General features: G+C 38.0%; 5 protein-coding genes across 6 annotated transcripts; 3 read left to right on the top strand and 2 right to left on the bottom strand.

Moving 5' to 3' along the window:
- Window positions 1-9,978: 9,978 nt before the first annotated feature.
- fbxl15 (F-box and leucine-rich repeat protein 15) lies at window positions 9,979-18,359 on the bottom strand. 2 transcript variants are annotated; one of them, XM_020923278.2, is made up of 5 exons: window positions 18,226-18,359; window positions 15,416-15,575; window positions 13,325-13,827; window positions 11,489-11,700; window positions 9,979-10,321 (listed from the first exon to the last, which is right to left on the bottom strand). In XM_020923278.2, exons 1-4 carry the CDS (start codon window positions 18,249-18,251, stop codon window positions 11,511-11,513), a joined length of 879 nt encoding a protein of 292 aa, XP_020778937.1. In that variant the 5' UTR covers window positions 18,252-18,359; the 3' UTR covers window positions 9,979-10,321; window positions 11,489-11,510. The 2 variants fall into 2 exon arrangements, with proteins under 2 accessions (XP_020778937.1, XP_055006229.1); XM_055150254.1 differs by having other exon boundaries at window positions 11,495-11,700.
- A 1,841-nt stretch (window positions 18,360-20,200) lies between these two features.
- gpx9 (glutathione peroxidase 9) lies at window positions 20,201-27,817 on the top strand. The gene is made up of 5 exons (XM_055149929.1): window positions 20,201-20,338; window positions 22,649-22,742; window positions 22,840-22,970; window positions 25,786-25,916; window positions 27,757-27,817. The coding sequence occupies exons 1-5, from the start codon at window positions 20,201-20,203 to the stop codon at window positions 27,815-27,817; spliced, it is 555 nt and encodes a 184-aa protein (XP_055005904.1).
- Window positions 27,818-29,602: 1,785 nt separating this feature from the next.
- ndufb8 (NADH:ubiquinone oxidoreductase subunit B8) lies at window positions 29,603-34,338 on the top strand. The gene is made up of 5 exons (XM_020923272.2): window positions 29,603-29,735; window positions 31,089-31,215; window positions 31,450-31,549; window positions 32,578-32,733; window positions 34,178-34,338. The coding sequence occupies exons 1-5, from the start codon at window positions 29,645-29,647 to the stop codon at window positions 34,268-34,270; spliced, it is 567 nt and encodes a 188-aa protein (XP_020778931.1). The 5' UTR covers window positions 29,603-29,644; the 3' UTR covers window positions 34,271-34,338.
- Window positions 34,339-36,170: 1,832 nt separating this feature from the next.
- On the top strand, window positions 36,171-66,343 carry sec31b (SEC31 homolog B, COPII coat complex component). The gene is made up of 26 exons (XM_020923264.2): window positions 36,171-36,321; window positions 40,585-40,694; window positions 43,402-43,525; window positions 46,612-46,807; window positions 46,947-47,042; window positions 47,712-47,852; window positions 48,240-48,382; window positions 48,483-48,582; window positions 48,668-48,829; window positions 49,212-49,364; window positions 50,456-50,686; window positions 51,392-51,466; window positions 53,016-53,108; window positions 53,223-53,334; window positions 54,471-54,649; window positions 55,120-55,246; window positions 55,796-55,941; window positions 56,141-56,314; window positions 56,412-56,549; window positions 56,699-56,885; window positions 58,190-58,660; window positions 60,604-60,662; window positions 61,653-61,775; window positions 63,112-63,231; window positions 63,351-63,422; window positions 64,627-66,343. The coding sequence occupies exons 2-26, from the start codon at window positions 40,616-40,618 to the stop codon at window positions 64,804-64,806; spliced, it is 3,681 nt and encodes a 1,226-aa protein (XP_020778923.1). The 5' UTR covers window positions 36,171-36,321; window positions 40,585-40,615; the 3' UTR covers window positions 64,807-66,343.
- Window positions 66,344-78,077: 11,734 nt separating this feature from the next.
- On the bottom strand, window positions 78,078-119,824 carry scd (stearoyl-CoA desaturase (delta-9-desaturase)). Its single transcript, XM_020923267.2, has 6 exons — window positions 119,691-119,824; window positions 119,201-119,452; window positions 93,056-93,186; window positions 89,737-89,942; window positions 87,499-87,731; window positions 78,078-84,618 (listed from the first exon to the last, which is right to left on the bottom strand). Exons 2-6 carry the CDS (start codon window positions 119,424-119,426, stop codon window positions 84,422-84,424), a joined length of 993 nt encoding a protein of 330 aa, XP_020778926.2. The 5' UTR covers window positions 119,427-119,452; window positions 119,691-119,824; the 3' UTR covers window positions 78,078-84,421.
- Between the last annotated feature and the right edge of the window lie 4,002 nt (window positions 119,825-123,826).

The following is a 123,826-nucleotide window of genomic DNA, read 5'->3' as shown; positions in this document are numbered from 1 at the left end:
GTGGACAAAGGGAGTGTGATATGAAATCCATTTTGAGTCATATAGTTCAAAGAATATTTTTAAAACATCAAGCGAAAAATTATAAATTAAAATACCAAATAAAAAAAATTAAATAAATAAATAAAATAATAATAATAATAATAATAGATTGCTATCAAATTATTTGTGTAATCATGTCAAATATCCGTCTTTGGCTCTTTTATTTTTGTTCTGCATCTTTCTCTGTTTTAGTTTGATGCCGTTTGGTGGGATTTCCATGGGTTCATTCCCATTGGCTAATTTATGGACAGTTGAGTCTGGAGCTCCTGAAACTGTTGTGGACATTTCCTCCTGAAGTTTTGGTGCTCAGAGCTTTTCTGATATTCAGCGTTCTCTGGTGGACGGTTTTTCTAGAACAATGTTATTCTAAACAGTGCAAGTGCTGGACAAACTTGTGGTCATCAAACAAAACTGAGAAAGACGCGGAACAAAAACTAAATCTTTCCAAAGAGGCAAAGACGGATATTTTACACGAGTACACAAATAATTTGATTGATTTTATTTTATTTTACTTTACTTGTTTAATTTGGTATTGTGATTTATACTGGTTTGCTTGATGTTTTAAAAGCGTTCTTTGAACTATTTGACTCAAAATTAATTCTATAGTGTGACTTCACCCATAAAGTTCGGCTCCAGTCAAATGAAGCTCATCGAGGCCTGCGGGAATTTGAAGCCAATTCCATATTAGTAAAAATAATTTTTTTCACTGACAAAATCCTGAAATAAAAACACCAGGCTCATGTCAAGTGGGTTAATACCAACATCAGTCCAAAATGACAGGCTCACTGCAGCACTTAGAGAGAGAGGGACCACAATTATTTATTATTATTTATTTATTTTAATGTAAAGTCAAGTGGAATTCAAAGGAGCCAAAATGTGTCCCCACGTTCACTTCATTCATTTATACAGTCTTTGGTTGCAGGTCTGACTTGTAGGACTGTTTTTAAAGTTATTTCTGAGCAATGGAAGAGTTTACTTCATACTTTTTGTTCATCACTTTTCTAAACAGTGTTTTTATGATCACAGTCATAATAGTTTTGTTTTATTTTAGTTGTTTTTTGCTCATTTGTATCACTTGTTTTGTTTTTCAGAAGCTTGGTCACTTCTTGCTCTCTTCTTTGGTCCTTTACCTGGAGTCTCTCTCTGCCTCTCTTTCTCTCTCATGTTTCTCTGACTCACCTGTTGTGTGTGGGTGGTCCAGTGTCCCACAAAGTCCAGTACCTGATCTGTTCTTTAGTTTCAGGAAGTCTCTGTGGAGTCATTTCACTCATAAACCTGTAACTCTTGTCTCATTATTGAAACAAAAGACAAAGATATTGGCTTTTACAGAAGCATTTTCGTAAGGGAAATGTAAAACTGATTCACTCTTAAATACTTTGATTTGCAGAATTTCTTTTGCGATGAAACCCACCTGGACGACTGAGGGAATACATGGATTAGTCTCTTCTTTCACTCCACACTTGGAGGCTCAGGAAGCTCATGTTGTAGCCACAGCTGCCCAGGGGCAGACTGACAGAAAAGAGGCTGTTCTCCAACCAGCAACACTCAAATTTATGCTTGGCGAGGTGGGTGAAGTGTCTTTCCTAAAGACACAACAACATCTGGTATTCTGAGCAATCTCCCATCCAAGTAGTGACCAGGCCCAGTCCCGTTCAGCCTCAGAGATCAGACAAGTTCAGGTTTTGTCAGGATCATGTGTCCTTCTCTCTTTCTCTAGTGTGAAGTACTTCTGTGCTTTTGGCTCTGGGCATGGAGGGCACCACAGGCATAGAGGGGATAACACTAGGGGATAAGTAATAAATAAAAATGGGACAAGATCTAATGTCACAAAATCTCGTGAGCCAAAATCACCATGAGAAAAATTATCTCTTGAGATTTTTTCCCCATGTTTTTACATTTGGATTGGATAAAAAAACTGAGTTCATTACAGATGACTTACATTTTTTGAGAAGCTGTAGTCCCAAAATGCACTGCTACAGTCACAGCAAAAATATTAAATAAAGTAAATCAAAACTGTTGAGGGAACTGGATTGCCCAATTTATTTATTATAGAGAATGTCAAAATCCCGTCTTGTCTCATTCTCGTAGATCCAGTCTTGTGTCTCGTCTCGTATTATGGAAATTGTATCTCGTCGTATCTCGTTGATTGAGATAAAGTTTTGTATCATTTTGTACCTGATTTTTACTGTTAAACTTGTACACAGCACACAGGGGCCTCATTTTGACCCAAAGGAATTTTTTTTATCATGTACCGGCCCTTTAAGAACACACAGTGAACCAGCCTCCCCTGTACCTGACCCTGTACTTCATTTTTCCCACACAGGAGATCTAACTCCAGGTCACCTCCTCTACCTCAGAGCTCCTACCACACTCCCCTCACCTGCCCCTTCACCTGCCCTTCACCTGCCCCTCACCTGCCCCTTCACCTGCCCCTCACTCTTCCTCCTCTGTACCATATTCTCACTGTCCTCCTCTGCACCGCACACTCGCTCGTCTCTTTGGTGGTCCTCCTGTCTCCAGCTGCCTTCGAACCACCCAAAGCGTCGATTAAGAAAACACAAGCCAATCTGCAGGTGCTGACAGGTGCCCCCGGTCTGCCCCTGGACTTGGACCAGACCCGGACCAGACCCGGACTAAACCCGGACCTCAGAGGGGTCTTTGTTCCCCCGCGTGTCTCGCATACTTGGGCAGGACAGATAAAGTTCAGGTGGAGACAAAAACGGTATTCTTCGGAGCGCCGTGGAGTCGCTCTGGGGTCAGGGCTGATAAAGGTGCACTGTGTAACTTTTCAGCACCTGCTTGTTTCCATGGAGATGCTATAATTTTACTCTGAATGTTTTGCACTAGGACTTTAAACTTATTTATCTCCATGGGGACGAAAAGTAACATCACAAGACCAAGTTACAGTGACCTCTAAGTAACCTCCACCAGTAAAATCCACCATACAGCTGTCCCGTTTCCATTTTGCCTGAAATGTTCCACAGTATGGCATTGTTGGTTATATTGGTATATTTGTAGCCATAGATAAGCGTAATAACATAGTGTGGTACATTTTAGGCCAAGCAAAAACATCAAAAGTTCCAGAGCATATTTACTTTTAAAATGCACTATTACTACATTTATTATTATCAGATTTTTTGAGTTATAAGTCTATTAAAATATCTTGTCAACAGTAAACTCATGATCAGAAAGAAAGCAGATGAGTTTAAAGTTATCCACTGCTTCATTATTCTAAAACTAAACTGAACAGACTTTTCTCTTCTATTTCAACATACAGGTGTGACAGGTGTAAAGTGAGTATTGTTCGTTGGATCATTTATTTTTGTGTCCTATACTCAAAAACTTTTGGTCTAAATGTTTTTATTTATACAATACCATATACAAAAAAGTATAGTGCCTGATGTTCTGACTGTGGTGTTTGGGTATTTGAATCAAACACTGAAACACTCCCACAACACCTCAGTGCTTCCATAAATGGTTAAACAATACGATGTCTTGTGTGTAAAATCCCTCAGTCGTCCAGGTAGAATCCACGGCAAAAGGAGAAATTAAATTTGTCAACTGGACAAAAATTTACTTTTTACAGCTCATCCAAGCTGCTTCTTCATTTCTGGTCAGACGCTGGTGGACACTTTCTTATATCTGTCTAAAGGGAGGAGCTAACTACATTGAAACTACTCTGAAACTAACACACTGTTTAGTTTCTGTTATTTCTTTTGTTCTGAATGATTATATAATATTATTATATAATATTGCCCCAAACTCAGTGCAAGTTCAACAGGCCTAACTAACTAACAGAAACTGTAGACAGGTAGCGTGTGTTAGTTTCAGAGTAGTTTCAGTGTAGTTAGCTCCTCCCTTCAGACAGATATAAGAAAGTGTCCACCAGCGTCTGACCAGAACTGAAGAAGTAGCTTGGATGAGCTGAGAAACTTATTCGCCCAAAGTAAATTTTTGTCCAGTTGACAAACTGAATTTCTCCTTTTGCCTTGGTATGACGTCTTGTTTGTATCTTGATGAGATTTGGTACAATCTGTCAGATCAGTAAGATAAATTTCCCAAAACATTTTGGGACCTTTTATAGATCATATGAAACAGAGGACTTGACCTCAAACTTCAAAGGACTGATTTTTTGTTTGAACTCTCTAGACATTACTGTATCCACTGTTTGTTGTACTTATTGTGCACTGACAGTGTTGATGTGTTTTTTCTATTGAAAAAATGAAAACCAAATAAACAATATATTTAAAAAAAGAAAGAAATCAGATGTTTTCTTATCAAAAAAGGAAGGCTAATGTTAAAGGTTGTGAAATCAGAATCAGATTTTGGTGTGCATATATCTTCAGTCAGTGTTGCTTTTTCTTAAGTGATAACATGTTCATTATTAACATTGATCTAAATAATAAATAAATGATCAAATACTGTATTTGCATTGCCAAATCAAAAAATTTTGAGCTCTAAAACCATCTGTAATTGAATAAATTGAAGGTAGAGCTGTTTAATGTCACAGTGTGGAACATCCAGGCAGAGCAATGACGTATCCATAGAAACAGGCAGGAGGAGCCTCTAGAAAAGTTAAACAATGGACGTTTAAGTGTAATAACAAACTTAAATCATCAACTCTTGCAATGCACACTGTATTTTGAATGATTCTATTCCAAAAAAAAAAAACATTCCCAGAAGCTCCTCATTTAACCCCCAATCTCACAGTACCAGAGGAATAATCCAGAATAGTGCTTTATAAACGATCCTTACATGGTCCAGTGGTTCGAACAGTCCACATATTGACAGGAAGACAAATCAGGTCTGAGGTCTGGACCAGCTCAGACCAGTCTCAGGCCCAGACCCGGTCCTGATCAATGCAAATGGAGCCGTGTGATGGATGAGCCTTCACACACACACACACACACACACACGCGCGCACACGCACACACACACACACACGCACACACAGATTTTACATTTTAACTTATTTAAAAAAAAACGTTTCACTTCTGGGATACAGCTAATGTGATTTCCATGTACGTTAAAGCTGCATTGTGTAACTTTTCTAGTGGGGGGGGGGGGGTCCTGTCACTGTTGTTTCCATGGAGACGTACTTCTCCGCCCCGATGTGGTTCATTTTGTGATCACAGGTTGGTATGTGAGTTCACGCACATTGCCTGGTATGAAAATGTTGTGTGTGTGAGTGTTGGTGGTGGTGGGAGGGGCCGATGGAGCAGATGGGCAGCCTCGCTTCTGTCAGTCTGTCCCAGGGCAGCTGTGGCTACAGTAGAAGCTTAACACAATTGAGTGTGGAGTGAAAGAATAATGAGCTGTAAAGTGTCTTTGAGTTTCTTGAAAGGAGCTATATAAATGCAAATGCAACTATTATAACTATTACTACTACTACTACAACTGCTACTACTACTACCTCTACAACTGCTACTTCTACTACTTCTACTACTACAACTGTTACTACAACTGTTACTACAACTGCTACTAGCTGCTACTACTGCTACTACTACTACTACAACTACTAGTACTACTACTACTACTACTACTACTACTACTACTTCTACATCTGCTACTACATCTACTATAACTACTACTACTACTACTATTACCTCAACTGCTACTACAACTACTACACTAACCACTACTACTACAACTGCTACAACTGCTACTACTATTACAACTACTACTACTACTACACTAACTACTACAACTACTACTACACTAACCATTATACTACAACTGCTACTACAACTGCTACTACTATTACAACTGCTACTACTACTACTACTACTACTACTACTACTAACTACTAACTACTACACTAACCACTATTACTACAACTGCTACTACTACTACTACTATAACTATTAGAACTACTACAATAACTACTACAATTGCTACTACAGTACAACTACAACTCATACTACTAATAATACTGCTACAACTACTATACACCTATTACTTCTACTACAACTACTACAACTACAACTACCAAAACTACTGTAACTGCTACTACAACTACTACTACAACTGCATTTAAAAATCTGACACAAATTATTGTACAAATTCCACAATGAAAACAAGTTACATTAACAATATTTATTTTTGTTTTTCATAATTAATTTATCTTAATAGTAGCACAAAATGCATTGGTTCAAATCTTTAGAAACAAAACAAAACAAAAAAAACACTGAAGTGAAACCACAGACTGTATGAAAATATTTATAAATACAGCCCATGAGTGAAACATGTTTTTAAATCTCCCAATTATTGTCCAACGCTGCCATCTAGTGACAAAAAATGAGAATGCACTTAAATAAGGCTTATATTATGACATTATTAATACAGTATTGCCAAATCATTAGAATGAATTAAAGGTGCATTGTGTAACTTTTCTGGTGGAGAATCCGCCAAATGATTTTCTCTATGGAAATGTTATTACTTTTTCTGGAATTTACCATGGATTCTACCTGGACGACTGAGGAATTTTACGTAAATTTTGTCTGGAATGTTCCACAGTATGGCGTTAAACCTTTCTATCTCCATGGAGACCAAACCAGACCAAGTTACACGTCAGATCTGTGGAGAGGCGACGCCGCTCACGCTCAGAAAGTTGTTTTTCTTGGTATTTCTGAGGCTATAAAACCACCTGTAACTGAATAAACGTTAAGTTGAGCTGTTTAATGTCACACTGCGGAACATTCCAGGCGACAGAATCCCAACCAGAAAAGTTACACAATGCAGCTTTAGCTTAATTACAAGTTCAGTGGGAGGATAACGACATTCGACTGGGATTACATTGTTCTGAATACATTAAAATACTAAAATTGCTTTATATTAAATAGGTGCAGTACGTTATAGAGCTTGGTGGCTGCATCAGGGAGGGCATCTGGTATAAAACTTACACTAAAAAGTTAGAATTAATTGTATAGTGAGGATATATTGGTAGCAGTGACATAAAAAGGTTTTCCCAGATATGGTATCAGTCCAGTATTTTAGAATTTTGCCGATATTTGGTACCGATATTAAAGTGCCTGTATTACGCTATTTTCCGATCCATGTTATAATGTTTCTTCGTTACAGACAGACCTGGAGTTGTTGATTTGTTTAGTTTCATTCACACAAACGATGCAGATTTAGGCTGAGTTCTTTTCTTAAACGAAAAAAAAAAAAACACACAAAAAAACACTGTTCCACACTTGTGATGTCATGTGGTGATACAGGAAGTGCTCCAATGTGCTTTTAAACTTCATACAGCTTCACATTTGGATAATTTCAGTCCTAGAATTGTCGATCTGTACGGAACAAAAGGTTTAAAAAAAAAAAAAAAAAAAAAGGTAAAAAATACATGGAAACTCTTCATGACATCACAAGGTGGAACAGAGCATTTTGAGCTTTGGATGAAAACAGACTAATAATAAAGAGTTATTCAAAAATGAAACAAAACACAACTCAAGGTCTGTTTTTGAAAAGATAACAACATTATAACACGACTTAAAGCTCACGAGAGTAAATTTTGTGTAATATAGAACCTTTAAACTAAATTAAATGCAACAAATAATTTTAAAACCCTGATAAACCCATTTTTGTGATAAGTTCTACAAAAGTGAAAAGTTAAATTGCGAAGTAAGAAGTAAGAAAACATAAAACTGTGCTCCTTTCTATGGATTTTAAAATATTAACATCGGCAAATATCGGTTATTGGTCATAGTAATAAGACAAATATCGAATAGCTGTTTAAAAAAAAAAAATAAATAAAATCCATATCAGACCATGTCTAATGTGACTCTATGTAATTCATTTATGTTAATTGAAAGCAACATTTGTATTTATAATGAAAAGGCTACTGTTATACTTTCAATTAACATCAAAATATACAGGAAAATATGATAATAATAATAATAATAATAATAATAATAATAATAATACATTTTAAAACTTAACCTTATCTTTTTATACTTAAATAAGCAAGTGCAGTTTTTATTCGTGGTAAGACGTGAGCTGTGAATGTACGAAGCAGTGAGCACAACAAAAAGATTATCATTAAAGAGGGGGTATTTTTTTTATTTCTATGGGGTATTAACCTCTAACACATGATATATTTAGATAGTTGTTTAGAATAATGCTCTCCGTGCTGAGTCACCACCCCTTCAGAGCGCTACCACAACACAATCAGCCTGCGTCCTGCTAATGAAACTGTTGTACATCGCGTCAGGTTTGTGAAGTCGTAGTGTACAGTTTTGAGTCATGTTTTTGTATATTTATGGAGAATTGTCGAGTGGGAGCAGCGTTGGGGAACTTACATTAATAAAGTAATGTTTGCTCGGTACTCGTTATTTCTTTAAAAAGTAATCCCTTTACTTAGTTACTCTCTATGGAAAGTAACTTTTTACATTACTCATTACTCTGGTGACTTTTTGGTGGTAAACTCCGTCTAAGGTTTAGCCTGATTCATCAGCCGGTTTTACTTTGTTTTACTTCGTTTCACTTCGTCTGACCTCACAGCATTAGACTTCGTTTACTCGACAGTAGGCAGGTACTTTTGATCATTTAACCAATCGTTTCTATTTGGTTGTGATGTATGTAATGCACCGCTACCGGGCTAACTGGTATATTAAGCTTTTCCCAAATCCCGTAGGAAGAAGGACAATAACGTCTTTCCCCTTGATGAAATTCACCAAACATTCTTTTTATTCCGTCTTTAAATCCTCGATCTCTGGAATCGTTGCCAACACAGAATGTCTGGCTCTTTGCTGATTGGCTGGTGCCCGAACTTGCACTTCCGGGGTTTTTGCAACCTGTCTAGTGTATTCTGATTCCTGACGTAGTCGCTGGAGAGAAATGAAATTGAGCAGAGGCACTAGGTGGCGCCAGTCTGACTATCTAAGCTTAAATACCGGCACGAGACAGATAGTCGACAAGTACTGTAAGGGAAAGCTGAAAAAAACTTTGACTTTTGCAGTTTGCCCAGGGGATTCGCTCGGTGTGGGAGGATCCTCATGACGGACCTGTCCCCTGGTGTCGCTGGAGCCCGCTTCCTCCAAAACGGTGCACTGCGACCGGATCTGGGTTGGGCAGGAAAGACCCGAGGCTTTACAGCTTCTCAAGTCAGGACCTCGCCATTCTCTGGGGCCGCGGGTGCCCACTGTGCCCTCAAACCCGGGCATGGACGGACACCCCCTGCTCCTGGCGCCACTGTCAACCAGGGCTGACTGTCTGACTGTCCTCCCCAACTCCGTCAGGACAGGAACAGGCTCGCGTACAAAAATAACATTGCGTCAAATTTAAAAAGGAACTACATTTCGGTCCCAAATTTTCAGTATTAGCAAATTACACTACTTTTACCCGAAAAAGTAGTAGTTTTTTTACTTTACGTTACTCTAACACTGTGTGGGAGCATGGGTGACGTAGCCTTGTACAGAATCTTACAACTAAATGTACGGAGGGTTTGAATAGAGCCCAGGTAAGATCACTAAATTACTCAAACATGTGTGGATGACTCTAAAACCTCTTCAGGCGCGTTTTTTGATGAGGAAACATCATAACATGGTAGAAAGCTTAAAAAAAAGTTAATTTTGCATAATACCCCCTCTTTAAAAGTGCACTGTGTAACTTTTCTGTTATTTTTTTTTTGTCTGGAATGTCCAGGTGTGGCATTAAATGTATCCATCTCGCATTTACTCAATAATGTAAATTTTTATTGGCCTAGAAACTTGCTTTCTTACTGTGAGTGGGCTCGCCTCTCCGCCAATCTGACATGTAACGTGGGCCTGTAGTGTCACTGTGGTGAGATAAAAAGTGTAATGCCATATTGTGGAACATTCCAGAAAGAAGCAAGGCCACATCTACCAGAGAAGTTATGGAGTGCACCTTTAAAATAAAACGAAATAACGACCTTTTAAAGCTGACGTGATTTTGGTGAATTCAGAAGCATTTGGCACATTCATGCAAAATAAATTATTGAAACATAAACAACACAACAGAAAAAAAAACAAAAAAACATGTAAACCTCTCACTGCAAGAATAAAACATTTAAAATTCGCAAAAAACAAAAGTGCTTTGGTAAAAGAGGCCCTCATTGTTAAGACGTTATGTGTGTGTCAGTCTTTAAAATTGTACTGGAAAAGGTTCATGGCTTTGTCCAACTTTATGCATCCAAACGGGCATCCATTTTGTCTTCTTCTTCATCTTCATCAGATTTAAATTTATTTATTTTTGGGATATTCTCAAATCTGGGTCCAGTTTGTGTCGGAGTGAAGCTGAGCAGAAGCCAAGGAAGAAAAACCTAGAGAGAGAAAACATTTTAAAGTATAATTATCCTTTCAACAAATAAATGTATTTATTTTTAACAAAAAGATTAAAAATATGAAATAGTGGTACAAGACTGAAGCCAAACCAGTGTATTGAATTGTACCATGGTAATAATAGACTTTATATTTACAACCACATCTTTTCTAAATTGGTTTGTGTTAGTTCAATTTCATCTCAACTGGTGGGGACTCATAGAACTGTAGTTACAATCTTAACTCTCATTTGACGATTACTACAAATGAGACAAAGTATTTCACCTCAATAACCATTCAAGTTGTATTATTTTATAGTTTACTTTTATTCTGCACTTGCCACAATTAAATAAAACAATTAAAGCTTTATGTGTGAATTTTTGTCATTACATTAAGGGAAAAACTATGAAAACCACAACTGCAATTTTCAACATACTGCTACTTTTAGTATCTTGGTATATATTTTTGACTTGACTCACCTGTATCTGTGTTGTGTATTCTCAGTTCTATATCTGCAGGTTATAAAATCCTTGATACCTGACCTGTGTATGTTTATGTTTTCCATGACTGTTTCATGACCTAAAGTGAATTTTCCATGACTTTACAGCACCAACATGTGTAGAATTGATCAGACTTTTAGGACTAAATATGAAATGTTAACGCTTTCCACTCACCTTATGGTTTGGTTTTATAGTTTTTTAACATTCAAAATACTGTCAGTGCATTTATTGTCGTCTCTTTTAAACAAAAGGCGCAGACATTCAGAAATAATCATAACAGCCTCATGAGAACTTAACAGAATGCTGGAGTTGTGTGAAAGAGATACTAAAATTCCATGACTTTTCTAAAACTTTCATTGAATTTACAAAATTCCATATTTTTTCCAGGCTTGGAAAATGGCATTTTTAATTTCCAGGACTTTTTCAGGATTTCCATGACCGTGGGAACTCTGCTCATAAGATTCTCTTCGTGTCTTTGGTGTGCGCTTTTTGTCGCACGTTTAAAAATCATTTAAGACGAAAAAATCATGTGTGGCGGCCTTTAGTGTAAATATGACTCACCTGTACCTGTAACTGAGAATCTTCTGTATCTTTAGTTCTATATTTGGAGGTTATAAAATCCCTTATACCTGACCTGTGTACGTGTACTGTAGTATTAACATGACTCACCTGTACCTGTGCATCTTCAGTTCTAAATCTGCAGGTTGATGAAGGGGGCGAACCCGAGCACGTCCTGCAGCAGCACCAGCGCCCTCTGCAGGGGGGGCTCTACGTCCATCTCCACCCCTCGTCTCCTCAGAGGCTCCAGGCTGTGCTCAGACACGTTATGACAGTGGTTCACTTTGAGGGAGAGGAGCCGGGGGCAGTACTCCGTCAGAGTCCTACAACAGCACAGGGTCAGACTGGGTTAAATATACACTACTGTTTTAATTAGAAAGACGCAGTTTATATTAAGACAATATCAGGTTTTTCACTTTGTTGTTTCCAAAAAGATGTTATTGCTTTGTCTAGAATGTTTCACAGTGCGGCATTAAATCTGTCTTCATGGAGACCAAACCAGACGAAGTTACAAGTCAGATCTGTGGAGAGGCGACCCGCACACGCACAGTCAGAATGTCTGTTTTTCTAAGTGTTTTTGAGCTGTAAAACCACCTGTAATTGAGTAAATGTAAAGTAGAGATGTTTAATGTCACACCGTGGAGCATTCTAGGCAGAGCAATGACGTATCCATAGAAACAAGCAGGTGACGGACCCCAGTCAAGTTACATAGTGCACCTTTAATGCTAAAGTCCAGGCTGTGTGTACAACTGAAAAGGTTTTCATTCTGCACTCTTCTCTCTCTTTTTTAATTTTATGATTATTTATGTTTTGATTTGTTTGTAAAACAGGACTAAACCAGGTCTAAACCAGGACTAAACCAGGACTAAAACAGGACTAAAACAGGACTGAACCAGGACTGAAAGAGGACTAAACCAGGACTAAACCAGGACTAAACCAGGACTAAAACAGGAGTGAACCAGGACTAAACCAGGACTAAACCAGGACTAAACAGGACTGAAAGAGGAGGACTAAACCAGGACTGAACCAGGACTGAACCAGGACTGAACCAGGACTGAACCAGGACTAAACCAGGTCTAAACCAGGACTAAAAAAGACTAAAACAGGACTGAACCGGGACTGAACCGGGACTGAACCGGGACTGAACCGGGACTGAACCAGGACTGAACCAGGACTGAACCAGGACTGAAAGGACTAAACAGGACTAAAACAGGACTGAACCAGGAGGACTAAACCAGGACTGAACTAGGAGGACTAAACCAGGACTAAACCAGGACTAGAACAGGACTAAACCAGGACTAAACCAGGACTGAATGTCGGGACAAGGTGCGCCCGCGTACACTGTCGGGAGACCGGGACCAGATTAGGACTGAGACTGGGACTGAGACCAGGAGTGAGACGGTTTAGTCCTGGTTTAGTCTTGGGTCCAGTCCTAGTTTAGACCTGGTTCAGTCCTGGTTCAGTCCTGGTTCAGTCCTGGTTCAGTCCTGGTTCAGTCCTGGGTCCAGTCCTAGTTTAGATCTAGTTTAGACCTGGTTCAGTCCTGGTTCAGTCCTGGTTCAGTCCTGGTTCAGTCCTGGTTTAGTCCTGGTTTAGTCCTGGTTTAGTCCTGGTTATCCATTTTTTCCATTATTCATTTAAACACAAAATTGAGAATTGAAAAAACAAATCATTATCCAATTTTTCATTTTGGTTTTAGAGACAAATAATGAAGAAAATAGTTGTTTTTAAAATTTTCGTATTTTTGGTTTCATTTTGAAAAACGAATAAACGATTGATACACGGACTCGGCCCAAATAGATCAAATATGAATTATTTTAAACTAACATTTTTAATCAATTTACCAAAGAGTTCAACTAAATTTAGTGATTACAAGTTCAGGAAAGTTGAGCTCCTTCATTAATGCACAAGTTTGTTACACAGACTCCGTTTTGGCTCGAGCTTCACCTGATGCTGTGGTCGTTGACCCTGAGGCAGCCGGTCAGGTCCAGCCTCTCCAGCCCCCTGCAGTTTTTGGCCAGCGCCTCCACCGCCTCGTCCGTCACGTTCGCGTTCACCGCCAGCGAAACGCTCTTCAGCCTCACACACTTCCTCGCCAGGTAACATATGGCCTCGTCTTTGAGCTGCCTGCACGCCGTCAGGTCGATGGACTGGAGCTGCGGGCAGTGGTCGGAGAGGCTGCGCAGCGAGAGACTGTCCACCCACTCGCAGTGCGCCAGGCCCAGGTGCGTGAGGTGGGTGCAGGTGAGCGAGACGGCCACCAGGGAGCGCCGCGTGAGGCAGGTGCAGCCGCGCAGGTCCACGCGCTGCAGCTGCTGGTTCTGGCCGATCACCGGGAGCAGCTCCGAGTCCGTGACCCAGTCGGAGCAGCAGAGCAGAGACAGAGACTGGAGCACGCGGTTGTCTTTGAGCATAGAGCAGAAGGCCTCCCGGGGGATGGACGGAGCCAACTGAAACAAAACAAGGACAAAATGTAAATCATAACAAATTTTGTGCATAGAGATTTATTAAAAGGTCCATATTACACTATTTTCTGATCTATGTTATATTTCAAAAACATTCTTGGAGTTTAGGGCCGAACGATTTTAAGAAAAAAATTTAATTGTGATTTTTCTGGCAGATATTGCGATTTCGATCTCATCCACAAATTTTTTTCAAATCAAGTTTCAGTGCACATGAAGATTTACAAACATCACAGAAACTTACATCATACCAGAGTCCGGCACCGATGATTTGAGGCTGGACCGTAAAGCCCAGTTTACGCTGACAATAAGAGCTGTGATTGGTCGTCTCTACCACTGCTCTACACACACACTTCCTGTACTCCGCTTTCCTTTCTTTCAATATACAATGAGTAATAATGAGTTTAATGCAGCTTTGTGCATATTTCTTTATGTTTTGCAGAAACGAAACTTAAAACCACATGAAAAAAAAACAGGAAAAAAACCCAGCTCGCTCAAGGTTTAAATCCTAGCCTCCTAGCGTCATGCCGGTGAATTACTTCCTAGACCTAGACCTCGACGCAGATCCATAAATCAAAAATTACGATGACAGTGTGCGCTGAGTTGACGCAGAACTAAACTGAGTCGACACAGAACTAAACTTCGCCCTTAAATTGGGCTTTAGGAGCACTGCAAAAAATATGCCTCAAACCTCATTCAGATTCACACCTCCGTGCGCTCTGAGGTCCAAGAGTCAGTTCCAGCTCGGGCCTAAAACAAGATTTACAACCAGGGAGGACAGGTCCTTCTCTGTGGTCGGCCCCAAACTCTGGAACATTCTGCCCCCCCAAGTCCCAACAGCCCCCACAGTGGAGAGTTTTAAGTCTCGTCTTAAGACCCACTTTTATTCTCTGACTTTTAACACCGTGTGAGTTGTGTGGTCCTCTGTATCTTTTATTTATATTATTTATTCAGGGATCCCACTATTTTAAATTGACAAAATTTCAAAACTTTTCTATGACTTTTTCATGACCTAAAGTGAATTTTCCATGACTTTACGGCACCTACATGTGTAGAATTGATCAGACTTTTAGGGTTAAATATGAAATGTTAACTCTTTCCACTCACCTTATGGTTTGGGATTATAGTTTTTTAACTTTCAAAATCCTGTCAGTGCATTTATTGTCGTCTCTTTTAAACAAAAGACACAGACGTTCGGAAAAAAATCAGAATACCCTTATGATAATTTAACGGAACGCTGTAGATGCGTGAAAGAGATACTTAAAATTACATGACTTTTCCAAAACTTTCTTTGAATTTGCAAAATTCCGTAACTTTTCCAGGCCTGGAAAATGACATTTTCAATTTCCATGACTTTTACAATTTCCATAACAGTGGGAACCCTGTTTAATTTATTTATTTTACTTATTTGCTGCTATTTTATTATTTTTATGGTTTTGCTTTCATTTTATTTTACTGATTTTACTGGTATTGCGGTCTTCATTTTACAATCTCTGTGCAGCACTTTGGAAACTGCTTTGTTTGTAAAATGTGCTGTAGAAATAAAGTGGATTTGGATCTGGATAATGTGAAATACCGGAGAGAGGTGGAAGTCCCTGCAGTTGGCGAGGTAGAGCTGGATGAGGCTGTGGAACTGTTTGGAGACTCTCTGCAGCTGCATCAGGGTCTGAAGAGGAACCAGGGACAGAACCCGAGGAACCAGCACGTCCTCCCACGGAAGGTCCAGGAGATGACACCTGAGAGACACAGAGACAAAGAGGAGTCATTTACAGATCCTAGAATGTGAACTTTGACTTATCGTTAATGTACGGTCACTGTAACATCACCTTTTATTTTGATACGTTCATAAACCTCTTTGCCATTATTATTAGTTTGCACAACCATAAACGAAAACAAAAAAAATTATCATTTTCATTCTCATTGTGGTTTATTTTGAAACAATAAACTTTTGTGCCTTCGTTAACATTATTATTAGTTTGTACGACCATAAACAAGGAAAAAAATTAAATAAAATCCTTACATTCTTCATTCTCATTCGGCTTATTTTGATACGATCATAAACGATAAACTTCTGTGCCGTTTTTCACATTATTATTAGTTTGTACGACCATAATGCAGCACAATACAAGAAAAAAGGAAAAAAAATTGGGTTAAAATTATATTATGTATGCACAGTATGTAATTTATTTTGCTATATGTAAATATTCTTAAAGTTTCGTCATCAATGCACAGAAGTAACCACATAATTTTTGAATTTTTGAAACTATGGTCATGAACAGGGGTCGGTTCATGTACGTTTTTTTCTTCTTAAAAACACAGTTGAGCACTTCCTGTATTACTGTGTTTTCAGTTTGAGAGAAGAATTAATTATGCAGGTGTGTTTGTGTGTTAAACATGTGTGAATGAAACAAAACACAACTCCAGGTCTGATGAAGAGAAGAGGTAGAGCGCTTCACTGGGTCATTAAAAAAGTCAAAAGTAGCAGTGCAGGTCTGCAAGGGTTAACTTGAAATAGTAACAGAATGTGCAAGGTACAAACCCGAGGCACACCGACTGAATATATTAAAAGTCCTTTATTACATATATGTTTTATATATTTGATAGCTACATCTACAGTACCAGTCTAAAACATGCCAAATGTGTCTTGTTGGTGTTTTGTGGGTCTGCCCATCACCTACACTTTCCTCATGGTTCGCCAGCCTTTTTTGTTTCTTTTTCCTATAGTCATGTGATCTTGTCATGTATACATAAATGATTTGTAATTGTATTTAACGACACCTGTGGGTCCTGTTTCTCCCTAATGCCCTGACGAAGACTAGCCTGATTCATCAACCGTTTTCACCTCATGGAAACCGTCTGACCTCGCAGCTTTAGGATTCGTTCACTCGACGGTAGGCGGGTAGTTTTATTCAAGCAATCGCTGCTATTTGGTCAAGACGTATGTAATGCACCGGGACACTCATTGGTGTCCAAGTAACTGCCGGCACAACAGCAAACAAGGAAGAGAGTGAAAATTCTTGATCTCAGGAATCGTTGCCAACACAGAATGTCTGTCTTCGTCTGCATCCATCTCGATGCTTTGTTTACTGTTGTGCTGTTCCACAAAAGGGACCCAGACAGGTGCTTGAGTTTGACGTCATGGCTTCACAGCTCTTCACTGATTGGCTGGTGCGCGGTCTACAACTTCCAAGTTTTTTGCAATCTGTCTAGTGTATTCCGATTCCTGACCTAGTCGCTGGAGAGAAATTAAATTGAACGGGGGGCACTAGATGGGGCCAGCCTGGCTAGACGAAGACCATCTTGCTGGTCAAAATGTGTTGGCGTCCCTCCATGTAATAAAGGACTTTTAATATATTCAGTCTGTTTGCCTCAGGTTTGTACCTTGGCCGCTTTTACATTCTTTAGTAAGGGCTACATTTTGTTAATACAACTCCTGTTTCCTGTTTGTGATGAGGAAACAACATTATAACATCAGAAAATTGTGTAAAACTAAAATACTAAACTAAAAATAATTGTCAGTGATCAGAGTGGATCTTTTTAATAGAGAGATCTACAGTCAATCCTCTGTCAATAAAAGCTTTTTAAAAGTTCTGGAAGTTTTCAAAAGCCAGTCTTCTTATTTATCTTTGAAAAAATTTATATTGGGCCTGTTTTAATAGAAATCAATATAACAAAACACTGGTATATTTTACCATATCTAAAAACACAAATTTAAGTATATAAATGAAATAAAATTAGAGTGACAGTGAGAATGAGATGAACAGAAAGTGGGTCAGTCACCGTGGGAATTCGTCATGGCTTGCTGTATTAAGTGACCTCTAAAATAGAAGGAGAACTTTTACAGCTACACTGAAAACCAATTAAATAGACATATAAATACATGGATTTAACATCAAGATAATTTTAGATTAAAGCATTTATGATTCTACAAACACTCAAATTTGTCAAATCTGTTATTATTATTATGGATAAACCTTATGACAACAACATAAAGGCAGAATTTGAGCTGTTTTAAATAAAATGTAAAATCTAAAAGTGATTATATATGCAATCTGATGTTATTAGATTCTAAAACAAAGCCACATGTGTTAAAATTATTATGAGAAGATGGATTCATGTCATATTAAAGTCATACAGTTGTCATAATAAAAGCACTGATATTAATGCACATGCTTTGTAAACATTATTGTTGAGTATAATGCTCCCTACAGTCGTGTTTATGTTTGATCACACATGGCTGAGTTATAAATAAGTTCATTTATTGCTGTCCAGGCTGCTGCACAAACCCTGAACAGAGGCTAACAGCTGCTAGCCTCGAAGCTAACGCACCGGCGCAACATCTGGCTGTTTTTCTAAATGAAAACACGGATCGCAAATGCAACTCACTCTGCTTTAGTCGCTTGTTTGTCCATTTTATCTGCAGGTTGTTGTTGAAAGTTGACAGGGACGAGTTAAGCTTCACATCATAAGCAAAACTATCCGAAAAACGCTAGCATTTTACGAGCGGAGGACCCTGACCAACGATGAGTTCAAATCGCGCCGGAGAAAAGACAATTATCCCCCAAATATAACGAGAATAAAATGTATAAATGTGTTTTATTTAGCCATTCTTTTAAACAAACTGGAATCATTACGAAATTGTGGTTTGTTGAGAGTAGTACGTGAACAGTTTAATACATTAACTAGAAAAAAAAAAATACGGTAAAGAAGTACGAAAAGTTTATGAGACGTTTACATTGTACAAGATGCATTTGAACACAGCCTTGGCGTTCTTCCGGGTTGAGGTAAATAAATGTAAAAATATTATTATTATAAAACGGTATTGTACAATAAATGTCACATATACTCAACTAAAATGCTAAAATAATGTTATCTGAATTATTATTATTATTATTGTTATCTAAATCCCGAATGCACAGTTTTGAAATTACATAAAATTAACACTGACTTCATGGATTATTTTCAAACTATTTTTGTTTATATGAGTGGATCTTAAAGGTGTAAATGTGTAACTTTTATTGAGAAGATCTGCAGCCTGTTTGTCCCTATGGAGATGTTAATGCTTTGGTAGGGTGACCAAAATTTCAAAATCAAAAACTGGAAACTTTCAGTTTGGTAATCATAAAATTGTGAAACAAGAAAAAAACAAAACAAAAAAAGTTATGCACTTGGTGAGTTAGTATAGTCACATTTTCTTAGTATTTTTGGTCATTTTTAAGCAGCTTTTCTGTATTTTACCTAAACAAATAACAATTTATGCCTCTCTTTACTGTTGACAGGGATCAGATTGGTCAAAAATGGGGACACCTGGGACATTTTTTGTATTAAACTGGGACAAATCACTGGTTTTGTCTAAATCTGTTGGGACAGGGGACACACTCAAAACTGTGACTGTCCTGGGTAAATAGGGATTAAATTGTCCATGTATTAAACTCATCTGCATTTATCCAACTACAAGTGTTTTTTCATGCTCAAAAAATTCTTAAAAATCATTAATTCTTACTGTGAGTGTGGTCTCCTCTCCACAGATCTAACCTGCAATTTGGCTCACAAGTCTCCGTGGAGATTCATACATTTATGGTTATACTGTGGAACATTCTAGGCACATCTCCATGGAGACAAGCCGGTGACAGACCCGCCACCAGACAAGCTACACAGTGCACCTTTAATAAAACCTTAAGAAAAAAAGGAAAGAAAACTGTCCAGAACTGTAAAGTAGACTTTTTTCCTTATAATATTTTTTATATTAATAAAGGGAACTCATTTTTAAACCCATTTTAATCCTTTACTTTATTACTACTAAATTCTAAGCAAAGATATACCTGTCATGATTGTTTATGATGTAATACTAAATCTAAACGCAAATGTATTTATTTTTATTTTATTTATCTATTTACTTTGGGCATATGATGTAACAAAATAATAAATATAATAATAAAAATACATTTAGAATCCATGGCAAAGGAGGAATTAAATTTGTCATCTGTCCAAAAGTTTATTTTGGTTTCATTTTGCAGCTCATCCAACATCTGACCAGAACTCAAGAAGCAGCTTGGATGGACCAAAATAAACTTTAGTCCAGTTGACAAATTGGATTTTTTCTTTGCCAAATAATGAAAATATGTAAAACAACATGTGTAGCAAGTAACAATATGAAAAAAAAAAAGTTAAAAGCATGGCAATACTTCCCCCTAATTGTAACACGACTTCTTTTTTAAACAGTCTAAACAAACACTGCTGCAGACACAAAGAGTCTATTCAGGCTTAAACGCTGACCTGGAGTTTTACTGAGCGTGAATGAAGCTGTCACAGACACTCTCTCCTCTCTCTGTCCTCTCCGGAGTTTTATTCCAGCTCAAACATGGAGTCTAATCATAAAAACATTTATGATTTCTGCGCAGAGACGCTGGACGGACGCACTGTCTCTCTGTCAGAGTTCAGAGGAAAAGTGATGCTGATCGTGAACGTGGCGACTTTCTGAGGATCCACCATCGAGGAGGTAAAAATACGGGTTTAAAATATGGACTAATGTCACTTATTGATCAAAAACACTGGTGCAGATTAGATCCATGGTTACTTCTACATGTTTATGACAATAAGTACAATTTGTATTTCCAGTTCAGCTTGTTTTTAGACCATGGGGTGAAAATTAGACTATGGGGGATTACGATAGTCTCCATTGTTAATTGAAACACTGAAGTAAGTATAGACAGATTAGACCAGGGGTGGGCAAACTACGGCCCCGGGACCATATGCGGCCCTTTAATCTTTTTAATCCGGCCCGCTGAACTTGAATAATAAAAACAATTTTCACTGTTTTAAATGTTATTTCAAATAGTAAATACCATGGGACGAGTTTTGTAATGATTTTCAATTATGGGATATTTCAATAACATGGGATATGTTTTCTACTTACTCCATGTTTTTTGTTTTTTTTTTCTCTTATGAGGTGGTTTACCAAAAAACTCCATCCATTTGCTCCAAGTCTGGCCCTTCTGTCAAATTTTAGAACCCTTTGTGGAGTCAAAAATTTGCCCACCCCTGGATTAGACAATATTTAATAGTGAAGTTAAGGCAGAGATGAGTTAATACTGATACAAATTTATGTTTAACCCAATTATCCTTTTGCCCCCGATAATTATTTTTACCTGACTAGAAGTTTCTACTTTACTGGTCAATGTTTCAGAAGTGGGTTTAGTGTTTTTGTTTTAACAAATACATGTGTGATTATCAATTGACAGCATTGATTTTAAGGGTTAGGGTTAGGGTTATCATTAAGAAATTGCGATACAATACATACCTCGATACATAGGCCACGATACTGGGGATGTAACGATATCCAAATCTCACGGTACGATATTTATTGTGATATTTTGGAGAGGCTGATATAATTGTAGATGGGACACTTTTTTGCCTGACAAGATTTTGGTGTGAATTATTACCGTCATAATCCCAAGAATTCAAGCAAAAAACATATTTCTTCATGTTGTCTGCCCTGAAATGAATCATGGGATATGTAGTTCCCATTTTTTATAAGCTTTTGTTACTATAAAACGATGCATTTAAGCAAAGGAACTTGTAATTCGATATATTGTGACAGCCCGCAATATTATTGTGAGACTTTTGGTGATACGATATCACGATATTTCAGTTATCTCTTCACGATATGTATTTTGATACAGTTTCACTTTCAGTTCAATTCGAAATATTTCAAATCGATTCAATACAGTATAAAATAAAAAATAAAGGCTAAATCATGGTTGTAACACTAAAAGTCTTTGTTAAACCACTTCTTGTGCAAAGTTCATATGAAACACAAACATTTTAATCATCAAAACAGTGAAAATGTCGCATAAACGAGTTTCCTTCTTCTGAACAAGCAACAAAACTGTAGCTGTAACAAAATAATTTAGTAAAATCTACCAAAAAATACTCTTGGTCAGGACTCACCCAACTTTTTTCTCTGGGGGCCACATTCTGACTCCTGACTGTGTTGGGGGCCAGGGTCGGGTCGGTCGTAAAACAGAATTGTTTGACCCTGACGACGCAGATTATAATCTTTGAAAACCACCACAGTTTTTTTACATATCAGACAAATTGCACGGTCCTCACACTGAACAAAAAAATCATCCACGTCCACTGTTCTTTGAAAACTCTGCACTCTCTGTCAACTTTTCGTACATTAACACGAGTCATTTTTCTGTCCTTAACTGCACTACAGAACTCTGCATGTGTCACTGTCACTGTTTGATCTCGAGCTTGTCAGGTGACGAAAATTCGTCGGCAAATGTAAATACGTCATATAATTATTTAAATATAGATATAAGTACTTCATACAGATATATATAATTTTAATTGCAAAAAATCAACAATATACAAGATACAGACATGTTATTATTTGCCAAAAAGTAATTTAAAAAAAAGTCCATGACAACTTTTGAGGGCCTTAGTTTGATGAACCCTGCTCTTGACGATATATTGATAAAGCCACCCACGATATCGATACTGTATCATCACATTAAACGAAAAGATACAATATCGATATTTCAATATTTTTGCACACACCTAATTATACTATACTGAATGTTTAATTAACAAGAAGACAAAGTTGTTTTTATTTTAGAAAGGAGTTCAAGACCAAACTGGCTGATTATGTTACATGTTTGGATGTTAAAAAGTAAAAAAAATGTTATAAATATTTCTTTAGATAGTGAGATTTGAGTGTGCCTTGGGCTTTTTGTCTCCTTTTTTTCGCTCTATCAATGTGTGTGTATGTTGTTGTTGATTCATTTGATTTGTTCTCTCTCAGTATCCTCGTCTGAATGCACTGATGGAGACGTTCGGTCACCTCAACTTCACCGTCCTGGGATTCTGCTGCAACCAGTTTGGACTCCAGTCTCCAGGTGATTTCACAGCTCTAAGACTGTAACACATGTGATTTAAGATGAACTTCTGCTTTATCATGTTTATATTTTGCGTTTTGTTGTTTTGTCGCGTCAGAGGTGAACCACGAGACCCTGAACGTCCTGAAGTATGTCCGACCTGGAGGAGGGTTTGTGCCAAAGTTTCCCATTTTTGGACGAATCGACGTCAATGGTTTAAATGAAGAACCTCTCTTTACTTACCTCAAGGTCTGGAACACTCTTATTTATACGGTTTGATTAAAGGTTGTATGGAGGATTTTTTTTGTTTCAAATTGTCAATGATAGATTATAGATGCAGTAGCCTTGTAATTATGATGACCAAAAAAAAGAGAATAAAAATTCATCAACTCTGGACGTGGTGGGGCTAAACATTTGCCAATAGATAACGACACTGCCTCGTTATCTGTGAGCTGACAGGCTGTCAATCAAACTCCCTATGTTTCTAGCGTAACTGACTTGCCTGCGCGCTGCCATTACGTGGTTTACGTACGACTGTCACGCAGTCCACAGACGCAAGACGCACAGACGCTGTTTACTCCACCAACGCAACAGTTCTTAGCGGCTTTTTTGACCTATATCTTCCTCACAGTTCGCACAAAGTTTGTTGCGATGGCGACAAGAATCCAGGAGCAGTTCGCCGCAAAAGAAAGTCAGTTTTTGAGGTCGCGGAAAGAAGAAGACAAGGGGAAAAGCAGCGAAGCCAAACTAAGGTGATTCTTGGAGATTCATTCCAGCGATGGCGCAACTGAAGCAGACGCAGGGTCTAAAGACTGAAGCACTGGTCCACAAATTACTCCTGGACAGGTCACTTCTGCTTATTATGAAAAAGTACTTTATTTTTTTATTTCCAAGAGCTAGACAAACATTTTTCAGGACACGAATGCGATATCCTATGTCTGAAAACGTAATTTTCAATGCAAAGAAAGAGTCCGCTTGCTGCTGCGTGTTGTAGTAGTAGCTTCATTCGCACGGAATCTCTGCGCAACCTTCTCTGCACCGCTTACAGCTCCTCTCCCCGCTCCCCGTTTCGCTCTTCTCCCTGCTCCTCACTTCTTTTCCGCGCACGAAATCTCCGCGCACTCCCTCCCCCCGCTCCTCACTTCTCCACCTTGCCTAACCAACACTGTAGTTAGTTGTTTAAAAGTTATGTGCAGCGATGAGGACTTTCTGGCGTAAGGAGGAGGAGGGAGGAGGCGTTTCTACGTAGGAGCTGTGGGGGAGGGGGGGTGGTTTCACACATGCGCAACATTTGAAAAAGGACAAACAGTCGCTGGATTTCTCGTTCCTTGGAAAATCCTCTATACAACCTTTAATGCAACTTCTACACACCTCCCCAGGATCACTCACTCACGCACTGCATTCATACTAGACAATGTGTGTGAAGTGTCTTGCCAAAGGACACAACAGCAGGATTAATTTGTCAGGAAAATGAGCAATGGGAAAATGAGCAACTTCACCATCAGGACTTAGACTTGTGTTGTGTTGTCTTGTCCGAGCTTTCACCTTCGTTTGTTTGTCACCACCAACCCAAATACTGGTGGTTCAGCCCTTACAGAAAAGTTACATTCTGCCTTTGTGTCCTTGAGCAAGACACTTCCCCTTGCCTTGAATAATTGTGGTGTAAGTGAGTGGCAGCGATAAACTCTCATTTGTTCAGGTGACGCTGAATCTAAACACGGCGGTGAGCAGCAGAACGTCTGGGGCAAATAAACCAGAGAGAATAAAATATCAAATATCAAAATTTAAATTTGCACCGAAATCCTTGTATCATTCGTTCATTAGTTTTTCAGTATAAAGTCAAAAATAAGAAAGCGAAAAAAACAACTATTTTCTTCATTATTTGTCTCCAAAACCAAAATGAAAAAACAGAAAATGATTAGTTTTTTCATTTTTCGATTTTGTGTTTAAATGAAAAATGGAAAAAATAGATAACGACCATTTCCTGTTGACTTCACTTAAACTGCGATGCCGGACTGAATCAGAACTGAACCAGGACTAAAACAGGACTGAACCGTCCTGGTCTCAGTCCCGGGCTGGTCTCAGTCTTGGTCTCAGTCTTGGTCTCAGTCCCGGTCTCAGTCCCGGTTTCAGCCCCAGTCTCAGTACCGGTCTCCGTCCTGGTCCTGTTCCCGGTCTCAGTCCTGGTCCTTTTTCCTGGTCTCAGTCTTAGTCTCTGTCGCGGTCTTACTTCCGGTCTGGTCCCGGTCCTGGTCCTGTTTCCAGTCTCAGTCCTGGTCTCAGTCCCGGTCTCGAATCGCGGTCTGGTCCTGGTCTGGTCCTGGCCTCAGTCCTGGTCTCAGTCCTGGTCTGGTCCCGCTCTAAGTCCTGGTCTGGTCCCGGTCTGGTCCCGGTCTCAATCCTGGTCCTGTTCCCGGTCTCAGTCCGGGTCTCAGTCACGGTCTGATTCCGGTCTGGTCCCAGTCCTGGTTCAGTCCTGCATCACAGTTTAAGTCACAGAAATGGAAAACAGCTGTTATCCTTTTTTTTTTTCCATTTTTCATTTAAACACAAAATCGAAAACTGAAAAAACGAATCATTATCTGTTTTTTCATTTTGATTTTGGAGACAAATAATGGAAAAAAAATTGTCTTTTCATTTTCTCATTTTTATTTTTTTTTTATATTGAAAAACAAATGACCCAATGATACACGGACTCACCGAGACAGCTTTTTAATTGGAGTTATTTGAAATAAACTTTAAATAAAATATCGGAAACAGAGGTCGAAATCTGTTTTGAAAAATGAAATAAACTGTTTTCCCATTTTATTGTTTTCGTTCTTCATTGAAATTCAAAAGAACAAACGGTACACAGACCAATTATAAAGAGACTCTATGACAGATTTTGTTTTTCACTTTTTACAAAACGTTTCTTCTGTAAACTGCAGTAACTATTGCACAAACTTTTCTATTATTACTGTCTCTGTGCAGCCACAAACACCGTCTGTTTCGCTGCTGCCGTCCTGTTTAAACCTTTATGGAGCTTTTACATAACACATCTAATTGTACAACTGTCTGTCCCCAGGAGTCCCTTCCCTTCGTGAACCCTGTAATTGGCGACATAAAGAAGTTTTACTGGTCTCCGCTCAAAGTCAATGACATTCGCTGGAACTTTGAGAAGTTTGTGGTGGGAGCAGACGGCGCTCCCTACAGGAGGTCTGCAGCATGACTCACTGCGCTCACAGCTGTCTCCGAATCTGACACCAAACTTTACACTCAAGTCCACAGCTTCTTTAATTTATTCACTCAAGTTTACTTTCTCCTTGCAGTTCTGTGTTAATATTTAGGGACTGTAGGATCTGGAAAAAATAAAAATAAAAGTGTTTAATATAGTTTAGTTTGACGTATATTCAGTGTTGAGAAGGTGACTTTTAAAATGTATTCCCCTACAGATTACAGATTACATACCTCAAAATGTAGTTTGTAACGTAATCCATTAAATTACTTAAAGTGAGTAATGTAATCTGAATACTTTGGATTACTTGATATTGTCGTGCTTTTTAAAACTACATGAAAGTACCAACCACATCCTGAAAATTCTTGTTTGTTCTCTTCAAATTGTCTGTTGAGCCCAAGTCTCCATGATGGTTTTACTCCTAGTTTAGTCCTGGTTTAGTCCTGCTTTTAGACCTGGTTTAGACCTGGTTTAGACCTGGTTTAGACTTGGTTTAGTCCTGGTTTACTCCTGGTTTAGACAGGGTTTATGCCTGGTTTAGACCTGGTTTAGACCTTGTTTAGTCCTGGTTTAGTGCTGGTTCAGTCCTGGTTTTGGTCCTGGATTTAGATCTGGTTTAGTCCTGGTTTAGTCCTGGTTTAGACCTGGTTTTGGTCCTAGTTTAGACTTGGTTTAGTCCTGGTTTTGGTCCTGGTTTAGACCTGGTTTAGTCCTGGTTTAGATCTGATTTAGTCCTGGTTTAGACCTGATTTAGTCCTGGTTTAGACCTGGTTTAGTCCTGGTTTAGTCCTAATTCAGTCCTGGTTTTGGTCCTGGATTTAGATCTGGTTTAGTCCTGGTTTAGACCTGGCTTAGTCCTGGTTTTGGTCCTGGTTTAGACCTTGTTTAGTCCTGGTTTTGGTCCTGGTTTAGACCTGATTTAGACCTGGTTTAGACCTGGTTTAGTCCTGGTTTAGTCCTGATTCAGTCCTGGTTTTGGTCCTGGTTCAGTCCTGGTTTTGGTCCTGGTTTAGTCCTGGTTTAGTTCTGGTTTTGGTCCTGGTTTTAATCCTGGTTTAGCTCAAAATGTGAAAACAGGAAAATCCCTCTGTGTAATCCATTTATTTCAACAAAGTAACTGTAATCCAATTACCACTCACTGAAACAGTAACTGTAACTGAATACAGTTACTCATAATTTGTACTCTGATTACATAACTCCTGTACATGTAATCTGTTACTCCCCAACACTGCGTATACTGTATTTCATGGCATTTGAAAAGAAGGGATTTGATTTACACATGGTTATATTTTATTTTTGTGCCATTACATTTCCTCAAACATGTGGAGATGTTATTACTTTGCTTGAAATGTTCCACAGTATAGCATTAAACCTATCCATCTTATATTTATTCAATTACAGATGTTTACTTGTTCAAAAAATACCTTGAAAATCATGCATTCTTAGTGTAAACTGGATCATCTCTCCGCAGATCTGACCTGTAACTTGGCCTAGTGGTGTCACCTGTTTTTTTCCGTGAAGATAGATTTTGTTAGAGCAATACTGCGGAATATTCTAGTTAAAAAAACATCTCCATGGAGACCAGAAATATGACATAGTGCACATTTTTGGTCCATATAGTGAGTTTAATAATGCAGTAAACTAAAAAGATTCAAAAATATAATAACTTGGCTTCTCAGAGATTCTCCAGCAGCTCGATACAAAACTCTGCATGTAAAATAAATGAAATGAGTGAATAGTGAAAGTATGTTCATGACGTGAATCAGTCTGTGAATGCTTCTTCTGTTTTGTGATGAATAATTGTCTCTTTGTTTTTTCCAGGTACGACCTCCACTGCCCGATAGAGACCGTGGAGAGGGACATCGCAGAACTGTTGGCTTAGACCTTATCTAGACCTGGTTTAGACTTAGTTTAGACCTGGTTCATTCCTGGTTTAAACCTGGTTTAGTCCTGGTTTAGACCTGTCTTAGACCTAGTTTAGCCCTGGTTTAGACCTGGTTTAGACTTAGTTTAGACCGGGTTTAGACCCAGTTTAGAGCTGGTTTAGATTTGGTTTAAACCTGGTTTAGTCCTAGTTTGGACCTGGTTTAGAGCTGGTTTAGACCTGGTTTAGACCTAGTTTAGAGCTGATTTAGATTTGGTTTAGACCTGATTTAGACCTGGTTTACTTCTGGTTCAATCCTGGTTTAGATCTGGTTAAGATCTTGATTACTCCTGGTTTAGACCTGGCTTTGTCCTGGTTTAGATCTGGTTTAGTCCTGGATTAGACCCTGTGTAGACTTGGTTTAAACCTGCTTTTGACCTGGTTTAGACCTGGTTTAGATCTGGTTTAGATCTGGTTTAGTTCTGGCTCAATCCTGGTTTAGACCTGGTTAAGACCTGGTTAAAACCTTGTTTACTCCTGGTTTGAAGCTGGTTTAGACCTGGTTTAGTCCTGGTTTAGTCCTGGTTTAGTCCGGACCCAGTGGCAGAGTGACGATCTCTCGGTAAAAGCTAAATCCTGCAGCTGAGTGGATCTGAAGAAGAGGAGTTGGTCTCAGGGTTCAGTGCATTCACTCTGAGACCGCTCCCCAGCGCCACCTGGAGTCTGAGACGCGCCATCAAAGACCACACATTTAAAATAAAGGGTTAAATAACAGTATTTTGTTGCTTTCTGATTGGCCCAAGTATCAACATACAACATAGTAGATTTTATCAAGATGTATTAGAAATTAGAAATTGTTTTTATTTGTTTGAGAGAAAGTATTTTGTGAGGAGGCTATTGGGCATTTTGTAAGAGCATTAAATAAAAATGCTAGAATATAAATTGGCTGTTGTTTCTGTGTCTAACTGTGTAATTAATGTAAGTATAAAGGGATTTAATAATAATACGCACAACCTTCTCACCATTCATTCACTCCGCTATTGAAGCCACAGCTGCCCTGGAGTCGATGGTTGCCAATCTGCACCTTTACCTCTGATATCCACCAATCACTCCCTCACAAGATTCACATAAGCGAAGTCTGTGATGTATCTTGACATAATAAAATTAAATAGAAGTAAAACAAAATTAAAGAATGCAGCAGTTTTACTTTAGTCCAAAAGTTTTATTTTAGTCCAGTAGTTTCCAAACTTTTTTTTTTTTTTTTTTTTTGCTGTAAGTACCCCCTAAGTACCTCCTAACTCACTAGGCAAATTAATCTGTTATTATGGCTGTAATTTATTAGAATATTGTCTTATATTAATGATTTGGATAACCTTAAACCTCCAAAATGTTCATTAAGATGGATTTTAAGATAGATTTTAGTCTGTGATTCATTTTTCAACTAATCACTACTAAGAATTATCGTGTATTGTATTTTAAGGCTTTTAAAATATACCTTATCCCCAAAATAGAGGTTGAAATATGGTGTCTGGATGCTTTTATTTAATGCTAAATTTAAATATTATTACATTTTCAGCTTCTAGAAAACAAATCTGAAACCTTCCCAAGTACCAAGTGCTTGCATATCGCCGTAAAAATTCTCCATTGTTTAAAATAATTGTTTTTCATTAATTTACTTATTTATTTTTGCCTATTTAATTGCTGAAATATATAAAAACAATTAGCAGCAAATATTATTGTTTTTGTACATGATTTATTCTTTGTTGCCACTAGAGGGCGCACCGTCACAGAGTAGAGTATCAGGTGGCGCATGCGCAGTGGAGTGTCAGTCCGGCCGCTGTAAACATGGCTGGAGTCGGATTCAGAAAATGGGCCCAAGCGATCACAAAAACCAAAGGATCCGGTTTATCCGCGCTTCTGTCGGGATGTAGAGCGGGTCGGTATTTTCTCAACATTTTGGGGATTGTGCTGCTGCAGATTTATATAAATGCACTCACGGGTTTTGGTGTTTAGAGCTTGTAAAAGTTGTAACCTTGACGTGTTAGCATTAGCCTCTGTTAGCTTGTCGGGTTCACATTGGTTCTCGTTCATTGAAATTCATCAGAACTAAGGTTTTTTATTCAGATAAACACTACTCATCCAGCCAAAGATAAAAGCTTTAATGCTCAATTTAATATTACACAAATACAACATTATAAACGAGTAAATCTATCCATTCTGCTTGGTAGTATTTTTTGATAACTAACCTTTACCTAATATTTTCACAATTTTGCTGTAATGACATGAATATATATATCTGCACTACCAATGAAAAAAAGTGTATTTAAGTTTAGGGTCAAGTAAGGAGACAATCCAAATACACATGTTTTACTACATTTACAGTGTAAGTTTGCAATTTGATCGATAGTTATTGGTTATTTTATCAATATTTTACTATTAAACAAAAATATAGATCTTTTTCTTATCTCACGTACCCTGTAAACAAAAGTGATCATGGTTGTGATGACTTACATAGCTGTGCTCACAATTACAACTACTGAAATTATGAGGGAGGGCTTCAACTAGTCACTACTAAGACTAAGAGGTTAAAATATAAATATAATCCTTAAACCCAGGGCCTTATTCTTGAAATTATACCAATGTGTGTTATTTTAAAGGTATTAAGGCTTTTTAAAATACCCTCGCATCAAAATAAATGTTGACATGTGGTGACTTGTGGCTTAAAAAAGAGAATATTTACAAATAATGTGTATTTGTAAATGAAAAATAAACTTTTTTTGTTTGTTTTGACATTTTGATTTCATAAAGCTGTATTTGTTATAAAAAATGTCCTTTCATATATGGTTAAGAGTCTTTATCATCCAGGTAACAATCATGATTACCAAAATACGATGGCCTGAAATTATTTTTAAGTCGGCAAACTTTATTGGTTCACAAAGGAAATTACTTGGACACAGAAGCTCAGACATCATAAAACATATATATAAAATAATACAAATAATGAATAAGAATAGCAAGAGACAGGTGTGAAATAAGTCGTAGTTATATAAATATAATTAATATAATAATATATTATTATATTAATATAATTATATTATATTATATAATATAATTATATAAATTTATATGTATAAGTAAAAATAAAATAGAAATAAATAATAACAATATATCTCAGCTATTTACAAGAGGTCAGCTAGTTCCAATTAGTTTATAAGTTATCGCAGACTTAGAAATTAGGATTCCTTTCTAATAACTTGGTGTTTTGTCTTTCTTATCATTTTTGTTGTAGCCTCTGGACCAGCCAAGGGCTCTCTCCCTGGTCCATACCCCGAGACCCCAGAGCAGAAAGCTGCAGCCGCCAAGAAGTACAACATGAGAGAAGAGGACTACGAGCCGTACCCAGATAAAGGAGAGGGGTAAGACCAATCAACACAGTAATCTGGTTTTAAATTGGTAGGTGTCACGGTCATTTCTATATTGACTTATCGTTCAGTACATGATAGATGGAACAATTTTTGCCGTTAGTAATATTTACCAATGAGACTTTTTGTTTGCACTACTTTGAAGTATTTCATACCATCAGTGTTTTTTAGAAATAGGTCTGACATCTACAGGTTATAATAACTTAAGATGTGTGTTTATTTCCACAGTTACGGTGATTATCCAATGCTGCCAGACAGATCGCAGCACGAGAGAGACCCGTGGTATCAGTGGGACCATCCAGACCTGAGGAGGAACTGGGGAGAGCCGGTAAGAAGGGAATTTGAACAGTTAAATCTTTCAGTAGTTTTCACATTAGGCAAGTTGGAAAAGAGTTTGCCTGGAAATCTATGTTTTCTGTGCAGCTCTAACTTGTCATTTATCCATATTCTATTTTAATAACTGGCATAACACTGGAACACCCAAAGTCTCTAATAATAAATGTTGCAAAATCTGCATTTTTTTTATAGCATGGAGTGTGCAATTAAATTTACTTGAAAGTGAGATTCAGTAGTTTCAAACTGTGATAACCTTTTATTTAATACATACACAGCCAAAATTGCCGATAAAAGCATGTCGTTTGGAGAAAGAAATTTGACAATATTCATGTAAAATAGCACTTATTCATATCGTGCTTGTGTTTTCTTTTATGTAAAACAGATAGATGTTGCTTTCAGTGTTAGATTTGTTTGCCATACCCAGCCCAAGTGGGGAGACTGTCTTATTTCTCTTTCGTTGCTTCCTTCTCCTTGATTCCTCTCCTCGAGTCTGCAGAAAATGGGTGAAGAACTCCCACCTACAGAGGAGACAGAGAGAAAAGAGTGGATATAAACTCCTCATTAAGACCAATAAAGTTTAATTCTTTTCTCTGATGTTTGCTCCTGAAAGCTCCCTCATGTTTCCTCCTTCTGTTGTAATGCAAAAATAAATATTAGGGCCGCTAGAGGGAGCTATGTGACAGTGAGACTGAAAAATGTGCAGCTACTTCTTTTGCCAGGAGTTGAATAAGTATAGCTGTTCAGGATGACATGCGTTAGTTATATTTCTGATTTGTCACCATGTATATTTGTGAAATATTTCAGGTAAAGGTAAACACTCAGCATCCTTGTTTGTGGTTTCTTTTATTGACAAGTAACCACACCTTCCTTCTTTCTGTGGTTTTTCTCTGGGACAACACTTAATATGACACATTTGATTGACAGAAAAAACGGAGAGCAATCAAGGAGAAGGAAGCGAGGAAAGAGAATTGAGACGTGGTCTGTAAATTCCCATTTCCTATTGCGTTGCTGTTGTTTCAGATGCACTGGCACTTCGACATGTACATCCGTAACCGTGTGGACACCTCTCCCTCGCCTGTGTCCTGGTCCTCCATGTGCAAACAGCTCTTCGGCTTCCTCGGGTTCATGCTCTTCATGTTTTACCTTGGGCAGGAGTTTCCAGCTTATCAACCTGTGGTGAGTCGACCTGCTACGAATGTTTGTGTCATTTATATTTTCTTTTTCTTAAAACTGCTGATTGTACTTTGGCATCTTTAATTTTCATCCCACCTTTGCAAATTTTCTCATATATTCACCTCTTTTCCTGTCACTGTTAGAATTTGGAAGCTCTCTACACTCTTAGTAATACTTAGACTTAGACTTTATTGATCCACAAGGGAAATAATTTGAACACAGAAGCTCAAACACATCACTATATAATATAATAACAAAGAGCAAAAATGTAAATGGTAATAATAAATTCAAAATAAGTAGCAAAAATGGCAAGAGACTGATGTCAAATAAGGCATAGTAATATAAATATATACATATACATTTATATAATTGTACATTTAAAATCTAATTATGCAAGTAAATCTAAGTCTAAATGTATTTTTACAAGTAAAAATTAAATAATTTAAATATAGTAATTCAAATATATCTCAGTTAATCTATGTAACTTTTTGGCCAAATAATAGACTTAAAAGCATATTTTTTCATGTTGGTTCTGCTTATTGTGCTGAAAAACATGCATTTTTACTGTAAGCGGGCTTATATGTAAACAAACATGACTGCTATTTGACTTGGGGCAGCAGAGCCTCCTCCTGTTTGTTTCTGTGGAAATGTTGTTTCTTTGGCTATAATGTTCCAAATAAAACTTATCTATGTAATCTCTCAGTAGTCCACGGGCGTATACTAGTCTACATGGTCTTATACTTGTTCTGATACAGCTCAAGATCATTCTAAAGATTCAGGAAAGGTTCATTTTTGTCCTGTGAATGTGACTTTTTTAGTATCTATATCTATATCATGAGTACCATATTTTCAGCACTATTAGGCGCTCTGGATTATAAGACGCACTGTCATTAAATGGTCTATTTTCGAACTTTTTTCACAAATAAACCGCACCGGGCTTTAAATGAAACACAACAGTTGGATGGGTGAGTGGTTTTGTTTGTTTGTTCGTTCACGGTGACTCTGGGCTTTGTTCAGTTGTGGCGTGTAGGGACGGTGCTGTCTGGGACCAACGGATTGTCGGCGTGTTCGCAGTGACTCAGTTGTTCAGTCGTGTCTAGAAGTGGCACATTGCGCTCGCTTTTTTGGTTCGTTCCTCGTCGGCGTGGAGTGATGAGTGTGTCTGCGGGTCTTTTTCGCCGTGCGGTCGCTGTCTTCTCCGTGTGTGTTTGCGTGTTCTGCGGGTGATGCGGCTTTGTAGTTTACTGAAGTCGTGCTGGGACACCCGAGTGGATTTGATTGTGTAGCACGCAGTCGTTTTTTTGATGGGGTTGGAGGCTTATGAACATGCCCTATAGTGCGGAAAATACGATATCTAGAATTATCTGATTTTCTATACTTTTGACAACCCTATTTCCTAATATTTGCATTAACAGACTAAACTAACCTCTTTTTATTTTTCTTGCAGGCCCCGAAACAGTACCCGTACAATAACCTGTACTTGGAGAGAGGAGGAGACCCAGAGAAGGAAGTAGAGGAGGTTAAAAACTTTGAAATCTAAAGGTTTAAATCTGCTCCTGTCTCGTCTGTGTATATATTTCTATTAAAATAAAGACTTATGTGACAATATACATTTTTCTGTGGCATTTTTGAATGTTTTGAAATTTGGATTGCAGATATTTTGAAGATGAAAGAAGAATGAAAAAAAAAAATGTCTTTGAGAGTTTGTAGTCAGTTGAAGTATAATCATTCATAGAGATAAACAGTTGACTGACTTTCCACCAGGTCGAAACCAGATCGAAACCAGGTCTAAACCCGGACTAAACCAGGTCTAATCCAGGTCTAAATCAGGACTAAACGAGCCAGGTCTAAACCCAGTCAGGTCTAAACCAGGTCTAAACCAGATGCATAAACCAGTAGCACAGAAACATGTACATAATGACATGAAAGTGCAGCGTGGCTTGTGGTAACTTGAGTGCAATTATATAACTCACTGTGAACTACCCAGACATTTGACAGGTGCATAAGATCTGGAAAAACTCATGGATTGTATATAGAAAAATCATTACATAACAGCTTTAGAAAGTTTAGTCCCAGTTTTGGGCCTGTGTCCCCTGTCCTAGCAGATTTATCCAAAACCAGTGATTTGTCCCAGTTTTATGACAAAAATTTCCCAGGTGTCCCTATTTTTACCAATCTGATCCCAGACAACAGTAAAGAGAGGCAAACTGTCATTTGTTTAGGTAAAATACAGAAAAGTTAGTTAAAAATGACCAAAACACAAAGAAAATGTGACTATACTGACTCAAGAGTGCATAACAATTTTCCTTAATTATTTATGTACTCGTTTCACCATTTTATGAAACCAGTCTTAAACAGGTTCTAAATCAGGACTAAACAAGGATTAAACCAGGTCTAATCCATGTCTAAACCAACACTAAACCAAGTCTAAACCACATCTAAACCAGGACTGAACCAGGTCAAGACCAGGCCTAAACCAACACTAAATCAAGTCTTAACAGGGTGTAAACCAGGACTAAACCAGGTTTAAACCAGTACTAAACTAGGTCCAAACCAGATCTAAACCAGGACTCAAGTAGGTCCAAACCAGGTCTAATCCAAGTCTAAACCAGGACTAAACCAGGTCCAAACCAGATTTAAACCAGGAGTAAACCAAGTCTAAACTAGGTCTAAACCAGGATTAAACTAGGTCCAAACCACATCTAAACCAGGTCTAAACTAGGAATAAACCAGGTCTAAACTAGGAATAAACCAGGTCTAAACTAGGATTACACCAGGACTAAACAAAGTCTAAACTAGGTCTAAACCAGGACTAAACCAGGTCTAAACCAGGACTAAACTAGGTCCAAACCACATCTAAACCAGGTCTAAACCAGGTCTAAACTAGGACTACACCAGGACTAAACCAAGTCTAAACCAGGACTAAACTAGGTCTAAACCAAGATTAAACCAGGTCCAAATCACATCTAAACCAGGTCTAAACCAGGACTAAACCAGGTCTAAACCAGGTCCAAACCACATCCAAACCAGGTCTAAACCAGGTCTAAACCAGGACTAAAAAAGGACTAAACCAGGTCTAAACCAGGTCCAAACCACATCCAAACCAGGTCTAAACCAAGACTAAAAAAGCACTAAACCAGGTCCAAACCACATCCAAACCAGGTCTAAACCAGGACTAAACCAGATGCATAAACCATATGACCAACCACCCCACACCGGGAGTGTCCCAGTTTTTATTTTTAATTTCTCGTTTCCTTATTTAAATACACATATCCGGTCTGTTTACAAAACTTGAGGAATAATTACTCGCACACACTTTTCAACCCAAGCTTTAGAAACTTTATCCCTTGGCGTCTCTTTCTTTTAATACACATCTTTGCTTTTCTATTTACAAAAACTTGCGCAGTCAAAGTTGAATTGAGGCCACGGTGGCGCTGTGTGAGATTTGTCCGCGCCGGCCTCCGTAGCCCACTGACAACACGACAGCACTTTGGTCCGGATTCCGCTTGTGGCTAAAGCTAAAGCTAATCTATCACGAAAATCCGCGATATTTTTTGGATGTGACACGTGTAATCGCGATCAACACTTGCCGTAAGTTCGATTTAACACGTTTTTGCACCCGAACTCATTTGTGATCGCGTGTTAATTGGAAGATTTGGAGAAAAGTCGAGCCTGGGTGGTGACTGGTGCCGAATGCTAACAGCTAACTGCGGCTTAGTTGGCACTTTTTCTTTATAAAAATAATCTTTACTACAATAATATTATAAGTGCATGTACTATTAAAAGCTGAGTAATGATAGCGCTAATTAAATGACGTTGTGATCGCTTTTATGGCGTTGTTAAGCTTTAAAAATACAAGTTTAAATGACCAAACCTGATGCAAACCATGTCTGCTAAATGCTCGTATTTTCAATGAAACATCTGAGCACTAAATCACAAAGTTGAACCAAATTAAGCGGATATTAGTAACGTAAATAGTCTTAGATGCTCTTGATAAGCTGCTGGTTGAAAGTGAATGTTATTAAAGTGGCTTAAATCTGATCTGGCACCGCCCATTTTTCACTGTGGTCAATTTATCTGCACGTTATTACAGCTTTGATTTAACACGTGGACACTTCTGGTTGTACTTTGGCTTCTTAATTCTTATCCCACCTTTTGTAAAAAACGGATTTTCTCTTATATTCATCTGTTTTCCTATCATTTGGAAGCTCCCCACACTCTTAGTATGACTTAGACTTGGACTTAGAGAAACTTTATTAATCCAAAATGGAAATTATTTGGACTCAGGAGCTCAAACATCACAATAAATATAATAACAAAGAGTAAAAAATGTATATAAATGTTAACAATAACTGAAATATTGTATTACATTACATTATTGTATTGTCAAAAGTCTCACAGTAATACCGTTGGGTGTCACAGTATATCGAATTACAAAATCCTTTGCTTAAATGTGTTGTTTTATAGTAATAATAGCTTATAAACATAGGGAACTACATATCCCATGATTCATTTCAGCGCAGACAACATGACAAAATATGTTTTTTACTTGACTTCTTGGCATTATGACGGAAATAATTCACACCAAAATCTTGTCAAGGTATTTTAAAAGCAAAAAAGTGTCCCATCTACAATTATATCAGCCTCTTCAAAATATCACAATAAATATCGTACCGTGAGATTTGGATATCGTTACATCCCTAGTATCGTGGTCTGTGTATTGCAATTTCTTAATGATACCCAGCCCTTAAATGTGCTGTCAACTGATAATCATACATGTATTTGGTTAAAAAAAAAAACACTAAACCCACTTCTGAAACATTGAACAGTAAAGGAGAAACTTCTAGTTGGGTAAAAATAATTATTGGGGGCAAAAAGAGAATTTGGTTAAACATAAATTAGTATCAGTATTAACTCATCTTTGCCTTAACTTCATTATTAAATATTGTCTAATCCAATAACAGCTTATAAACATCGGGAACTACATATCCCATGATTCATTTCAGCGCAGACAACATGAAGAAATATGTTTTTTACTTGAATTCTTGGGATTATGACAGAAATAATTCACACCAAAATCTTGTCAAGGTATTGTAAAAGCAGAAAAGTGTCCTATCTCCAAAATATCGCAATAAATATCCTACCGTGAGATGCATGTCGTTATAATATCATACCGAGAGATTTGGATATCGTTACATCTCTAGTAATAACAACACATTCAAAATAAGTAGCAAAAAAATATCAAGAGACAGGTGTCAAATAAGACATAATTATATAAATGTAAATGTACAAGTCAAAATAAAATAGACAAATAAGTAATAAAATATAAAATCTCAGCTTTATACAAGAGGTCATAGGAATACAGTGTAACAATGATATGATGATTGACAGTACATAGGGTTATCTGTTACATAAGGCTGAGTTGTTGCACAGTTGTAGGGAGTATTATCCTTTACATAAAGGTGAGTTGTTGTACATTTGTAGGGAGTATTATCTGTTACATAAGGGCGAGTTGCTGCACAGTTGTAGGGAGTATTATCTGTTATATAAGGGTGAGTTATTGTATATTTACACAGTATTATTTAGTGTTGCCATCGTGAACAAAATCAAATTGTAGATTTTATATATATATATATATATTAGGGGTGTCAAATTATCGCGTTAATTGCGATTAATTAATTACGTTATGTTTTTTAATCGCGTTAATCTCATTTTTATTCTCTAACTTTACTGTTTCTGTATGTGAGTTGCTTTATTATAAAACCTGTTTTTATGTGTTGTTGGGACAACAACACACACACACACAAAAAACACATTTATATTTTTTTTAATTTCGGTAATTCCACTCATTGCCGGAAACCCACATAAAACGCGCGCAGTAAGAGCGATGTAAACATCATGTTAACGTTGGCGGCGTCAGTCGCACAATGGACGAAGTCGAAGAGCCAGTAGAACAGAGCAGCAGTGCACAGGTAAAAACACATTCGTGTCTTGGAAATTATTCTCCCGAAGTGAAATATAAAAGAAAATAACAAATATACAATCGCCTACAACTTAAATGTCACTGGTGAAAACAACCTGCATAGACTCATGATGTCTGCACTACTGTCCTATAGTGACCTGCCACATGAGGGGACACGGACACAAACACACAAACACACACACACAAACAAACACAAACACACACAAACACACACCTTCATCATCGTCATTAACCTGAGAACGCGCGGACCACGTTTCCTTCCGTAGTTACTGCGCGGACACCGACGTGCTCCCGTGAGCCGCGTGTGGATCGTGTTTTCTCGCGTACGCGGCGTAAACCGCGCTTCCTCCTGTGAGCCTCTAAACCAGAACTAACACCAAGACTAAAACCAGGACTAAACCAGGACTAAACCAGAACTAAAACCAGAACTAAAACCAGGTCTATACCAGGTCTAAACCAGGACTAAACCAGGACTAAAACCAGTGATCTCATATATAAAGCATTTCTCTATCAATAATATTTTTAATATGGTTAAGGAAAGACTGGACTTTTTATTGTCTTTAAGTAGACAAAGGTTATTATGTTCAGATTTCCTCGTCTTTGCTGCTTTACAGCAAACAGTTTCTTATTCATGGAGACTTGGGCTCAACAGCCAAATTGGAGAGATTTGTTAAACAATAAATGACTTTATAAAGTCACTTTTTTTTTAATCTATATCAGTCTTTTGATCTGCCACAATAATGTAATAATGAATTTAAATGAAAATACCTCAAATTGAAGGCTTTTCTCAGCAATTTTTAGGTGAGATTAAAATGAGATTAATTAGATTAATTAATTACAGATCATAATTAATTAATCTCTAAATTTTTTTAATCGCATGACAGCACTAATATATATATATATATATATATATATATATATATATATATATTTTTTTTTAGTCCAGGTAAAATTGGAGTTTGTGTTGTGCATTTGATTCAGTTCTAATGATCAGTATCAGTTTGGGTCTTTTTAATTGAGATGTCTACAGCCAAACTAAACCAAACTAAACCATACAGATGTACAACAGCTCACGGTTATGTAACAGATAAGCCTGTGTTTCTGTCAATCATCATATCATCTTTGCAACGTCTTCCTCTTGTATATAACTGTGATATACTCTATTTGTATTACAATATTAGTTTTTTTTCTTACTGTACGTACATTTATATTATTTATGTCTTATTTGACACCAGGCTCTTGCTATTTTATTGCTACTTAGCTGTGTATTTAGAAGATAATTACTGTTGTTATATATATTTTTTTAACTCTTTGTTGTTATAATATATTGTGATGTGTGAGCTACTGTGACCAAGTCATTTTCCTTGTGGATCAGTAAAGTCTAAGTCTAAAAGCATGTGGTTTAAACCAGAGTTCAGACATCAGAATCAGACATCAAAAATTTTGTATTCTAAATCTCTGTATTGTTTGGAAAATTATATTATATTATATTTATTAGCCTAATTACAGTTTATTTGGAAACTCGGCATGATGCCTCTAATTCGTGGTTACAGGTTTTAGTGTAGTAGGAATGACACAATTTCTAAAAGACGTTACGAGACACGACATTGGATCCCCGAGAACAAAGGCAACATGAGATTTTAACATAATTCTCAATATACATACACCTACATTTCACAATTAAGTTTCCAGTTTTGGCCTCACAAGTTTTTATTTCTTTGATTTCTATATTGTTGTTTCCACTCTTGTACTTTTTAGAACTGTAAGAGATGTAACTCACCAGTACTGTGTCCAATCCAAATGTTACACAAAACAAAAACGTTGCATTGATTTTTTTGCTCACACACGTGCGCTCGGTTTGTTTTCTGCAGGATTTGTAAACGTTTATCTGAAGAGAGGAAGATGAGGCTGAAGGAGATCCAGAGGACGGCTCACCAGGCCTGGAGTCCGGCCGGGCACCACCCCATCCACCTGGCACTGGGTACAGACACTTTAACACTTTAAAACTGGAGATGGCAATTTAATCTATTGTAAAACATGTATTTACTACTACTACTACTAACTAGAAACATGCGAAAACTACTGAATGTTACTTTGAATAGATTTATTATGTTCTGCTGTCAACAAGCGACTGACAAGTGCAAATTGTAAACTGAAACTGAACAAGCTATTATTATGAGCTAAGATAGATCTAAAATAATGTATACAGTTAGGCCACAGCTTTCAGAGACCAAAGCAGTATGCAGACAGACTTAAGAGTAGAGCATAGTGCACTAGGGTTGTACAAAAATATCTAAATATCAATATATTGTATCATTTAATGTGATGATACAGTATCGATATCGTGGGCTCCTGTATCGATATATCACTAAGAGTATTTTTTTGTATTTTACTCAATTATTTTGTTACAGAGCTACAGTTTTATTTTATGTTCAGAGGAAGGAAACTCATTTATGCAACACATTTGACATATTCACTGTTTTGGTGATAAAAATTAGTGTGTTTCAAATTAACTTTGCACAAGAAGTGGTTTAACAAAGACTTTTAGTGTCACAGCCATGATTTAGACAGAATTTTTTATTGAACCGCATTGAATTGACTTGAAATATATCGTATCGAACCGAAAGCTCTCTGGATCGAGGTATGTATTGTATCAGCAACTTCTTAATGATACCCAGACCTACAGTGCACTTTCAGTTTGATACGATATATTTCAAAGCGATTTGATATGGCTCAATAAAAAATAAAGCCTAAATCATGGCTTTGATATTAAAAGTCTTTGTTAAACCACTTCTTGTGCAAAGTTCATATGAAACACAAACATTTTAATTATCGAAACAGTGAAAATGTCAAATGTGTCGCATAAGCAAGTTTCCTTCCTCTGAACAAACAACAAAACTGTAGCTGTAACAAAATAATTTAGTAAAATATACCAAAAAGCACTCTTGCCGATATATCGATACAACAGCTCACAATATCGATACTGTATCATCACATTAAACGATACGATATATCGATATTTTGATGTTTTTGCACACCCTTGCTCAAGAGCTGCTTATAATAAAATATCACTTTACTTGGGTAAGACCAGTTTTAATGAGAGACTTTGATTGATGTGTTGATTAGGAGTGTGCAAAAATATCGAAATATCGTTATAGTGTATCGTCTAATGTGATGATACAGTATCGATATCGTAGGCTACTGTATCGACATCGCCAAGAGTATTTTTTGGTGTATTTTACTCGATTATTTTGTTACAGCTACAATTTTGTTGCTTGTTTAGAGGAAGGAAACTCATTTATGCGACACGTTTGACATTTTCACTTTGCACAAGAAGTGGTTTAACAAAGATTTTAAGTATCGCAGCCATGATTTAGCCTTTGATTTTGAACCGTATCGAATCGAAAGTGCACTGTATCGAGGTATGTATCGCTATTTTATCTTGAAATGCGTTAAAAATCCAGCTTTAAAATGTAATATTGTGTCTGGTGACCTCTTTGTTCAGGTTAAAGGATTACATATATGTATTTATGTCATGTGTTAGAGTTTAAATGACAGTCTCTCTCTTTGCATTCCTCACATTTCACACCGGAGGAGACCTCAGCCGACGGGACGGGGCTCCTGCTTTGATTACATCCAGATCAGATCACTTTCTCTCACATTCCAGCTGTCAGGGTTTTTATTGACTTTAGGCTGACGGTGTGAAAACAGACAAAACAAACAAAATTCATGACTTTTATTTGGTCTAAAAATGTGACCCAGTTGTATTTTAATGAATCATGTGACCTACTTATAAGAAATCTGGAATAATGTAATGTTCTAACTTGATTTCGATACTAAAGAACAGACTTGATACTCAATACTGATTCTGATACCACAATGATAATAAAAAAACACTTGTTATTTAGACAATAGAATGTGATTTTCAACATTAAATCGTAGTATTTTCTTTTCTATTCCCATGTGATCTTTTATTTGTGTTGATACAGCTCAAGATCATTCTAAAACTATTCAGGAAAGGTTCATTTCTGTCCTGTGAATGTGACTTTTTTAGTATCGATACCTGCGAAAAATGAGGATCTAGTTTCGATACCAATTCTAGTATCTAATTTTGATACTTTTGACCTTATTATACGCTCTAAAAATATCAGGATGCTAGTATTGTGTAGTATTTTGCTATAACAAAACAAAAGTAGTAGTAGAAATTGTACTGTTTGTGTCAGTATTGGAAGTAGCAGAAAGGAAATGATTTATACAAGCAAGTTCCTCTTTTCCCCAACAAATATATTTGCATAGTTGCACTTTCACTTTACTTTCACTTTGTTAGCTCACTTGTGGACTTAATGACAATTTTTGAGGGAAAGAAACTGAAAAAGAGCTGATTAAAATAAGAAATGGCCACTGTAATCTTCTAGACTGATTTGTCTTGTTAGTAATTTCATAGTCCATTAAGTTTTTGTGCAATACTTCAACCTCAAAGTCATTTAAAGGCAGATTTTTGCACAGTTCTCATAGATTGATAAAATACTTTAAATGTTTATTATTACTGCCATCAGGGGGAAAAAAAATCTGGATATTTTTGTCAATTTGACTTACTTATTACAACTATTCATGTAGTTTTATTTGTGAGGTAGTTTAAAATCTTTCTAACATTAGTCTGTTTGTCATCTTCTTCTTCTTTGTCGCAGGCACATCTGCCCAACAGCTGGATGCTTCTTTCAACACCACGGCCGCTCTGGAGATCTTTGAGTTGGATTTTTCGGACCCTTCTCTCGACATGGAGCTCAAAGGGTCACTGCCCACAACCAACAGGTGAAAGACAATTCAATTAAATGTTTATAATGCTGTGTTTTTTTTCATTCACCCATTTTTAACACACAAACCCTGCATGTTTAGAATGAGTTCTTTTCTCAATCGGAAAACACATCCGCCACACACCTTCACTAGAGTCATTTGGATAATTTCAGGCCTACAATTGACAATCTCTACTGAACTAAAGGTAAATGTAAATCACAAGGTGGAACAGAGCATTTTGAGCTTCGGAAATGTAAACAAACTAATAATAAAGGATTACTCAAACGTGTGTGAATGAAACTAAAACTAGGTATGTTTTTTTTGATGAGGTTCTAAAATGGCTCAAAGTTCACAGGGGGCAATGTCACGTGATATAGAACCTTTAAACCTCAACCAATGCAGATTTTTACAGTCTTAAAAATTGCTAAAATATTTTCAGTGTTTGTTATTATTGCCTTCAGAGGTTAAAAATAAGTAAATAAATACACAAATGTGGATTTTTTTTTTTTTGTCATACTGTGGCAGCCAGTGTTTCCCGTAGATTTTGTATTACAATAACTGAATCTTACACCATTTGTAAAGTATAAATGTCACTTATTCTTCTTTTTGACCTGTATAGTCTCTTTTTATAAGTTTATGATAATACAGCGAACAACAAAGGCTAGTTTTGTTGTTCCAATATATAGTCTAGGTCAGGGGTTTTCAAATTGGGTGAATGTGAGCCTCCCCTTAGGTAAAGACAGTCTTTACCTTAGAGTAAATAAAGACAGCCGAGCCCCCTCCCCTTTCGCCCAAACTCCCATCCGCCTGCCCTCCCCCACACAGTTCTTTGAAGTAAATGCCTCTATTGTGTTTCTGCAATGATTAGTTTCAATAACAACTGACATTATATATTTTTTTAATAATGGGTTTTCATATTTTTTAAAAGTGCATTTATAAACGATTTTTGGAACAGCAAATAATTTCCAACTTCTTGCAGGCCTAATTGAGGCGACTTTTAACATCACTGAACATGAGACCAGGAATAAACCAGGTCTAAACCAGGTCTAAACCAGGTCTAAACCAGGTCTAAACCAGGACTAAACCAGGACTAAACCAGGACTAAACCAGGACTAAACCAGGACTAAACCAGGCCTAATCTCTGCGCCAGTCCTTTCGCCTGCGATCACCTGACGGTCTACGTGAGTGCACCTTTGGGCCCCTTAGTTCTGGTTTAGTGCTGATTTAATTCTGTTTCAGTCCTGGGATCAGTCCTTGGGGGTAATAATACATTCTAAATAAGAGACAGGTAAAATAAAAGTGATAAAGTAATAAAAATATCTCAGCTGTATACAACACCAAATAAATTATCACCTATGTTTGACGATGCATAAGATATTGCTGGATCTGTTTAAATTTACGTTTTCAGTCTCATTAATTTAAACTATAAAATACGATGTGATTTCCAAGGCGTAAAAAGAACATAGCAGTTTTTGTTGTTGGTTGGCTGTGTCTGTTAACACTGTCCAGAGTGTTATGCTTCACCCACATTTCTCTGCCAAACTGGTTTAGAGCTGCAGCCTACTCTTTAGTCAAAATATTTTTAGTTGTATCAGTTGAATTTACTCAAGACTTAAATGGGCTGTAACATTTCTTATCTACCTGCTATGGAGATGTTATTGCTTTGTCCACAATGTTCCACAATTTGGCATTAAATTGATCCTTCAGTGATTCAATTACAAGATTTTTTATTGGGGAAAAATTTGGAAAAACATGCATTCTTAGTGTGTGTGGTGAGGTCTGCTTATCTTCATGGAGACTTATTTTCAGATTTAATTTCAGATGATGATGGCTAGACTATCCATTTTGATGTATTTATTTATTCATTTGGTTATTTCATTCATAAAATATAAAAAAAACACATTAAACATACAAGAAATGAATCAAAAGGAACAGAATAAAGAGTCGTCGTCTTATATTATCTGCCCCTTTTCCTTTTTCCAGACAAAACATTAACACTAATGGTTACTTTCAAATATTTCAAATCGATAAAATTTAATTTCAGTCACAAACCATTCTCGTGAAATTCTAATGATTCTAAAGAAAATGCCACAACAGTGATTATAAAAACTTGGAATCATAATGTAGTTTTGTACTAAGTCTGATATAAAACCGTGTAATCCCTTTTAAATCTGATATAGATTAACACGTTTATTTAAGGCAAGTTTATTTGTTCACCTCCATTTGTACACAAAGTAATTCAAAGTGCTTTCCAGAATTAGAAATATATTACAATACAATTGCAAGTCAAGTCCTAAATTACACAAAATGAACTCTTATGAGCTTTAAATGTTTTTTCCTGCTCAAAAACAGACCTGGAGTTGTGTTTTGTTTCATTCACATGTTTGAGTAACTCTTTATTATCAGTCTGTCTACATCTCCAAAGCTCAAAATGCTCTGTTCCACCTTGTGATGTCACGCAGTAGTAGAGATTGGCAATTTTCGGTCTGCAAATTATTATGCAAATGATTCTAGTGAAGGTGTGTGGAGTTTAAAAACACCAAGAAATCCTGTCATGGAAATCGAAAATGTCATTCTCCAGGCCTGGAAAAGTCATGGAATTTTAGTATCTCATTCACACAACTACAGCGTTCTGTTAAGTTCTCATTAGACTATTATGATTATTTCTGAACGTCTGCGCCTTTTGTTTAAGAGAGACGACAATAAATGCACTGACAGTATTTTGAATGTTAAAAAACTATAATCCCAAACCATAAGGTGAGTGGAAAGAGTTAACATTTCATATTTAGCTCTAAAAGTCTGATCACTTCTACACATGTAGGTGCTGTAAAGTCATGGAAAATTCACTTTAGGACATGAAAAAGACACGGAAATGTTTTGAAATTTTGTCAGTGAAAAGGAGTGGGAACCCTGTGAAGCACTCCATTTGAGAGAAGAACTCTAAATATGCAGGGTTTGTGTGTTAATCATGTGTGAATGGAACAAAACACAACTCCAGGTCTGTTTGTGATGAGGAAACAACATTTTGAATACAAATACAAATAATAAAACCACATTAAAACAGTCCCTTGTTGAAACCCCGTGGTGTGTCTGTGTCTCTGCAGGTTGCACAGTCTGGTGTGGGTGAACTTTGGGCTCGGTGCAGATGGTACAGGGGGCAGGCTGGTGACCGGCTCTGAGAACGGGACTGTGTCTGTTTATAAACCCGAGTCCATCATCTCCTCGACTCCGGACGCCGAGGTGGGAACGTCCAACAAACACACAGGACCCGTCCGAGCCCTCGACTTCAACCCTTTTCAGGTAAAATATTCTTTAAAAGTAAATGAAGCTGTTCCCCTCAGAAGTGGGAATGGGCAAAGTATTTCTGTTTAAAGAAATACCCATAAGGGAAAACAAACAAAAACTAATTATTACATACTTCATTTGGTTTTGTTGACAGAATAATCTTCTTGCATCTGGAGCGAACGATTCAGAAATCTACATTTGGGATTTGAACAACTTCAGCAGCCCCATGACCCCCGGAGCAAAGACACAGGTGAGTTATGTTGTTTAATTATTTGTCTTTTTCTTATATGATTTAATTTTAAAAAGGCAGAGGCGTTTTGGGCTAGGAGTAAGACTAGATCAGGTATTGGAATATAGTAGACGGTTCGCAAAAACCCCGAAGTGCCAATAAGCAAAGAGACAGACATTCAGTGTTGTCAACGATTCCTGAGATCGAGGTTTTAAAGCCGGAACAAAGAGAATGTTTGGTGAATTTTATTAAGGGGAAAGATGTTATTGTTCTTCTTCCTACGGGATTTGGGAAAAGCTTAATATACCAGTTAGCCCCGTTAGCAGCGCATTACATACCAAATAGCAGCGATTGGTTAAATGAAAAAAGTACCCACCTACCTTCGAGCGAATGCTGAGAGGTCAGACGGTTTCTACGAAGTGAAACCGGCTGATGAATCAGGTTAAGAATTCAGTGCCAAAAGTTCAAAATCAGCACCTTTTTTTGAAGCTTGTTGAAGTTATTTTAATTGCTTGTGTAAAGTTGCAAACTGACTCAATGACGGGGAAACTTCTGATCAACATATCACACAGTATAGAGAGTAGATTCACACTGAACTGACTCAAAAGTTTCACATGCACAGGAGTAGGCTTCGTAGATTGAAAAGTAATGTATGTATTGTATGTATTGATATTGTTTTGTGTGTCTCAGCCGGCGGAGGACGTGAGCGTCGTCTCCTGGAACAGACAGGTGCAGCACATCCTGGCCTCTGCCAGTCCGAGCGGGAAGGCCGTGGTCTGGGACCTGAGGAAGAACGAACCCATCATCAAAATCAGTGACCATAGCAACAGGGTGAGAGTCTGTAACCATAGCAACAGGGTACCAGAGTATCTAGTACTTATTTTTTTACCACACAGGATTTTAGTTATGCATACACTTTGTAGGTCAAGGTTTTGATTGTTTTGGTTGAGATCATTTATTTATTCAAATGCACAAAATTCCATCTTCTGAGGCTTAAATGTTTGGGTCTGAAAAGTCTCTCTAATTTTATGACAATTTTACAGAAACACTTGAACTATTCTAATGAATATTTGTCTATGTATTGATTTATTGTAGTGACCTGTGGCAATAGCCGCATCACAGTAGCAGTACAGAATGAGTAATGAATGGATACTTGCCCCAATAGGCCCTGTTAAAGACTGAAGCCTTAAAATAACTTTGTCTTGTGTGTTTGTCCAGATGCACTGCTCAGGGATGCTGTGGCACCCGGATGTTGCCACTCAGCTGGTGTTGGCCTCAGAGGACGACAGACTCCCCGTGATTCAGATGTGGGACCTGAGATTCGCCACTTCCCCTTTAAAAGTGCTGGAGAACCACACCAGGTACAACTTCAGGCATAACACACAAAACTATACAGTCTATCGTATTACTTTGTTTGAGTTGACTAGCTTTTCCTTAATGGTAATGTATTTTCTCTTTCAGGGGTATTCTGTCCATTTCTTGGAGCCAGGCCGATCCAGAGCTCCTCCTCAGCAGCGCGAAAGACAATCGAATCCTCTGCTGGAACCCAAACACCGGAGAGGTAAGAAACTCAATATAACCGCCACAATATAAACAAAACAAAAAAACTAAATCTAACTTCTTATTGTCTTGTATTTCTGTTGTAGGTGATCTATGAGCTTCCCACCACAAACCAGTGGTGCTTTGACGTCCAGTGGTGTCCCAGGAACCCGTCTCTTTTGTCCACGGCCTCGTTCGATGGAAGAATCACAGTTTATTCGGTGATGGGAGGAAGTCTGACCCCACAGCAGCACAGCACCGTGGACAAGGTAATGCACAACATAACTGTATTTGTTATGGACTAATTAAAAATGTAATAAAAAGTATTCATGGAGTCTAAAACTATTATTTCAAGTAGATATTTCGTCAACCAAATGTTCAGACTGAGATGTTTTTTCAGGAATAAAAATGCATGTAATTGAATAGAGGCTAAATTGATGATTAAAATGCCATACTGTGTAACACTACTGGCAAAGAAATAACTCCATGGAGAGGAGCATGAGCGTGAAATGTGGACAAGTGCACCTTTAAAAATATGTATACACAATAAAAATAACATCTCCATGGAGCCCAGCACATGGCAGCGTTCCCACCTGAAAACTGACACAGTGCACCTTTTTAAATCCTGTTCATTTCTGTCCTCTTCTGTAGATCTCCTCCTCCTTTGACTCCATGGATCCCTTCGGCACAGGTCAGACGCTGCCCCCCCTTCAGGTCCCTCAGGCCCAGACTCAGATCACTATCGTCCCTCCGCTCAAGAAACCTCCAAAGTGGATACGCCGACCTGTGGGGGCCTCGTTTGGGGTGAGATCACGACGAAATATTGTTTGTGGCTACTGCTCCTGCTCACATAAGAACGTAAAAGCTCCAATAATCACACAGAATGGACTCGTGATTTCAAAAAGTGAACACAGAATTTTACCAACATACAAAATTGGGTAAATTTACACGGCCAGTAAAAATCAGAAAACTAAAATGATCAGATAACTCAAGATAATAAAATCTGGAGAGAATTCTGATCACCAAAAACACCTGAGTTAGTGAATAAATTGATTTATAGAGTAGCTGTTGGAAGACAAAGGACAATGAATTCAAAACTTTAACATTTAAAAATGTGAAAATATTTAGTTTTTGGCTGTCAACAAATGGACAGGAAGAAGACATAACTGTTCACTTGAAATTTAATTGTCTGATAATTAGGGAAGATCTTGTGCCACGAGATTGTTCACACACGCTGAAAATGATCTTGTGAGACTTTTTTCCCCATGTTTTTCCGTTTGGATTAGATTTAAAAAACTGAGTTAAATAGTGATGAGTTACTGTTTTGAGAAGCTGTAGTCCCAACAAGCGCTGCTACAGTGACAGCAGAAATATTAAATAAAAAACTGGGAAAAGGAGTGCACAATATTTATAATAAACAATGTCAAAATCTCATCTTGTCTCGTTTTCGTAGATCCAGTCTTGTGTCTCGTCCCTTACTGATAGGATAGTGATTGACTCAATTATGTCAACTGGACAAAAGTTTTTTGATTGAAAAAGACAAAATAAAAAACATACAAACCTTTATCTAGTTGAAAGAATTGAATTTCTCCTTTGCTAATTGTCTAATAACACCAGAAATCAGATTATGGTCAGAGTCTTGGTTTGCCTGTAAACACTGTCATTGTTTTGTTTTGATGATTTTGTATTTTAGACTTGGACTTAGACAAACTTTATTGATCCACAAGGGAAATTACTTGGACACAATAGCTCACATATCACATTATATTACAATAACAAAGAGTAAGAAACATAAAAATTGTAATAAACTTCTAAATAAGTAGCAATAAAAAAAAAAAGCACTTCTATTACCCTCAACCCGTCTGACCCTTTCCCTGTTCTGTTTTCTTTCTCAGTTTGGTGGGAAGTTGGTGACGTTCGAGTGCCCGAAGCTGCCCCCGGGTCAGAGCCCTCAGTCTGTGCCCCGGCAGGTGCACCTCAGTCAGGTCACAACGGAGACGGAGTTCCTGCAGAGATCCAGGGAGCTCCAGACGGCTCTCCAGACCGGATCCTTTAACAGCTACTGCCAGAGCAAGATCCAAGAGGCCCAGACCGACGCCGAGCAGGACATCTGGAAGTTTCTACTGGTGAGAGGAGAATTATTAATCTTACATTTCAACATATCTAACGCTTAAAGGTGCATGGTGGAACTTTTTGGTTATAGAGTGTGACATTAAACAGCTCTACTTTACATTTATTTAATTACAGGTGGTTTTAGAGCTCAAAAATACCTAGAAAAACACACGATAATTGGAAATCCTCGCTTTCAAAAAAATATCAGCATTACTTCAATATTTAACATTGTGCTATTGGGAATGAGGCGAAAATGTTAAAAATACACACGTTACCGGGGATTCAAACAACAATACAATTTGAATACATGAATAAATGTTTGAACTATGTCCTTTTTGAAAGTAGAAAAAAATTAGGTTCTCCAAGAAAGGTAACACATTTTTTTAATAAAGTGGCAACCATTTATTGACTTTTTTGAAACAGTCTAAGCCACCCCTACTATTTCATTTGATTATTATATATTTTATTTACATTTTTTTGCATTAATAATAGTAGTAGTATATTTATTATCATTCTCTTATTATTGTAAGGCGCTACTCGTATTTCTTGAGTGATTTGTTTTTGTTACTTGGTTTTGTAAGTTATGTTTTATCTGCATAAAATTTAAAAAGGTGTGTGTACATTTGTTGTTTGAATGACATATCTATATCTGTTTACACATGAGTAAAAACATATGAAACCGTAAATGTAAAATTAACTCTTGTTTTCTTGAATATCAGGTAAATTTTGAAGACGAAGCTCGCATCAAGTTCCTCAGGCTTTTGGGATTCAGCAAAGATGATCTAGACTTAAAGGTACAGTCACTTTAATATGAAAACATAACACAGTTTTAGAATAAAGTCTTTATATAAATGGATATATTTAACCTGCCTGCAGCCGAGTACCAAATAGGAAGTGAGCATGGACTCCAATTCACTTTCTGCTGAAAAAACTTCACCCCTAAATCAAGATATCAATATTAATACCAGGCAAATCAGGCCCTTTTTTCCCCCCTTCTTTCCTTCTTTAACTCTTTCCCCCATGAAGACCACATTTGACGACCCCCTTTGTTTCCTTAATGACGTGTTTTGACACCTCCGCTGTATCACTAAAGACGTGATTTGACGACCATTAGAAACGGTTCGGTTTTTCACATGTAAACAGAGGCTGCGATAGTTGGGGTCCACTACAACCCACACTAGGCTGACCAATAGGTTTCAAGGATACGTTTTCACAAATTTTTTCCAAAGTTAATCGAAGTAGTGACAATTGTAGCTTCTGGAAAGAATGCAACATGAAACACGTGCAATGGAAAGATCGCGCCGCACAGTTTTAGAAATAATAAAGAGCAGATGTGGATATGGATAAGTTTAGAGAAAGTGACTTTTATAGATTTCAAAGTGATGATGAAGTTGATTATAAAGTGGAAAACAGCGATAGCGACGGAATTTCAGAGAGTGAAACTTATGAAGGTGAGAATGCCGCTGATGCATCTGTATGGAGTCCTGCAATATCCGAACAAACTATCGGAGACTTTATACTCGATTATGAACCAAAATTGCAGAAAAATCTGGATGTTGCACCAGGCGAGTCCTTTGAAATATTTCAATCTTTTTTTCCAAGATGTGATGTATGACAGAATTGCTACAGAAACAAACGCTTATGTGGAGCTCTGCACACGAGAAAGTAACAAAGATGACAAATACTGGACACCCACTGACGGGGAAGAGTTTTATTATTATATTATAATAAGTTAAATGAGTTGAATAAGTTAAATGAGTTGAATAAGTTACATGGAAAAAACGAATTAGGTCCACACAGGTGTACAACAGGTAAAAACAGTTGGCTATATTGTATCTGGTGATATGAAATCTGTTTAAATACTTTGACAAATATATTTTTTTAAATTTTTTTATGAATATAGTGCTCAGAACATACATATATCAGATGCTGAAAATAGTTTTTTGTTTTCGATTTTGCACCTGACCAAGTAAACTCTCATTTTCAGTGAGCTGTTATAAACCTATAAATGAGTTGAATCACATTTAAACATCCATAAATGAAGAGTTCAGAGTCTAAGGTTTCCAAATTTCCAAATATGTCTGTGTTTCAATTAAGTTCATGAGTGTGAAAATCATTTATAATCACTCGTGGAAGTCCGTTTTCTTTTATGCAATTGCTCTATGGGTAACTCTAGTCATATATGTATGGGTTGTTCCTAGTGGGCATCCAAGGGGGAAAGAGTTAACTCCAAATTGGGTCCAAATTTGCTGCTCTAACTACTTGCCTCAATGAGCTTCATTTGGCTGGAGATGAACACTGAGTCCCTGTGTTTTGACTAATGTCGGTTCATCCACTTTTCAGATTTCCAAGTGTCTGGGGAGAAACTACCAGGCGAACGGACACGGAGTCGACGCCAAAGACCTGGCAGAGAAAATGATGCAGCTCTCCACTGAGGTCTGTGCTCCACCATTATCTCTCCAGTTACAGAAGTGCACTGTGTAATTATAGAAGTCTAGTGTTTGAATTGTAAAAGAAGAGCAGATTTTTAAACGTGTCTTTTCTTTTCAGAGGTCGGAAGACTCGAACGCTGCTGCGAAAACCTCAGGCTCAGTGTCACCAGCAGATTTCTTCAGCCAAACTCCAAAAGAAGCCAGCAACTTTCAGATCCCAGTTACTTGTGGTAAAACTACTCTACTCTAATTTAGTGTATTTTACTTCATTTTCAGACCTGTCACAATAGCATACAAGTGTTTTATTGCTACAGAAAATACTGCACTTATAATAAGGTCTTATGTAGCGCTTTTTTCTCTGACAGCAAAATAAGATTCAATTCTGGCAACTGGACAAAAGTCGTAATCTTTTAATACTCGATGGTGGTAAGCTTCTTTTATAGCTACAGTCATGCTAGGGTAGACTGTAAGGCTGTCTTAACTGCGCCATCGGACTCTAGGTGAAGTGTTTTGCCCAAGAACACAACAACAACATGCACTAGAGCCACTGCTGCTCCACTGTGACATCTCCTGTTCCCATCGAAGCACTGACCAGAACAAGAACTTGGCTTCTGACTACTACATAATAACTAAGCCCCAGTGTCTGTCTTTATTAAATACAGAAATTTGAATTAAAACAACAGTTATTCTTATTACAGGGTTCCCACGGTCATGGAAATCCTGGAAAAGTCATAGAAATTGAAAATGTAATTTTTCAGGCCTGGAAAAGTCATGAAATCTTAGTATCTCTTTCACACAACCACAGCGTTCTGTTAAGTTCTCATTAGACTATTACGATTATTTCTGAATGTCTGCGCCTTTTGTTAAAAAGAGACGACAATAAATGCACTGACAGTATTTTAAATGTTAAAAAACTATAATCCTAAACCATAAGGTGAGTGGAAAGAGTTAACATTTCATATTTGGGTCTAAAAGTCTGATCAATTCTACACATGAAGGTGTCATGGAAAGTGTAGCCCGATTCATCAGCCGGTTTCACTTCGTGGAAACCGTCTGACCTCACAGCATTAGCTGCTCTTCGCTGATTGGCTGGTGTGCAGTCTACAACTTCCAGGGTTCTTGCAAACTGTCTAGTGTATTCCGATTTCTGACTTAGTTGCTGGAGAGAAATGAAATTGAGCGGAGGCAATAGGTTGCGCCAGCCTGGCTAGAAAAAGTCATGGAAAAGATTTGAAATTTTGTCAGTGAAAAAGAGTGGGAACCCTGTTATTACTATTTCTTATTTCTTACTTGTAATGTGGCAGTTCTAGTATTTTTGTTGTATTTAGCCATAGAGTAAAACATTTTTTATGTCTTTTTTTCCCAGATACAGATGGTCTGATCAGCCAGGCGCTGCTGGTGGGAAACTTTGAAGGAGCGGTGGATTTGTGTTTGAACGATGGGAGATACGCGGAGGCCATTTTGTTGGCGATCAGCGGAGGAGAGGAACTGCTGAAGAAGACGCAGCAAAAGTATCTGAGCAAACAGAAGAACAGCGTTTCTATGGTGAGAAGAGAAACTCGAGCTGGCTGTTATGACAAAACAAATCACTTTACACCTTAAATTTTATATTTTTATTAAAAACACATAACACTCCCTCCAAAGTCAGAGTTTTAGGGTGTGATTTGAATGAACAGTGGTGTATCCAGTTTCAGTTTTTAACCACAAGATGGCAGCAAAGTGTAAACAAATAATGATACCCAGGAAAAACACTTATGATCCACAAATGTTGAACCTCAGCCTCATTATTATTTGTTTGGGATTGACTCCATTTTTCATATGAATCTTCTTATTTCTACAACACTCACGTCTTTGAATGTGGTTGAATAATGGCTTCACTTTCTGAAGCCAGTGTCAAAATGATTTCACTTAAGTAAATTTGATTGATTAATGATTGCATTGTATAATTTCTGCATTCTCCCATGTTATTTTTCACTTAATAACCCTCTATCCCTGTATCTCTGTCTCTCTCTCAGCTGATCTCGTCAGTGGTGACCCAGAATTGGAGGGACATCGTGGAGAGCTGTGAACTGGACAACTGGAAAGAGGCTCTGGCCGCTCTGCTGACCTATGCACATCCAGAAGACTTTGCTCACCTCTGCGGTACATATACACATTATATTTACTATGAATTTTATCTGCCAACTTGTGTTAACAAACCTCTGTTTTGGTAATTTTAAGGCAGAAACAGAATGAAAAAAAAAAATCTGTCGTTAATGCGAACTTAAAAAATTAAATGCAATAATTGTACACAAAGCACATTACATGTTACATATTTGTAGTTAAACAAGACCCAAATATTTTATCTTTTGCATTCTGTATTTGTATAGTACAAATGTAACTATGGTTCTATGAATCCTGGATGACTGCCAGTGATGGTGGTAAACTTCTTTTATAGCCACCTCCCTGGGGTAGACTGTGACGCTGCCAGTCTGCACCATCGGATCCTGGGTGAAGTGTTTTTATTACATAAAAATGTCAAAAGGCTCCACATTATTGCAAAGAAAATGTATCCACCCCCAGGTTGATGTTGTAATTATGGTGACAGGCCTAAGTAGTGATGATATACTGGTAGATCTCCTGGTACGCTATGTCAAAAAAGGTACAAAAATACCCATTAAACTATATCTTTCCTCTTCTTCCTCTCCACAGACACGCTGGGCGGTCGTCTGGAGGCCGAGCTGACAGAGAAGCGCTCTCTTCAGGCCTGTCTCTGTTACATTTGCTCCGGAAACATCGAGAAGCTTGTGGAATGTTGGGCTCAGCACCGAGACTGCTCCTCTCCACTCGGACTGGAGGTGAGGAAGAGGAAATAACAATTCATAAATGTAAAAATAGATACAACATACTGTGTGTATATATATATATATATATATATATATATATATAAGTACTACACAAGCTACAGTAATAAAAGTGGATTTATTGTGCACAAATGTTGCTTGGCTAAAAAAATGCTTTGTTGAACGTCTTCCTAAACTCTTGTATTTTTTCCAGGATCTTGTGGAGAAGGTGATGATGCTGCGTAAGTCCATCGAGCGCCTCAGAAACAGTGAGGTCTCGGTCCAAAGCCCAATTCTGGCCGATAAACTCACGCGCTACGCCGGCATCCTGGCAGCAGAGGGCAGTCTCTCCATCGCCAACGCCTACCTGCCCGAGAACTCAGAGGAGGTAAGGATCTCTTTGCCCATCTCTTCAGGAGCAGCATTTCCATGAGCAGCAGTTCTCACATTTCTAATATTCTTTGTGGTTTCTTGTTTCTCTTCAGACCAGTATCAGGATGCTCAAAGATCGTCTGCTCCACGCTCAGGGAGAAGGAGCTGCAAACTACCCCTCCAGACCCAACCAGCCCCAAACCAAACCCGCCCCGGCCCCTCAGCCCTCTGCGCCCAAAGCACAAATCATGGTAAAATCTGTTTATACCAGTATATCTGCTGTATTTTACTTATGCACGTTTGTAAGTCTCTTTTTTTGCCTTGATTTTAACATTTTTTTAAGAGAATTTATTTCAAATTTGTCTATTGCTGATTTATGAATCTTGTTTCTCTGGTCCAGGGTCAGTACCAGCCGCAGCCCCCACAGCAGCCTCAGATGCCCCAAATGCCCCAGATGCCCTCCCTCTTCACTGCTCAGTCTCCCACCTCCAACACGGGCCCAGGTCTGCCCCCTACTGGCCTTGGGATGAACCCCTCTGCGCCCAGACAGATGAGGCCCTCCTACCCCCAGCACCCCCCCGCTCCAGGTGGGACTTTTCATTCTGTTTACTGCTTTATTATTACATGTTGAAAAAATATGTAAATGGTGTCAAATATTATATGTATTCACAACTTTTATAAGCTTTTTCCTCATTATTTGCTTACTTACAAAGGTTAACCTGGATTAAAACTAAAATATTTAGCATTTTATGCCATTTAAAGGAACAGAATGTAATGCCTGCAGGATTCTATGGAAAAGTTTTTTTACCATACTGTGGGATATTATTAGCCTGATTCATCAGCTGGTTTCACTCCGTGGAAACTGTCTGACCTCACAGTGTTAGAATTCGTTCACTCGATGGTAGACGGGTATTTTTTTTATTTAACCAATTGCTGCTGTTTGGTCTTGACGTATGTAATGCGCCACTAACTGGACTAACTGGTATATTAAGCTTTTCCCAAATTCCGTAGGAAGAAGGACAATAACGTCTTTCCCCTTGATAAAATTTACCAAACATTCTCTCGATCTCGGGAATCGTTGCCAACACAGAATGTCTGTCTTCGTCTACATCCATCTCAACGCTTTGTTTACTGTTGTGTTGTTCCACAAAAGGGACCCAGACAGACGCGACGAGTTTGACGTCACAGCTTCACAGCTCTTCACTGATTGGCTTGGTGTGCGGTCTACAATCTGTGTGCCTGGTTTGTACACTGTGCACATGGCCTCCCACTTGTCTTGACCGGGACAGAAAACGTGTACAAGTCATTGTTAAATACGCATTTGAGCTTTGGCATGTTGCAAGCTGACCGACTGTTTGTATCTGAGTGCACAGAGAGCTACGAGAGCCGCTCAGTTTAATGGCCCAATGAAAAGAAATGAAAACCCGGACATTTGCATCACTTTATTAAAAAAAAAAAAAAAAAAACCTGGACGGCCAGAACAGGACATGAAAATCTGACATCACCTGGGAAAAACGGACTAGTGTATTCTGATTCTTGACCTAGTCGCTGGAGAGAAATGAAATTGAGCAGAGGCACTTGGTGGTAAAGATATTATAGCCAATAGAACAAAATTATCATGGAAACAAGCAGGAGACTAAATGAAAGTTTGTGGAGATTCAAGCTCGCTCACAGTAAAGATACAAGTTTTTTTAGTGCAACAAATACAAACAAACAACCCTAACCTCACTGGGCTGGAATTGTTTCTTATTTTCTTGTTAATTTTAAGTCATTAAAATGTCCAAATTAAAACATAACAAACCACAAGTGCCATAGATTATAACGACGGTATACAGCAGACATAAGCACAAGGTCTTCTTTAATATAATTCATATTTTTGTGTCTTTCGCAGGTTTTATTCCACAACCGCCATTCCAGCCTCAGCCAATGGGAGCTCCGTCCTCCTTCCCCCCGCCTCCAGGGTCCTCCATGCCCCCCTCCTCCATGTCTATGCCCCCTTCCTCTATGTCTATGCCTCCTTCCTCCATGTCCATGCCCCCTTCGTCTCTCTCTGGACCCCCCTCCTCCATGTCTATGCCGACTTCCATGTCTGGTCCCCCTTCTTCTCTCTCCGGCCCTCTCCAGCCCCCGGGCGTCCCTCCCACCACGTTCATGCCCTCCACCTCTATGCCCTCCGGCCTTGTAGCGCCCCCTAGCTCTCAGCCCGGAGCGCCCGTGCCCATGTACCCGGGTGCCATGCATAGCCAGCAGGGACCGACCTCTCCGCCCTTCACCCCGATGGGAGCGGGGTACCCACAGGGGGGTCCAGGAGCTCCCGCCGTGAAGCCTTACCCTGCAGCAGCCATGCCTCCTCCACCCACAGGTCAGTCTGTGAAAAGTCGTAATAATGGTTTATTCAAAATTAAAACTATTTTACAAACTGTGAACAATTTAAAAGTAAATAAAAAGGTTCAGAAATGTAAAATATACACATTATATTGACTGGATTGGCCTCAAGAGACAACAGCACACTCTTCATTGGATAAAATATAACTTAAATTTTGAATCTTCATCTCAGTTTTAAGGGGTTTGACCAGATTTTATTTAACTGTTTCACAGCTCTAGATGATAAGACTTGTGTCAAATTATTTACATATCTTTGCTCTTTATTTTAAGCCATCATAGAAGAATAAATAAAAATACAGTCTGGAGTTTAAAGGGTTCATATTACTCTATTTTCTGATGTTATAATGTAGTTTCCTCATCACAAACAGACCTGGAGTTGTGTTTTGTTGAATTCACACAATGTTTAAAACATAAACTCTGCAGATTAAGGCTGAGTTATTCTCTCAAACAGAAAATTATGATTAAATAAAAGATAAAAAAGGAGCTGTTAACTTGAAAACTGCTGCTTCATGATATCACAAGGTGGAACAGAGGATTTTGAGCTTTGGAGATGTAGACAGACTCATAATAAAGAGTTACTGAAATATGTGTGGATGAAACAAAACACAACTCCAGGTCTGTTTTTGAGGAGGTAACATTATAGCACGACTTAAAGCTCACAATATAATATAAGACCTTTTTAATATATAAACTAGGGCTATCTGCAAATTTCTGAATAGTAAAGATGCACTGTGTAGCTTTTCTGTCACCTACTTGTCTACACTTCGATATCCCACAATTTGGCATTAAACTTTTAAACTATCTATCTTGCATTTATTCACTTTCTGGTGGCTTTATAGGGATACACACCTCGATACATAGGCCACGATACGATACATATCTTGATACAGTGAGCTTTCAGTTCGATATATTTCAAATCGATTTAATACGGTTCAATAAAAAATAAAACTAAAACATGGCTGTGATACTTGTCTTTGTTAAACCACGTCTTGTGCAAAGTTCATATGAAACACAAAAATTGTAATAATCAAAACAGTGAAAATGTCAAATGCGTCGCATAAACAAGTTTCATTCTTCTGAACAAGAAACAAAACTGTAGCTCTGTAACAAAATAATTTGGTAAAATAAAAAAAAATACTTGTACTATATATCGATACAGCAGCCCATGATATCGATACTGTACTGAACACAATATATCGATATTTAAATATTTTGCACACCCCTGGTTACACATGTAAGTGATTTTATTGCTAAAAACTAAAATAATTCTCACTGTGAATGGGCTCGCCTCTACACAGATCTCACATGTAACTTAGTCTGATGGTGATACTTATTTATTTCCTGTTTTCTTTGTCATACTAGAAGAAACAAGTTCATATTTCCAAAGAAAACATAAAACATTTTGCAAATTAAATCAGATACGTTTTCCAATTTTTTTGCAAAATTACTGAACTTGAAATGTTGTGGTCGTTGTGTGATTTTCAGGAGTTTTTCCGTGGCTGTACTCCTCTACGACAGGTGAAAGGTTTAGAACAAGATTAAAGTAAAGAGTGAAAAATAAACATGCACTAACTGACCACACAGCACCAGAAATAAAACAGATTTAAGCTCATTATATTCTCATTTTGAATCATTATATTTGGTCGAATATTGGATGTTGTTGTGGTCACTTTAGTGCATGTGGAGTGTGCCTACGCCGCATCTGCTTTAATATGATTCTTGTTTTGTCTAATTAAAAGCATTTTGGAAACGCTAATAGAAAACTATAGACCGCTACACGCTGAAGGAGTTTCTGATGCTGATGTCTGGATATTTTTGCATTTTTCAAGGCGTTTTTGCACTTTCTGATTTAAAGCTGTTGGCTCAATTTGCATTATTTCTGTTCTTGCGTCGTTAAAAAGTGTTTTTGTTTTGATTCAGGGCCACAGGAAGGATGGAACGACCCTCCAGCTGTGAGAGGAGGACCCAGGAAGAAGAAGGTAAGACACTCGACTGCACACAAGATGTTTTAATTAATCTGGAAACGTTTTTTTGGATTGTTTTTATATTTTCACCTAACAATAGCAGAGGGAGACACTTTTAGGTAAATAAGAGAATAAACTAAGATACATTTTCTTTTCTTCCACGCACAAACGCATGTTAGTGAGTATATTTTGATGCAGAAACAATGAGCAAGTGCACATTTTACACTCTTCTCTTGAGTCATTGTTTTATGTTGCACCATAACTTGAAACCAAAGTTCATAGTTTGTGAATTTAGTGACAAAAATGTATTCTATCTTAAAGGTGCATTGTGTAACTTTTCAGGTGGAGAGTCCATCACCTGCGTGTATCAGCTCCACCTTACATTTATTCAAATACAGATGGTTTTACTGCTCAAAAACCTACCTAGAAAACCTAGAAAAATAGGCATTCTGACTGTGAGCGGGGTCGCCTCTCCACAGATCTGATACCATAATGTGAAAGTCAAGGCAATGATATCTTCATGGAGAAAAGTTAATTTAGCTTAATATCCATTGTTCCCACAGTCATGAAAATCCTGGAAAAGTCATGGAGTTTTGTAAATTCAAAGAAAGTTTTGGAATAGTCACGGAATTTTTGTATCTTTTTCACTCAACTGCAGCGTTCTGTTAAGTTCTCATTAGACTGTTATGATTATTTCTGAACGTCTGCGCCTTTTGTTTTAAAAGAGCCGACAACAAATGCACTGACAGTATTTTGAATGTTAAAAAACTATAATCCCAAACCATAAGGTGAGTTAAAGGGTTAACATTTCATATTCAACCCTAAAAGTCTGATCAGTTCTACACATGTAGGTGCTGTAAAGTCATGGAAAATTCACTTTAGGTCATGAATAAGTGGAAAAATTTTGAAATTTTGTTAATTGAAAAAGAGTGGGAACATGAGGCTCATCTAAGTTTGTTTGTGAATCCAGCTCCTGTTAAATCTGATCTGTGGTCTTGTTTCCAGGTCCCAGAGAACTACACTCCTCCGGCCCCGATCACTGCTCCTGTGATGGGCTACGAGGCCCCTCAGCCCCAGGACCTCCACACACAGGTGCCTCCAGGGGCCCCACAAGAGCCCACTGTACAGGTCTGTATGCTCCAGGATAACACGAGACAACATTTAGACACTAACATATGATACTTTTATTTTAAGTAAAGCACTGTACCTGATTTCTACCTTCTTAAAAACATGAACAACAAAACTAGATCATTTTAAACAGTCCAAAGTTACCGTATTTTTCTGACTATTAATTATGAAGAAGAAAAAAAACATACATAAGTTGCACAGGACTATAAGTCGCACTTTGGTTGAAATTTATTTTATAAAATCAGAGACCAGGAACTGACATTTTATCTTGAAAGTCAAGTTCTAGTAATAACAATAGAAGAGAGAAGAACAGACTGTTAACGTCACATATGAACAGTTCTTCAGATAAATATAACATAAACAACAGAACAGAACAAGTTTAACAAACTCTCCATCTCACTCCAAATCACTAAATCCATAGTTGTTAGACTCAGCATCAGTTCCAGTTAGAATTATTCTGGGCTTTCTGAATCCCGACAGGATGGTTTCGGTGTAAGTCCAGACTTTGTCCATCCATCCAGTGACTTCAGGAAAGTTTCATGATGCATCCTCCCGCTGTCACAAGTTTCTCTCTCACTCCAAACTTTCTTTCTGCTGCTCAATTATCGTTTTCAGCTGCAGATTTCACGACTTGCAGTTTGTAATCTGCAAAATATGATTTTGTTTTTGGGAGCATTTGTGTTCAGTCTTCTCAGTTGTTTTTATAAGATTGTTTTATTGTTCAGTGGTGCAGAAGTAATGGTTTGATCGACTGACATGATACAGACAGGACAGAGGCTCTTTCTGCAGGAGACATGTGCAGTAGAGCCAAGTGACAGTGGTACAGGAGGAACAGGAGCAGCAGATACTCACACACAAGACTAGAACCTCTCCACACTTCACTGAAACATTTTAATATTTAAGTCACACCGGAGAATAAGTCGCAGGAAACACCCAAACCATGAGAAAAAGTGCGACTTATCCGAAAAATATGGTATTCCTCACTTACCTTATGCATTCAGACATCATAATTCCTCACCATGATGAGTTTAAGTGCTTTTCACAACTTTCAGAGACCAGAGGGGAGTTTGCCGAAGCGGTAAAGCTAACAGCTAGCATGCTTATCACGCACTTCCTTATTATCTGACAATAAAATTCTGTGTCATTAGATGCAGACAGAACACAACAGACTTATACTGACCTAAAGAGATGGTTATACAATATACAATCTATACTGAGGCAAGATACATTTTCTTCAAATACATTTGAAAAAACAGGTACAGGGCCTGTTTTGTTATTTTTCAAAACAAAAACCTTCTCTCTTTTCCAATTTATTTCCAATTTCCTCTGTCCTCAGCTCCTGCAGCAGTTACCGGCCGAGCGCGTGGAGCAGAAGGAGATCCCCTCTGAACATTTGGTCCTGAAATCCACGTTCGACAGTTTGGTTCAGAGGTGCCAGCTCGCGGCAGGAGACCCAGTGAGTCACAAAAATATGAACAAAAAAAACACCTTTCAAGCCCACATCTAAGCCAGAGTAATGAGTGTGCAGACACAGTGGGAGGTTTATGTAAAGTAACGAGAGTTTTTTGATCACAGCAAACCAAGAGGAAACTGGACGACGCGGCGAAGCGGTTGGGGTTTCTCTACGACAAACTCAGAGATCAGTCGGTAAGAAGTTTAAAGACGATTATGTGCCAAATACAGCAGGAGGGGAGAATAAACTGCAGAGATAAATATCCACATAACACATCCAAGTTGTTTCTTATCAGTTCCATTTAATAAGCCATTTTTTATCACGGCTATAGCTTTTTTTTATCGATATTGGGGGCTGCTGTATCGATATATCGCCAAGAGTATTTTTTGGTATATTTTACTCAATTATTTTGTTACAGAGCTACAGTTTTGTGGGTTTTTTTTAGAAGGAGGAAACTCGTTTATGCGACACATTTGACATTTTCACAGTTTTTGATGATTAAAATTTTGTGCTTCATATGAATTTTACACAAGAAGTGATTTAACAAAGACTTTAGTATCACAGTCATGATTTAGCCTTTATTTTTATTTTATTTTCCATCCTGCGTTAGGGTTGTTGTGTCAGTTGTATACATTACTTTTCAATACTATCGTTTATCATCTATATTTAGGCAAAATATCAAACTTCAAAATGTATTATCGTGACAGGCCTACTCACGGTACGATATTTATTGCAATATCGTGGAAAAGCTCACAGCATGGTTGGGAGGTTTACAATATTACTATATTATACATAATAACAAGACTGACATTATAAAATGCTTTGACTTTGAATGCATTTGGTCCAACATTTATTGTCATATTCTAGGGATGTAAAAATATCCAAATATTATCATGATACGAATCTCACGGTACGATATTTATTGTGATATTTTAGATATTTCAGAGGTTAATTAAAAGATGGGACACTTTTTTCTTTTAAAAGACCTTGACAAGATTTTGGTGTGAATTATTACTGCAGAATCCCAAGAGTTCAAGTAAAAAAACATATTTCTTTGTTGTCTGCGCTGAAATGAATCATGGGAAATGTAGTTCTCTATGTTTATAAGCTGTTGCAACTCTAAAACCTGCATTTAAGCAAAGGAACTTGTGATTTGATATACTGTGACAGCTCACGATATTATTATGAGACTTTTGACGATACGATATCACGATATTTCAGATATTTATTGTTACATCCCTACTTATAAGTCATTTTCTGATAGTTTTAAGTGTTTAAATCTTACATTTTGTCCAAGGTTTTTTTTTGTAGTGAATGTCTGATACCTCTGCTTTTACTGAGCATTGTATTTTCCACAAACTGTTTTTCTAACATTTTGTCCCTGTGTGCTCGCCGTAGCTCTCTCCTCACATCCTAAACGGCCTTCATGAGATCAGCCGGTGCGTGGCGGGGCAGAGTTACCAGCGCGGCCTGGAGGTCCACACTCAGATCGTCAGCAGCAGCAACTTCAGCGAAATCTCCGGGTTTATGCCAATCCTCAAAGTGCTCATGACCATCGCCACGCGCCTCGGGGTCTAACACCAGGGGGCTCCGCGTCTCCAGTCCATAGTGTTAAAGTCACATGTTAAATATTTATTTCCTGTTTCTTTTTTTTTTCTTACTTTTGAACCAATGACGTCGAGCGATGGAGGAAATTCTAATGGATTGTTGGTCGGTGACACTCCACTGAAAACATGGCAGCAAAATAGATAGAATTAGGAATTAAAATGACTGCGAAAGGTGCACTGTGGAACTTTTCTAATACTAAGGGTTGTTACCATGGAGATTACTTGGCTTGGAATGTTCCGCAGTACGGCATTTATTCAATTACAGATATTTTCAGTGCTCAGATCCGACTTTTTTTTTGTTGTCACTTCAAATTTGCACGTTGATTTGGCACACGGTTTAAATCAGGTTATGTCATTTTTGTAAAGATGGTGGTCGCTACCATGGTGATTTTATTGCCTTGTTTGGAATGTTCCACGATAAGGCATTAATCTACCTATCTATCTCGCATTTATTCAATTGTAAGTGTTCTCATTCGTCAAAAATATCTAGAAAAACTGGCGTTCTCACTGTGAGCTGGCTCGCCTCTCCACAGATCTGGCCTGTAATTGCACCCGGTGATGTTTCCTCATTCTCTCTAAGCATATGTTTAATACCATACTGTGGAAAATTCCAGGCAAAGCAGTAACATTTCTATTAAAACAAGCAGGAAAGTTAGAAGTTTTTATTCATCAAAAATACCTCAAAAAAACTTGCGTTCTTACTGTGAGCTGTCTCGCCTTTCCATAGATCTGACTGTAATGTGACCCAGTCATGGTTCCTGCTTTTTCCCAAGCATATGTTTAATGCCATACTGTGGAAAATTACAAAACAATAACTGTTAAAAAACAAGCAGAGAAGTTCTTATAGCTCAAAAATAACGAGAAAAACAGGCATTCTGACTATGAGCTGGCTCGCCTCTCCACAGATCTGACTTGTAATGTGATCTGGGGGTGGTTCCTCCTTCTTTCCAAGCATACGTGTAATGCCATACTGCGGAAAATTCCAGGCAAAGCAATAACATCTCCATACAAACAAGCAGAAAAGTTACAAGTTCATATTCATCAAAAATACCTCAAAAAACAGGCATTCTTACTGTGAGCTGGCTCGCCTCTCCACAGATCTGACCTGTAACGTGATCTGGTGGTAGTTCCTCCTCCTCTCCAAGCATACGATTAATGCTATGCTGCGGAAAATTCCAGGCAAAACAAAACAAGCAGAAAAATGACAAGTTCGTATTCTTCAAAAATACCTCGACAAACATTCGTTCTTACTGTGAGCTGGCTCGCCTCTCCACAGATCTGACTCTGTGTACATTTAAAACCATACTGTGGAAAATTCCAGGCAAAGTAATAACATCTCCATTAAAAAAAACAAGCAGAAAAGTTACACAGTGCATCTTTAACTCATTTAGATATATTTTTTGTATTGTTTGGGTATAATTTGATGAAAATGTCGGTAGTTTTATGGATTCATTAATTGTCGGGAATTGTCAAAGATGCTGTGGGAATTTAAAGATGAACTGAATGTATTTTGGATGTTTTATTTGTCTTAAAGAGTTCATGTATCAGACAAGCATTTAAAATACACCCCTGGATTTCAATATAAGCATATTTACACAACTCCGCTTCATGGTTTAGTTTAATTTCATGTTAGAAAAGCAAACTGAACCTGGCTGGGCAACACAGAAATAACATGAAAAAAAAAATCTAAAAGCGAAAGTAAAAGCAGGTCAATCTGTGTATCATTCGTTCTTTTGTTTATCAATATAAAAGTAAAAATAAGAAAATGAAAAAGCAACTGTTTTCTTCATTATTTGTCTCCAAAACCAAAATGAAAACACTGATAATGATTTGTTTTTTTCAGTTTTTGATTTTGTGTTAAAATGAATAATGGAAAAAAATGGATAACGACTGTTTCCCGTTTACGTGACTTAAACGACAATGCTGGACTGAACCAGGACTAAACCGTTTTTAGTCCTCGTCTGGTCCCGGCCCCGGTCCCGGCCCCGGTCCCGGCCTCGGTCCCCGGCCTCGGTCCCGGCCTCGGTCCCGGCCTCGGTCCCGGCCTCCCCGGTCCCGGCCTCAGTCCCATTCTGAATCGCAGTCTTAATCACGATCCGGTCCTAGGCTGGTCCCGGCCTCAATCCTGGTCTCAGTCCTGGTCTCAGTCCTGGTCTGGTCCCAGTTTGGTTCAGTCCTGGTTCAGTCCGGCATCACAGTTTTAAGTGATGTAAACTGGAAACGGTCGTTATCCGTTTTTTCCATTTTTCATTTAAACACAAAATCAAAAACTGAAAAAAAAAAAAAATTATCTGTTTTCTCATTTTGGTTTTGGAGACAAATAATATAATAATAATATTATATAATATATAAATAATATGATATAATAAAACTGTTCTTTTTTTTTCGATTTTATTTTTGTTTTTTATATGGAAAAACGAATGAACGAATGATACATGGATTTTTTTGGAATACATTTTAAGTCAGATGCCCTCTCTCCTGGTTAAACTCAGACTATTCCATCTTGATACTGGAATAATGACTATAGTCTTAACACAATGCAGGGTTCCCACGGTCATGGAAATCCTGGAAAAGTTGTGGAAATTGAAAATGTCATTTTCCAGGCCTGGAAAAGTCATGGAATTTTAGCATCTTTCACACAACTGCAGCCTTCTGTTAAGTTCTCATTAGGCTATTCTGATTTCAGAACCTACGCACCTTTTTTTTTTTTTAAAAAGGGATGACATTTCAGGTGGAGAGTTCTTCACCTGCTTGTTTCTATGGATGCGTCAATGCTTTGTCTGGAATGTTCCACAGTATGTCTTTAAACAGCTCTACTTTGCATTTATTCAATTACAGGTGGTTTTATTGCTCAAAAATACCTAAAAAAACAAATATTCTGACTGTGAGCGGTGTCGCCTCTCCACAGATCTGACCTGTAACTTGGTCTGGTTTGGTCTCCATGAAGATAGAAAGGTTTAATGCCACACTGTGGAACATTCCAGACAAAACAACAACATCTCCATGAAGAAAAACATTCGACGGACCCTCCACCAGAAAAGCTACAAGATGAGAGATTATTATTTGGCTCCAGCTGCGTTAATTCAGTCAGAAAATTCGTTCATTTTTCTAATAAAACTTGATTTGTACGAACATAAAAACCCCGTATTGGGCTATTTTCTGATTATGTTATAACGTTTCCTCATCACAAACAGACCTGGAGTTGTTTAGTTTCATTTCATTCACAGTTACAGGAAGTGCTCCACTGTGTTTTTAAACTCCACACACCTTCAGTAGAATCATTTGAGATCATTTCACCTCTGGCTTTACCAATTTTCTCTACTGAACTAAATGTAAAATGTCGCTATTCACTTGAAAACTACCACTTCATGACATCACAAGTTGAAACAGATCATCTTGACAATAATAAAGAGTTATTTAAAGATGTGTGAATGAAACAAAACACAACTCTAGGTCTGTTTTTGATGAGAAAACAACATTATAACACGACTTAAAGCTTTCAATTTCTAAGTTTATTTGCCCAGCCCGTGTACAAATACTATAACTACTACTACTACTTTGAACGCAGTACCCGTCGATACTTCAAAATCTCTAAAAAATAGGAGTAGAGTAAAGTTTGGTGCTTATATTTTCAGTGTTTAAGATAAGATTGAAAAGTTCTTGTATTTATTGTATCATAGTGAGACTGGTCATATCTGCTGCTCTGAGAAGTTTTTGTTTTGTTTTTTCATCTTTTTTTTTTTTTTTGGGCCAAAGTCAAATTCACGTACGACAGTGATTCTCAAAAAGGTGAAGAGTTAAAGTTTCATTACGTAGCTTTTCTGGGAAGTGGGTTTGGTGTTGCTTTGTCTGGAATGTTCCGCAGTTCGGCGTTAAAATGATCCATCTCGCATTTATTCGATTAAACTACAAATATCTGGTGTTAGTGTGGTCGCCTGTCCGCAGATCTGACCTGTAAATTGGCCCGGTGGCGCTTGTGGAACGTTCCAAAGCAATAACGTTACCATGGAAACGTGCGAGAGAACAAGTTACGTAGTGTATCTTTAAAGAGGTCGTTTGCAGACGATTTTGGTTCTGCTTCAGTCTTGGTTTAGGCTTTATTTAGCTGGTGTTGAGAACTGGTTCAGTCCTGGTTCAGTCCTGGTTCAGTCCTGGTTCAGTCCTGGTTTAGTCCTGGTTCAGTCCTGGTTCAGTCCTGGTTTAATCCTGGTTCAATCCTGGTTTAGTCCTCGTTCAGTCCTGGTTCAGTCCTCGTTCAGTCCAGTCCTGGTTCAGTCCTGGTCCTGGTTCAGTCCTGTTCAGTCCTGGTTCAGTCCTGGTTCAGTCCTGGTTTAGTCCTGGTTCAATCCTGGTTTAGTCCTCGTTCAGTCCTGGTTCAGTCCTGGTTCAGTCCTGGTTCAGTCCTGGTTCAGTCCTGGTTCAGTCCTGGTTCAGTCCTGGTTCAGTCCTGGTTCAGTCCTGGTTTAGTCCTGGTTCAGTCCTGGTTCAGTCCTGGTTTAGTCTCAACATGGACCTGATGCAGTTCTGAAAAAGCCCGGGATTGTAAATTGCTTTAGTCTCTGTTTGGACCTGATACAATTAAGAGACCCTGGTTTAGATCTAGTTTAGGCTTGGTCCTGGTTTTGACCAAGTTATAATTGTATTTCAGTTTTGGTTAGGTCTTTGTTTAAACCAGACCAGATCCCATTTTTAGTCCTGGTTCAGTCCTGGTTTAGCCCTTATTTAGCCCTGATTTAATCTGGTTTCAGTCCTTGTTTAATTCTGGTTTAGCCCTGATTTAATCTTGGTTTAGCCCTGGTTTAGACCTGGTTTTGTCTTGGTTTAGTTATGTTTTAGTTGTAGTTCAGTTTTGGTTCAGTCCTTGTTTAGTCCTGGTTTAGCCCTGATTTAATACTGGTTTAGTCCTGTTTTTTTCTTGGTTTAGCCCTGGTCTAGTCCTGGTCTAGTCCTGGTTTAGTCCTGGATTAATCTTAGTTCAGTCCTGGTTTAACCCTAGTTTACCTCTGGTTTACTTCGAGTTTAGTCCTAGTTTAGACCTGGTTTAGTCCTGATTTAATCTTCATTTAGTTCTGGTTTAGTCCTGTTTTTTCTTGGTTTACTGTGGGTTTAGGTCTGTTCTTAGTCCTTATCTAGTCCTGGTTTATTCTTGGTTCAGTCCTTGTTTAGCCCTCGTTTTAGCCCTGGTTTAGTCCTGGTTCAGTCCTCGTTCAACCCGATTTATGTAAACAGAAAGTCATGATTCAATTCTGGATATGTTAGAACTGATTCCACTTTAAGCCTTGTTTAGTCCTGGATAAGTCCTGGTTTACTGTGAGTTTCGTCCTGGTCTAGTCCTGGTTTCGTCCTGGTTTCGTCCTGGTCTAGTCCTGGTTTAGTCCTGGTTTAGTCCTGGTTCAGCCTGATTTAAGTTTATGGAAAATCTTGATTCACTTCTGGATATGTTAGAATAGATTCAACTTTTAAGCCTGGTTCAGTCCTTGTTCAGTCCTGGTTTAGTTCCAGAGTGAAGTCCCGTCTTAGTCCCAAATTAGACGTGTCGTGTTTGTGTAAGGGGAGCAGCAGACTTAAAGTTGGTTCAGTCATGGTTTTTGTTTGGGTTTTAGTCCCATTTTCAGTCCTTTAGTCCACTTTTAGTTTTTCCCGTCTCTTATTCTCTGTGTAAAAGTTTGAGAATCACTGTTGTACCTTTTTATATTTTTTGTTTTGTCCATTTTACTTTTCTGCAAACTCTCCTCTTCCTCTTCAGTCTTAACTTGAGTCCACCCTTCACTCCTGCTTCATTCATTCATCACATTTTAATAATATTTTAGTTTTAGGTCGAGTTAAATGAATTGAAAAGTGGGATTTTTGTTGTTCATAGCTGGATTTTTGCTGGTAATTCTTGGTGTGTAAATCGGCAGCAGAGGGCGCTCAAGTGCCTCCAGTGTTGCGCATATTTATAAGAGTCATGTTGCTTAAACTTTAGTCATTTCAGGAACTTTTTTCGAATAAAATTTTACTTCATATCTCTGTAGACTGGTGCATTTTTAAATTCTAACACAACATCACCTTCATATTTTTTAGATAAATTCACATTTTTCAAAATAGAAGACAAAAGTTTACATATAAATTTGAAACTTTAACAGAATTTGGCTTAGAGTTTTAGTTTTTTTTTTTCAAGTAGTAGTGGGGTCGCCTCTCCACAGATCTGGCATGTCACTTGCTTGTTTTTGCGATTTAGACGAGTTTAATGCCGTTCTGTGGAACATTTGAGGCAAAGAAGTCACATTTAGACACAGACATAAAGGTTTTCAGTGCAATTTAGATGATTTATTGTGAAAATTGTGCGCAAATAAACATGTAAAATTGACCACAATCATCTATAATTTTTATTTTAACCGGTGATACTTATGGAAAAGCAATAATAAGACACCAGAATACAACTTTTCTTGGTTTCTATTGGCCTACATAGCCAAAATACACAGAAATACAAATATATTTTAATATAACAAAGTCTTTTTTTACCTTCATATTTTGATTTCACTTTAAATAATGTTATTAAAACTCGAGAAAGGCTTTTGAGTTTACACATTTTGCATTTGGGCAACTCAAATCATAAATTACAACGAACACAAAGAAGGATTAGTATTTTATTTTCACTATCCAACTTGAAAATTGCAGTTTATACTCGAAGCTGATCACGCCATGTCTTGAATCACCACTAGATGGCGCTGTTGTCTCTTTCTTTCCAATACTTTTCTGACATTTAAATTTAAATTCCACTTAACTTTATACAAATGCAGATACAAAGGTGAAAAGTTACTCAATTAAATTTAAAAGTATCACATACAAAAATCTACATAAGTAAAAGTACAAATACAAAGGTAAAACCAGGACTAAACTCAGACTACATCAGATCTAAACCAGGACTAAAACAGGACTATCACAATTTTTGAATAATCTGATCTGCCTGAAATTTTCATTTGGCAAGGATCAGTATAAAGTTTCATTTGTTTGAGAATGACCATAAAGCAAAATAAATAAAATAAATAAATAAAATAAAATAAATAATACATAATATAATAAATAATATAAAATAAAGGAAGAGAAAATGAAAAAAAGAGAAAACATATATACAATAACATAAATAAATAAATACATACATAAATAAATACATACATAAATAAATAAATAAATAAATACATACATACATAAATACATACATACATAAATAAATACATACATAAATAAATACATACATAAATAAATAAATACATTAATAAATGCAGTGCTAGAAGTCACTCAGATTATGTTGTTATTTATAACAAACATCCCAACCCAGTGTGTCCCAGGTTTAAATTCTGAAAATTATCACTTTACACTAAGTAAAGTACATATACCTCAAATTTGTACTTATGTATTGTACTTTTACTTTTGTACTTTGTTAACTTCCAACACTGATCTGTTAAAAAATAATAATTAATAATACAAAATTACATATTAGTAGCAAAACACGCCATATCTCGAACCACCACTAGAGGGCGGTGCTGTCTCTTTCTCTCCTGATCTTTCCTCACAGTTAATTTTAAATCCTCCGTAAAATTCCGTTGAAGTTGATCGTTTATTTTTACTCCGAGCTCTAACCGCATGTCCTTTATATCATTTTCACAACCCCCGGTGCCGCGGAACCGGAGCCGCGCCGTGATTGGCCCGCGGCTCATCGTGAGGCTCCGGGCCGCGCCGTGATTGGCCGAGGCGGGTCAGACGCTGTGTCCGCTCCGGCTGAGTGTGTGTCGGGGTGTGAACGGCAGTAACCCGCGCGGGGAGGTGTGGATGTTCAGACGGTTCGGAGGTGGCACGGCTCTGGGGTGATGCTGTGGCCCGATGATGTAACCCCCTACCCCTGTCACGCCACGTGCACGCGCGAGCTCAGCTGTTTTTTGGGGGGGTAAAAAGGTCACGTGGTGCGCCCTCCAGGTGAAGTTTTTACAGAAGGAGAAGAGGAGGTGAGAGTTTTATGGGTTTTATGTGGACTTTATTGCACGTAGATGACATTTAAAACCGAAAGTGTTCAGTATTTCAGTGGAACAATGTTGTCTGCGTTTGTGGGAGTTTATGAAAATATTATAGAGGAAAAATATAATACTTTTATCAGCGGTGGATGAAGTAATCTGTAATAAAGTACAGATACAAAGGTAAAAAGTTACTCAAGTAAAAGTATCACAATATAAAATATATGTAAGTAAAAGTACAGATACAAAAGTTAAAAGTCACTTAAGTAAAAGTAAAAGGACTGGCTTAGACCTGGTTTTGCCCTGGTTTAGTCCTGGCTTAGTCTTGGTCCTGGGGTAAAAGAGTCACATGAAGTAAAAGGACACATACAAGGGTAAAAAGTTACTTAAGTAAAAGTAAAAGTAAAACCACATAAAAAAAGTTACTCAAGTAAAAGTACTACATTAAAAACTCTACTTAAGTAACTTTTTACCTTTGTATCTGTACATTTACTTAAGTGAAAGTAAAAGTAAAAGTACCACAATATAAAATCTGCTTAAGTAAAAGTTCAGATACAAAGATAAAAAGTTACTCAAAAGTACCACATGAAAAATTCTACTTAAGTAAAAGTATTAAAGTATCTGGTTTGTTCAAAAAACCCGAAGTAAGTACACATTTGAGGTATATGTACTTAACTTAAGTACATTTTACAAAGGATACATTTTACTTTTACTTTACTTCTTTTGAGAGCAGGTATCTGTACTTTAGATCTGGTCTTAAAAGTAAAAAAGTATTTTTCTTTATGGTTTGAGACCTGCTGAAAGGGGCTTTTTAAAATTTTTATAGCACATACTAATGTGCTAGCCTAATGCAAATACTAAATGTTTTATAGATTTAGTTGAATAAATTTGTCTGGCTCTGACTGAGTACCACCAAAGAAAAACCAGGTCTATAACAGGACTACTCCAGGTCGAATCTAGAACTAAACCAGGTCTATAACAGGACTACTCCAGGTCGAATCTAGAACTAAACCAGGTCTATAACAGGACTATTCCAGGTCGAATCTAGAACTAAACCAGGTCTATAACAGGACTATTCCAGGTCTAAACTAGAACTAAACCAGGTCTAAAAGTGGACTACATCATTTCCACTGTAGTTCAAAAAGGAAAAATGATCCAAAAGACGAGAGTCCAAGGTCCGCCTGAAGGAGCTCGTGTACATGAACCACAGTTATATATTTCAAACATAAAACAATAAAAGTGCAAAACAAAAAGCTGTTGGATTTTTATTGCTCCTTTAACACATCCAAAGTCCTGTGGGGGTAAACTGTTGTTGTAGTCACAGCTGCCCTGGGACAGACTGAAGCTGCCGGTCTGCACCATCGGCTCCTCTGAAAACCTCCAACACTCACATGTCACATTCATGCTGTCGACAGTGTGGCTCAAGTGTCTGGCCTAAGGACACAACAACAGTTTGTACTACAGAGTCACTGCTGCTCCTTCTCAGTCTCCCACACTGAGGTCTGAATTTAAAGCTGCACTATGGAACTTTTAACTGTTTAAACCTGGTTTAGACCTGGTTTAGACCTGGTTTAGTCCTGGTCTGGTCCTGGTTTAATTCAGGTTTAGTCCTGGTTTAGACCTGGTTAAGTCCTGGTTAAGTCCTGGTTTAATCTTGGTTCAGTCCTGGTTTAGTCCTGGTTTTGCCCTAGTTTAGTCCTGGTTTAGTCCTGGTTTAGTTCTGGGTTAGACCTGGTTTACTCCTGTTTAAGTCCTGGTTTAGTTCTGGTTTAGTCCTGGTTAAGTCCTAGTTTAGTCCTGGTTTAAACCTGGTTTAGTCCTAATTTAGTCCTGTTTTAAACCTAGTTTAGCCCTGGTTTAGTTCTGGTTTAGTCCTGGTTAAGTCCTAGTTTAGTCCTGGTGTAGTCCTGGTTTAGTCCTGGTTTAAACCTGGTTTAGTCCTGGTTTAAACCTGGTTAAGTCCTGGTTTAGTCCTAATTTAGTCCTGTTTTAAACCTAGTTTAGCCCTGGTTTAGTCCTGGTGTAGTCTTGGTTTAGTCCTGGTTTAGTCCTTGTGTAATCCTGGTTTATCCCCCAGGTACAGTCTCCCACTGAGATGATGATGTTATTGTTCCAGTGTGGCATTAAGCTGTCTCCGTGGCGACGGGCAGGAGACGCCGCAGGTCTGAGCAGAGACTCTAACCTCTGTTTAATGACTTTACACCTGTGTGTGGGCGAGTGACGACACGTGGGACACTCACACTCCTCCTCCTCCTCATCTCTCATCTCTCTCTTTGTCTTTCTCTGCTCTCTATCTCTCTCTGTATCTCTCTCTCCCCCCTTTGTCTCTCCCACACACTCTCCTCTCTCTCTTTTTCTCCCACACTCCTCTATCCCTCCCTCTCACTCTCTCTCCCTCTCCTTATCTCTGTCTCTCACCCTCCCTCTCTGTCTCTCTCTTCTCCCTCTTCCTACCCCTCTCTCTTTCTGTTTCTCTCTCCCTCTCTCTCTAGCTCTTTCCCTCTCTCTCTCTTCCCTCCCTCTCTCTGTCTCTCTCTCTTCTCTCTATCTCCCCCTCCCTCTCTCTGTTTTTCTCTCCCTCCCTCTCTCTCCCTTTCTCTGTCTCCCCTCCCTCTCTTTCTCCTTACCTCTCTCCCTCCCTCTGTTTCTCTCTCCCTCCCTCCCTCTCCCCCCTTCTCTCTCTCTCTCTTTCTCTTCTCACTGTCTCTCTGTTTCTCTCTCCCTCCCCCTCTCTCTTCTCTCTCTCCTCCTCTCTCCCTCTCCTCTCCCTGTCTGTCCCACACACACCTCTCCCTCTCTCTGTCTCTCTTCTCTCTCCATCTCTCTCTCTCTCTCTTCTCACACTCTCTCTCTCGCTGTCTCCTCTCCCTCTCTCACCCTTCCTCCTGCTGTCTCTCACTCTTCTCACTCTGTTTCTCTCCCTACCTTCCTCCCTCTCTTTCTCCCTACCTCTCTCCCTCTCTCTTCTCACTCTCTCCTTCTCTCTCCCTCCCTCTCTCTCTCTCTGTTTCTCTCTCCCTCTCCCCCCTTCTCTCTGTCTCTTTCTCTTCTCACTGTCTCTCTGTTTCTCTCTCCCTCCCTCTCTCTCCTCTCTCCCTCCCTCTCTCTCTCCATCTCTGTCTCTCTCACCTCTCTCTGTCTGTCTCTCCCACACACACCTCTCCCTCTCTCTGTCTCTCCTCTCTCTCTCCATCTCTGTCTCTCTCTCTTCTCACACTCTCTCTCTCTCTCTGTCTCCTCTCCCTCTCACAGCCTCCTTCTCTGTCTCTCTCTCTCTTTCTCTCCCTACCTCTCTCCCTCCCTCTTTCTTTCTCTTTCTGTCTCTCTCTCTCTTGCTGGTTTCACACATTCCTCTGAGCGTTGAGTAAACTGGACACACTCCCTTTGTCCTCCTCTGCAAAACTATTCACACTATTACACACTGTCTAGTAGTTGTAGTAGTAGTAACTGCAGCAGTAGTAGTAGTAGTAGTAGTAGTAGTAGAAGCAGTAGTAGTAGTAGTAGTAGTAGTAGAAGCAGTAGTAGTAGCAGTAGTAGAAGCATTAGTAGTAGTAGTAGTAGTAGTAGTAGAAGTAGTAGTAGTAGTAGTAGAAGCAGAGCAGTAGTAGTAGTAGTAGTAGTAGTAGTAGTAGTAGTAGTAGTAGTAGTAGTAGTAGTAGCAGTAGTAGTAGTAGTAGTAGTAGTAGTAGTAGTAGTAGTAGAGTAGCAGTAGTAGTAGTAGTAGTAGTAGTAGTAGTAGTAGTAGTAGCAGTAGTAGTAGTAGTAGTAGTAGAAGCAGCAGCAGTAGTAGTAGTAGTAGTAGTAGTAGTAGTAGTAGTAGTAGTAGTAGTAGTAGTAGTAGCAGTAGTAGTAGTAGCAGTAGTAATAGTAATAGTAGTGCAGTAGTAGTAGTAGTAGTAGTAGCAGTAGTAATAGTAATAGTAGTGGCAGTAGTAGTAGTAGTAGTAGTAGTAGTAGTAGTAGTAGTAGTAGTAGTAGTAGTAGTAGTAGTAGTAGTAGTAGTAGAAGCAGTAGTAGTAGAAGCAGTAGAAGTAGTAGTAGTAGAAGCAGTAGTAGAAGCAGTAGTAGAAGCAGTAGTAGTAGTAGTAGTAGTAGTAGTAGTAGTAGTAGTAGTAGTAGCAGTAGTAGTAGTAGTAGTAGTAGTAGCAGTAGTAATAGTAATAGTAGTAGCAGTAGTAGTAGTAGTAGTAGTAGTAGTAGTAGTAGTAGTAGTAGTAGTAGTAGTAGTAGTAGTAGTAGTAGTAGTAGTAGTAGTAGTAGTAGCAGTAGTAATAGTAATAGTAGTGGCAGTAGTAGTAGTAGTAGTAGCAGTAGTAATAGTAATAGTAGTGGCAGTAGTAGTAGTAGTAGTAGTAGCAGTAGTAATAGTAATAGTAGTGGCAGTAGTAATAGCAGTAGCAGCAGTGGAAGCTGCAGTAGTAAAACCAACCAACTATACAGCTGTTGGTCTATAATAGTAGTAGTAGTAGTAGTAGTAGTAGTAGTAGTAGTAGTAATAGTAGTAGTAGGGATTATAGAAGTAGTAGTTGCCATAGATGGGGCTACAGTAGCAGGATTAAAAACGTATATATAAAAGTATAAAAATATAAAAGAATATTAAAATATATAAAAGTACTAACAATAAATGTACATAGGCCTTATTGTAGTAGGCGTAGTATTTGCTTATTAGTAGTAGCAGTAGTATTAATTTATTATATATCATTATTGTAGTAGTAGTAATAAACGTAAGTAAGGCTAGTACAAACTGATATAAGATCCATTTAAAGGTACACTATATAACTTTTTGTTTAGGGGTCCTTCACTTCCTTGTTTCCATGGAGATATCATTACTCTGCCTGGAATGTTCCACAGTGTGACTTTAAACAGCTCTACTTTACGTTTATTCAATTACAGGTGGTTTTATGGCTCAAAAATACCAAGAAAAAACAAACATTCTGACTGTGAACGGGGTCGCCTCTCCACAGATCTGACCTCTAACTTGGTCTGGTTTGGTGATAGAATGAAGGTAGAATGGTTTAATGCCACACTGTGAAACATTCCGACAATAACAAACCATAGAGAAAAGCATTTGACAGACCGTCCATCAGAAAAGTTACACAATGCACCTTTAAGTCAGCTATCTTCTGTTTTATCCAAGCAATAGTAGTAACTTTAATGTTCGTGGTTCAATTCCTACTACCAACTTTGTGTCATTGGGCAAGACACTTCACCCAAGTTATAACATGCAAAAAATAAAACAAGTACGCAGAGGTTTTGAAAATATTGTGTAACTTTATTTATAACAGAATACAGTTCATTCAGACTGACAACCTCTCGATCCAGTTTCAGTGGGATGCTAACGTTATCTTAGCTTCTGTGGTGCTTCCAAAACACATTCTCCGAGCACCTTCCAGCTAAAGTCTGAACCTTTTGTGTTTTTATGGACTTTTGTTGGCACGTTTATTTTTTTTCTAACAGTACGTGAGAGATAAAGTTTGTATTTTGAGATTAGATTATAATCAGAGGTGGGTAGAAATCACTTATATTTACTTGAATTTAAATTGAAAATGGGAATGCTTTAAAATGTTCTGGTTAAAAATTAAATAAATTGCAAATCTAATTCAAATAATTGTCAAAAAATTTAATCAAATTTGATATTTCTTCCCAAATATTTCGTATTTTTCATATTTTTCGCCCCTACCTTTACTTGAACTTAAGTAATTTACTTTAGTTAATAATTTATGTTGAATTGAAGTTGAAAATGTGAATGCTTTAAAATGTTGTGATTAAAAAATGTATAAATTGCAAATCTAATTGAAATATTTGCCAACATTTTTTTAATCAAATTTAATATTTTTTTCAAATTTTTTTGTATTTTTTTCCTACCATTACTTAAACTCCAGTAATTTACTTTTGTTAATGATTTAAGTTGAATTTAAGTTGAACATTTGAATGCTTTAAAATGTCCTGATTCAAAATTAAATACATTACAAATCTAATTGAAATATTTGCGAAATTTTTTTAATCAAATTTGGTATTTTTTGCCAAATTTTTCATATTTTTCTATTTTTTTTTCTTCTTCTTCTTTACTTGAACTTCAGTAATTTACTTTTGGTAATTCTGTGTTCGATGAACTTAAACCAAAAGTGACAAAAACTTTAAATGACATTACAAAGATTTTAACATTTGTGAATATTATACTTTACCATAGCAACAGGGTATTTATTTATCAATTAGAATACATTTTGACATTATTGTATGTTTTTTGTCTTTCAGATTACATCACAACTAAAAAATAACTTTCAAATTGTTAATAATTTAAGTTGGTGACTCCAGACTGAATAACTACTTTTACACATTGTTACTCATAGTAGAATTTACTGTATTGCTTCACTCACCTGAAATGTCCCACAGTATAGCATTAAACCCATCTAAGTCTATGGAGACCAAAAGTGGGCTCTTCTAGGCCCAGTTACAGGTCAGATCTGTGGCGAGGCAAGCCGGCTCATAGTAGGAATGCATGTTTTAAGGTATATTTTTGCAATTAAAAAAAACACCTGTCATCGATTAAGTTTAATGCCATACTGTGGAACATTCCAGGCCAAAGCAACAGCACTTCCATGGAGACTAGCAGGTGGCATAAATTCCACTAGAAAAGTTACGCAGTGCTTCTTTAACTTCTTCAGATTATGGAAAATGAAGAAAAATTAACCCAGTAATTTCATTTATTTGTGTATTTTTATTTGTTTATCTGTCCGTATATAAAGAAATACCTGTGTAATTTAATTTGAGTAATGTTTGGACTACTTGAGCACACTTAAATGTTAAATTAATGGTGTTTCGGTAAATATACGTCCACTCTACCCACCTGTGATCATGGTATTGTTTTGTATTTTGTATTTGAATGACAGTACCTGCGTGTTTGTGGTGCTACGGTTGCCTTTAAACAGAGAGGAGATCAGAAATGTGGTCATATATAAGGCATTAGGTATATGTCCTGACAACGGGAGAAAGTACAGGAGAAGACACGCCCACTTTCAATGTCAAACAATGGGATCTTACAATATTTATAAAGAAAATAGGCAGTGATCAGAGAATATAGTGTTTTTTAGGTACAAATACGTTCAGAAATGTGACTCTTGTGTTGTTTGTCAGCTCATATTTCCATATTTTTGCTACTTCTGGACGTGTTTAAAATGTGAACTTTGAAAAGAATCCTATAATTAAAACAAAAATTGCAATTAGATATTTAGACGTTGTTAAATGTGCTCTGAAATACATGGGTTTCTTGTATTAGTTTCGGTTTTATCTGAAATGTGAATGCTGTAAAATGTCCAGATTATAAATTTTATAAACTGCAAATGTATCTGAAATATCTGGCAAAAAATTGAATCAAATTTTATTTTTTTTTTTCAAAATTTTTCAGCCAACTTTTAAATTTTAACTAATATTTTTTCCCTCTTCTATGGTTGATAAAGTTCAAACATGGGATTCTTATATTAGTTTCAGTTTGATCTCAAATGTGAATGCCGTAAAATGTCCAGATTATTATTTTTTTTAAATTGCAAATCTATCTGAAATATTTGTCAAAAAATAGGCTAAGATTTTATACTTTTTGCCAAATTTTTCAGCCAACTTTTACATTTCAACTAATTTTCTTTCTCTCTTTTATGGTTGATAAAGTTAATCATATATTGAAAAACAATGGGGTTTTGATAGTGGCCTTAATACAAAGCCACTGGAGTATCTGAAAAATTATAAAATAAAAATAATAGTTTAAAAGTTTCCACAAAATAAGGGTTTCTAAATGGATGATCGAAATGAATTGAACTGGTTTTGATTTCTGCCTAGCAACAAGTATAATTTTTCTCCTAATGAAGCTCCCATTGGTCGACATTGAGGGACACGCCTTCTCTTCTTACTTGAATTTCAGCTTGTTCAAATTACTCAATCTTGAATGCAGCAATCAGAGGCCATTTGAATAAACAATAAATAACAAAACAACATAAATAATTCTTACATTAAAACACATTTCCAAACACTCAAACTATGTCGTATTGGCAGAACGTCAAAGGGACCCCAGACCATCACCAAAACTCTTTGACTGTTTTGAACTAATATTTTGAAATTATGATACGTACAAAATTGTCATGCACAGATGGTTGTATTTCTAATAACTTTTTAACCAAATTTTGTGACTAGAAAGTAGAAAAAAAAAAAAAAAAAAACTTTCCTTTTACCAATCCTTTTTATAATATGGCAGTATTCGTTTTTGACAGTTTCCAACATCTCACGAAAACGTAAAATGTAAACGCAAATGGTAAAATTGAAATATGGATTGACAAAAAAGTAGAATTACAAAAATAATTACACTAAAATAAGTTAATTTTATATATAATAGCAGTTCTTCTGGTGGTAACTTTGATAATTAGTAAAGATGGGATGAGATACAATTCTTTATCCCAAGTGTGAATGCTGTAAAATGTTCAAATTATACATTTTATAAACTGCAAATCTATCTGAAATATTTGACAAAAAACTGAATCAAAATTGATATTTTTTCCAAAATTTTCAGCTAACTTTAAATTTTTTTAAACTAATATTTTTACCCTCTATTATGGTTGATAAAGCTCAAATGTGGGATTCTTGAATTTGTTTCAGTTTTATCTCAAATTTGAATGCTTAAAAATGTCCGGATTAAACGAGACAAGACGAGATTTTGAAATTTTTTAGGTTATATTAAAAACTTTGTGCATTTCACTTCCCAATTTTAGTCTCAACATTTTCTGCTGTCATTGTAGATCTGCTTTTTCTCAAATACGTAACTCGTCAGTACTTTAGTTTTTCAATCCAAACGTAAAACGTGAGGAAAAAATCTCACAGGATCGTTTTCACTATGTGTGTACGAAATCTTGTTCCATCCCTTCGAATTAGTCCAAATTTCATAAACACTGAATTTGATTTTCCAGAGTTTTTAACGTGGCTTATCGATAAAATTCAAAAAATTCCAAATTGTAGAATAGATGCTGATCCCTGTTTCCACGGAGATGCTATTGTTTTGCCTGGAATGTTCCAACGTACAGCATTAAAAACCATGGAGACAGGCTATAGGTCACACCTCTAGACCAAGTCACAGCTCGGATCTGTGGAGAGGCGAGCCTGCTCCTGGTGAGAATGCACGGTTTTCAAGATAAACAATAAAACATCTGCGATAAATGTAAGACGTTTAATGCCATACGGTGGAATATTCAAGCCAAAGCAATAACATCTCCAAGGAAACAAGAAGATGGAAGACTGAAAAGACCAGAAAAGTTTTTAAAAATGTACTTTGTAATCTTAAAATTAATATATCTTTATTTCAAAACTTAATAACGGAACAATTGCACTTTAACAATACGGTAACATTGTGCATTTCTGATAACATCTTGTTTATTTATGCAGGTTGTTTTGGGTTGGGTCTGGATTCCCTTTTTCTGATAAATTATGTGCCGTCATCTTTATTTATTTATGTATTTATTTATTTTAAAGCCAGCGATTTGAACATGTCTCGAACTTCTTTGTAAAAACTCTCTGTAAACTGTGACAGTGTCAAATGCCCCCTTCAAACCGGGCATTTAAATCCAGCTCCCATTAAAATACATGTGGCCAGATTCAAACGCCTGGATTCTTAGCGTTTTTTAACGTCCACGTCCGTTCTAATTGCTTCAAAACTTGGTTATATTTTATTTTTTTTATAACTACAGTTTGTTTAATTATGAAATTGATTATCAACATTACTTTTTATATATTAATATCTGCTTACTTAAAGAAAAATAGTATCTGTGACTGTCAAATATATTAAAATGTATTTGTTTACAGGTTTTAATTAAATACATAAGGCTTTTTAAATATATTTGGTCCATATTGGCTCTATATAAAAACTACTACAAGTACTACTACTACTATTTATACTACTACTTCAACTACTACACTAAAGTCTTGAATTGATGTAATGTTATGTAAAAGCATCAGAATTATTCTCTGTTTATAGGCATATTTCACAAATTTCAGAGGCAAAAGCGAAGTTTTGCCGGTAGTGCTAACAACAACTAGCATTCTAACAGAGCACCAGCCTTACTTCCCGGTTCGCGGACGATAAAACTTTGTTATAACTCGATAATTTGATATTGTGTTTATGTATGGACAAAAATATCCATGTCCTTTTGAATGAGTAGGACAAAAAACTTAACTAAAAATCGTAAACATAAAAACTGGCCACTGTAAAAATGTCTCGCGGATTGTGTGATTTCCCAGGTTTGAAGGGGGCCCTGAAGGCAACAGTCTCTGATCATTTCCCAAAATCCTTCTTAAGTAGCCTAGCTCCACATTTACTCCACGACGTCTTAAATCTGAATATTAGTTGCGTATAATACTTACAGAAAATGGTTGGCTACATGACTGATTTTGCATGAAAAAATGCACACCAAAAATAGCGAAACTGCAGAGGATGAAAAGTTAAAATTACTTCAAAAATCTAAAACGTCTTTGTATCATATCGTACAGTTAACGCAATCGGGTCTTGGATCCTAATTTTGCGATTTTACAATTAAACAAAAAAGGCCAAGAACTTTTTGCGAATTATATGTCTCTCTCACGTTGAACAATTTCTTGAGTTACGGCTACGGAAAACCACAAAAAACAAGCAAAATGTGGTAAAAATTAAAAAGAAAAAAAACCCTGGCGGAGTTGGCGATTTATTCCTCTCTCCGCGGGATTATGGAAAATGCTTTTAGCTGTTAAAACTATTGATAGTTTTCAGTGATCACATGAGGAGGTCAGTTACCATGGCATTATTATCAAAAAATAAAATTAAAAAAACAAAAAAATTAACCTTACTTGTGATCTATATGCGTTTTTTGTCCTGTTTTACGCATTTGTTTTTCAAAATAAAGGCTAAACCTAAAGCTAACTGAAAAAAACGTCAGTTGGCTACTGCTAATAACGCTAATATAACAGTTATCTATATACAGGCTAACGCTAGCTTGTGATTTGAATGTTTTTTGAGAAGAACTTGTTTATAAAAGCAGAAATTAGCTCACTTGGTTCAACTAAATATGTTCTTAAAGCTCAATTATGTTAAAAAAATACGCAAAGTTGTCAAATATTCAATGCTAAAACTAGCATCGCCACTGGACACTATTTTAAGAACTGAAAAATTGCGTAAAATTAAGACAAAATTGGACTTTTCCTGAATAGTTTTAGAACTAGTATAAGACCACATGGTAATATTAAAGAAACTATTTATTTTGTGTTGAAAATTACCTTTTAAAAAAATTCTAAAAACATATTTGCGATTAATTACAGTTGTAAAATCAGTATCGAGCACGAAGCCTTTTCCTTAGTATCGAAATAAAGTTTGAAATTTCAGTTTTGTGACACTAAAATAAGCCTAATGTAAGTAGCTTCAGATCAGATATCGCTAACGCTAGCAGTTAGCATTGCCCGCTAAGTGTCGCCATGGAAATTTGACCTCCGCTGAATGTCGCATGATGCCCTATGAAAACTATCAACATGACGCTTATTTTGTGTTTCTGTAATTAACGCCCTCTCCGAAATGGCCGCCGCGTGGGCAGTCTCTCAGCCACGGTGCGACCCGTCTCCAGTGCGCTGTATTCTGGAGTTGATGAGTTCCCGGGACACGCGCTTGGGGTCCGACGCCAGGCCTAACCAGCACATCAGGTCTATGAAGGCGGTGGTCAGGTTCACTCTGCAGCCGAACTCGCTGGTGGCGTAGTCGTACGGGAACGTGTGGTGGTAGTTGTGGAAACCCTCACCTGGAAAAGACAAACAACACGAGTTAGACATGTAAAAAATAAACTGAAGACTTCTATGCAATTCAGATGGGAGTAAATTTAAAGGTGCAGTGTGTAAATTTTCCAGTGAAGCGTCTGATCTCATAGCGTCTCAAAACTACACTTATGTATGTAACTATGGTTCTATGAATTCCAACGACCACTAGAGGGCAGTGCTGAATGTTCCCCTCGTGATTGCGCCCTCTGGAGGTCAGGAGGAATAAAATATAACTGTTGTCATTATTCAGTGATTCCTAACACTTGAATTTAGGTCTGCAAAATTATATTATTAAGGTTTTAGTGGGGCTGTCACGGTAAAAGCAATATTGAAATACCAAGGGCTCAGGTGACTGCAGTAGCTACATTTGCATTTTAATGAGGCTCACCGCAGGTTAAACGTTAACCATTACAGGTCGACTCGCGTGTCACTTCTGCCCAGTGTCAGAAGGAACAGGTTTGGTGAACAGTTTGGTAAATAATCACTGTGGCACCAAACCAAACCTGGGACATCCAGTTAGATTCACTCGGAACATTCAAGGTACGCACAGTGTGTACAGGCGCCCCCTGCAGGCGCCTCTGTGTGGGTTTACCGTGAGTGTACGGGCTTTATGTGTTACTCACTCGAGGATCCTAATAATATATTCTTGTAAATCGTCTGTAAAACTACATGATACTACAGGTGCACGTGTCTGTCATTTAGGCCTGGCTGTGGTTTGATAAAGATATTTTTCAAATACATCCCCAGTGTACATGTATTATTATGGGCCTCTGTGCAGAGTAAGGGTGTACAAAAATACTTAAATATCTATATATATAACATATCATTTAATGTGATGATACAGTTTCAATATCGTGGGCTATGGAGTATTTTTTTGGTATATTTTAGTCAATTATTTTGTTACAGTGCTACAGTTTTGTTGCTTGTTTGGAGGAAGAAAACTCATTTAGGTGACACATTTGACATTTCCAATTTGTTACTTTCACTGTTGTCTAGTGCAAAGACAGGTAAAGTTACCGCAAGGGAAATTCTTGAACCGCGACAGCCCTAAGTTTTAGTGATAGAAATATTTAAATTTGCAGTTAAAACTACGGCCTATGATAATTTGGACCAATTCTGCAGGAAGCCTGAGGTCCAACAAACACTGAGGGACACACTTGACCCTGGATCGTAGTTTGAACTCTCCTGATCTAAAATACACCAGATAACAAGAAATTATCAGTTCTGAGCAAACTTTCCAGGGGGAGAACTGCAGGATAAGGGGTGTGCAAAAATATCCAAATATCAATATATCGTATCATTTAATGTGATGATACAGTATCGATATTGTGGGCTGCTGTATCGATATATCACCAAGTTTATTTTTTGGTATATTTTACCAAATTATTTTGTTACAGCTACAGTTTTGTTTCTTGATCAGAGGAGAGAAACTCGTTTATGCAACACATTTAATATTTTGACTGTTTTGATTATTTAAAATGTTTGTGTTTTATATAAACTTTGCACAGGAAGTGTTTTAACAAAGTCTTTTAGTGTCACAAACATGATTTAGCTTTTATTTTTTATTGAACTGTATCGAATTGATGTGAAATATATCATATCGAATCGAAAGCTCACTGTATCGAGATATGTATCGTATCGTGGCCTGTGTATTGAGGTATGTATCGTATCGGCAACTTCTTAATGATACCCAGCTCTACCCAGAATCCTCCTGCCTTAAAGTTGTGTATTACATCAGACTTTTGTGAAAGTGTGGGACTAAATCAAAGGCCCTGTGCCCTAGTGTCGCTCCTGATAATCACACTGTGGTGATTTGTCCACAGATTTATGATTTTCAACCCGAGTCTCACAGGATTGTCAGGTGAGCCAATTTACATTTCCAATCTCACTTAAATGACTTTGGACCCATTGAGGAGAAGATTTAGTAAGGAGATATAACACTGAAAACTGAAAAATGCTGCCACAGCTCAATCAAAACGAAACACCATCATAAACAATCTGCGTGTCGTACGTTCATTAGTTTTTCAATATAAAATCAAAAATAAGAAAATGAAAAAACAACTGTTTTCTTCATTATTTGTCTCCAAAACCAAAATGAAAAAAAAAGAATAACGATTAGTTTTTTCAGTTTTCAATTTTGCGTTTAAATGAAAAATGGAAAAAACGGATAACAGCCGTTTCCCGTTTACGTGACTTCAGTGACTGCGATGTCGGACTGAACCAGGACTTACCCAGGACTGGACCAGGTCCGGGACCAGACCGGGACCAGAGCAGGACTGAGACCGAGACCAGAACGGGACCAGACTGGGACTAGAGCGGGACTGAGACCGAGACCAGAACGGGACCAGACCGGGACCAGACCGAGAGTGAGACCCCGTGGAGGCTCGGAGTCAAAGCTTGGAGTCCGCTCTGGTCCCACTTTGGTCTCGCTCTGGTCCCACTTTGGTCTCGCTCTGGTCCCGCTCTGGTCCCGGTCTGTTCCCGATCTGTTCCCGGTCTCAGTCCCGGTCTGGTCCCGGTCTGGTCCCGGTCTGGTCCCGGTCTGATCCTGGTCTCAGTCCCGCTCTGGTCCCGGTCTGGTCTCGGACCTGGATCAGTCCTGGTTCAGTTCATATGCGGTGCAAAAGTCCAGCATCACAGTCACTGAAGTCACGTAAACGGGAAACGGCCGTTATCCGTTTTTTCCATTTTTAATTTAAACACAAAATCGAAAACTGAAAAACTAATCGTTATCTGTTTTTTCACTTTGGTTTTGGAGACAAATAATGAAGAAAACTGTTGGTTTTTTCGTTTTCTTATTTTTTATGTTATATTGAAAAACGAATGAACGAATGACACACGGATCACAAACCCTCGTGTCTCACCGATGGCGCTGAAAGCCACAAACTTGTTCTCGCGGGGGTTGATGTGTTTGTCGTAGGGTCTGTTCCCCCACATGTGAGCGGCGCTGTTCACCAGCCACGTGGCGTTCAGGACCACCGTGTAACGCAGGAGAGACGGCACGAAGTACGACACCCACAGAGACTCGCCCCAGAAATACCAGGGCACCAGAGTGGGCACCAGGAAGCACATGATCACCACCGACGGCTTGTAGTACCTGAGGACGAAGACAGAGGGCATAAGTGAGCGAGCTGCTTCATTCACACATGCTTTACACGCAAATCCTTCTTCTCTTTAACTGAAGAAACATAATGCAGGAAGTGCTCCACTGTGTTTTTATACTCCACACACCTTCCATGATTTCAGCCCTGGTGTTTCCATGAAGCTGAGCTCAGTGTTTTAGTGTTTTTAGTTTTTAATGACGATGACACAGATTTGGAGCCAAACATGAGTCAGACTTCACCACACGGAGAAGTGACGAGGCTAATGATCACCTGTTCAACCAGAACGGATGAAAGAGAGAGGGAGGAGGGAGGGAGGGAGGAGAGATGAAAGACAGAGGGAGGAGGGAAGGAGGGAGGGAGAGAGAGAGGCGAGATGAAAGACAGAGGGAGGGGAGAGAGAGAGAGAGAGAGAGAGAGAGACAGAGATAGGAGAGAGAAATGGAAAGGTGAGAGGGATGGAGGAGGAGAGGGAGAGACACAAGAGAGAAAGGGAGAGAGGGAGGGAGAGAGACAGAGACAGGAGAGAGAGAGGGAGGGAGAGGGAAAGAAGAGAGGGAGGGAGGGAGAGAGAGGGGGAAGAAGGAAGGGAGGGAGAGAGGGACAGAGACAGGAGAGAGAGAGACAGAGAGAGGAAGAGAGAGAGAGGGAGGAAGAGAGAGGGTAGGAGGGAGGGAGGGGGAGAGAGAAAGGGAGGAAGAGAGCGAGGGAAAGAAGAGAGGGAAGAAGGAAAGGAGGGAGGTGAAGGGAGAGAGAAAGAGACAGATAAGAGAGAGAGGGAGAGAGAGAAAGGGAGAAAGAGAGCGAGGGAGGAAGAGAGAGGGAGAGACAAGAGAAAGAGAAGAGAACGAGGAGAGAGGGAGGCAAAGACGAGAGAGACGGAAGGATGGAGAGGGAGAGACAAGAGAAAGAGAGGGAAAGAGAGAGAGGGAGGGAGGGATGGAAAGAAAGAGGGAGAGAGGGAGGGAGCAACAGAGACAGGCGAGAGAGAGAAAGAGAGGACACAAACAGTGATGAGAAAGAGAAAGAAGGCAGAGAAAAGCGAGAGAGAGAGAGAGAGAGTGGGAAGAGAGTGGGAAGAGAGGGAGAGAGAGATAATGAAAGAGAGAGAAAAAGACATGCTGTGTCTTCAAATGTATTTAAAAGCTTTAGTTGAGTCAGCTTTGTTGAGTCCTTGGTTTGGTCCTAGTCTACATCTGGAGTAGCCCTGATATTGTTGTATTTTAGTCCTAATTTAGTCCTGGTTTAGTCCTGATTTAGACTTTTTTTTTTTTACATAAATTCTGCTCTGATTTAATCCTTGAAAATAATAAAAAATAAAATAAAATTTAATAAATAAAAAAAATTTATTCACTTTTTGTATGATATTTAAATGTGCATTGTGTAAATTTTCAAACGCTTTTCCACATGCAGATGTTATTGCTTTGTCTAGAATGTTCCACAGTATGGCATTAAACCTTTCTATCTTCATAGAGACCAAACTAAACCAAGATACAGATCAGATCTGTGGAGAGGCGACCCCGCTCACAGTCAGAATGCCTGTTTTTCTAGGCATTTTTGAGCTATAAAACCACTTTTAATTGAATAAATGTACAAGTAAAAGTAGAGCTGTTTAATGTCACACTGTGGAACATTCCAGACAGAACAATGACCATCCATATATCTACAGAAACAAGCAGGTTACACACTCTCCACCAGAAAAGTTACATAATGCATCTTTAAACTTTTACCAATACAATTACAGGCAGGTTTTAGCTCATTTTGCTTTTTTTTTAATTTGCAATTTATTCAGTGCTTTTTTTTTTTTTTTCACATAAGTCACAGTATAAATGCCTTTTTTTTTTTTTTTTTTTTTTGTTTTGTTTTTTCCCCCACACATAAAATTAATATAAATGTAAAAGGTAAAGGGTCAAGTAAAAGCTCATTGCACTGAAAAATACTATATCACAATAAACTTCCTCTCAACTTCCGCAACAGCGAGTTAAATATAAAACAACTCACTTCCTCTGAAACCTGACGACGGGGTCTGAGGTCAGGTCCTTCAGCTCCAGCTTGCTCCCCTTCTCGATGACGTCGGGGTGTTTTCGGACCAGGAGCCAGCCGATGTGCGCGAAGAAGAATCCACGTTTGGCGTTGTGGGGGTCCGCGTCTGACTCCGAGTATTTGTGGTGGACTCTGTGATCTCGTGCCCACTCGAAAATGTCGTTCTGAAAAATGTAAACAAATAAATAAGTAAGTTTAAAGGTCTTACATTACGCAAAACTGACTCTCGTGAGGTCAAAGCCGTGTTCTGATGTTGTTACCGCAAACAAAACACGACTCCAGGTGTGTTTGTGATGAGGAAATGACATTATAACATAGATCAGAAAACATAATATGGGCCCTTTAAGAGATATTTTTATAGATTAAAAACAAGCTGGACCAAAACTTACTAAACCTTGAATGACCCAGATCTTAACCAGAACATAAAGGCACAATATCTGATTTTTACTGCCTTAAACATTTGAAAAACAGAACTAGTTCATTTAAATATTAGCTGTAAAAACTTGCTTTAGATCTAAACAAGGACGTAAAGGTGCATGATGTAACTTTTTTGGTTGGTGCCTCGTCACAGAGATGTCGTTGCTCTGCCTGGAATGTTCCACAGTATGACATTAAACAGCTCTACCTTACATTTATTCAGTTATTAGAGATGCAACAATAACCGAAATATCGTGATATCGTATCGTCAAAGTTCTCGCAATAATATCGTGGACCATCACAATATATCGAATTACAAATCTCTTTCTTAAATTAAGTGTTACGGTGCAGCAACAGCTAAAAAAAGACAGAGGGAACTACTAGGGGTGTAAAGATATCCAAGTCTCATAATACGATATCGTCACGGTATGAACCTCACGGTACGATATTTATTACGATATCGTGGGAAAACTCACAATATGTTGGGGAGGCTCACTTTTAAGAGATGTAACAATATCAAAATCTCTCTGTACGATATTTTCACGATGTACATCTCACGGTACGATATTTATTGCGATATTTTGTGGAGGCTAAACAGCTAAAACTGTTTATGTGCTACTTTTTCCTCTTAAAATGCCTTGACAAGACTTAATCCAAAGAACTAAGACTTAAAAGTGTTAGAACTGTTATTTCTTCTTGTCGTCTGCACTGAAATGGAGCAAAGGATCATGGTCTATGTAGTTCTCTCTGTTTTTTTGTTTTTTTTAGCTGCACCATAACTCTTCATTTAAGCAAAGAGATGTGTAATTTGATATATTGTGATGGTCCACGATATTATTGTGAGAACTTTGACGATACGATATCACGATATTTCGGTTATTGTTACATCCCTAGGAACTACATAGACCATGATCCTTTGCTCCATTTCAGTGCCGACGACAAGAAGAAATAACAGTTCTAACACTTTTAAGTCTTAGTTCTTTGGATTAAATCTTGTCAAGGCATTTTAAGAGGAAAAAGTCACATATTAACAGTTTTGTTAGCCTCCCCAAAATATCGCAATAAATATTGTACTGTGAGATGTATATCGTGAAAATATCATACCGAGAGATTTGGATATTGTTACATCTCTAATTGTGAAACTCACCGCCGTATCATGAGCTTTCCCACGATATCGCAATAAATATCATACCGTGAGTTTCATGCTGTGACGACATGGTATCGTGAGACTTGGATATCAGTTACAGGTGGTTTTATACTGTTGGTGGTTTGGTTTCAATGAAGATAGAAATGTTAAATACCATCTGGGCTGTCGCGGTTTAACAATTTCCCTTGCGGTAACTTTACATGCCTCTGCTCCCTGGTCTGTGTGTGGCGTGTGTGTAGTGTGTGCGGTACAGTACATGTATTATTAAGAGGCTCTTTAATAATACATGTACACTGGGGTTGTACTTGAAAAAAAATCTATATAAAACCACAGCCAGGCCTAAGTTCAGCCTGCAGCCTGAAGTGACCCAAATCTAATTTTTTCGCCCCTATGCTCCTGTATCTGATCTTTTAATGACATTCTGAACGACACAGATCCAATTTTTTTTCAAATGCGACCCAGGACACTTGGATATGTGCTCCTGAAACCGATACATATCCGATCTTTTGACATGTGACGTCAGTCTGAACGGCCAGGTCACATTCATCCCACCTACATGTCATCAACAAGCTACAAACATCACTATTCTCCTTCTCGATCTCCTCCTTAAACAAATAATCTGTACATGTTCTGGCTCCGGTACGAGAGCAGCTTTAAAATCTCCAGATGCTCAATGCTGCGTCCAAGTATAGGCGACTTCTGTAAAGACAAATCTCCTCACCTGGACAGAGACACCCAGAGCATGAGGACAATGGTGCGGTCCAGAAAACAGGTAACTGAGATATTTCCCACCTCCGACTTGTAAAGAAAACCTTCAGACACCACTTAAACTGATAATTAGCACTTGTGTAAGACGGTACTAATTGAGGACTAAAACAGGTTTAAACCAGGTTCAAACCAAGCCCAAACCCACATAAACCCAGACTGTTTTACCTGAAATGCCATGGAGTTGAAGCAGAATTTAAACCAGGACAAACCAGGACTAAACCAGGACTAGACCAGGTCTAAACCAGATCTAAACCCATTTTAAACCCAGAATGTTGTCCCTGAAATGCCATGGAGTTGGAGCAGGATACTAAACCAAGTCTAAACCAGGACTAAACCAGATCTAAACCAGGTCCAAACCAGTACAAAACCATGTCCAAACCCAACCTAAACCTAAACCCAGACTGTTGTACCTGAAAGCCATGGAGTTGGAGTTGCATACTAAACCAGATCTAAACCAGGATTAAACCAGGACTAAACCAGGTCTAAACCAGGACTAAACCAGGTCTAAACCAGGTCTAAACCAAATCTAAACCAGGTCTAAACCCATTTTAAACCCAGACTGTTGTACCTGAAAAGCCATGGTGCTGGAATTGGATACTAAACCAGGTCTAAACCAGGTCTAAAAAGATCTAAACCCATTCTAACCCCAGACTGTTGTATCTGAAATGCCATGGAGTTGAAGCAGGTTACTAAAACAGGTCTAAACCAAGACTAAACCAGGACTAAACCAGGTCTAAACCAGGTCTAAATCAAGTCTAAACCCATTTTAAACCAAGACTGTTGTACCTGAAAAGCCATGGAGTTGGAGTTGGATACTAAACCAGGTCTAAACCAGGACTTAACCGGGTCTAAATCAGGTCTAAACCAGGTCTAAACCAGGTCTAAACCAGGACTAAACCAAATCTAAACCAGGTCTAAACCCATTCTAAGCCCGGATTGTTGTACCTGAAAAGCCATGGAGTTGGCGACTCCCAGGAAGATCCTCAGGGGGAGGGAGGCCTTGTACGACCTGTGACTCCAGAGACGGTGAGCTCCAGCAGTGATCCCCAAAGCACTGATTACGTAGCACACCACGGCTGAAGAAGAAAAGAAGGGGAGATACAGAGAGAGATAAAGGTTAGACACAAGACTTTAACTGTCTATATCACAGAAAACGGATAATGTAGCAAAACAGAGCTGAAGAAAAGAGACAGAGAGAGAAACGAAGAGAAAGATCAGACTTAAGACTTTAACTTTAACTGTCTATATCACAAAGCATTGATTATGTAGCACATCACAGATGAATAAGAAGAAAGACAGAGAGGCAGAGAAAGCGAGAGAGCCAGAGAGTGAGAGAGAAACAGATACAGAGACAGAGAGGTTAGAAACAAGACTTTAACTGTCTATATCACATATCCAAAGCACTGATCATGCAGCACAACAGAGCTGAAGAAAGACCGAGAGAGACAGATACAGAGAGGTTAGACATAAGACTCTGACTGTCTGTTTATCTGTTTATATCACATATTCTAAAGCATTGTTTCCCAAAGACTGTGTCCAAAAGACTGAATTTTTTTTTGGGTTGCCATGTCATGATCTGCATGATATGTGTGTTTCTCCTCCTGCACCCGGACTGGAACACGCTACAAAAACACAGACAGGCCCATCTATCTCATTAGAAATGTTCAAATGTTAAGACATGTTTTGTATAATTTCTAATTGTTTTGTAATTATTTCATTGACTATTTTGTTCCAGTATTGCTGGTTCAATTGAGTGTTGAAAAGAAAAAGAAATGGGCTACATTTAAGGTCCAAACAGGCGACTTATGGATCCTTTTATTGCTGCTTCAGTTACTGTTTTTCATTGTTTACAACTTGAGTAATACTAATTGTTCAGAGAGACATGATCACTCAGTCAACAATAAAACATCCTCATTAATGTTCAACAATGTTCGAATTAGGGATAGGCATGATTAGTCGAGTAATCAATAATTGATCATTAAGAATTTCGTTGATCACGTTCATTTTTAATCGACAAACTGAATGTAGGTTGCTGTGCATAGTGTAGCGTAAGGAGACGAGGCTACGTCTGACACACAGTCCCACATTTGGGCTCTGGCTCCTTGGAGACACTGTTCCACTCAGTGAGTGTGTTTCCAGCACATCAGTGTCCCGGTTTCGTCATGGTGCATGTAAACGTAGTATTCCGGTTACCGAAACATAAAGAGCTGTGCTAAACCTGCACACTTCTGTTCTCTGAAAACATGAACCATCTCCAACGTGACACTAGGCCTGTAACGATAATCAATAAATCAATTAATCATACGATAACATTTAACAAGCTCGATAACTTTTCTGGCCGCGATAAATTCTATTTGCATACTTGTTTGACTGAATGTTAGAAGGCTTCAATTGCTCTCTGTTTCCTCTTGTTTAATAAGCATAATGACGCTTGAACCAATGTGCGCTGTGTTTATCAGCACAGCAGATGCGCGCGTAGCCTGAGTGCAGAAAGCGCCGCTGTCTGTGCGGCTAAACATGAAGCCGCAACACAAGCGCCGCTGTCAGAACCAAAACAGTTCATCATCGAGTGCCAAAAGAAGTCACGATGCCAAATCAACACTGGTGAGCAGGACACGTCTCAACAGCCATGTGCGTCAAATGCAGCGAGCGCGCAAACAACGAGAAAAAATTCATAATAAAATCTTGGTCCATTAATCGTCCAGCAAAATCGGTTATCGTTACAGGCCTACACCACACACACACAGAACAGACTCACCATCATCACCAACATCCCTCATAGAAAAAACACTCATATTCCACTGAGACATGTCCTTTAGTCCGACAGAAACTGAACCGCATCAGCGCACAAGGAAAGAGCAGGGTTTTTTTTTGCTTTTAGTTTATGCAAATGAGCCATGCCATTAAGTTTTGTTTCTGTAAAAAGTAAACAAATGTGTCAAAGCTGCATGTTGTAAAGTTGAGTTTATTTATGCAGATTAGTAATAATATAAAAACGTTCATGATTAATTAAAAATCGATCCAATTAAGAAAATTTAATCAAATACCCATCCCTTGTAGGCACCACTTTGTCTGAACCTACGCTTTTATTTGATCTTTAATCTGACGCAATCTGACCAGAAAGAACTGACTTAGCTGGAATTACAAGGTGATCTGATCTGTGCTGTTAAACGAGTCTCTGTCACAAAACATTACAGTCAACGCTGTAATGAACCCTGATCAAACGGCTTTTTTTGTTTGTTTGTTTGTTTGTTTGTTTTTGTTTTCCGGCAGCTTTTTTGGCTTTATTTACTCATGTGCACGTTGCCTCACCACGGTAACTTCTACAATATATAAACCACATACAATATATATTTGGGTTTCTCTGTCCAGAACATGATGTGTGGTGAACAGGAGTTATTTCAGACAGTGGGCTGGTATGTGGCCCACTCTCTCACAATCACACTTTTGTTCAGCACATCTGCACAAACAAAGAGGGTTTGACTGTCACCAGATCGTAATGTTACCTAATGCTGCAGACTGACTCTGACTATACAGAATAATGTGAAAGGGAGCGATTGACAAATAAACATCACACAAAAACACAAGTATATTTAACGACGGGCCAATATATACTTGCATTTTTGTGTCATTGCTATTTTATGGTCTGTGTTATAATGTAGTTTCCTCATCACAAACAGAGCTGGAGTTGCATTTTACTTCATTCAAACATGTTTAACAAGAAAAATTCTGCATATTTAGGCTTAGTTCTTCTCTCAAACTGCTTTTAAACTCCACACACTTTCACTAGAATCATCTGGATCATTTCAACCCTTTAATTGCCGATCTCTACTGAACTAAAGGTAAAAGGAGCTGTTAACTTGAAAATTAAGCTTTTTAGATTTGGACATGTAGACAGACTAATAATAAAGGTGTTGTGGAAAAATAAATATATCTCTTGATGATAAATAATTAATCCGTTTGTGAAGCCTGGTGAGTTTCTGGAATACAGACAAAGGTTTATTCTTGTTACAGCAGATGTGGACCGAGACTAGGCCTCCCCTCAACAGCCTCTCCTCTCTCCAGTCACCCCTTCTCTCCTGAGCATCTCCCTCCAGAACATCTGAGCTTAGAGCATTTACACGGAAATACAAGTTATGAGAGAGATGGGAAGATGGGAAGCGGAGATGACAATAGATATACCGGTAGATACCTGGGAACAGATATGTACAGAATCACATCTTGTACAAACTCAATCTCATCTGGCGAAAATTCAAGTGGAAAGTTGTTACCAGATTTTTCAGAACTCCAGATATAACTGCTAAAATGGGACCAATACATTCATTGCTAACCACACACATATATTTTGGTATTGTCCTAAATTGGATTTGTTCTGGAGGGAAGTTTTTCATGCCCTTAAAGTTATTTTTAATCAACATATCCCATCTAAACCAGTAGTAGTATTATTAGGAGCGTTACCTGCAAGAATCAGCACACGAGATGAAAAACACCTTTTGAATATTTTACTTACTGCTGCTTTAAATGTATAACCATCAGATGGCCCAAACCAGATCCTCCCTCTTACAACATGTGGATTCAGAAAGTATGGGATATATACCAAATGGAGCAGATAACCTATTCTTCAAGGATTCAAAAACCCGTATTTATTAAGCCCTGGAAACCTGTTTTGCCTTTGCTATTATAGTAGAGATGACATGGGGTATCATTGTTGAAAAAGAAAATAAAAATAAGTTAAAAAAAAGAAAAAAAAGTAAGTAAGTAAGTAAACCGTATGTTTTGACCTTTAAGGCGCACTTAAAATCCTTACATTTTCTCAGAAATCGACAGTGCGCCTGACCTCAAAACGATTTTATGTGGTACACGGCGCTCAGAAATCTGTCAAAATGTTTTAGTACAACTTTCACACCGCTTGATGGATTGTCGGAGTCGTGTCCTTTAGTCTGACAGAATCTGAACCGCATCAGTGCACAAACAGTGAGCTGTTTTTTGAGCGCTTAGTTTATGCAAATGAGCCAAGCGGTTTTAAGTTTCATTTATGTAAAACGTAAACAAATGTGCACAAAGCTGCATTAAACACATTATTACTCAGTGTATATTTGGGTCCTCCGCATAGGAAATAAAAATCCAAGCTTGAAATCAACTTCATAACACACATTCACCAAGACAGAGGCAACACCGGGCGAATTACACTACAATCTGCCGATGGATCATGGACGCCTGGACTAAGGATCAGTCTCAAGTGTCGTCCATTTGTTTCTCTTAATGCGCCTTATAATTCAGTGCGACTTATGTATGAAAATAGACGAGAGAATTCAACATTATTGATACTGAGCTTTATAATCAGCGTGACTTTTGTTTCACAGACTTGTTAATCAACTTAACTTACATTTGAGGACAGGTAGTACAACAGTGGACGTCCTGTGGGTGGGGACTGTCGGGTCTGCTGAACTTTTACACATGTTAATGACTGGTCTGGTCTCAGGTACAAATCACACTCATTTACACAAAAACAGACTCAGAGAAATTTTTCCACAACGTAAATTTCCGTCACAAAGTGTTACTCAAACCTGTGTGAATGAAACAAAACACAACTCCAGGTCTGTTTTTGAAGGGGTAACAACTTTAAAACATGACTTAAAACTCAAAAGAGTCAATTTTGTGTAATATAGGACTTTTAGAAATACATTTGAGTGTACACTATGCGCTTGTCTCCATGGAGATGTTCCACAATATGGCTTTAAAATATTCTAAATATCCATGGAGTTGACGCCACTAGGCCAAGTTACACTTCCTATCTATGGAGGGGCGATCCTTCTCACAGTAATGAAGTGTTTTTGAGCAATAAAATGCCTGTAATTGAATAAATACAGTAACTAGACAGACAGATACACGTTTAATGCCATACTGTGGAACATTCCAACATTCCCACAAGAACACTGGTGGACCTTTGTACTGTAACATATTTTGAAGATAAACTGCGATAAAAAATAATATTGAAACTACTTTATGGCACTGACACAATTAGAATAAAGCAAAACAATCCCAATAAAACCATTAAAAAATATGCTGTATCATTAAAGCTTCATCGTGTAACTTTATCTGCCACCTGCTTGTTCCTATTGATGTCATTGTCCTGCCTGGAATTTTCCACAGTGTGACTTTAAAAAGCTCTAACGTACATTTATTCAATTACAGGTGGTTTTAAAGCTCAAAAATACCAAAAAACCAGACATTCTGACTGTGAGCGGGGTCGCCTCTCCACAGATCTGACCTGTAACTTCTGGTCCGGTCCAGTTTGGTCTCGATGAAGATAGAAAGGTTTAATGCCATACTGTGGAACATTCCAGACAAAGCAATAACATGAAGTAAAGTAGTAGTAAACCAATATTTAGTCATAAAAGTGAGTTATTCTCCCAAATTTGTGTATCATTCATTCATTCGTTTTTCAAAATAAAACCAAAAATAAGAAAATGAAAAAGCAACTATTTTCTTCATTATTTGTCTCCACAACCAAAATGAAAAAACAGATGATTAGTTTTTTCAGTTTTCAATTTTGTGTTTAAATTAATTAATAATGGAAAAAACGGACAAACGACCGTTTCCCGTTTCTGTGACTGAAACTGCAACTCCGGACTAAACCAGGACTGAACCAGGACTAAACTAGGACTAAACCAGGTCCGGGACCAGACCGTAACCAGACCAGGACTGAGTCTGGGACCAGGACTGAGACCGAGACTGAGACCGGGATTAAGACCTGGACTGAGACCAGGACCAGACCAGAACTGAGACCAGGACTGAGACCAGGAGTAGGACCAGGACTTACGCCGGGACAAGACCAGGACCAGCCCGGGACTGAGACTGGGACCAGACCAGGACTGAGACCAGGAATAGGACCAGGACCAGACCGGGACTGAGACCGGGACCAGACCAGAACTGAGACCAGGACTGAGACCAGGACCAGACCAGGACCAGACCGGGACAGAGACTGGGACTAAACTGGGACCAGACTGGGACTGAGACTGGAACTGAGACCGGAACTGAAAACGGTTTAGTTTATTAAACGGGAAACGGTCGTTGTCTGTTTTTTCCATTTTTCATTTGAACACAAAATCAAAAATTGAACAAACGAATCATCACCCTGCTTTTCCTTTTTTTTGGAGGCAGATAATGAAGAAAACTGTTGTTTTTTCATTTTCTTATTTTTGGTTTTATTTTGAAAAACGAATGAACGAATGAAACACAGATTCTACCACATACGGCTCAAATCTTTGCGTATTACATCAAAAATAACAAAGATCTCCCAAATTTTGCAAAGAAAAAGCACCAAAGATATTTATATCTTCTGCAAATCCAAGAAAAATCTGATTGTGAATAAAACCTGTTAACCCTGTAGTTTCTGTACAAACTGAATGAATGGGAGTCTTGACGTAGTCATGTATGTTCGCTGCAGATCAAACACATGGGACTGGGCACATTCTAGGTTAAAGTGCAGGTGCCTGACAGGTCTGACAAACAGGCGAGGTTTCTATAAGCGACACTCGTGTGACTCAGACCAACACTATGCTCTGTGGTCACATCTATAGGCAGAGATTGCAGATGAGAAGATTTTAGTTTGGGTACATTAGAAAATCTCTTACATTTATTCAATTACAGGTGTTTTTATTGCTAAAAAATCTAAAAAAAACACATATTATGCATAATTTTTTTGTACTGTTACAGGTATTTAAACATGCTCATGAGAAACTTTGCATTGGCATCTCAGGTTTTAAAGTTTGTAATAATGTCTGATATGAAAGCAGGTCAATTTTGCATAATATACGTCCTTTAAAAACATGCATTCTTACCATAGACTGTTTATATAAATGGACATAGCTAATGCACATAGGAAGTTCACATGCAGCTCTTCCGACTCCTTCTGACCCTGGCTCCCCATTGACTTACACTGGAATATTGTGGCTTCTGTCTCTGTAACTGCTGTTCTGAGCCTCGTCATTTTGGTCTCTAAATGTTTGTATTATCCAACTCTAAACACTGCAAATTTATCTGATCTGGCCAAGATTTTAAAACTTATATCAGGTTATTCATCTTGTTTTCAGATTTATTATCTACTTACTAGTTCTTAGATGCTTCATTCTAGTCTAGAGGAAGTTTATTTTAAGATAACTTGTTAAGTTAAATGATCTTGCTGCATGGACAGATAATTCCACAAATTTTAAGTCATTTTCTGATAGATTTAAGTGTTTATATCTTAAATTTTGGCCAAGCTTTTTTGCAGTGCATGATTCTGGGTTTTTTTTTCTGCAATTTTCAATGAGCGGAGCTGAACGCTGTGGGTGACGTCACACTCACTTAGTCCACATTTTTATACAGTCACACAAATGACTGACTTCATAAAAGAAACAAGTGCACTGACTTTTGCGTTAAACATCACAAAAACAAAATGCAGTGCAGCTGTCATCCCGTCCTATGGACAGCTGCACATCACTATTTTTTTTTTTTTTCATTTGTCTCATTTGAATCCAACACGTATCACAAATTTAAGAGATAAAATTGGAGAACAAAGTACAAAGAACAAAGAACAGAGCAGTGGGCGTGTACCAGTGGTGGTGAAAACTGGGACAAATGACTTCTTGAAAATAAGTGACATTTATTCAGCATCAAAAAACCCACTTTGTTATTGATCATTTACGCAAAACTTTCATACCTTAGAGCAGTTTTGCGACGTATAAAACATAAAATTAATAACATATACTTTGAACATGAAATAAGGCAAAGAAAACGATAAATGTATTTAAGATGTTACAGAAATATACTGAAAATTGTACATAATTATATTTAGTCACTAGTTATGCCTTGTAATCTATTGGATATATTAAAGTTATAGTAGTGTAATGTATTAACATTTTATTGTAAATTATGCCAACTTGGACCCCAGAAACCCCCAATAAATAAATAAAATAAATAAATATCCACAATAAACTATATATCCAGCTGTTCTACAATCTATTTATATTAAAAAATTAAATAAATACACGTATTTATATAAAAAATATCCCAAAATTACCTTGATTATATGAGTTTGGAGATCGTTTGACACACAAATCAAAAATGTGATCAAAACTCAATTAATTAAAAAGCCTTAGAGACGAGTACGTGGCGAAATCTCCATCTGAAAAGTTACACAGTGCGTCTTTAACCAAATTCGTCTTGTATGAAAGAGCTAAACGGACGGAGAGTGAGTGAGTGAGTTAGACACCACTTGTTGTTGTTGTTGTTGATAGGGGCTTGCCTTGGCTTCCTGTTTCTCCTGGGGGATTATGGGTAACATGATCTGTAGTTGTTCCTGTTGATTCCACTGGGACCCGGTTTACATCATTATGTGTGAATCACGTGACTCGGTGTGTGTGAGTCACGGCTCCTAAACGCACAACAAACAGCACGGAGATGGACGACTTAAAGAGGACAGATTGTACCTTTGGCCGTAATAATCTATGACAAAAAATGAATAAAAAATAAAAATATATAATTGGCTCTGTGCACTTTTATTATAGATGCATTGTGTAGCTTTTCTGTTTGGGCGTCCGTAATCGTTTAGTTTCCATGGAGATGTCGTTGCTCTGTCTGGATTGTTCCACAATATGACTTTACACTAGGGATGGGCATTTGATTAAATTTTCTTAATCAATCGTCGGGAGAATTAACAATCGATTATCAATTAATCATTAACGTTTTTATATTAAAATGATCATCATTATCACTACCTGCACTACTGATCTGCATAAATAAATTCAACTTTACGACATATAAACCGTGACCGCTCTAGAGCCACATCAGCCCGTTTGAGATTATAATGTGTTTAATGCAGCAGTTCTCACAGAAACGAAACTTAAAACCGCATGGCTAATTTGCATAAATTAAGCGAAGAAAAAAAACAACTCTTGTGCGCTGATGCGACATGACTCAGGTGAATACAGGTTAGTGTGACCATATTTGCGTTTGTCAAAACCAGGACACCGTACGGGGGGCGAGAGGTGGGGCCTCTTCATCGACATTGAGCGACTCTCACCTGGCAAAGCTTTTTCATGTTTTTCGGAGTCCTGGTGAGCTTTTTCCCACTGGACACCAAAACATATGTGCTGCTTTGTACACTGTGCACATCGACTGGGAAGGAAAGCGTGGAATTTCTTGTACAAGCCATTGTTAAATACGCATTTGCGCTTCGGCACGTTGCATACTGACCGACTGTTTGTGTCTCGCTCCTTCTGAGTGCAGAGCTACATGTACGGACCACCGTTTGTCCCCGGACATGGACGTTTGGTGTCCCTACAGCAACCTACATTCGGTTTGTCGATTAAAATGAACGTAATCGATGAAATTCTTAAAGATCAATTATCGATTAATCAACTAATCATGCCCATCCCTACTTTAAACAGCTTATTCTTTACATTTATTCAATTACAGGTGGTTTTATTGCTCAAAAAATACCTAGAAAAACAGACATTCTGACTGTGAGCGGGGTCACCACTCCGCAGATCTGACCTGTAACTTGGTCTGGTTTGGTCTCTGTGAAGATAGGAAGGTTTAATGCCACACTGTGAAACATTTCAGACAAAGCAATAACATCTCCATGGAGAAAAGAAGCATCAAAATTATGCCTTGAGATTGTAATGAAGTAGTAAAAGATGACGAAAGGAAATGATGATGGTGAAAATAATATTAGTTTAAGTATCGGGACTTAAAATGTTTATTTAAAAATGGGAGAGAAAAAAAAAACGAAGAAAGAGAGAGTAAATATATCACTTTTGGTTTTTTTTAACTAAATTTGTGTTGGTGTGTGTGATCAGGGGGAAATGTGGGGACTTTTTGTGTGTATGTTTTGTTTTGTATTTGATGTGGGTGTTGTGGGTGTTACTTTATGTTTTTGTGGGTTTTTTTTACGTTGATTATTGTAAATTGTTAAATGTTATATTCTGTTGTCCTTCATTTAAAAAAAGAAAAAGCAAAGAAGCAAAAAAAGAAAAAAAAAAAGCATTTGACAGACCTTCCACCAGAAAAGTTACACAATGCACTTTTAAAGATGCACTGTGTAACTTTTCATAGCTTACCTGCTTGTTTCCATAGAATTTATAGTTTTGCCTTGGATGTTCCACAGTATGGCATTAAACATCCAGCATTTATTCAGTTAAAGGTGTTTTTATTGCTGAAAATAGACTGAAAAACGTGTGTAAGCGAGCCTACCTCTCCACAGATCTGCCCGGTAACTTGCTTGATCGTCTCCATGGAGTTAGATAAGTTTAATAGCACACTGCGGAACATTCCGGGCAAAGCAGTAACATCACCATGGAGACAAACAGGTGGCAGGCCGTCTACCACAAAACTTACGCAACGCACCTTTATGTTTTTATAATGGGATGCTGTTCAGAGTTCACATTTTAAACACGTCCACAAGAACTGACAAAAAGACTGAAATCTGAACTGACAAAATAACACAAGAATCACATTTCAGAACATTTGTACAGATCTAAACAACAGGAATAACAGCTTTTATGCAGAATAAGGAGGATATTTTGTTGTTTGTGGAGGAAATTATGGAACTTTTAAACCTGCAGCCTTTGCGATTTTCTAATTGTGTCCATTCAAATTGCAATTTCGATTCAGTTCAGGTTAATCTTGAACCAAAGCAAATCAATCATTACTTATCTTTTATTTTTAATGATATTTTAAATTGAAAAATGTATTTAAACATATATAATAATATAAGAACTAAGGGCACTGACTTCCACTTGAAAATTGCTCTGAAAAAAGAATTTTATTGAATTTCTCCTGTCTGTCCTGAAAAAAGTTTTGAAAAGTAAAATTTTGCTTAACACGTCTCCTTTAATGTCTTTGGACACACACAGAAATATGACTTTGATGTAAACTTACTCTTCCCACTTCCCACTCTGTTAGTCTTCACTTTTGTGACGCACAGTTACGAGTCAAGTCTACGGAGAGGCAAGCCTGCTTAAGGATATTTATTTTAGGATTTACTAACTGTCACTGAAATGTTACGTATTCTAAAAGCCGCCACACACCACAGGATTAAACAATTTTTTAAATGTGAAACAAAAAGCGCACACCACAGACACGGGTACAATCTTATGAGAGTTTAAAAACTACAGCGAGATACGTCTGCAGACCACAGGCTAAAGTTGTGAGCGCATGTGTCAGCTGTTTCCTGTCTACAGTAAAACCACTCGCTCTGAGACTCTGAAGTGTGCCAAAGATCAGAGCACTGCACTTCTAGTTTAGACACAAGTCAAAACTGTGTTATTATTATTATTTGCAAAATGTGGTGCAAAACTTCAGATACATGATTTTAAATGAATGTCCACAGGAAGTAGAGTCACAATCACGAATCTGTAGCTTCACCTCAATCGATGTAAACAGACACATGTGAGGAACTACTCTTGCCTTTTTACTCTTAAAGGGACAGTTTGGAATTTTGGACATAGGGCCTCATTTCCTAGTGAGCCAGAGTGTTGGAAACGTGTGGAGACACTTTTTTAAATATTCCATCCAGTCCTTGTATTTGCAGAGGTCGCTGGTGCTAGACTAGTGCATGTCAATGGCCATAGTTATCCTGCCACAAGAAACAGTCTTACCCACTCCACAAAACACCCGAAGAAAATTTATTATTACACCAGACTGTCCATGTAAATGTCTGTGTTGATAGAATAATGTTTGAAATAAAACTAACCTTGCATCGCATGAATCGTCGCATGTTGAGGGACTATTTTCTCATATATCAGTCCGCCACTTCCAAGCTTTCTATCAGGAAGAATAACTCACTGCTGCTGCTCAGACATAAATCCTTCAAATGTAAGGTTGGTTTTACTTCTAAAGATTTTTGCACACCCCTACTACACGCCACAACTGAACAAAGCCCAGAGTCACGGTGAACGCGACAAACAAAGTCCGACTGACCCATCCAACTCCTGTGTTTCGTTTAAAGTCCGGTGCGGTTTATTTGTGAAAAAAGTTCAAAAATAGACCATTTAATAACAGTGTGCTTTATAATCCAGAGCGCCTAATAGTGCGAAAAATACGGTAATTGCAGTTACATTTGCAATATATTTTTAAAAATGTGCACATAGTTTGGGAGAAGATTGAAATATGAAATGATAAATTAACACATTATGAACCCGGTGCATTTCAGAACATGTTTGCAGACGTCTAAACTACAGGTACAACAAGAATTTTGCTTTGTATCCAGAGGGCATTCTGTTACCTGAATGACAGCAGCTTTCGTAATCCAATAAGTGCGCCAACCGAGAGTGAAATTTTGATTTGATTGTGATAAGTTTTATTGTGTAGCCCTGTTTAAATCAATCACCTCAGCACATTCCTGTTACCGCAGAAGATTCACTGTTGTAAATTCGAATCTTATCTCTTATCTCAAATCGTGTTTTATTTTTGTCTTCAGGCTTAACAGCTGAGCACTTCCCCTTTTTGCTATCTTTCTGGCATTGTCACAATCCTAATATTTCAAACTTTATTTTGATCAAAAGGAATAGACTTGATGCTTAGTACTGATTAGGATCAATAGAATGTGAGAATGTGATTTTCAGCATTAAATCAGAGTCGATTCTTTTCTATTCCCATGTGGACTTATATCTGTGTAATCCCTCAGTGGTCCAGGTAGGTTCCATAGTGGTCCATGGTCCTATACTAGTCTGTGTGCTTTTATACTTGTTCTGATATAGCTCAAGATCATTCTAGAACCATTGTCTCCAACCCGTAGCTCTCCATCCCCTTCCAAATAGCTCACCAAGGGATTTCCGAATTATACTATTGTGCTGAATAACAAAGATTTTAATTCATTTTGAAGCCCAACTCTGTGCACTAATAAATGGACAGTGGCTTATGTTTTATAGGTGTCTAACTGTACCCCAAGGCTCACTCTCTTTCTTATAATCAATTTCTTGCAGTCAATAAAATTAGAAGCTCTGTGGCATTTTTGGTTTTGTAAACATAGCTCACCAGAGGGAAAAGTTTGGAGACCCCTGTTCTAAAGACATTCAGGAAAGGTTCATTCCTAGTTTTTTGGAGCTTTTTTTTTGGTCATTCACATTCACACACCAGTGTACACAGACACTGTGGGCAGTGTGGGTGGGTTAAGTGTCTTGCCCAAGGACACAACAACAGCATTCATCTGTGGGAGCAGGAATCACATCAGCCAACCTGTGGGTCAGTGGACATGACCGCTCAACCTGTGATGTTTTTATGTCGAGAATTGGATTCGAACCACCAACCTTCAGATTAGTGGGCAAATGCTCTACCAACTGAGCTACTGCTGCCCCGCCCATCAATTGCTTGTTTCTAAGGTTACGTTTACACTGAAACGTATCACTGTATCACTGTATCGGAAGCAATTTGCATCCAGCCACACTGTTTCTGTGTCCATAATCAAAGCCTTCCCTCCACACAGTAACGTGAAACCACCTGAAACACTGGTCACATGACTAGGCTGGCGTCACATCATCACAACCTTGCGTGGGTGGTAAAAACAAGGAAGTGGAGCACCGTGTCTGAAGTTGCAGCAGCCGATTTCGAGCTGAGGAAGATGGCAAGCGAGAAAGTACTAAGTAGTTCTAGCTCCGCTGTTTCCTGTTTGTCTCTGGTTTGTTTAAACAGTTTTCCACAATAGCGTCACACGACCGACGTCACAAACCGAGCGATTCAGGAAGGAGCAAGTCACAGTGACGTGGTCCAATAAGGACGCAACTAGAGCTCCTGCGTCAGAGTATCAGTGTTTTCAGGCGTCCAGAGCTGGCGGCACCAGATCGTTAAGTCTCTGGAGCCGTTTTCCATCGGATTAGTGTGAACAAATCCTCAACAAAAACGACTCGAATATGTACTCATGTGGATGGGGCCTATGGAGATGTCATTGATCTGCCTGGAATGTTCCACAGTGTGACATTAAACAGCTCTACTTTACATTTATTCAATTCCAGGTGGTTTACAGCTCAAAAATACCTAGAAAAACAACATTCTGACTGTGAGCGGGGTCGCCTCTCCACAGATCTGACCTGCAACTTGATCTGGTTTGGTCTCCATGAAGATAGAAAGGTTTAATGCCATACTGCGAAACATTCCAGACAAAGCAATAACATCTCCATGGAGAAAAGCAGACGCACCAGCAGAAAAGTTACACAAAAATTTAGTATTTTTTCCCACCACTGTTCATTTCTGTCCAGTGAATGTGACTTTTTTAGTATCGAAATCCGCTCAAATCAGTATCTAGTTTTCGATATCAGTTTTACTCTCGATTAGTATCTGATTTTCGATACTTTTGACAACCTACTTTCCAGTGTCAGATGAATCCTGCCCTCCTCAGACTCCACACCAGCTTTCCTCTCTCTTTATAAGAAGCTAAAAATAACCTTGTACGGCCCAGGTGTGGAAAACGGATTAAAGAGAGGGCATTTGTTGAACTCTTGACAAAGCTTTTATTTTTAGTCTGGTTTTCTCAGCAGATTTTGCAGGAGCAGAGTGAGCATACCGGGGCTAGCCTCTTCACATCTCACTGTGACAAGTTTAACCAATGACAGGAAGGAACTGCCACCACCTCGATAATGAAACCAACCGTAACTGATGAGGGACAGAGATGCAGCGGACTGTGGTTTAAAATGAGCCCAGTGCTGGTGCAAAAGTATCGAAAAATCTGATACTAAACGATATTAAAAGTGCATTGTGTGACTTTTTTGGTGGAGAATGAATGTTTTTCTTCATGGAAATGTTATTGGTTTGTCTGGAATGTTTCACATTATCACATTAAACCTTTCCATCTTCATGGAGACCGAACCAGATCAAGTCGCAGGTCAGATCTGTGGAGAGGCGACCCCGCTCACTATATTGATATATCGTATTCCGTGAGGATACAGTATCGATATCGTGGGCTGCTGTATCGATTAGGGATGGGCATTCAATGAAATTTTATGAATCGATCATTGTGAGAATTAACGATAGATTTTTGATTAATCATTAACGTTTTTATATAATAAGTATCGTCATTATTATTATTATTAGGCTACTAATCTGCATAAATAAATTTAACTTTACAGAATATAAACCATAACCACCAATGTTTGAGATTATAATGTGTTTAATGCAGTTTTGAATAAAGTTTTACAGAAACTAAACTTAAAACCGCATGGCTCATTTGCATAAACTAAGCGGAGAAGAAAAAAAATGCTGTTGTGCACTGATGTGGTTCAGCTTCTGTCGGACTAAAGGACACGACTCAGTGGAATTTGAGTGTTCTTTCTGTGTTCTTTCTACGCACACAAACCTACATCCGGTTTGTCAATTAGAAATGAACATAATCAACAAAATTCTTAATGATCAATTATTGATTTGTTGACTAATCATGCCCATCCCTAGTATCAATATATACAAGTATTTTTTGGTTTATTTTACTAAATTATTGTGTTACAGCTACAGTTTTTTACAGTTTTTGTTGATTGCTCAGAGGATGGAAACTCGTTTATGCAACACATTTGACATGTTCACTGTTTTGATGATTAAAAAGTTTGTGTTTCATATGAATTGGTGAAAGAAAGACATTTAGTATCACATTGTCAGCATTCCTGTTTTTTTCCCCTTGTTCTGTCTCCCCCTCCCCTTTGTCCCTGCATTCAACTATCCTTCCGAGTCAGTTTTTTTCTGAGGAAGTTGCCCAGTGGCGCCCTCGACACACCCCTCGGACCTCAGTGGCAGAAAAAGTAGACCGAGCAAGGTTTCCGAGTCAGAAGCCAAGATGGTTGCGCAAACTGTGACGTGTAAATATGAAGAGTTTTCATTGTGTTTGGACACTTTGGTGGTTTAAATGACAATTTCAGTCACTCGTATCACAGCAGTACCTTCCCGCGTCTGTATCACTTATGGGTGTCGTAGTATCGCAAGGGTCGCAGTAGTTTAGATATCGCAATAAATATCGTACCGTGAGGATATCGTATCGTGAGACTTGGATATCGTTACACTCCTACATTTTAAGCAGCCTAAACTTGCGGACGTGGTCTAATTTCACGCACATTTTGGACAATTCCTTTCCGCTTCTCCGTGTTTGATAGAGCCTAAGAAAGTGAACGTTCCCATTTTACGGGATTTGTGGGCAGGAGTGGAACAAAATATCAAAGATGTGGGTGGGAACGGGAATGAAATTTGCAGTTCTTTGCGGGTGGGAGCAGGACTGAAAATTCTATCCTGCACAAACCTCTACTGTGTCAATTTTTCTGGTAGGAAACAATATTATGAGTTATTGTTTACTGGACTGTTCCATAGTCTGATATTAAACCAAGTTACAGGTCATATCTGTGGAGTATGAATGAATTATGCAATGAAAAGCACCTTTGAGTGTCCAAACAACAACAATTTACTCTGACCGGCTTTAGTCTTTGCTAGGGCTGAACGATCCATCATTTTGGACCGAAAATCACGATCTCCGACAACACGATTTTGGATTTTTTTTTTTTGCAGTGCTCCTAACTGACCCACCCAGATTTTGTTTCGTCAACTATTTCACAAAGTTGAGTTTATTTGTGCAAATTAGTAATAATAATGATGATAATTTTAATATAAAAACGTTAATTATTAATCGAAGACCTGGTTTAGACCTGGTGTAGTCCTGAGTCAGTCCTGATTCAGTTCTGGTTTAGTCCTGGTTTAGTCCTGATTTAGTCCTGGTTTAGTCCTGGTTTAGACCTGGTTTAGTCCGTGTTTAATCCTGGTTTAGACCTGGTTTAAACCTGGTTTAGTTCTGATTTAGTCCTGGTTCAGTCCTGCTTCAGGCCTGGTTTAGTCCTGGTTTAGTCCTGGTTTAGTCCTGGTTTAGACCTGCTTTAGACCTGGTTTAGTCCTCTTGGTCCAGTCCTGGGATAACTCCTGGTTTAGTCCTAGTTTAGACCTGGTTTAGACCTGGTTCAGTCCTGGTTTAGTCCTGGTTTAGTCCTCTTGGTCCAGTCCTGGGATAACTCTTGGTTTAGTCCTGGTTTAGACCTGGTTCAGTCCTGGTTCAGTCCTGGTTTAGTCCTCCTGGTCCAGTCCTGGGATAACTCCTGGTTTAGTCCTAGTTTAGACCTGGTTTAGACCTGGTTTAGGCCTGGTTTAGCCCTGTTTTAGTCCTGGTTCAGCTCTGGCTCAGTTTTGGTTTAGTCCTAGTTTATTCCTGGTTCAGTCGTAATATCTGCCTGAAAAATCACAAAAAAAATGTTTCTTAAAATCGTTCAATCTTAGTCTTTGCTCTGACTTCTCTGCACCTCCTTATGGACTAATTAGTGAACGTCTCATCTTTCTAATTCTCTGATTGAGATCTTCCATAAGAGGCTGTTCAATCATGTCTAGAGCTCCACACCCGATTACCTCATTATAACTTTTGGATTAATCTTTGAAAACATCAGCGCTCTGTGACCTTCTTAGGCGTAAATTCTTTATCCTGTTTCGACGCACATCCTCCTCTTTGGCCCGGCTCCTCCATCATCCGAGTGAAATAAAATCCATACGCGCTGCCTCTCATAGATAATTCACACTTATCCAGACGACCATTGATTTTCTGGGAGGAAAAAACTTGAGTATTTTCTACAGAAACACTCAGACCCGCTGCTTAAAACATCCACTGGTGTTTATTATTGTCAATTAGGAGTTCACACTTCACCACCTCAAAACTAGAGCTGAGTATCTTTAAGAAGTGGACGATACGATACACACCTTGATACATAGGCCATGACACAGTGCATACTTCGATACAGTTCACTTTTGATTTGATACGATATCAAATCAATTCGATGCGGTTCAATAAAAATAAAGTCTAAATCATGACTGTGATACAAAAAGTCTTTGTTAAACTACCTCTTACGCAAAATTCTTATGAAACACAAACATTTTAATCATCAAAACAGTGAAAATGTCAAATGTGTCGCATTAACGAGTTTCCTTCCTCTGGAACAAACAACAAAACTGTAGCGCTGTAACAAAATAATTTAGTAAGATATACCAAAAAATAGTCTTGGCGATACATCGATACAGCAGTCCCCGATAACAATACTGTGTCATCACATTAAACAATGCGATATATCAATATTTTTGCAAAACTCCTCATCAAAACTGGGACTAAACAGGACTAAACCAGGACTAGATCAGGACTAAATCCAAAAGAAGAAAGAACGTGCGCACATCATTCGCGTGAATGTGCAGGACCAACAAGGTCAGATAAAACAGAAATAACACACTCTTTCAAAGCTCCCAACGTGAAATTTATTGGCACAATGTTTCGGATTACAAGTACTTCATCCGAGTGCAATGTAGCGATGTAGAACAGGTGTGGGGGGGTGGGGTATATATATGCCTGTGTGTCACACATCAATGGGGAATATACAGTGGTCCCTCGTTTACCGCTGGGTTTATATTCTAAAAATAACCCGCGTAGGGGGAAATCCGCAAAGTAGTCAACTTTATATTTTACAATTATTATATCTGTTTATATCTAACCGAAGATTCATTTATTCTGTAATGGAGCCCGACAGCGCAGAGTCCTGCATGGGTCCATTTCTGGAGACTCGCACCCGCGCAGTACAGGACCGCACCCACTCGTTAACTCGAGATGATCAAACTTTTGCGCTGCCTACGCCACGGACTGAACCAAGACTAAACCGGGACTAACCCAGGACTAACCAAGGACTGATTCCAGGACGGAAGAGGAGGACTAAACCAGGACTGAACTAGAACTAAACCAGAACTGAAACAGGACTCACTGTCAGCACAGGCTCGGAGGTGACCGCAGGAGAAAGGACCGGCTCAGCTCCGCACCTCACGAAGGTAAGAGCTGCAAATGTCCGATCGCGCTTTGTGGACACCCAGCTTTGGTGTTCTCTCTCTTAAATCCAAGGTTAGTCCTGGTTTAGACCTGGTTTAGTCCTGGTTTAGTCCTGACCTGCCTGTGTTTTATTATTTCTGTTTTATCTAGATCAGGACTAAACCAGAACAACGCCAAACCAAGTTACACTTTTATTAAAGATCCGATATTACACAAAACTTACTCTTGTCAGATTTATGTCACGTTATGATGTTATTTTTTGTGTTTTTGTGTTTTGTTTCATTCACACACGTTTGAGTAACACTTTATTATTAGTCTGTCCACATCTCCAAACCTCAAAATGCTCTGTTCCACCTTGTGATGTCATACAGCGGTAGTTTTCAAGTTAACAGCCCATTTTATTTTGGTTTTTTACCAGTAGAGATTGACAGTCCCAGGTCTGAAATCATCCAAATGATTCTAGTGAAGGTGTGTGGACTTTAAAAACTGACAACACGACAAAGAACTCTTAAATCTTAAATGTGCAGGGTTTGTGTGTCAAACATGTGTGAAAGAAACAAAACACAACTCCATGGTCTGTTTGCGACGAGGAAACTACAACAGAACACAGATCAACGAGACAGATACGAGAAATACCTGAAATTCCTGTAACAGCGCAACGATCTAATTTGCAAATCACAATCACGCGTTTTGAGTTAAAAAGTGTTGAGTATTCGTTCTCGGCGTAGACCCACTGACCGCCGTAAAAACACAGTCCAGCCTCTGTTTCCTGATTTACAACTGCAGGGGAGAAATCACCAGTCTCCTGTTTCCTCTCAGCTGTTACAAAAGCTCTGTCACTATAGAAAAGGACAATATAGATCCAATTACAGAGGGAAAAAACATGAATAATGGTGTATTTAAAAGTGAACTGTGTAAATTTTCAGGGGTTTGCCGCCGTAGAGATGCTACTGCTTTGCCTGTAATGTTCCACAATATGATATTAAACTTCTATAAGATGCGTTTATTCAGTTATGGGTGTTTTTACGGCTGAAAAATACCTTTAAAAACCTGCATTCTGACTGAGAGTGGGGTCGCCTCATCACAGATCTCACCCGTAAACTGGCCTGGTGGCGTCTCCTGCTTGTTTCCATTGAGATTGAAAAGTTTAAAGTCATACAAGTGCAATATTAGAGGTAAAAATGGAGACAAGTAACAGGAGGACCCTCTACCAGAAAAGTTACACAGTGCAGCTTTAAAGGGCCCCTATTACACGATTTTCTGATCTGTTATAATGTTGTTGTCGTCACGAAACATACTTGGAGTTGTGTTTTGTTTCATTCACACATGTTTAACTCACAAGCCCTGCAGATTTAGGCATATCTGGTTCTTATGTCAAACAGAAAACACTCTGTTCCACTTTGTGATGTCATGCGGTAATACAGGAAGTGCTCCATTGTGTTTTTAAACTCCACACACCTTCACTAGAATCGTTTGAATTATTTCAGCTCTGGAATTGCCAATTTTCTCTTCTCTACTAAAGGTAAAAGGAGCTGTTAACTTGAAAACTATCGCTTCATGACATCACAAGGTGGAACAGAGCATGCTGAGGTTTGGAGATGTAAACAGACTAATAATAAAGTGTTAATCAAATATGTGTGAATGAAACAAAACACAACTCCAGGTCTGTTTTTGAGGAGGTATCAGCAGTTTTCCTCGACTATTATAAGAGCTGAAGTGAAGAGGGTTGAATAAATAACCTCTATGACTCATTCTAGACGTATCCTCACTTCTCACTTCTGTTTTTATTTCTTTCTGCCTTTTATGTTTTGTCTACTGAACTAAAGGTAAAAGGAACTGTTAACTTGAAAACTACAGGGTTCCCACTAAGGCTGGGTATCATTAAAAGGCTGCTGATACGATACATATTTCGATACACAGGCCACACTACGATACAGTGCAATTTCAATTTGATTAAATATATTTCAAATCGATTCGATACGGTTCAATAAAACATAAAGGCTAAATCATGACTGTGACACTAAAAGTCTTTGTTAAACCACTTCTTGTGCAAAGTTCATATGAAACACAAACATTTTAATCATCAAAACAGTGAAAATGTCAAATGTGTTGCATAAACGAGTTTCCTTCCTCTAAACAAGCAACAAAACTGTAGCTGTAACAAAATAATTTAGTAAAATATAACAACAAATACTCTTGACGATATATCGATATAGCAGCCCACGACATTGATACGGCATCATCTATCACATTAGGCAATACGATATATAGATATTTTAAAATTCTTGCAAACCCCTAGTTCACACTCTTTTTGACTGACAAAATTTCAAAACTTTTCCATGACTTTTTCATGACCTCAAGTGAAGTAACGTGTAGAATTGATCAGACTTTTAGGGCTAAATATGAAATGTTAACACTTTCCACTCACCTTATGGTTTGGTTTTATAGTTTTTTAACATTCAAAATACTATCAGTGCAAAATGCCGACCGTTACCACGTGTTTTGGGATTGTCTCGTGATCCATAAATATTAGACAGAAATTAACAAAGCACTGCAATCTATTTTTAATGTGACCATCCCACTTGACTTAAAAAATGATGTACTTGTGCCTAAAAACAATCAGTGGATATCTGTAGAGTGTATTTCTGGCGGCAGGAAAAAAGGCCATTACAAAAAAATGGATGAAACAAACTGCATCATTAATCAAAGACTGGTCAGAAAGTATAAATGAAATTCAAAAAATTGAAAAAAATTGCATCTGAATTTAATTTGAAAATGGACCTCTTTGACAAACATTGGACCAAATGAGACTCATACGCTGGACAGAATGTGCCGTAACATTATTTACAATTAAATGTAATATATAACATAGAATGCAATTTGTCTAATTTGTTTTTTCTCTCTATGTCGTGTTCAATGTTATGTCTATGTTTTGTTTTGTTTTGTAGTGCTGCAAAATGACAGAATAAACTACTATTACCAACTGTTATTATGTGCTGTTTATCTTTTCAAAAATGCTGAAAAAAAAATTAAATATAAAAAAGAGACAATTAACCCTGAAAAAAAATGGTATAGAAGCAAAAAAAATTAAATAAATAATATTAATATTAAATAAAAAATAATTTAAAACAAAAAAAAAAAAATAAAATACTGTCAGTGCATTTATTGTCGTCTGTGTGAAAAGAGAAAGAACTAAAATCCCATGACTTTTCTAAAACTTTCACTGAAATTACAAATTTACATGACTTTTCCAGGCCTGTGAAATGCCATTTTCAATTTCCATGACTGTGGGAACCCTGCAACTACCACTACATGACGTCACAAGGTGGAGTAGAGCATTTTGAGCTTTTTAAACAGACTAATAATAAAGGGTTACTCAAACATGTGTGAATGAAACAAAACACAACTCCAGGTCTGTTTTTTGAGGAGGTAAAAACATTATAACAAAGTCTAAAGTTCACAAGAGTCCATTTTGCATAATATAAGACCTTTAACTGTCTATTTGTGCTTTAGTTTGCAAATGAGATTCAAATGTTCAAAGTCACATGTGGTCAATTACCCTCACTGTATGTGGAATTTCAAAACACGACGAAGGCTGAATTATGTTAATATTGCTTTTTATACAATGTCCTGAATGTTCTCTGCATAATTTAAGAGATGCAATTGCTTTGTCTGGAATGTTCCATAGTATTAAACGTATATATATCGCCATAGAGACAAGCTGGAGGTCAGGTCTGTGAAGAGGCAGCCCCGCTCACATGTGTTAAATCTATTTTTGAGCACTGTGTTGAAGTACTTAAAGTCATTTTAAATTAAAGTACATTTTTAAACAGGTACTTCAATAGTTTTACTTATGTTTTCACGTGATACTTTTACTTTTTGAGTCATCTTTTGCGTCTGTATCTGTACTTTTACTTAAACGTGCTCTATGTTTTCGCTGGAGGGTTCATCACCTTCTTGTTTCTATGGATACGTCATTGCTCTGCCTGGAATGTTCCACAGTGTGACTTTAAACATCTCTACGTTTACATTTATTCAATTACAGGTGGTTTTACAGCTCAAAAATACCAAGAAAAACGGGTATTGTGACTGTGAGCGGGGTCGCCTCTCCACAGATCTGACCTGTAACTTGGTCTGGTTTGGTCTCCGTGAAGATAGAAAGGGTTAATGCCGTACTGTGGAACATTCCAGACAAAGCAATACACAACACACCTTTAATAACGCTCATAAATAATAATTACCTATAGTATATCTTGCCAAAACAGCCACAAGAAAACACAATAAGATTTTTTCATCTTAAATCCCTACTTCTAATCTTTTTACTTGCGAGCCGTATTAATTATTGAACATACTGTATTTCTAATGGAAAAATGTATTGGCTGAGAAAAGCCATGAAATATGAATTTGCCATGTGGTTTGAGTCATCAGTAGTGAACCAAATACAAAATGGTCCCACTTAATAACCATCAAAAGTATTTTAATTCTACACATACAGATTATATGATGTTATAGGCCTTATAGATTGTCAAAAAGACTACAAAATCATTAAAAGCATGTAAATTTCACTCACTGACCTTAAAACTAGCCTTAAACGTCCATTTGTAATCTTTCAGTTGCTTTTCGTCAATTAAATGAGCCCTTTTATTTGTAATGGAAAGATATATTGGCTAAGAAAAGCTCTGTAATGTGAATAGATGCTAATTTGAATCATCAGTACTGTACAAAAAACACAATATTATAGCCCAGGTCAGACATGTCAAACTCAGGCCCAGGGACCAAATTTGGCCCACGATATATTTATATTTGGCCCACGAGATCATATCAAAAATGTGTTAGAGCTGTCCCGCCGGCTACAAATAGACTATGGACACATTATTAATTAAAATGTTTGTTATTATTTTATATTTTGCTTGTTCTGGATTCAATGTTTAAGCAAAACTATTATTAAACATTTATTTCAATAAGAAAAGTTTTAACATTACATATCTCAAAGGAAGACAAAACATGCAGATGTTGTTGAAATTTCTCAATAAATATTTAGTCTGGCCCATGACTTTGTCTCAGTTTTTAATTCTGGCCTCTGTGAAGTAATGTATTTCCATTTTAGAGACCTTTATAGACCTGATACTTTGTAGATAGACATTAATAACATATTCATTTGACTTATTAACTTTAAAACTGACCTTGCGTGTTCATTTCTAACCTTTAAGTAGCTTTATGTCAATTAAATGAGCTCGATTAAATCAATATAATGGAAACATGTATTAGCTAAGAAAAGATACAGTATGTAATGTGAATACGCCAATTTGAGTCATCAATATTATAGACAGCAAAGTACTGTATTTCCATTCTAGAGACCTATATAAACCTTTGTAGATTGTGAAAATGATTACAAGAACACATTAATCTTATAATTAATCTGGCTTGATAACCTTAAAACTGGCCTTGAACGCCAATTTCTAACCTTTTAGTTGCTTTATGTCAATTAAATGAGCTCTATTAAATCAGCATAACTGTAATGGAAAAATGTATTGGCTCAGAAAAGCTCTGTGATGTGAATAGATGCCAATTCGAGTCATCAATAATGTACAAAAAACACAATAGTATAGCCTCGATTATAAATAATAAAGTAATGTATTTCCAATTTAGAGACCTTTAAAGACCTGATGCTTTTTAGACTCTCAAAATTTCTACAAGAAAAGATTAATAACACATTAATTTGACTTTTTAACCTTACAACTATCCTTGAACGCCCATTTCTTGTGTCATTTTCTTTCATAAATTACTACAGAAATACATTAATAACGCAATAATTTGACATATTAACTTTAAAACTGACCTTGGGTGTCCATTTCTAACCTTTTAGTCGCTTTATGTCAATTAAATGAGCTCTATTAAATCAACATAACTGTAATGGAAAATGTATTGTCTCAGAAAAGCTCTGTGATGTGATCAGATGCCAATTTGAGTCATCAAAAACACAATATGATAGCATAGATTATAGATAATAAAGTAACGTATTTCCATTCTAGATGCCTCCATAGACCTGATGCTTTATAGACTTCCTAATACATAAACACATTTGTAATGGAAAAAAAAAGTATTGGCTAAGAAATGCTACGTAATATGAATAGCCTATTTATAAACATTTATTATAGACATTTATAAACCTGATGCTTTGTAGATTGTCAAAATTGTCCAAATTACCACAAAAGAACATTTAAAACACATTAATTTAATAATAACAATGCATCAGTTTTATATAGCACTTTTCTGGACACTCAAAGACCGTTTACAGAGCATTAGCCTATTCATTCACTCCAGACTCAGTGGTGGTGGTAAACTACTACTGTAGCCACAACTGCCCTGGGACAGAGTGACAGAAGCAAGGCTGCCAATCTGCACCATCGGCCCCTCTGACCACCACCATCACTCACAGACGCACACGCCACTTTCATACTAGACAATGTGGGTGAAGTGTCTTACCTAAGGACACAACAACAGTTTTTTTTGTTTTTTGTTTTTTGTTTTTACAACTGGTGGCCCGCAATAGCACCTGATTTTTTGGCTTGCAACCTCTAAAACTAGCCTTGGATGCCCATTTCTACCAGTTTAATTGTCTTAAATCAATAGACTATGATGCTGTAAGCTTTGTAGACTGTTAAAATTGTCAACATGACCACAAAAAGAACATATAAAACACGTGAATTTTGACTTATTAACCTCAAAATTAGCCTTGTAATCCCATTTCTACCTGTTTAATTGTCTTAAATCAATAAACTATGACGCTACAGGCTTTGTAGATTGTCAAAAAACATTTAAGACACATTAATCTGACTTTGACTAAACCTCAAAATTAGCCTTGGAAGCCCATTTTGTCTAGTTTAACTGCCTTAAATCAATAGACTATAATGTTACAGACTTTGTAAATGATCAAAATTGTCAAAATTACCTCAAAATTACATTAAAAACACATTAATTTGACTTATAAGCCTCAAAACTAGCCTTGGAGTCCCATTTGTGCCAGTTTAATTGCCTTAAATCAATATAAGGAGGCACAGTTGATTTGACCTACATTTGCTGCTTTTTGATAACGCTCCACATTACAATGCATGTTTATCTTGGGCGGACCGTGCGTGTCTGCTGCTAGGATTTGCGTGGCATGGTCCAAACTGTGCACTTCATTTCATTTCGGAGCATGCATTCATAACAATATGACGTGCTTTCGTAATACTCACTCCATAGAAGGGTGTTCGTAGATGCGGCCGGGATGAGAAAGAGGCCGTATAACGCTCCTAAATGCAACATCCCCATTAAAAACACGTTTTTCCATACGAGGTTTAGCGGTGGTTTGGGCCCTTCTTTCTCTTTGTACGTGGGATCAAATACGTCTTCTGTGTTGATGTCTGGGTGTACGTTTCCATTGGTTTTGGGCTGGCTATCCGTCACCTCTGCTTCTGTCATGTTGGCTATACGGTTTGGATGATGCTCTGCGTAGAAAAAAAAGCAATAATTACACAACGTAACAGCGTAAAAACACAACATTTTAGCACGTTTTGCACCTCAAAAATCAACTGTACGAGGATGCTTAAGCAAACTGCGCTAGCTTTGACTCCAAAAAAGGTAAATTGAAATGACTGAAAGGGTCCGTACGGCGGGTTTTTGGCACAGGTTGCGTCGCGGTGGACTGACGAAGCGTGCGTAAAAATGCAAAAAATGACAACTTACCGATTTGAGAAACGCGTGAAAGTGGCGTAGTTTAGAAAAGAGGGCTAAAAACACCCAGAGATGTTAGAGATGCAGCCGTGCAAAAGGCAACAGCGAGACTGCAGAGGGCTCTATCTATCTATGGAAGCTAGAAGGCACAAGCGCTTCGTGGGTTTGGACCAATGAGCGCGCAGCTGGCCGCCTCTCCGCCCGTTTTGATTGGCCACCGGCTTATCTGCTGTTTTACTTTTTTTATTCATTATCCGGCCAGATGTAGCGCATGTTATGTACGTGTGTCCCTACCCATGTCTGGACACGCACGGGGCCAACGATTTTTTTACAAGTTGTGCGTGATTTCGCCGTGCGTAATGGCGATTTTGGTGATGGTGGTGCGATGTGCTCGGGTACAGTGAGGTTGTGTTGCGCGCACGTAGCAGAAAGGGGGGGAATTTTTGCACTTTTGTGGCAGGGACAAGCGCCGCCTAGCAGGGTAAACTTGGTACTGCAGGTTCAACACGTTTATTCGCACAGAGGCTGGTCATGTAACTGAAAATGTGCGATCCAAAAACGTAATAGTGTCATGGAAAAGGCGAAGGTTTAAGTCTGTACGTTACACACGCCGAGGGTGATGTTATATATGCACTAATAATGGGCAGGACTATACCAGGACTAAACCAGGACTGTATCAGGACTATACCAGGATTATACCAGGACTATACCAGGATTAAACCAGGACTAAACCAGGACTAAAGCAGGACTATGCTAGAACTAAACCAGGAGTATGCCAGGACTAAATCAGGACTCATCCTAGACCGAACAAGATCGACAGCAGGGAAAAACCAGGACTTAACTAGGACTAAACTACAACTAAACCAGGACTATACCAGGACTAAATCAGGACTCATCCTAGACCTTACAAGAATGAGGTGCCATTCTTGTTCGATCTATGATAACCAAACTAAACCAGGACTAAACCTGGACTACACCAGGATTAAACCAGGACTATACCAGGAAGAAATAAGAACAACACCAGGACCAAACCAGGACTATATCAGGACTACACCAGGAATATACTAGAACTAAACCAGGAGTACACAGGACAAAATCAGGACTCATCCTAGACCAAACAAGATCGACAGCAGGGAGAAACCAGGACTAAAGCAGGACTAAACTAGAACTAAACCAGGACTATACCAGAAATAAACCAGGATTAAATCAGAACTAAACCAGGATTATACCAGGACTATATCAGGAAGAAACCAGGACTACACCAGGACTAAACCAGGACTACACCAGGACTAAATTAGAAGTAAACCAGGACTACACCAGGATTATACCAGGAATACACCAGGACTACACCGGGACTATACCAGGACTAAACCAGGACTACACCAGGACTAACTTAGAAGTAAACCAGGACTAAACTAGAACGAAACCAGGATTATACCAGGACTACACCAGGACTAAACCAGGATTATACAAGGACTATATCGGGAAGAAACCAGGGCTACACCAGGACTAAACCAGGGCTACACCGGGACTATACCAGGACTAAACCCGGACTAAATTAGAAGTAAACCAGGACTAAACTAGAACGATACCAGGACTAAACCAGAACTAAACCATAAGTAAACTAGAACTAAACCATAAGTAAACTAGAACTAAACCAGAACTAAACTAGAACTAAACCAGAACTAAACTAGAACTAAACCAGGACTGAGTTATAAGTTATATTTTAACCGTGTTTTAATGTCCCTCATCAGAATTATCGCCTGGGGTTGTGTGGATTTTGTTGCCTGTCGTCAGTTTCCACTTGACTGAAATTCATGTCAATATTAACATTATAAACAGGTACACTGTGTAACTTTCCTGGTGGTCGCCATGGAGACAGCTTTCAGGCAATTAAACCAGGAGCCAAGACTAAACCAGGACCAAACAAGGACTCAACCAGGACTAAAATAGAACCAAATCTAAAACACTATAATATGCAAAAATAAATCAAAATTTACCCTGGAATGAATGAGAACTAAACCAGGACTTAAAAGGCCCATATTATGCTATTTTCTGATGTTATAATGTTGTTTCCTCATCACAAACAGACCTGGAGTTGTGTTTTGTTTCATTCACACAAACCCTGCATATTTAGGTTCTTCTCTCAAACTGAAAACACTCTGTTCTACCTTGTGATGTCACTGAGTGGTGATACAGGAAGTGCTCCACTGTGTTTTTAAACTCCATACAAGTTCGCTAGAATCATTTGGATAATTTTAGGATTAAGCCAGGAAGAAACAAGGAAGAAAATAAAATGCCTAAATTCTTAGGCAGTCAAAGGTTTCCTTTTTGGTCCTTCCTGTGGATCAACCCTGCCCATCGCCTTCACTTTTCACCATTTTTCAATTCTGTTGGGAAGAGAAACAGTTTGAACAGAGGTTTGCAGTCACACACATCTGATTCACTTTTGCAGTTATGGAGTTCACAAACTTCCGAAGAGCCGTTTTCCGCTGTTAAGATCCAACAACCACACAATTACGATGTCCGAATCGTAAAACTATATGACAATATCAGAACCAGAAACAAAAGTGATATGGTTCAAAAGACTTGAAAAGATCGACTTTGACAATAGACACATCCCACTGGGAAAACAAACATGGCCGTTTGATGCTCACTTTTTTGGAAAATCCTTCCCAGTATGCATTGCGCGATGACTGGAAGTCAGAATTTTGGGATGCATGTATAGGCGAGTTTCATTGTTGACAAAAGCGTGTGTTGCATGCTGGGAATTATTTTGGCCGGCGGCAAGAAACACTAATTCAACATGACGGACGGAGCGAGAAAGCACGTAAAGGGTATTGATCCAGGCAAGTAAAGGGTATTGATTGGGCAGAGGACCGAAGACAATTTAACCAGAAATTGGTCATAAGCATCGATGGACACCAAATCACCCTTTTCAACCCCTACAAAAAGTGGACCAAACCAAATTTCTGGTCAGAATCGCCAACTACCTGGACAAATATTCACTTGGGCGATATCCACAATGACTTGGTGGAAACTCCTGGGCCATTCACAGCAGAAAAGATGAAAACCTCCAAGAGTCTTGATGTGTTGTTGAACTTGTTGGAGTCCACGGTTTGTTAGGATCTTCTACGTTTGCTCTGCGGATGTTTGAAAGCCGTTTAATTCACCGTTAGCGGTTCTTTTCACTCGGAATACGAAAAAGACATTTTTCTTCTTCCGTGCTTCTATTTGTGCATCCGATAATGCAGCAGGAATTTACCATTATCGGGGATAAATACACGAGGTTATGCACTGTGTTTGACGCTATTGTGTTTCTTGCCTCCGACCAAAATATTTCCCAGCATGCAACGCGGGCTTTTAATAACAATGACATCAGCTGAAACTCGAAAATAGGCAATAGCCTGTTCAATTGATTCAACTTAAAAACTGCTTTTAGTTTAGTGTGAGAGATGCTACAATCGGACTAGATCCAAACCAGACGCCTGAACCAGCGGGAGCAGTTCCGGTTCATGCGTGGTGTTCCTTTCGCCCATCTTTTCTCCTGTGGTCACCTGACAATCTACGCAGTCGCACCTCCAGGCCCGTCCCTACACTCAGTCCTGGTTCAGTCCTGGTTCAGTCCTGGTTCAGTCCTAGTCCCTCATGTGGCAGGTCACTATAGGACAGTACTGTAGATATCGAGTCTATACAGCTTGTTTTCAGCGTTGCCAGTAGGTCCGGTTTGACATTTAAGTTGTAGCTATTTTATATTTGTTTTGTTTTTTTATATTTCACGTCGGGAGAAGGGGGTGGACAGCGTAACCCTGTGTACCACGCCCACTTCATCCATGACACCAGATGTTTTTGAGACCATAATAACATTATAATATGACCTAAAGATGCACTGTGTAACATTTGGTTATTGCGCTGCTTGAAATGTTCCACAGTGCGACTTTAAACAGCTCTACTTTACATTTATTAAATTACAGGTGGTTTTAAAGCTCAAGAATACCTAGAAAAACAAACATTCTGACTGTGAGCGGGGGCGCCTCTCCACAGAAAAACATCTGACGGGACTCTCCACTAGAGCCTGACCGATATGGATTTTGTTGTTGCCGATATGATACCGATATAATAGGAGTTGGAGCTGCTGATAGCCGATA

This window comes from Boleophthalmus pectinirostris, unplaced genomic scaffold (assembly GCF_026225935.1).
Source record: "Boleophthalmus pectinirostris isolate CB_2022bp ecotype Guang Dong unplaced genomic scaffold, ASM2622593v1 HiC_scaffold_14, whole genome shotgun sequence".
Taxonomy (NCBI): Eukaryota; Metazoa; Chordata; class Actinopteri; order Gobiiformes; family Gobiidae; genus Boleophthalmus; species Boleophthalmus pectinirostris.
This window is presented reverse-complemented; position numbering and strand designations above follow the sequence as displayed.

What these genes read in the sequence shown, in the direction of transcription:
- scd (XM_020923267.2), bottom strand. Translation starts at nt 119,426, where the DNA reads ATGACAGAAGCAGAGGTGACGGATAGCCAGCCCAAAACCAATGGAAAC. An exon ending in TACGAACACCCTTCTATGGA is followed by an intron (nt 93,187 to 119,200) that starts GTGAGTATTACG and finishes TTTCTTCTTCAG; the next exon opens with CCGTGGTGTGCTACGTAATC. An exon ending in TGTGGCTTTCAGCGCCATCG is followed by an intron (nt 84,619 to 87,498) that starts GTGAGACACGAG and finishes TGTCTTTTCCAG; the next exon opens with GTGAGGGTTTCCACAACTAC.
- ndufb8 (XM_020923272.2), top strand. Translation starts at nt 29,645, where the DNA reads ATGGCTGGAGTCGGATTCAGAAAATGGGCCCAAGCGATCACAAAAACC. An exon ending in GGAGGAACTGGGGAGAGCCG is followed by an intron (nt 31,550 to 32,577) that starts GTAAGAAGGGAA and finishes CTGTTGTTTCAG; the next exon opens with ATGCACTGGCACTTCGACAT. An exon ending in TTCCAGCTTATCAACCTGTG is followed by an intron (nt 32,734 to 34,177) that starts GTGAGTCGACCT and finishes TTTTTCTTGCAG; the next exon opens with GCCCCGAAACAGTACCCGTA.
- fbxl15 (XM_020923278.2), bottom strand. Translation starts at nt 18,251, where the DNA reads ATGGACAAACAAGCGACTAAAGCAGA. An exon ending in AAACAAGCGACTAAAGCAGA is followed by an intron (nt 15,576 to 18,225) that starts GTGAGTTGCATT and finishes TGTGTCTCTCAG; the next exon opens with GTGTCATCTCCTGGACCTTC. An exon ending in GGGACTTCCACCTCTCTCCG is followed by an intron (nt 13,828 to 15,415) that starts GTATTTCACATT and finishes GTTTTGTTTCAG; the next exon opens with TTGGCTCCGTCCATCCCCCG.
- sec31b (XM_020923264.2), top strand. Translation starts at nt 40,616, where the DNA reads ATGAGGCTGAAGGAGATCCAGAGGACGGCTCACCAGGCCTGGAGTCCG. An exon ending in CCCCATCCACCTGGCACTGG is followed by an intron (nt 40,695 to 43,401) that starts GTACAGACACTT and finishes TCTTTGTCGCAG; the next exon opens with GCACATCTGCCCAACAGCTG. An exon ending in CCTCTCCACTCGGACTGGAG is followed by an intron (nt 55,942 to 56,140) that starts GTGAGGAAGAGG and finishes TATTTTTTCCAG; the next exon opens with GATCTTGTGGAGAAGGTGAT.